At 48.9% G+C, this 117901-nt stretch overlaps 2 protein-coding genes and 2 long non-coding RNA genes across 4 annotated transcripts; 2 read left to right on the top strand and 2 right to left on the bottom strand.

The window, feature by feature from the left end:
- Positions 1-882: 882 nt before the first annotated feature.
- Positions 883-16989, bottom strand: FAM3B (FAM3 metabolism regulating signaling molecule B). Its single transcript, XM_090271833.1, has 8 exons — positions 16810-16989; positions 10188-10331; positions 9029-9152; positions 8681-8739; positions 7789-7839; positions 6600-6687; positions 5292-5424; positions 883-1011 (listed from the first exon to the last, which is right to left on the bottom strand). The coding sequence occupies exons 1-8, from the start codon at positions 16826-16828 to the stop codon at positions 922-924; spliced, it is 708 nt and encodes a 235-aa protein (XP_090127959.1). The 5' UTR covers positions 16829-16989; the 3' UTR covers positions 883-921.
- A 5207-nt stretch (positions 16990-22196) lies between these two features.
- LOC150020570 (uncharacterized) lies at positions 22197-28522 on the top strand. Its single transcript, XR_016507737.1, has 3 exons — positions 22197-22394; positions 23776-23895; positions 28137-28522. It is a non-coding gene; the product is annotated as an uncharacterized LOC150020570 (long non-coding RNA).
- Positions 28523-42399: 13877 nt separating this feature from the next.
- BACE2 (beta-secretase 2) lies at positions 42400-111822 on the bottom strand. Its single transcript, XM_090271826.1, has 9 exons — positions 111142-111822; positions 83454-83542; positions 76669-76885; positions 73281-73409; positions 72111-72245; positions 70628-70729; positions 66602-66751; positions 60823-60991; positions 42400-44585 (listed from the first exon to the last, which is right to left on the bottom strand). Exons 1-9 carry the CDS (start codon positions 111436-111438, stop codon positions 44332-44334), a joined length of 1542 nt encoding a protein of 513 aa, XP_090127952.1. The 5' UTR covers positions 111439-111822; the 3' UTR covers positions 42400-44331.
- On the top strand, positions 103336-105414 carry LOC150020569 (uncharacterized). The gene is made up of 3 exons (XR_016510014.1): positions 103336-103531; positions 104700-104818; positions 105181-105414. It is a non-coding gene; the product is annotated as an uncharacterized LOC150020569 (long non-coding RNA).
- Positions 111823-117901: the final 6079 nt, after the last annotated feature.

Genomic DNA, 117901 nt, shown 5'->3' with positions numbered 1-117901 from the left:
ATTCCTCCGACTTACAGAAGAGAAGCTAGAGACTCAGAGAAGCGCTGTGAACCTGGCATCGAAGTCCCCCCCGCTTTTCTGGTAGCCGGGCTTGGAGAGGAGGTCAGAATGAGCGCTTCGCAAGGACCTGAGCTTCTACTCCCGCATCAGACAGATCATCAGACATGCTTCTCAGAGCGGGCATCCCTTGGATGCGTGTCTCTGATGATGTGTCTCCTGGAAGTCTGACGTATACTGCACAGGTGCCCTCTGAGGCCAGACCCTCCTTGCTGTGTTGGAGCTCTTCCCTCCCCACCCCGTTAGACAGGGGCTGGCCACTGGGGAGAGACCCCTGCAGGGGGGCAGAGACAGAATCCCTTCACTACTGCGCCCCTGGTGGCAGGAGGCAGGAGGAGCCCAGATTTGTGCAACGAGTACGTTCCTGGACACAGCAAAAGTTCAAGGGCTCACATGGAGTTGACCAAGGCAGCTCTGTTAAGCTCTCTCTCTGACTGCTGCTCATTCTCCTGGGAGGAGTTGACTGTCCCAAATTGGGGGGGGGGGGTGCTCAGTGATAATGGAATAAAGGATTTCTCTCTGCAGAGCTGTCTGCACTACACGATCAAACTTAGAATCTGATTGCAAAATAACTCCACACCTGGACAGGTGGTGATAACTTCCCTAACCCTCTCCTTTCTCAGTTAAATCCCTTCATTTAACAATTTCTATCCATTTCAGTCTTCCTGCCCATTAATATATTCACTACATACATATTGGCATAGAAGTGCTGTATGCCAAGAGTTCATACAACTAACATATATTGGTTGGTTGAGCCAAAACCTAAAATATCAAGTATTGACTGTTGGATAAGATTCATGGGCCATTCCATGATTCATTTGTCTATTTAAAAAAAAAAAACACATTTATTAAGTCGGCACAATGTTAGCTTGGTTCTTTCGGTATGCAGCCTTCTATCTGTATTTCTGCGGGCCAGCCCGAGTATCTGTTTTTTGCATTATCAGAGTGGTTGATCTGTGTAAAAGAAAGAAAATAATTTTACTTATTTGCTCATCAACAAAGACTACATGTTTCAGCTCTGAGCAAAGTCCTATTGCGGGCAAATTCCATTCTAGGAAGCAAGCCACTTTATTGTTTCCGAGAACGGAATTTGTTCCAACCCACTCTGGGTACTTAATTTTCACTCAGAGTGCTTCCAGATACTGTTTGAACCAGGCATTAATGCAGCTCCAGAACTTTCTGCAATGATGGAAATAGTCTGTGATCAACACTGTCCAATGGAGTAGCCACTAGCCACATTCGGCTATCAAGCACTTGAAATGTGCCTGGTGTGAGTGAGGAACTGAATTTTAAGCTCTATTTACTCTTAATAAATGTAATACAAATTTAATAACTGGAAATGGAAATTTGTTTCGTAGCTGCTGTACCAAGCAGCATAGCTCTGATATTTCTTTCGGTTTTTTGAGAGGAGGACTGTTTTTTTCAGGGTAACTGCAGAATTCCTGGCTCAGCAAATGCATGTTCATGTTGATGTGGCTTTAGTCCTTTCTATCTTCAGTTGTTTTGCAGATGATGGAAGCCTTAACTTAATGCTTAAAAAGAATAATGTGCATTCTTAACTTTGGAATTCTAGTTAAACATTCTCTTTAATACAATGACTTGGAGATATAAGTTGCATACTATGAAATTCACCCAGAGTGTACACTTCAATGGTTTTCCGTGTATCCACAGAGATACTGCAACCATCACAATCAGTTTTAGAGTGTTTCCCTCACCTGAACAAGAAACCACACACTCACCCATAGGCAGCCATTCCCCATCCCTCTCAGCCCTAGAGGCTCCCTAGTCTACTATGGATTTTCTCTATCCTGGAAATTTCATAAAAGGGAAATGAACAACATGTGGCCTTTTGTGTTTGTTTTTCTTCACCTAGCATGTTTCCACGCCCCATCCATATTGTAGGATCAGCGGTTCATTCCTTTTTATGGCTGAACAATATTCCAGTGTATGGCCGTACCATATTTTATTTATATATCTATATATATGAACAGAACATTTGGGTTGTTTCTACGTTTTGGTGATTAGGAATAAGGTTGCTATGCACAGGTTTTCATCCACTTAGGTATATACTTAGGAGCAGAATTGTTAGACCACATAGTAACCATATATGTAGTTTTCTTTTTGTTTTCTTTTTTAGAAATGGCCAGAATGTTTCCCAAAGCAGCTCTGTTATTACATTTCTTACAGCAGGGCATGAAGGTTTGAAATTCTCCACATCCTTATGAACATGTCCTAGGATGTCATTTTTATTCAGCCACCCTAGTGAGGGGGAGGTCGTAGCGCCTTGTGGCCTTTGCTTGCGTTTCCTAATGGCTGATTACGAGCATCTTCTCATGTGCTTATTTGCCACCTGTGTATCTTCTTTGAAGATATGTGTTTATTCAGATCCTCTGCCCACTTCAAAACTCGGTTATTTGTCTTTTTATTATTGAACTGTAATAAGAGTTCTTTATATGTTCTAGGTACAAGTCCTTTATTTACAACATTTTCCTCCCATTCTGTAGGTTATCTTTACATGTGTCTGGTGGGGTCTTTTGAGGCGCAGAAGTTTTAGATTTTGATAAAATATGAGTTATCTGTCTTTTTCCTTCTGTTGTTTATGCCTTTGGTGTTGTGTCTAAGAAATCATGCCTGATCCAAGGCCACAATGAATTTATGGCTACGATTTCTTCTAAGAGTTTGATGGTTGTAGCTCCTCAATTTAGTCGAATGACCCGTTTTGACTTCATTTCCACATGTGGCGTGATGTAGGGCCCCACATTTGTTCTTTTGCATGTGGGTGCCCCGTTGTCCCAGCAGCGCAGATGAAGAGACAGCTCATTCTCCAGGCGCTGGTCTCGGCACTCTCGTCCAGAACCAGCTGACCCAAAAAAGTGAGGTTTTATTTCTGGACTCTCGTTTCTATGCCGTGGGTTGCTCTGTCTGTCTCATGCCACTATCCCTCCCCCTGCCTTGATTACCATGGCTTTGAAGTGAGTTTTGAGGTTGAGAAGTGTGTGTCCTCCAACTTCATTCTTCTTTTTCGAGGCTGTTCTGGCTATCTGGGTTCCTTTGAATTTCCATATGACTTTTAGGATCTGCTTGTCCATTTCTATAAAAAAGCCAACTGGGATGTTAAGGGGGAGTTTGGATGTGCACATGGAATGGGGCCTCCATTTTTTCAGGAAAAATAAAAAAATCAATGCAAAGGGTCCACTGTCCCTGTAGATCAGAATCCCCCAGGCAGGTCCCATCCTTTGAAATTCTAGTTCGGCTGGCCTGGTGTCCATGTTTTTTGAGGAGGCTCAGGTTGGGAAGGACAGTTCCGGGGGGGATGGGTTGGAAAGAGCAGGGGAAGCTCAGGAAAGGCCCAGGTGCTCTGGGTCACAGGTATCTATGCTCAGTTACTTGTTGAGTCCCACATGTTGCTCTCCCTTAATCCTCATCGGCTCGTGTATGATATGGGTGCTCTCTTTATCCCTTTCTCACCGGGGATGATTCTGAGGCACAGAGAGGTTAAGTAACTTGCCTAAAGCCACACAGCTACGTAGATAAAGTCTGGAGATCTGTAGATGCCAGACACAGATCAGAAAACTCAAGCCCCCAGAGGCGAAGTGGCTGTTCAGGATCACACGTGGCCCCTGCAAACCTGACTCTGGACACAAGCCCCCACCCCCAGCTGTGCCTGGCTGACCTCACCCCCCCCCCCCCCCCCCGCAGGTCCAGGCAGCGGTGGCCCAGGGAGAGCCACTGCACAGAGACAAGTCCATGAGGCCTCAAGTGCCCTGGGGGTCCAAACCCAATCATTAGTAATGAGAGGTCTAGTCAGGGCCCCCAGGTAAATGCTCCTGACATGTTCTATAGGATTGGCTTCCCAGCTGTGGAAGAACATGGGAGCTGCACAGAGAAAAGATGCTTTTGAGATGCATGCTAAAATTGCCATGAATTCTGAGCTTATGGCGGGCTACAACAGGGGGCATCAGAGAAGCTGTAGGGCTTCCCTCAGGTGTCAGTCACGAGTTACCTGGTTGTGTGGCCACACTGAAATCATAACCCATCCAACCCTCTTCTCCACCCCAGGTGGTCCACTGCTTCTGTCTTTCTTCCTTCCCAGACCCATCAGCATGCCAGACAGAGCAAGCAGGGGACCGGGACCAGATGTCCTCGCCTACAGTGAGAAGCCACCTGTGGACACCCCCCCCCCCCCCCACCGCCACTGGCCCCCATCGGAGGAGACATTCAGCTCTCTGCCTCCTCTGAATTTCTAGCTTGTGGAAAGAAGCCCTTATCTCAAGGGAGAGTCAGAGGTCTCACTCCTTGGCAGGCTGCCAGCTGCCTCCCCTTCTGCTCTGGTGGGTGGCACTGTCTGCAAGCGGCTGTGCCATCAGCCCCGGGGGTGGGGGGTGGGGGAGCGAGGGTGGGGGTGTCCGCTTATAAATCCTATGGCATGTCCCCCAGCCTCTTGGCTGGAATTTTCACAGGTGACCAAGTTAACACATTAGAACTTCATTGTCTTGCTGTTCACTTTCAGAAATAAAAGGACTTCAGAGCAGTCACAAACAAGATATCACAGCAATAGTAAGAGCTGTATGTACCCAGCGTCCAGTGCGCGCCCTGTTTGACATGCCTCCAGTGCAGGGGCGCGGGTGGTCTCTGAACCACCTGAATGGCTACGACCCCCACATGGAGGCCAAGGAGAGAGAGGACCCTGTTGTTGCAGCATGATGGACAATCAATTCCAGTAGCCCATCCACAATTTTCTACTTTGAAAGAGATTTGAGAATTGAAATTTCCGTCTAGTGCCTTTCTAGTGCTGATCCAATGGGGAAGGTTTCCAAAGGCCTTAGCATGGACAGTCTTACCTGGAGTGACGTACCAAGCACCTCCTGAGTGGACGGTTTGATATTGCCCAGATTTAGGAAAGGGGAACCCTCCTCAGTGGAGAACTGAGTGGTCAGACCAGGGGACCATCTGTTTCTGTTTGGCCCTTGTGGCATGTGCTCTATGCAGGAATGGATTTAGGGACAGGGAGTTGTAACGAGCTGGCAATCATTCAAATCGCAGCCTGTGCTACATTAACCATCTGTGGGGAGGGACATTTAAGAACCACTCACCTTGTGATGAGTTTGCATGGTGACAGATGGTTACCAGATTTACTGCGGTGATTACATCGTCAGGCGTGTAAGTGCTGAGTATCTGGAACTCATATAATATCGTATACCAACTATACTTAAAAATACAACACAATCACTCACCTTCTCTCTTTGAATTCCTGCAGGAAGTTCAAAGCCTTTCGCTGTGAGAAACACCCAGCTTGACCTGAATTGCATTTTCCTGATTTCTTTGCTTCCAAGTGCTTCTATGGCCTTCTTGGCATCCTCCTTCAGTCTGGGGGACAAAGGGGAGCATGTCTGAATGTCCTGCGTGGGGTCTCCTGTGTGTCACATTGTGTTTGTCCTAGGACAGAGGTTTCTAAAGCAGCTCATCTCCCAGGGTATCATCAGGTTGAGTTTATATGCCGGTTGAGTATGTCAGATTTCTAGTTAAACATGTGACAACATCCAGGATTCTTTAAGATTCAATTTTGGGCACAGACTTTAAGCTCTTAACTCTGAAAAGCCCTTCTGTCTTCAGGTTCAATCACACCCTTACGCTCAGACAACGCAATTTCTGGTCCTTGCTGTCTTCCTGTTCACTGACCACAAACTAAGGTGACAGAGGTCGCAGAAAGATGAAAGCAAAAGTCAGAAATGACCCTTTCCTATTCAGAAAAGCCAGTATCAAAAAAGAAGAAGAAAATAAAAAAATTACTACCCTTGTAAAAGGGAACAACTTAAGAATAAGCCAAGGGAGGAAGGGAGGAAGGAAAGGGAAAATGTAACAAGTCCCGGTTTTCCAAACTGAGTTAGATCTGAGTTTCTCTAAGTATGCATCAGAAAACTTCACTCTGATAAGCAGTTCTGTTAAAAATAAAAGCTGAGGCTAAAGTAATCTGGTATATGCTGTGTTCAGGAGCCCTGTGTCGGGAATTCACAGTAACGCAAATAAGCGCTTTGAGGTTCTTGGAAGCTTGGCAGAGAAAGCCCACGTTTACTTAGGAGAGTGCAGGTAGAGGAACCCTGGGTCAGATCAGCTTCTGCCCAGGGAAGACATGGCATGTGTGTGTCTGTACATGTGCGCATATGCGTGTACGTGTGTGTTTCCTTCTGTGGCTCCTCTTATAGAGAAACGTGCTCTCTTCCCGTTCACACTTCTGTAAGTGCCCGGTGGGTACGGCTTTCCCAGCTCTGCTGTTCTAATGACGGTCAGCGGAGGCTCCGCCTCACCACCTGGGCATAATTCTTGGCTTCTGGTACTTCGGTGCTCCACTGGCTGGTCATGCTTTTAGACACTCAGTCCGCTTTGTCATGGTCTGCATCCCTTCTCCTTAAAGAAGCACCTTGCCTCTTGGTGTTTCGTTATTTCCTAGAGGGCGCAGAGGGACCCTGACAAGGCCTGGTGACTCCATCCCACTGGCTTGTCTTGCCCACTCCTGCTGCTGTGACAAAGCTGCACACACTCACCGGCTGCTGCCATCATCGTGGGTCACCATGAAGAGCAGGGACTTTGCAGGAGCACCCTGAATAAACTTCATCATCGGTCCAGAGTTATCTGTTGGGTCAATGCAAACAGGGTTTAGGAGCGCTATTAATGGAGACTCCTGCCCCGTGTGCGGCGCTACCTCTGCCCTCGGCGTGTGTATCCACTGTGAGTCCTCTGATGCCAACAGCCCCTTCTCCACCACCCAAACGGCAGCCTAGCTCTTGACTAGTCATCGGCTGTGGGGCTTCCAGGGTGGGACCCCCTGAGGTCAGAGCACGGTCAGATCAGAAAGATTCTACTGATCAACCTTGAAACCAGCAGCAACTTTGGCGGCACAGACGGAGCATTCTTTGCAATGACTAAGGAAGCCCCTACCCACATGTGAACATCTTAGATCAGAGCGCTCCGGGTACCCGACGTGCTGAGCAGAGACGGGGAATACCGACCAGACTCTGCATGGAGAAGTCTTTGCTAAGAGGCCTGTCTGTGCCTCACAGGAAAAAAGAAAGATGGGTCTCAAACCCCATTATTTACCCCCAGGGCTTGCTATTTATCTTATGCTTCACCCACTTAGCTGCAGAGCAAAACGCCTAATTCCCAGGAAGTGGCCCCCAGGTATTGTTCATTACTCTTCCGTGTTATCTTTATAGAGGCCTGTTTTTAATCATTCTCAGTGTTAAATAAAAATAAAAGGGGCTGGTATATCCTGACTGGCCACTGTAGCCAAGACCCAGTGCCCAGAATGGAGAGACCACTGAAGGCGGGTGGGCACCGAGGGGCCCAGGCATCTACGCGCTGAGCCCCGTGGGCACCAGACACTGGATGGTGTGATGATGACAGTCAGGGCTGGATGCTGATTGCATTATTTGACATCTGTTTGATTTAAAGATGTCTCTTTCCCATGAGCCAGTGAGGGAACAGAAGGGAAGATCCAGGATAAGAGTGATCAGAGAAAAGGAATTTTTAAGATAATGCTTTCAAACTGCATTACGTCAACTCAGAGACTAAGAGAACTTACAGACGACCATTCCGAGATAATGCAGCATGACCTTCTGACAATTTTCTTAGCAGACAAAGTAAGAATGCTTGGCATTCTATTTGGGTTTTTTAAAAAATCTTAGTTTATGTTTATAATTCATTTAAATTGTAACAGAAAAAGAATTTTCTTACCACCTTCATACATATCAAAATACTGTGTTGCTATCACTTTTGCAGTCATATCTGAAAAGAAAAGGAAGAGTTTTTAAAAGAAAGGTCATCAGGACTCAGTGGATTTGGGGCACCAGGGTCCTCAACATGGCCTGTGTCTTCCCGGTGTCCTTGCAGGGGGCATGGGTGCTGGGAGGCCCTAGCCTGCAGAGGCGGCCGCCTGCCCCGCAGAGCAGCTCCAGATGCGGGGCTCTACCACTTCCTTCCCGGCTGCTCCCGGTGAGATCTGATGCTACGCCCCACCTGCCTCTTCCGACAGAGACCCCAGAATTCCCGCCTTAGCTCTTTCTGCTTCGTCCTTTGGTTCCCCTCCAGATGGTCACACGGGGCACATTCTGTCTTGGGTTCCTCCCGCCCCACTGTCTTGAGACAGTGGCTCACTCTCAGGGACGCAGTAGGAAACCCCTCTTCCAAACCCGCCATCACGGTCCCGAAGGGCGATCGTGGTGGTCCAGACAGAACGTTTTGTTTTTTTTTTCCATCAGGCCTAAGAGGAGGTCAAGTTTTGCCTCCCCTGAGACCCTGGTCACTGGGCCACCAAGAACCTGAGAGCAAACGTAAGCCTGGGATGCAGGAGGCCCAGGTCTGCTTGTATGGTTCTCACCCTGCCTCTGCCAGGGCTTTTTTGTTTGTTTGTTTTTCAAATCTATATTTGGTTTCAGTTTTTGGGGGACCATAAATAATCAGTAAAGTGAGGCATTGTAAAAACAATTAAATACATGCTTTAAAAAATGCATTAAAACAAAAACCTGGACTAGCGTGAGCGCAAAACCCCCCGAAAGCCCAACGTATCTTTGAAAACACGATCACTGAGCTTTTAGAGAAGTTTTAAAGAAAACATGTAATAACTTACAATTGACAATGGCGATATTGATTCCTCTCCCGACATTGCCAGTCTTTTCTCCTATGAGCCTGAAATGTAAATAAACATTAGTGAAAGATCTTCTTTCTTAGCAGGCAGAGGGTAGCCCTCCCTGCCCTGTCAGACCTTCTCTTGGCAGTCCCTGCCCCAGTCATTGTCACTTACCAGTCCCCTGCAGACATGCACTGGCCTGAGCCAGCTCTGGGGACAGTCACCTCCCCACTCACTCCACATGCATCTATCCCCAGCTTCCTATAGACTCAGTCCTCAGGGAGCCTGGAAACTGCATGTAACCTCAGAGTTTAGACAAAAGTTCTCCTTTTCCATGCTGGCACTTACAGCTCATCCTCAAAGCAGATTTTGGCGTACTTGTCCCGGCCGCCGCCGCTGAGCAAGCGGTAGGCATAGGTGTTCTTGGGGCACGGGGTCCAGTGGTCACACTTCTGCCTTTTGGGGACTGGGGCTGTAATGAACAAGAATATAACACGGTCATGCGAGATTTATCGAGAGAGAGCCTGCTGCTTGACCATGAACGCAGCTGTTCTGCCCCAGGACTTCACTTCCTGCACGTCCCATGGTCGTGGGGGAGGTGGGGGGAGGGGGAGGGGGCAGAAATAGGGAAGGAGTCACCAATTTTGTTAAGGAGCTTCAGAAATTCCCTTAAAGATACAAAGTTAATTTAATCTGCTTTTGTCCTAAGATAACAAATATACCAAACGGAGAGGATGTTTTCTAGGCATGGCAAATTAAGAGCTGGGAACCACTGTCCACGGTGTGTCATAGAACAGACGTCCTAGACAAGTGAGCCTTTCTAAAACACCTGGTGTCAGAGGCAGCTCCTAGAGGAAGCTGTGTCCAGGACAGACTTCTAATTTGGGGGAAAACGCGGAAAATGAGAGCATCTCTGGTGCAGGGACCCCCCCTGGGGCTGGGCTCCACTCCAGACTGTCTGCAGCGCATCTATCTGGTTCTGGGCAAATTCACTGTGAAACACCCCAGTCACAGCCAAATCCTAGAAAGTTCTCTTTCTTTTTCTTTTGGTCCTAAAAGGTAATTCAATTTGATAAAGAATGGCTTTTACCAAATTTTTAAATTGTTACTCAATTCTTTATATTAGTGCAAATTAATTTGGAATTATTATTTCTGTATTAAAAACATACCAGCATATTTATTCATGAGATTTCAAAAGGGGGTACAGATATTGCTTTAGCGTCCCACAGAGTATCCAGGGTCATTTTTAGGGGCCATTTTGTAATTTCCCCTCATTTCCAATTTGCGTTGTACTGCAAACATGCATTTTTACTTCCCACCCCCAGCATGTATGATTTCTTTGCTTTCCTGTGTTGCCCTGGCGTCTCCCATGGGATGAGCCGGGGTGGCAATGGTGAGGAAATGAAAGGAGCAGGTGTGCCCTCCTCACTGTCATCATCACTGCGACGTGGCCAGAAGCCCCTGCCCGCCGCTGAGTGAGCCGCAGAGCTGGCCCCGCAGTACCGACCTTTGAGGATGGGCCTCTCACTGATGCTCCGGATATGGGAGGCAACACTGGACAGAGGGACGTCTGGAATGAGCTCGGCCAGCAGGTACCCGGAATACCAGGCGCACACGGAGCCGCAGATGAAGAGCACGACCCTCAGAGTGCCTGGGGACACACAGGACGGGATGTGGATGCCCGGGCCGGGGCCACCAGGCAGGCAGCAACTCCACCCCCCTCCACCTGCATGCACAAGTGTCAGGGGGAGGTGGGGGCCCAGGGCTGCTTTGAAGAACCATGATGACTTAGTTCGCTTTGCTGGGACCAGGCACTTGAGGTAGACAGAAGCCAATGGCACAAACAAGACAACAAATGTCTTCAACGCCACACTTTCATGTTTGCTGCCAGTTTCGGCCTTAGGACCTCCTCAAATGCTAACATCATCGATTCCTCAAGTGGCTGGCCTTGTGAGCCAACGTGCCTGCCTGTGGGCCTACAAGATGAAAGTGGCCCGTCCCCTTTGTGACCGTGGGATCTGACTGTGCTCCTGGAAGTGCCCAAGACCCCCAGAGGGCAGGGGCTGTAGTCACCAGGCACTGAGAACAGCACCTGGTGCCCTGTGAGCCTGCCAGGGTGCCCAAACACTGGCAGATGTCCCCAAACCCATCACTATTGTCAGAGACAAGCCTGCGGGGACACCCCAGGTTTCTGATGGCAGAAAGAGCCTAAAGATCACCTTTTGGGTTGACTGACTCTGGTGTCAGCCCCTTGATTCCTAAGGAAAAGGCCTTGTCCTCTCCTAGGTTACTGAAGCCTAGAGGACAGCTCCCTGCCCCTGTCCAGGCAATCCACTGTCAGGTCTTTCTGATTATACCTCCGAAATATCTCACAGATCAGGGATCCCTCAGCATTACCAACATGGCCGCCACGCAGGTGAGGCAGCGGGCCCTGTGTATAAGGACCGAGGAATGTCTCCACCAGCATTTAAATATGTGCTAACCATCCAGTCCCAGGCAGGGAGGGAGGGAGGGAAGGACCGAAGGAGGGAAGAAGGAGAAAAGGAAGAAAAAAAGGAAGAAAATGAGGAGAGGGTCAGGGAAGGGACTGCCACCTGACCCCACACCCTACTGTGGCTGCCTCAGCTCTGTCACCTCTCAGGCCAAGCACCTGAAAAAGACAGTTCTCTGGAGAAGCTCCCAGAGTCACCTGCCACCCCGTGGCTCAGGGCAGCTATGCTGAGCGGGTCTCTGCAGTCCTCCTTGCTGCCAGCCCAGACCCTGGGCATGTTCTCCCTGGATGACACCACACTCCTGAGGGGACTTCCACTTCTCTGCTGGCTGTCCCTCCAGCATGCAGCCTGGGTCTGTCCTCAGGATCCCTGGATTAGCTCACCAGGATCACCCTCTGAGTTCCCAAGTTCCTGACAAGAGGGGTCACTTGCAAATGTCCTGTGAGCACCTGGGAGGCCTCTCAGGACCTCACATCTAGCACATCCCTTGGGAAACCTGAATCTGCTCCTGCCATCTCAGTGCACGGATGGGGTCAGGTGTCTGTGGGGAACCGCTCCTTGTGGTTTCAGGAATTGTAGCCCCAGCCTGAGCATGACCTCCGCCGGCATTCCGGCTGTGCTTGTCTTTAAGTCTCAACAATGGCTGCATGGGAGATATACCCAAAAACCATTGAGAGGGTTTCCGTGGGGATTGGATTTAAAGACTATTAATATGCTTTAGAGCTTGCTCTCCTTTCCTTTATCTTATAATTAAGTATAAACAATCTCTAGCAGGAAGTATTTGAAACCTTGTACCTAGGGCCAGTGTGGGGTCAAAATGTTCAATAGACCCTGGCACAGACTATTCGTTGTACCTGCTATACTGGAACTTGTATTCAGTTATTGTTGATTGTAACCTAGGTACCTAAGAGCTATTGATGATTTATGAATGCTGATCTTGTATCTCCCATGCTATCCTTCTCAATAAAAGGCATAAGGGACGGAGGTCTAGCTGCTGTTCTCCACTAGAGAGGCAGTCACCTTCCTGCCCCCAGACATAATGAAGTGTCCCGGGTAAAAGTTTGTTCCGCTGTGGTCACAGAGCCTCTGCTGGACAGAGCAACTTCCAACCAAGCCTAGGGTGTGGGAGGCACCTCCTCCATAGGTGTCAATGGTCAGGTGTCAGCTACCTGGGGCTCTTCCTGTCTCAGCCCCGCTGGACTCCATCAGCCAGTTCTGCCGAATTACGGAGGCCGAAGGAGTTATGGAAACTTCCAAGCTCACGGCCAGTTGGGGCAAGGGCGGGTGGCCCTGAGACTCTTGTGGCTGGCAGCCGGGGGCTTCGCTCTTCACCTGCAGGGTCTACACTAACCGCTGGTGGTCGGTGCCAGAACCGAACTGAACTGCGGGACACCTGGTTGCTCTCAGAGGGTTGGTGTCTCCCCACCCAGCACCCTGAGCAGAGATGAGTGGGTGGATCTCCCAGGCCCTCTTTTCCAAGTTCACAGTCACTGAGACAGCGGCAAGACCCCAGCCACCCCCCCCACCCCCCGCACACAACCCAAGGCTTCCTCCTCTCCAGGCGGCAGTGACATGCAAACCTGGGTCCGCCAGGCTGACCTGTGCCCTGAACCTCTGCTCCCAGCACTTCCTGCACCTCAGGTCTCCTTTTCCTGTGGGCACAACGGTCTGTGGCCCCTCCCCGGCTGTGTTTTATCAAGTCTGTGTGCACCTGTGTGGCTCGTTAGCTCGGGGAACTGGGCGCTTCTATGTCCCCTTAATGATTTGGTCTTTTTTCAAGTGCGTATTTCAGCAGCATATTGTTTTCTATTTTTCCAAACCACGCAGTCCCCACAGTGGTTCGCATGTGATGCAGGGATCGCTTCCTGAGGCAAACTACCTGGACCCCATGGCCACTGCTGTTTCTAGGACCCAAGAGACATCACAGAGTTGGAAAAAGCAGCCGCAGACCACAGAGGAGAGCCCTGGGTATGGAGGTCCCTGTCCTGGAATGCCCGGTGGCTCTGTACTGCAGCCACGCTGACCACCACGGGGCCCCTCCTGCTGTCCAGCTTTGGAGGAGTCTGTCCCTCTGCTGCAGGGTGCTCCTCTGCACAGACCCCCACCCATCGCCCCCTCCTGCTCCTCAAGGCTCCCTGGTGTGCCATGTGGCCCCACCTGGGAGCGCCTGTGGCCTGTGCAGGCACCCTCAGGGCAGCCCTTCATACGCCTTGTTGGTGTGGCATGCCAAGGGCCCCTTCCCTCCAGGACTGTGCCCGCACACCTAGGACAGTGCACGCTCCGTGTGATGTCCCAGAAAGGGCCACGGGGTGCACACTGGGGGAACTGTGAGAGGCGGCCACTGGCAGCCCGGAGTCCACATTGGCTGTGTTAGGTGGAGCGGAAACAATAGTCCACTGTGTGCCGTGTGTGTCTGGTCACAGCTGGACTATTTCATCTGAGTGTCATATTTGAAGAAGGAAATTGGCAAACAAGAGATCCTTCTGAGGATCTTCTAGATGCTATGCCACCTCTGAGGACTTGGAGCAAAAAGTTGCTGTTTGGCTCGGGGAAGCTGAAAGGGAGCATGATGCTCCCTTTCAAATAGGACTGGGAAGGACATGAAGAATGAATGAGAAGCCCGCAGGTCCTCATGAGTGGAACTGCAAGCTGGCTGATCCCTGATCCCTGCACCCTTTTCAGGGCTCCAAGGAAGGCAGTAAAGCATCTATAGGCCAGGCAACGGGTGCCACTGATGACCTCTAGGCTGGGAACAGCCTGGTTTCCTATGGTGGCTGGGAGAAGCCAAGGCCTAGAGTCAGAGCCACTCCTGGGTGGGCAGGCAGGTCCAGCAGCAAAGAGAAGGCCCTGGCTGGTGCTGAGCCATATGTAACCCATGCCCAGGTCTCACACAAGTCACCAAGCCTCCAGGATGCTGAAGGGAGGCAGGCTTAGGAGCCAGGAGGTGAGGGACAAAGAGCAGGCAGGCGGCACCTGGAGAGCTGAGGCCCAGCCTGTCCTTGGGCAGAACAGCTGCACCAGGCGCTCAGTCCCTGTGGGTGATCGCCGAGCAATGGGTGGGACACTGGGAGGCAGAGAACTCAGGACCCAGGAGGGCACAGGTAAGGACTCATCTTGGGAAAGGTGGGAGGTCAGGGACTCAGCTAAGACAGCTGCTGGGCCCCAGGTGGGCCCGCCATAGGTGGTAGCGAGTCCAGCAGCCTCAAAGGTGAGCTGGGGGGAGGAAGTACTCAGAAGTCTAGGAGTCCAGGAACCTTCTGCGATTCTGTAACAGAATCTGACCTCTTAAGATAATAAAGTCATCATCGGCCCAAGGCCTCTCACGTGCCTCCTCCTCAGAGCAAAGGCCAGTTCTGGGCACAGGCAGGAAGTCAGTGAACTTCCTCCTTGAGACCCTCAGTACATGTGTGTGTTCATGTGCATGCCTGTGTGTGCACATGTGAGTGTGCAGGTGCCCGTGTGCGTGTGTCCTGTCCTCATCCTGCCTGCAGATCCTTAGGGGTCTCAGGCTGGCCCTGGACACTAACACTGGAGAAAAGAACAGTCCTCACACCAACTGCAGGTGGGGGGGTGGTCTCGGGGCCCCCGCCCCTTCAGTCCAGGGGCCCTGAGGGGAGCCCTTCTGAATGCACTTCCATTGGTGGGATCTCCTTCAACCAGTGGGAACAGGGCAAGGTGGGACAAAGAAGCTTTGGTCACTGGCAGCTTGGCCAACATGAACCAAATGCCCTCACCCTGGAGGTGTCCATACCTGTACCTCTTGTCCCTGAGGGGCCACGAGGGCTGAGGGGAGGGGACTTGGCTGCTTTGTGACTCCAGGCTCCGCTGGCCTTGGTGTCCACTGCTGTCACTGTCCCGTTGGCACAGGCTTTAGGGTAGAAAGGCTAGGAAACGCCACACCTGAACACCACAGCAGGTGTACCAGGTAACCCACCTGCAAAGGTGGGCCCGCTGACACCCTCGTTTTGAGGAACCAGGATGACTGTGCATCACAGATGAAGGGTGTTGGCCACTTAACTTACTTTGCCCACTGAACCTGAACTGCCAGGCGTCTCCGGAGCCAGACCTGGGGTTTGACTGGAGCCACTGAAATGCTGCTTCCCGGAACTTGGCCAGACCTTTAGCTCACAAAATCAAAGGTGCCATGGCTCTGAGTTTCTGCACCTGACCCCTCTCCCAACCACACACCCCCCGACAAATACCTGGTGTCACAGCCCATCAGTGAACCACGAGGCTGGGCGTAAAGAAAGCTGTGGGCGGGAAAGGCAATGTGGTAGCACTCAGCGTTTCCTACTGCGTAACCCGCACCGCGGTAGGTATGTGATGTGGGGGTAACGGAACGTTCTTCCGAGACATCTATAATGAGAGTCAGTGCTCCCGGGAGGTGTTTTCTCCTCCAGAAAGGGAGGTCTCTGCCTCCATCCACCTGTCCTCCGGTCCACAGAAGTTACGGAAAACAGGTCGCAGGTAAATAGCTTTGTAGAAAACATGACTATCTTACACAATACATTTAAAAAGAAACCTTACAATTTGGCTTTCCTACCCTTTGGGAGTGGAGCAGAAAGGTGGTGTTTAGAACTTTCTGGAGCGTGACCACACACTGGATGCTAGGGCTGGAAGTACCAGTCTAACAAACACCTTGTGGCTGATGAGCTGCCACCTGAGACGGGGCAGTGACCTCTACAGAGGCCAAGGGAACTCCCGACTCCTGTACAAACACGCTGCCCGACTCCAGGAGGGACCCAGACTCCTCGGATGGCAGGAGGGGGACGGCCAAACTGACCGGCAAGGGCATGTGTGATGGACAGAGGTGGGCGGTCCGCACCTGAACCCCAGAACGCCTGTAGAGAGAGGCGGGCAAGTCACAGAGGGCAAAGGCCACCGTCAGAAAGAGGCTTTGAACGATGGAGGAAATAACCGCTTTTTATCTTTCCCTTTTTCTGTTCTTTCCTCCAAACAGCCCACAGCTTCAAGTAGTTTGATACTATATGGAAAAAATAAAATCAGCCCTGGGAAAAGATGCTGCTGGGACAGCGAGAATCAGCGACCGCGGGGCACTCTGTGTTAATCAGTCCCCACCGCTCACCGACCTATGCCCTGCAGTGACTCGAAAAGGGCTGTCTCACTTGCCCGTTCATAGGACCTGTGGCTGACGACTCCTGATTCAGCAGAGGAGCCCCAGGTGGAGTCCACAAGCGCCTCCCACTGCAGCTGGCAGCGCCCCGCTGGCCCAGGTGGTCCCGGCCCCCCTGCAGGCACCTGGTCTCCCCGGGAAGGAGCCCCCGCCCCCGCCCCGCCCCTCCTCTCCCGAGTCCCGCTCCGCCTGCACTCACCAAGTACCTACTTTCCAGCCTAAACATTCTACTCACTGATTCCCATGCCACGAATCCCAGCGGGGCCCGCGGGGGCACGCAGGGGGAGCCCGACGACACACGGTAGGGCTCCTGGCTCAGAACGCCCGCCCCTCCGCCCCCAGCCGCCTGTTCGCCCCGGCGGGACTTCGGCATTCCCGTTCCCAAACTGGACAGAAGCCCCGGCCCCAGCGCCAGCCCCGCCCTCCGGCTCAGCGGGGTGGAGCTGCAGGGGGCCACTCTCCCCCGGCCCTTTCGCTCCTTCGGCGGCGGCGGTCACACTCACCGGCAGCCTTTGAGTGCATCTTCCAGGCGCAGCGCCCGGCCTCCTGGCAGTGGGCAGCAGCTCCCCTGGCTACTGGGAACCTCCCCCTGATGACGAGATCGACTGCGCGGAGGGCCAGGCAAACAGGCAGAAAGCTCTGGGGCAGGCGGCTGGGAGGCGGGCAGAAGGCAGACACCGGGCCGGGCAGGTGCGTTCGGGGAAGTGCGCAGGCTGTCCGGCAGGTGCGCTGGGTGGAGCCCAGGAGCTCCCGGTCTGCGGCCCCTGAGCTCTCTGTCCAGCGACTGGGGCCCAGACGGAATGGGCAGGGTTTGTCCTGAAGGGAGGACACTGTGTCCTTTAATGGTTCGTGGACTCGGGCCCCAATTTAACGTCTCACAAAGGGAAATGGCTGCAAAGATAAACGGGACCTCGAGACCGAGTACCAGTGGCCGTGGGCCACCACCTTAGGGCTCTTTGCGGCTCCCAGATCAGCTTCCAGTCCACGGCTTTGTCACAGGCCAGCACGGGTGCACTACCTCCTGCCACTTTCTTTACTGGGGTAAGGGGTTTGGGGAGGGGGGGTAGGGAAAACGGGGCAAGGACAATGCCCCAGGTCTGCAGGTCCTCTTGTTTACTCAGAGGCCCCGGGGCAGCAGGGTGGGGCCCGGGAGGCCTTTGAAGAAAGCATCTCTCTTCTTCAATTTTTCTGGAACAGTTTGAGAAGGATAGGTGTTCATTCCTCTTTGAACGTTTGGTAAAAATCACCCATGAAGCCATCCAGTCGAGGGTTTTTGTTGGTTGGGATTTTTTTGATTATTGCCTCAATTTCATTGCTAGTCATCAGCCTGATCAGATTTTCCGTTTCTTCCTGGTTCGGTCTCAGAAAGCTGTATGTTTGTAGAAATTTATCTGTCTTTTCTAGGGCCAATTTGTCTGCATATAATTGTCCATAGTATTCTTTAATGATCCTTTGTATTTCTGTCGTGTCTATTGGAATCTCTCTTTCATTTCTGACTTTGTTTATCTGGGCTTTTTTTTTTCTTGGTGAGTCTGGCTACAGGTTTGTCCATTTCACTTATCTTTTCAAGGAACCAGCTTAATTTCATTGATCTTTCCTATTGCTTTTTTAGCCTCTATTTTGTTTATTTCCACTCTGAACTTTGTTATTCCCTTCCTTCTGCTTTCTTGGGTTTGATTTGTTCATCCACTTCTAGTTCCTTTAGGTGTAAATTCAGGTTATTTATTTGAGATTTTCTTATTTTTTAAGGTAGGCCTGTAATGCTCCGAACTTCCCTCTTAGACTTGTGTTTGCTGCATCCAATAACTTTTAGAAAGTTGTGTTTTCATTTTCATTTGTCTCAAGGTAGTTTTGATTTATTTTATTTCTAGAGAGAGGGGAAAGGAGAACGAGAGGGAGAGAAACATCACTGTGTGGTTGCCTCTTGCTCGCGCCCCCAACTGGGGACCTGACATGCAACCTAGTCATGTGCCCTGACTGGGAATTGAACCAGCAACACTTGGCTTACAGGCTGACGCTCAATCCACTGAGCCACAGCAGCCAGGGCTAGTTTTGATTTCTTGTTGGATTTCCTCTTTGATCCATTGGTTGTTTAGTAGCATGTTGTTTAGGCTCCGCATATTTGTGTTTTTGTCCCCTAGCAGATGAAGCTCATGAACCGATAAAACTAATTTATGGTGACAGAGGATAGGACAGTGGTTTCCTCTGAGCGTAGGGGAGGAAAGGAACGTGGGGAAACTTACTGGTGGGATGAAAAGTTCTTTATCTTTTCCTGGACAGTGAGGACACCAGAATCCTAAGCGGAATGTTGTAGGGCTGTAACATTTAGGATTTGTGTACCTGACTACATATAAACTATACTTCCGTAAACTACGTTATCAAAAAAAGAAAGCAACAAATGCATAAAAATGATGAGGCCGAACAGGTGTGTGAACCTTCGCAGGTCCCTGGGCCCTGGAAGCACATTCACAGCTCAGTTTAGCCAGTGCAGCACACGAAAGCTGTCCCAGTTGGTGTCATGCCAGGCCTCAGGTGCCCGCCGCCCCCCTTCCCAGCCCCTGGAAGCCTGCTCTTAGCTCTGGCTGGTGGCATATTCTACGAGCTGTCACCATCCTTCAGCAGAACTGGAGGGAACAATTTGTGGTCCCACCTCAACCTGGAGGGGACTTCCTCACTAACTCTCTCCTGCCCTTCCTTCGAGGTTTCCCCCACCAAGCCTCTCCTCCTCTCTGCCATCCTGTCCCCCTAGCCCACAGGCCTCTGGTCACCCCAAAGTCTCCAGCCACCTGTCAACTCATGGGAGGGTGGTGTCCAGAGCCATGGCAGGGGTGTGATTTGGGGTCACAAGGAGCTAGCTGCCTAGGTCAGACAAGTGTAGACAGACAGAAAGACACACACACACACTAAGACCTAGAGTTTTTTCTTTTCCTGTTTTGTAACTTCTGTGCATGCATATCTTCATTTGTCTTTCCTCAGTTTCACATACTGAATTGAATATATTTCTGTTTTCACTTTACATGTTAAGATTATAAGACTTGATGTTTTATTTCTTTCATGACTTCTCACAGAACTTTGCACTCAGTGATCATTCAGGTTATACCACAGACCAGCAGTTCTCCTGGTGTGATCTGGCGGCCCTGGGACCCCAAGAGACAGTTCCAGGAGTTGATGAGGTCAAAACTGAATACCACAAAATTGAAAAAGCACCATGACATTGGTTGCCTTTTCCGTTCTCATCCTCTCTGCAGTGTTCAGTGGAGTGTTCCCCTGTATATCGAGAAGATCTACGTGACTCAGTAAACCAGCACTTTCCAAATGAAGGATTCATAAAGACACAAAATCATGCAAGGGCCAAAGATTCAACCAAAATGCTGAACAGACCAGTACATTTTACCACAGCAGTCAGAAAAATTCATTTTTAAAAATTCTGCAGTGCAACTAATCTTAAAAGAAACTACCCTTGTTGAGTTTTAGTTTAGCATCAAAGAAGAATATCCATAATTATCTGAAAAGGAAATTAGGATTCTCCTTACTATCCCAGCTACGTACCTCTGTAAGGTCAGATTTTTTTTGCCAACAGACTGAATGCAAGAAAAGCTATGAGAATCCAGCTGTCTCCTGTGAAGGGCAGTAGAGAGATTTGCAAAAATGTAAGACAATGCCGTTCTTTTCATTAGATATTTTGTTTTATATGGGCGACTGCTCCTTGTGGTTTAAGGAACTGTAGACCCGGCCTGAGCATGATGAGCCGCAAGCGTCCTGGCTGCGCTTGTCTGTAAGTCTCAACATGAGGCTGCGTGCAGAATGTGACTGACAGCCACTCAGAGGGTTGCCATGGGAATTGGATCAAAGAGCGCTTATTAAGCTCATTGTGCTTTAAAACTTGCTCTGCTCTCCTTATCAGCAATGTGGTGTAAGCTATCTTTAGCAGGGAGTATATGGGACCCTGGCTGGTTTGGCTCAGTGGATTTAGCGTCGGCCTGGGAGCTAAGTGTCGCTGGTTCGATCTTCCAGTCAGGGCACATCAGAGAAGGAAAACTCTGATTCCAAAAAACCTCCACTGCCTTGCGGCATACCTCTTCAGGGGAAAGGCTAAGGGAGTAAACCCCGACAGAAAATCCGGAGCCGGAGTCCCTAAGGCGGTTTGACGTTGTAGTCAATACCGGCAACTCCTGCAGTGCACCTGAAGCCAAGCTGTATTGACTCCGTCTTTCCCTTGGATCCTTCAGCTGAGAAGAGAGGGGGGGTCTGCTGCATGGGCAACAGCAGACCCTCCATATCACCCTGCCCAGGCTCTGTAGCTTCAGCTTTACTGGAGAGGACACTCCAGCGTCATCGCAAGATGTCGATTCAACACGGGAGAAGACAGATACCGTGTCACTCCCGAGTCGGACTGCACAGCCATTCTCGGCGGTGCAGATAGACTCTTAAGAAGCTACACCATCGTCTCTCGAGACGGACGGCTGCCGATATATGGGACCCTGCACCTGGCCTGAATGTTTTATAGACCTTGACTCTAATCAATGTGACTCCCGAATTAGTGTATGTTATCTGTTACTGTCAAACGCCTGAATACAATAGACAATTTATGAATTTTAGCCTTGTATCTCTTGCATGTATCCTCCTCAATAAAAGACATGAGGGATGAAGGTTTGGCTCCTTGTTGGTCTCCACTAGAGAGGCAGTCACCTTCCTTCCCCCAGACATAACAAAGTGTCCTGGGTAAAATTTGTTTCGCCACGGTCACGGAGCCTCTGCTGGACAGAGCAACTTCCAACCGAGCCTAGGGTGTGTGTGGCACCTCCGCCATAGTTTTAGAAAATAAAATTATTTTTCATAAAGATACGTTCACATGCAAAGGGGTACTTTACTGTTATTTCTGAATGAATTAATAAGTACTTAAAAAATCCCTCCCTTCTAATTTTGAATGCATACGCTACACAGACGAAAACTCATCTGGGTCCCCAGTCACTTTCAGTGTGTAACGGGGTCCCAAGATGGCAACATCTCAGGCCCATGGCTCTGCACTGTCTGATATGCTGAGCGGACCCTTTAGCCATAAAAGGGTCACATCACCTGGGTTTCAATCCCTGTTCAATTACACTAAGGGATTCAGAGCAACTGATTTAATACCCTTGATCCTCGTGTTTTCTTTTCTTTTGTCAAATCTGTAAAATTAGAAGAACCACACAATTTCAGAATCGCTGAGGTTAAATGAGCTCGTGAACCTCAGCACACGCTCGCATGGATGGCTGGCAGCCAGGAGGTGCCCAGACATGTCGCCCCTCACGTGAGTGGCATTTTGTCCTATAAGGGCCTGGAGACTAAGTCGGGGTGCAGTTGCTCAGCATCCTGGCCAGCTGACCAGCTACCAGGAGAGCAGAGACCCCCCATGGGCTTGGACACACTTGGGACAGCCATAGTGCAATGGCAGGGCTGGAGGAGGAAGTGTTCATCTTTCCAGGGACCAGCATCTCAGACACAGCAGCTCTGTGGAAGGTATAGGTCTCAGTTCAATTCAATTAGCCAAATGTTTATGAAGCGCCTGTTAGATGCCAGGCCCTGTTTAAGCCCCACAGGTGCATCAGGGAACAAAAGCGACAAAGATGCAGGACTTGGGCAGCTCACCTTCTAGAGCAAAGTTCGGGAAAGTGAAGCAGCAACAAATTCCCAGAGAGGACCGACCTGCAGGCAGGAGCACGACCCAAGGAAAGTGCTTGGCAACAGAGAGGGCCAAGTTCATGCAGTGACCCCACGCACAGGTTCCTGTGCCTGGGATTATGCAAAGAGGCACTGGTGATAGGGGGCGGGGAGGGCCGGAGGCAGGGCGCTAGGGGTGATGACAAGCAGGACACCCGGCTGCCCTGGGACAAGACGAAGGAGGGAATGGGAAAGAGCCTGAAGTGGGGGAAGGCACCTTTTGGGTGAAAACTTTCAACCCTCTTCCTAAATCATGGCTCTGCCTCCAGTGTCCTTGTCTGGAATAGGTCACCCAGGGGTCTGTGAGCTCTCGGCAGGAAGTCTGGAGCAGCGTAGAAATCTGAGTCTGAACAGCACCAGAGGAAGGTGAACTAAGAAGTATGAACTGGTAAGTGTTCGGCCCGTCTTCCAGCTGCCATTCTAGGCTGCTCCCTTTTGTCCTGGGTTGCCACTTGGACGGGCCAGAGGGTAATGCCCACCTATTGGTTCATGAACAGCCATTGTTCTTAGGAAGGACTGGCGGTGTGTGTCTAAGCTTCTGAAAGTGGTCTTGTTTATTCTAGTCATTAGGCTGACTGGCAGGTCGCTTCTCTGACAATCTCCTGAAGGTGCCAGCTGTGTTTGTGCAGATAATCCATGTTGACACGGGGTTTTCTCTGGGAAGGTGTTGTCTGCAGAACCCAAGAGCTCGGTCACACCCTTAGCTGCACAAATCCACCTTGAAACAAACACTCAAGGTTTTTGAGAGAGTCCACAGTTTTGGGCTGTTTCTGACCCCTGTAATTGTGACTGGGGTGGTTTACATGCCACAGTGCAAATGATTTCTTACAGGTGTTCTGCATCATCATAATCGCCGTAGTGCTCATAGCCCGCACGGTGGGATGGGAGAAACAAGAATTCACGCTTCACATGCACGAGGCCCCCTTGTTCAGGGCTTGGCTCATTTGTGGAAAGAAAAGGCACCCAGTTTTCGTGAACCCGAGTGACACAGAGATAAGAGAACAACCCTAAGGGGAGGTTGGAGCAATTGTTGTCATTTGTCAGAGGGAGGGTCCATTTGGAGACTGGACAAGAGTTTCTGGCCACTACAGCTTTTGGTGCTGCAATGTGCAGGCTCTAATTGGCTGGTCCGGAGGTGGGCGGTGCTCAGTTATGGAATCCTATGCTCAATGCCACGTCCCTGGTCACCTGCTCTGGTACAGTGAGGCAGCTGAAGGGTACAAAAGGTTCCTTAGTAGCCCGTGGCCACTCAGTTAGAACCTGGGTCTCCTAAGTCCCAGACCCTGCGACCTCTGTCCTAGATTCCTGGAGTGCCATGTCCCCTTTCATGAAGATGTGTCCAAACTGAGGTGACCCAGGCGCTCAGCGGCAAGAGGAGAGTGCACCCCATACGTTATCTCCTCGCTCTCACCACCCTTGTGTGACCTGATGGTTTGCACCTGGCTTACAGTGAGAACTGTGGGAGAAACCAAACCAAACCAGAAACCCAACGCCCAAGTTCACGTCCTTTGCTGCTGACTTTCACTCTTTAGGGAAGAATTTCTGCTGGCTGCCGTGGCTGAAAGTTTTAGGAGGCAGAGCATGAAAATTGGATCAGGCTGACCGGATCTCCTAGTTCTGTGGTCTGGGATGTGAGCCAGTAAGGGTCACCACACCCATCTCTGAGGTGACAGAAGAGAAGGAAGATACATAAAACAATGCAAGAGAGGCACCCTGTTAATGGTTGCTATTATTACCTTAATGGGGTGTTTTGTCTTTCAATGTCCCAGCAATCAAGAGAAAAACTGGATGAATTTGTTTTGATTCAGAAAAAGTAGGGGACTACGGAAGAAACACTATGCGACACCTGTCTTAGAATATTCCAAAGAGAAAATAAACGTGTCTTCAAGGTAAGTCCTTCGGGAAAAAACAAAACAAAATATCTCAACAGCATATGCACGTATTAGTCCGAAAACGCTCAATGGGAACCAGTGGAAGGCATTTCTGAAAAGCAGTGATTCATACGTTGGACGGAGGTGCAGCCCTGAGCTTGTAGGGCTGCCTTATCCTCTCCTGTCACCCCAACTGTCACTCATCAAGCCACGCGCATCCTGCCTGGGCCCCCACGTGGAAGCCGCACCAAGTGCATTTCCTGGGAAGTACGGGGAAAGATGGCAGCCCTCATGCTCAGCCTCCAGACACCTACCCGCTCGTAGGGGCTCCAGGGCAGCTCCCGGTGCGCAGCGCAAGTCTGGAAGCCACCATGTGAACACCTTGGGGAGTAACCAAGCCCCAGGGAGGTCCCTGGACCCCATGTGCTCAATGCCCTCACCGACACAGAAGTCCGCTGGGGTCCCACACCACCCTCCGCTCCTACCTGTCCCTATGTCATGCGCTTCTAAAGACGTCGCTCCACAGCCCCTACCCTTGACAGCACCTAAATAGGTCCCTCACCTGCTGCCACGCCTCCTTTCCCGATGCGCCCCACCTGCTCTGGGGATGCTTGCTAAAATCTCCAGGGAAAGACATGAAGACCTGATACCTAAGCGCTCAGCCCTCCCTCCCGGCACCTTCTGGAACCCTCTGCCAGGGGCAGTGTCCCTTGCCACGGGGGTGGGATCAAGAGCACAGGTGGAGGCAGATGTCCTGGGTCAGGGCCTGCTTGGTACTGGTTTCCAGGCCCACTGGGGTGCGGACCGGGCTCAGGTCTCCCACCGGCTGAGGAGGGGTCTAAGGGAGTCCGACCCTCGCATGCATCCCTCCGTCTCCCCGACAACCAGCCTCTGCACGAACCCCAGGCCGGTCCTCTCCGACCCCCGGGGTCCCGGCCTAGGAGGCAGCCCTTTGTCCCAGCTGACCCCGGCCGGCCCCAGGTATGACCGTGACCCTGACCCTGACCCTGACCCGACCCCGACCCGGACCTCCACCCATGTCCTGCCGTCCTGCCGGGACCCCTCTCACTCAGTCGCTGCGTTCGGTCTCTGCGCCCCAGGAGCAGCGTCCGCGCCCGCGCCATCCCCGCCGGCGCCCGCGCACGCGCGCACGGGGCTCTACCGCCTCCCTGCGGCTGCGGCGCAGCACGTGGCATCCGCGCGCCCTGGCCCTCGGGTGGGCCCAGGTGAATCCGGCCACTCCAGTGTCGCAGACCCCGAGTGTGGCTGCTGGGTCCATTTCTGCCTTTTCACCCCCCCCCCAACTTGTCCCGTGGGGCCCTTCCCTCCTTTACTGGCCCCTATGTTTCCTTGGGTCCATCACGCCTCTCCTGCCCTCTCCGCCCCCCGCTTGTCCCACAGGGTCCATCCCACGTTTACTGGTTCCCCCACGTGCCTTCAGGTCCATCACGCCTTCCCTGCTGCGCAGACCCCACGGGAGGCACAAGGGGCCCACAGAGGCCTTCCCAAGGCGGCCCTGCCCCAGGCCCCCCACTGCCTCAGGCTTCTCTGGGCTTGTGCTTGCTGAGCTGCTCAGCCACATGGCACTCTGTCAGGGTCCCCCAGGGAAGCTCCGGAGAAGGACATGTGAAAAGGCCGGGCGCCCTAACGCCCACTTTGGGGGGCGGTGGTGAGTGAGTTCTCTCCCCCAGGGAGCCCCTTTAGTGCTCTGGGGATGCACTGGCCCACATCAACCTGTCACAACTCCTAGGCTTTCCGCGAGTCAGGGCGTAGCTTCCTCCCTGCTAGCTAGCCTCGGCCCTTTTATAATCGTGTCTCACTAAACGCACATGTTACAAAGTTCGGGGAGCCTTGGTTGCAGTACGTTAGACTTAATTTCCATCTTAAATTGTTTCTGAGAAAATGCTTCCCCAGTTATTTCTTCTGATGCATGCCCCTCCCCCGTGCCCAGTATTTTCATGTATTTGTTACAAGGTGGGGTTAATAACTTCTTTGCATGGCCAGCGGCACCTGATGGCCTGTGGGTTCCTGGAAGGCAGGGACTGTGTTTATTTCTCTATGTCCCCAGCGTCCTGCAGGGTGGGACGCTCAGGAAGCCCTCAGGAATTGAATGTCGAATGAATAGCCACTAAAAGGCAGAGCTGGTAGGCAGTCCAGGATTCGCTTAGTTCACTTCCCTCAAGCATTTCTTCTTTTTAAATGAAGTTTATTGGGGTGATATTGGTCAACAAGATCAGACAGGCTTCAAGTGCACGTTTCTCTGATACATCACGTGTACACTGCATCGTGTGCCCACCACCCGAAGTCAAAGGACCTCCTCTCATCCCCGTCAACCTGTACAACTGCCCCACTCCCTTCCCTCTGGTAACCACCCTACTGTTGTCTGAGTTTCAGTTTTCTAGCCCACATATGAGTGAAATCATACAGTTCCTAGCTTTTTCTGACTGACCCATTTCATATAGCATAATATTCTCAAGGCCCAACCATGTTCCCGCAGATGGCAGTATTTCATCTTTTCTCATGGCTGAGTGGCATCCCTCCAAGTCTACGTACCACGTCTTCTTTATCCGACCCTCCATCGAAGGGTACTTTGGTTGTCTCCATGTCTTGGCCACTGAGAATCTGCTGCAATGAAGCCTTGTTTCTTTGCTTGCAGTTGTATTAGTCAGTGAGGACTGCTGTAACAAATCCGACAGACCAGTGGCTTAAACAATAGATGTTTATTTTCTCCAGTTCTGCAGGTTAGAAGTCCAAGATCAAGGTGTCTGCAGACCAGGTTCTTTGTGAAGTCTGTCTTCCTTGATTGCAGGCAGCTGTCATCACCCCGTGAACTCTGTGGGACAGAGAGTCCCGCTGGTGTCTCTTCCTCTTTTTATATGGGTGCTAATCTCATCCTGAGAGCTCTGCCCTCATGACCTCTTATAAACCTAGTTATCTTATGTCCCAGTACATTCACATTATGGGGGTGGGGCTTCAACATTTGAATGGGAGGCGGGGCAAGTATTCAGTCTGGAACAGCGGTGCTCATCCAAACCTAGGGTCACATACCCTTCCCGGAATTGGAAGGAGGCTTCTTATGGAGAGGCTGCTCTCCAAACTCTTAACCTTGGGAGGAGGAATCTGAGAACCTCGGGTTAAGTGACCTGGCAATGGCGATGTTTGCACACCCATGTGTTATGTATAAAGCTTATCTCTTTGGAAGCCTTATCTATTCTCACCTTATTTTACCTTATCTCAAGGGCCTCAATCTGGATTCAGCTGGGAGTAATAATAAAGTGTTATTTTTCTAATAACATTTGTTCCATAAAACAATGCTTCTGGCTCCTACCAGTAACTGTAATGGGAGTTCAGGCCACAAGGACCAAGAAAAGGGGGTTGATGCTCTGAAAATTAATAGAGGAAACCTCAATTAAAGTGGGAGTTGGGAGATCCTGTAGGGGAGGTCTCATGTCCTACCATTCATTCTCAGTTACCCCAAATAGGAAAAGGGAGACCGTGTCTCCAACAGGAAGATGCTCTCTATTTTACTACCCCAGTAGGAGGAAGATTTTTTCCTCTCCTGCCAACAGCCCAGCCAATGAGAAACTGTTACAACTCAGCCAATGAAAAGCCACTACACTTGGAACTCCCATTTGCCTCCAAAGGACTCTGTAACAGCCCCTCCTCCCTCTAGAAAAAGAATAGTCTGCTCCTTTGTTCTCCAGACTTGCTTATGGTTTTGCCATTAGACCGAATGCCCAGAATTACAATTCTTTGCTGGTAAAAATAACTGTTTGATTTGTTTATGTCCACAATGCCATACCTCCAATAATCCTAGCTGTCAATGTTGACAGCTAAGGTGTGTTTGATCAGCACAGGCTTTGGCTGGACAAAGCAGTTCTCAGAGAGAAATAGAAACACTAAAGTTGTTCTTGGAGTTTGTTCTTGACCTCACTGTGCAGAACAGAAGTCAGAATACCTGATTGGGAATGCAAAGCAAAAACTCCTTGGTCACGCTGTCTTACAGCAATCACACCACCCAACCTGGCTTCTTTTGTTCTTATAATGGAAACCTCCCTTTTAGGTGGGAGCCTGGAGCTGCTTTTCCTTCATAAACAGTGCTGAGTGGAGGGGAAAATAGTTAAACACACACATATCCTTTTTAGAGATGACAAGGAAACTTAAAAAGCCTGCTTAATAAAAATGTCCGCCTTCTTTCTAAGGAGAGAAACAAGGTTTCGTGTTGTTATTGACCAAGCCTGTCTGTTTATCCAATACAGGGTCCTAATGAAGCGGGCAAATGAATGACCCGACATTTGCTTTGGCCCTGTTACTTCGATGGCTTCATGGTGTAATCACAATCCAGGGAGGATGGAATTTACACCCATTTTACAGATGAGGCAGCGAAAGATTGGAGGAGTGTGGCGAGGCGCACAGCGGGTAGGACTCAGGACGAGGGCAGCTGCTCTGGGCCCTCTTCTTTGTGCTCTTCTAGGGGCGTTTACCGCACGGTATTGTAATGATCTGTGCCGGGGATGTTCCCCACCCGTGAGCCAGTGCATTACTGGGGGGGCGAGAGCTCTCTAAGACTTGCTTATCCAGCAACTAAAATGGTACTTGGCACATAGCAAACTGTCAATGCGTTTTGAATGAATGAACAAGTGAAGACGCAAATAAACTCTATGGAAGGCAACAGAAGAAAGTGAAGGTTTTATTTGATTTTAATTTACAAATTCTAGGTTCTAATCGGAGCTCTGCCATTGTTCTAGCCAGTCCACGAATTCTTCAGGCCCTTCATTTTCTCACCTGCAACCTCACAGGACGGTCATGGTTGCTGTTAACCATCCACCTCTGTAGTTCCCATAAAGATGGAATCACAGCACCCCGGCAGTCCCTGTGGTGTTTGAAGCCAGTGACGATGGATGGCATGTGGAATGGGGCCACTGGAAGGGGAGAACCCCAGCCAATCCCTTGAACCAGGGCAGAGTCAGAACCTTCCCTGCCACACACACAGAGGGGTCCTCAGATCCCCCCAGGTCCTGACCAAGCAGACCACAACAGGTGGTGGGTCTTCAGGCTGTTCCTCACCCCATTGGCCAATGTTAGCAAAACTGCATGCTGTGTAATTACGGGGAAGGTAGAAAGCCCCCAAATACGAGCCCTCTTCCTCGGCCCATGATTTTTGTGTCACGGTCAATGCCGGCAGAGGCCGCTGTTCTCCGCTGGAGTGCACATTGGAGTCCCAGTTTGCACGCGAAAGTACAGAAGCAAGATTCCAATGTCATTGTCTCGCAGAGACCCTTGGAACTGACCCTTTTAGAAGAACTCCAGGTCAGTCTAATGTATAGACAGAATTAGGTGCTACCGAGTTAGCACGCAGGGTTTCAGCCTGAGCACTATTGCTATTTTGGGTCAGAGATTTCTTTGCCGTGGGGCTGGTCCCGCACATGGTAGGATGCTTCGCGGAATTCCTGTTCTCTGTCCACTCCTTGGCCAGAGGGAAATCTCCAGTTGTGATGGCAAAAACGGTCTCTCTGGGAGGCACAGCTGCCCCCGGCTGGGGACCACTGGATGTGATAGTGAAGGATGGGAGGAGAGAGGCCATTGCGGCATTTGCTACTCAATGGGCAGTCCCAGGACCTACACCACTGGGAACCTGTTAGAACTGCAGACCCTCCACCCCAAGTGGAGACCTCGTTTTCACAAGATGCCTGGTGATTCATGTGCATGTGGAAGTGTGAGAGTCCTGACAGGCCACCAGTGTCCCCGTGCCCCGGAAGCGCTTAGTTTAGTAAAATAGCACTTGACCCTCTGCATCTAGATGATATGAGACCACGGCCACAGGGTGTCAAGCTGAGAAGCAGCTGGGAAGTCACCTGAACCTCCTGGACAAGGTCCTGTTGTAGTTTGGTCCCTTGCAGGAGGGCCCATTAGGGCGAGCGACAGGGAGGGCAGGTGAGAGGTACCTAAGGTGGGGCAGCTGAAGAAGGGGGACCTGAATGACTGTAACAACCAGGAAACTGGGTGAGGGAGTCTGATGCTATTACAGAGACAAGCTGTTCCTCCTGTCCCTCCCTTGTAGACACACTGAAAATTACAGTAATGCTGGGCCAGAGCTTTCCTGGCATATGACCCAGGGGCTGCCCCCCTGGGTGGCAAGAATGAGCAGGGAGGTATGGGAGCGACTGTACTGGCCTGGCCGGAGCCACCAGGGCACACCCTCTGCACAGCTGGTAAAGAAGGGGGAGCAGACCTGCCAGCTGGCGCTCCACCTTTTGTCCGGGAACAGCAGGTCCTGGGGTTCCCTCAGACCTCCCCTGACATCTGTGCAGGTGAGAGCTGGCCAGCACAGCAGGTGCATCAAGGTTAACTTGAAGGGGAGGGGAGGCCACCAAAGGGCAGCCTGTGTGGAAATGGGCCATGGTGATTGTCAGGGCAGCCTTGCACTGAGAAGTCACCCAGAGACCACTGTGGGATCAGGCGGTGGGTTTATTGAGGGGAAAGGTGGGGAAGGGGGGAAGGGGAGAGGCAGGTCCCCGACCAACTCAAGGGCCCGTAAGAGCAAGGGGAATGGGGAAGGGGGAGTGGGGACTCCCGGTCCTCCTCATGGGCCCATCGGAGTCCCACCCACACTTCTACAGGCACCTTTTTATACTTGTCAACCGGTGAGTTTGCTTATCACCATATTCAGTAGGTCATTTACATCTGATTGCCTCCCCCTCTCCCCAGGTTAGTTAACATATTGGGCTAGGCTCATTACCATTTCCCCTGGGAACTGGTTCAGTCCATCAGCACATCTTTGGGGAACTGCTAAGTCCATCAGTATATCCTTGGGAACTGCTAAGTCCAGGGCCAGGCTGGTTAGCATATACCAAAGTCCAGGTGTCCATTCTAGTTGCCTCCATGTTCTGACAGTGAGTGATGTTTCAGGAAACTCCCCATCACTCCCTCCTTATCCCCTGCCCTTTGCCCTCCTCCCTTTGCACTGAGCACTGCCTGGCATCATTGTAGGCATTTTATTATTAACTTCTTATCTGGAATGTAAACCCCTCTCCGGTAGACTGCAGGTTCCATGAGGATGGGGGTCTTTGGTTCCCAGCTGAATCCCCAGGGCCTAGTGTAACAGAACCCCTGGGCTGCTTCAATTGAAACAGAACCCATGGGCTCTTTAGTCAGGGGCCCGATTGCCCGCCGCCAAAATTATAACTCTTAATACTAGAGTTTAGTGAAAAGAAAAAGAATTGTTTATTTAAGTTATATAGATTTAGATTATTTGCGGATTTCTGCTGTTAAGTCTTATGTTCTTTAAAACACCCATAAACATATATCCCTGCCTCCCCCTCCCAGACCTGGCCAGTCTTAGGAGAGTCAGAAACACGGTTTCCCTACTTCCCAAACACAGTTCAGCTTTACCAGCAGCTGCCAATCACTCTTCTGATTGGGGAGGTCCTTTCTGTGCTGTGGTGCCCTCCAGCTCTCAATGCAGGACCGCCTGGGTTCTCAGCCTCCTTGTAAACTGCCTTCTTCCTGCAAACCGCGTGGATCTCCTCTCCTTCTCAAAACCCCATGGCGAGGCCCCCTCCTCTAAACCACATGCAGGGAGAGCACTAGAGTGAGAGAGCTAAAAAGTCCGAAGCTGCTTATATATCCCCGACTGCGACTTCTGATGCAGTGGGTGTTGCAAACAGTTCTGGCCATTCACAGAACCCCACATAGGCTCTGTGTGCTTTTTCCGTACCGTCCCCTGGTTCAAGACTCCTCCCATCCACCTGAGGATGCATTAAAACCATTTTGCATAAGAAAGACACTAGCCACCAGCCCCAGGCATGTGGAGGCATTCTAAAAGCTGCTTCCTTCTCCCCATCCCCCAGCCGCAAACTCTGGGGATTTTTGGACTCCCCTGTTTCTGTAACACTAGGGCAGGACCTGGGTCATGGTCAGCACTCTCCAAATATTGTTCAATGACTGGAAAAATTAGTAAGCAAATAGATAGATAAGCACCGGGGTTATTTTAATGACTGCTATGGAACCATGCCTGCCTTTTCCCCCTCCTCTCTGATGACTGATTCACTGTCTATCTGCCTACTTTTTACAGAGCTGTTGGAGTTTCCCCAGCCAAGGACCGAAAATTTCACTCGTGGGGGGGGGGGTAGTTCTGTTGGTTGGATTCATCTTTTGTCTTTCAAAGACGTTAAACAATGCTTATATTAATACCCCCTATTTCTTCTCAGTGTCTGGCTTTGCAAGTTCATTCATTCATTCATTCATTCACATATTGAACAAAAGAGGATCCATTGAATAACTACTATCTGCCAGGCTGCAGGCTAAGTGCTGGGATAGGAAGGTAAGCAAAGGCATAATCTTTGTCATGCAAACCCTAGCTATCAAAATAAGGTGGGTGTTAACGTCCCCATCTGATAGGGAAGGGATGCCAGAGGGTTCCCTCCCTCGTTGGACCATGGAGGCCAGTGTACAGTTGATCTGAGTCTCAGAACTCGAATTAGTTTCAAAGGGCACTAGAAACAAAGGTCTTTTTGAAACGGAAGCCAGGCTGACTGTCAGGAATCATGAAGACACCACCCAGCCAAGGCCCATGTATAACCCAGGCACATGCACGTCTTCCTCCTGGGCATTAGGAAAGTTCACGGTGCTGCTCTCTGCTAGGTACATGGACGGGTGGGTGGGAGGGGGAGCCTGGAAGCGGCTGGAGGGTGTGGGTGGATTCCGGGGAGAATCCCCGGAGCTCTTCAAGAATGAAACCAACGTGCATGGTACAGAAATGGACCTTGACACACACCTAGAGTTCTTCTGCTGTCTGGAGTTTGAAAATGTCTTAATGAGATTGTTAAAAGCTTAGACAAATATGGACAAGGAACCACTAACTTACTGATTCATAAAAGAGTTAGTCAGCTCTCTGTGTCTTAAGATAAAAAATATTCCAGAAAAAATTCCAGGAAGTTGATCTTTAAACAATACAGTGTGTGAACGATTCACGTAGCATTTACATTGCATTAGGTATTGTAGATAACCTAGAGGAGGTTTAAAGGATGACAGGGGAGGGTGCGCTTGCAGGCAAATACTCATCCAACCACCGTGAGGGACTTCCCTGGATTTTGGCATCACCGGCAGGTCCTGGAACTAACCAACCCCCTGCAGACGCAGGGGTATGGCTGTAGTATCATTGTCCCCAAACCAGACATATGCGGGATTCTGGTGGCACAATGGTGACAGCACCCACTCACTGCCTGCGTCCCAGCAGGCACGGGATACAGGCTGAGCTCATTGACTTCATCATGGGGGGGATGCTCAGTTTTTATATCTCAGGAGAACCTGGAGGGCTTCCAGGAAGTGGCAAGGCCAGGCTGGAGTCTGAAGGATGATGAGAGGCAGTAACCATGTAGGGTGTTTACTGAAGGTAGGATGGGGGAGAGGAGGTAACCTAGATCTTGCTACTTAACGGGGCCCATGGATCAGCATCATGCCTGGGGGCTTGTCAGACAGGCCCTGCCCCAGACCTACAGAACTAGAATGCATATTTTCACAAGATCCTGGTGTGATTTACCTGTGTGTTAAACCCAGAGAAGCTCAACCTAGGGAGCTTTGAGAGAGAGAGACAGACAGGCAGAGAGACAGACAGACAGACAGAGCAAACCATTGCCTAGGCCCATCTCCCTTTCTCCTGAGTGGGGCCAGCAAGACTGAGCGGTAGGTTTCCTTACACTTACCCAGGTCGGTGTTTCATTGAAGATCTTTTTTCCTCTCTTGCAGAGGTTTCTGTTTCAAGTGAGTGAAATGCAATCAATCAACAAGATACTGATTCAGAGACTCGGCTCTCCTTTCTGTGTCTGGCATTCTGGGTCATGGGCGTGAAACTTGGTACTTGAATGCTTCTTCCTCACGTGTGCAGAGTTCAGCCCACCAGTGAGAGCATTAATGCTCTTCAGGCAGAGCAAACTTGAACCCCCAAGTGAAAAGGGGGCCAAGGAAATGAAGCATAGTTCACAAAATACAGAACACACAGAAAAAAATGAATCTTAGCAACAAGCAGATGCTTCTACAATGAGCAAGCATGTAACAAATCATGTGCATAAGTCAGGTGACCTACCCCCTCCACCGCGGCATGGAGTGTGAATTTGGATATCATCCCAGGAAATGAATCCAAGGCCACAGACGCTACAGATCCTCTGTTCCCTGTCACCCAGGGGTGCTGTCTGCTCCACCCATCTAATGATACTGTCAGAAAGATCCAACGAAAAACTGAAAGTAGGGAGATAACATGTGAGCATTTCCCGCCCCTCATACTCTTCAGTCGACCGAAGCACGGATTGGCTATTTGGATGCTTTAGTGCAGGGACCTGGGGTGGACAAGGCGTCACTCATTCAGCACGGCTTAGAGCGGTTCAGCCTGGAACCGGGTGCTGGACGAAATCAGCTGCCTCTCCGCTTCATCGCTCAGGCCACATCCGCTAAGCAGGACGGGTTCAGCCAGCCCAAAGCGGCTGGCCCAGCGGCATTAGTTTGGTTGTTTGGAGGCTGTCGTGCGTCAGTTATTACATAATGTGTTGGCCGTTCCTGACTCCAGCCACGGTGCTGGAATGCGGGTTGGGAGTGGTGCGACCCACAGAGAAGACGGGTTCCAGGCGCGAGAGGCCAAGGGCCAGGGGACAAACAAGGAAACCGGCTAGAGAGTCTAGAAGACAGACCTTTAGAACAAGCCCGGCGAGGGAGTGAGATTTGAGCCCTTCGGGAGGAAGAACCTAAAGGATTAGCAAGCAGGTCAGTGTGGGGAGTGAAGGGGGAAGGCCAAGAGGGACCCTGTGAGTAGGGGGGGTGCCACCCGCTGCGACAGAATGAAAACCTAACAGGATGAGGTTTGAGGAACAGAAAGGAAACAGCAAGCAAGATCTGAAAATTTATTTTGAACAGAATGTTCTGATTCTAAAAGTACAATATACAGGGAGGGGCAAAAGTGGGCATACAGTGGTTTGTATGGGAAATAATGCAATAATTAATAAATAATAACATCAGAGTAAACCCTGTGTTCTGCGTACTCACAACTGTACGCCGACTTTTGCTCCGCCCTTATTTAGGAAATACAGAATTTTTAAAAGAATATTTAAAATCACCTGTGATTCTGTTAGAGATAACTGCTTCAACTTCTGGGCGCATTACTTCCGAGGCTTTGGCATGTGCGTGTGTGTGTAGGTGTATGCATGTGGGTGTGGATGTGCATTTAAAATTGTTGATCTCACCGCACAGTTTATGTTATTTTTCCTCTTAATAGAATCATTTCCTGATCTTTAAATTACTAAAATGTATTTGACGTGGGTGCTGCGGATTCTCCTCTCTGGGTGTGTGTGTGATATTTACTCTATTTCTTTACTGCTGAACAGTTCGATCACTTATTTTTTTTCACTTTGAACAGCATAGCAATGAATATGTTCGATAAATTTTGAAGTTCCAATAAAAAAGTTAAAAAATATTTAAATAGCCAAACTAAAACATGTCTGTAGTAAAAAAAAATAACCCCATTGAAACGGTGTCGAAATACATACAGTAAAAACCAAAGGCCAAACTTCCAGTATGAACACGGAAGCCATTAACTTCCTCCTTTTCCTCTTGGAAATTGTAGAAGAGAACTGAGAAAAATGAAACAGGAAATAAATCACAAGCCTCAAACCCTGGATTTTTGGTGAAACTAGGAGGGAGAGATAAGTTGCCGGTGGCAAAAAATATGCAGAAGCTGCCAAAAGAGCGCGGTCACAGAGAGTCCAGCAGCAGCCAGGGTCAGAAGCACCAGAACACACTCAATGTCCCAAACGAGGGGTGCCCCTGCAGTATGAAAGCCTCGGTCCTTCTTTTCAGCAACGGGAAAGGGAAAGAAGAGGGAACAGGGCTGGTGGCACATCTCGGAGACTCAGGAGTGTCAGGGCTGTGAAATGACATGCATACACGTTCCAGTTTTCAGAACGCAGTCCGCTCGTTTGGCAGCCAAGGGAACACTAGTCTTTGAAACCTGGGAGGTGAGGGGAAGCCTATGCCTTTGCCCCATTGGAACCTCCTGCAAATAGCTGGTCTACAATTCCATGTTGAGTGAGTGACAGATTTAAAAAAGGGTCTCAGGCAGAATCGATGAGCAAATATTATAAAAAATTTTTTTGAAAAAGAGTTCCAAAGCTTAGCATCAAATGAACATTCACCAGGTAAAAGGTTTTCAGAGAGCAAATGAAAACATGGATCTCATCATATTTCGTCACAAATTGAACAACAACAGACAACAACTTACTGGATCAATTTTTTCAACAGAGGCCCATCACGAAGAAATGCAAAAATTGGAGGGCGACAGCAAAATCACAGGAGATGAAATTTGAGCTGTCTAAACTCAAGAAAGACATAAAAGGCAAAGAAAGACAAAATCACTAGAAGAAGCCCTAGAAGAAATAGATATCATCAAAACATAGCAAGGAACACAGTGGACAGAAATGAGGCAGGTAAAAGAAAAGTGTAAGAAAATAAATATTTTAAAATACTGTAATATGAGAGAGAAGATAAGCAAAGCAGATCTAACATCTGTAATTGAAGTCCACATAAAAGGAGGATCAGAAGAAATATTCAAATTTCCTGTCCAGGAAATTGATCCCAAATGGTTAGCGTGAGTTCTCTCCTAGATTTATAGGGCTTTAAATAGAAGAACAGTATTTTAGGGGCAGCTAGGAAAAACATGTCAAGCCACTTAAAATAAGGGGGTGGGGGGCGACGTTAGAGCTGATCTCAGCTTCTCCCAACACAATGTTCAAACCAGAAGGCAGTGATGTCATAGCTACAGGAAGCTAAAAAAAAAAAAAAAAAAACTCAGAAGTCTTCTGTATGCAGCCAATGTTTTCTTTATGTATAAAAGCTACAAAGAGTTTTAACAAGCAAGGGCTCCGCAACTTTTATTTCTATAAGTCCTTTTTGAGGAAGCTACTAGAAGAAAATTTTATCCAATCCCAAAGCAATTGAGGAAGCTGACCCAGCTATAATGGTGAACACCCAGGGTTAAAGAAATCTTTTGAGGAGCAATGTGTACCCAATATGGCAGTGCTGAGGATAAAATGTCACACTATATGTAATATGTATGTCTAGAATTTGCTGTTAAATAAATCTTAGCTTCTGTCCTTATTTGTTTGTTACAAATATATTCCCCACTATTTAGCCTTGTAGCATTTTGACTGTAGCATACACCATTCTTAATTTAAAAAAATTTTTCCTTTCAATTTCCAATTTTTAACCTTATAAAGACAGTAGCACACTGGTTAAAATTATGGGTCTGGTCGACTCTGGACTCTGCTACCAACAGGGAGACCATCAGACTTTATGGCACTTCAGTGACTCAGTTTTCTTCCCTGGGGGACAGCCAAGTACAGTCCAGGCTGGAGATGTTTATTGTGAACGACCTCCAAGATTCAGGACACATTTAGCCAGCTTATTTTTTAAATTGTGTCGTAGAGAAGAAGGGAGGACTAGACAGCTTTGACTAGTTGCGGGGATGTAGTTTAATGATATATGCGCACTTGATAAAAGCTGCCTATGAAAGCCACACAGAGTGAAAAAAAAAAACAAACAAAAACAAACAAACAAACAAAAAACCCCACCCAGAAGCGCAAACTGGCGCCACAAAGTTCCACAACAGCACCACCTAGTGACAAAAATGCAAAATCACATTTGCAAGGCCACCCACAGCTTAGCGGATGGCAAAATGTAACAAAGGAGCATAGAACACCAGTGAAAACTCGAATCAAATGATCTCTTGCATTATTAGAAAGCCCATATCCTATTCTGTTTTTCGAGTTACTATTGCTTCACCTCCTAATAGTTTAAAATTTCCTTTTCTATTTTGTCTGGGTCTCGTCAAACAACAACTGTCCATTCACTGAAAGGAATGTATTTTTCAAGGGTATGTGTAGCAACTAGATCATGGCTCATGGGTGATGTCCAGCTCCATTCATTATTTCTGACTCATTTGACTTGCTGCATACCCTCTAGGGAATGGCTGGCTCAGCAGGAACCTTACATTTCTGGAAGGTGTGAGTCAGCACCCCGGTGACAGTGTGAGCAGAGAGACTTGCTTTTGGAGGTGGAAGGAGCTGGGTGCCCTTTCACGCCAAAAAGCTTTCTCCTGGGCTGTTCTCCTGGACATGCGACTGGGAGCTGGTTTCTTGTTTGTAAAGTTTGGAGAACACCATCTCCTCTCAGGGGGGTTGTGTGTGCGTGTGTGTGTGTGGGGTGGGGGGCACAGGTGTTCCATGCCGGCCATATCCAGTCTCCAGCACGAGGCTGAATACCTGTCCCAACCACTTACATGTGCTTCCTGGGTGTCTCTTCCACACCTGGTGTTTCTCTCCACTCCCAGGATGGGTCTCACACTCCAGTATACTTTATATTTCTCCCATTTTCAGTATGCTTTATATATTAGTGATCGAGTTAAGGCCCTCTCTCCATTCAATTTTATATTTGATCCTTTCCAAGAACCTATGTAAAGTCGTGGACCACGGACATCACCCATTGTCACTCCAGAATCGTGACGTGAACTAAGTATTAAAAAAAAATTCCAAACCCAAAAAGTTGTGAATATTATTTATTCAAACAAGCCAAAGTCTCTTTTAAAACTCTTACACGGGTGGAACATACAAGTACAAAAATACGATTTTAGAAAACTCCAGCTCTGAGGCGCACAACAATTTGGATGGTGTCTGCAGTCTCTCTGAGAGTGGCGCAGATACCTCTTTACTCCAACTCTGGGTCCTATCACAACTTTAAACCAACAGGGTGTACTAAAAATAGAGGAAAATTCCAAAAGGGAGACAAAAATAATCTTGAGCATTTCCAAGTTACACTGAAGAATTGTGCATTAAAGGCTGCGAATCTGAGATACACACAATACATTTTGCAAAGCGCGCCCTCTCGCGTCCGTTCTAGAATTCGAGGTTTGCAGCTCTCCGCCCGCACAGAAACACCGCTACCGCAGTAGCGAAGTCCCCCCCTGCTGAAGAAAAACCACAACAAACAAACAAACAAAGAAAACCGAATAGCTGCTTTAAATGGCTGAACACAGGGATTTTAAACTTTAAGTGTATTAACTGTGCAATGGATAGAAATAGTAAGAAATGCATGACGTTAATTACAAAAATTTAGCTTTTATTACATGACAAATCTCATTCATTCCTGTTCCTTTCATAGGTACTAATGACAAAACTAAGAATTCCCACCCTCAGTGATAGGAACATTGCATCTACAGTTAGGGCAGTGAGAAAAAAAAGATCCAAGTTGATACCATCAGCAGCAAAGGACATAGAACTGTGTAAGAAATTGAAGTTAAGGAAGTTTACTCTGGGTGATTTTCACTACAGGATAAAAGATTCTTAATGAACGTGGATCATTTTTTTCTTTATCGCAGAAAAGATGATCCTTTCATGTTATCTTAACTTTCATTCAGAAATGTTAACCTAAAACGTGTGAGGCTCATGGGAAATTTTACTCCAGCGGGTAAAAGAAAGCAAGCTGAAACCTTCGCTATAATCAGCAAACTTTCAGCCACCTGCATAAACAGCTCTTAACAGGGGGGGGAAAAAAAAGCCCTGCTGCCTGATGGGGACACTAGCCTTCTCATGATATTCTGACCTGTGCCTCCATCATGAATGAAAATACAAATATTCCAACCCAAATGAAGGAAATTCTGTGGATAAACACCAACGGGGAGGAGGCCGTAGGCTGCAAAGTTACACAAGATTTCAAGCTTCCTTTTAGTGATACCATTGGGCTCAGGTGACTCAAAAATCCATGGTACATATCTGTGTAATATGCAATTACAGAATCACACCTCTATTTTGGCAAAATATTCTGCTTGGACTGATGTGCATGGGGTACCCCTCAGTAGAACCTACAATTTAGACTTCCCCCAGTTGGTCCGATAAAAATCGCTCTCCACACGCCAAAGGGAGCCGCCCACTTCCCATCACTGCTTCGCAGGCAGGGGTCAACTCCGTCCAGCAGGTATCTAGGGGCCAGCTATTTTATCACCCCCTCTCCTGTATCCTGAGATGCTCACTGCACACCTCCCGAATCCCTGCTTCGGTAATGGTGCCCCCAACAAGCCCCGGGAGGCTTCACATGGGACGTGAGGAGGCCCCCGAACAATCACAGAGCATGGATCTTGGACTCACACTCAGCCTAGGCTGGATCTGAGTTTATCAGGAATCTTCCTGTGCCTCTTGGCCCAGCCTGTAGCCAACTGGCATTCTTTAAGAGCGAGCATGCTGTGAAATCACGCAGTACGATGTAGTTTAGAAACACGAGCCATCTGCATGGAATATCTGATTATAAGAACCCCTTGAGAAGGCTCAGTGGTGGGTGAGAAAACTGTCCAAGTGGGTGTCTTCGCCACACGCATGCAGGGGTGGGCAAAAGTAGGCTTACAGTCGGGAGTATGCAAAACAGTTTATTCTTGGATTATTATTTATTAATTATCATATTATGTGTCATGCGAACGACGGTAAACTGACCTTGGCCTCGCCCTGTATTGAATTCCAGTAACTAAGGGGACCAGAGGTTTGGCAGACACACTGACTCTATCACCTGGCCTGGCTTTGCCGTCACGTGCACAAATACAGGTGGCTGCAGTGTCGGGCTGTATCCACCTGCCCACGACCAACGACAATCATACGGGCCCAGGCGCCTGCTCAAGGCCAAAAGCATGGGTCGTGCTCACGCGTCACCGGGGAGCCCACGAAGGAAGGGCACTGACTCTGAATAGCACCGGGTGGGCTCCGGGACCGCGCGGACCCTGGGCGGATGCTCGCGCCTGGCTTGGGCAATGCCCCCCGCGCCGACATGGGGCTCACGGCCCCAGCTGGAATATTACTGAAGTTTGGGGTGGACGACAGTGTAAAAGAATGCACATCTCCCATGGATTCAGCAACTTTAAAGGTAAAAGAAATCTGTAGAGTTTCCTGGGATGAAAGCTACTTCGTCAAAAGAGCAATTTCTGCTTATTTTGTTACACACTTTTATGTTTTTTTTATTTTCCTTCCCCTCTCTCAAAACATATTTTTCATCTAGTATCTTTCTTGGCAATATCATGTGTTTACATTTTTACGGTGTTGAGTTGTTTTTCCTAAAAAAGGAAAAGAAAACTTGTAGTGGTAAGTTTTCATTCTGAACAGTTCGGTAATCAATTCTAATGAGTCTGTGCAGGCGAAAACCCACTGGGATCCCGTGTGATGATCTGGTTTCCACTAATAAGGATGAAGTCTGTGAAACTAGATTACTGCTGTTGGAGAAGCGGGCCGTGGGGCGGTAATTTATTCCCAGCGAGGTCGAGTGGCCGGAACTTAGAACCAAACCATGACTGGCAGCTCCACCACCTGGGGACCCAGAAGGGGGCAATTAACAAATTCTCATTCTCCCAGGGAACCTATTAAATAATGAAATACTCCTTCCTCGCCTCTTAAGTGAGATAATGCAATTCCCCAATCACAACTGCTTTGCAAAATCCATGACTCAAAGGTCTGCCGGGCAAATGACGCGCGGCTGGGGACTGCTTTCATAGTTCTGGACTGCGATGAACCCCGCATTGCCCTCCAGCCAAACCTCTGCATTTCCAGGTGAATCAGGTCAAATCCTTCCGCATGGCAGGAAGGGGACCGTGGGTCATGCTGCACGCTAGTTTAAGGTTCGGAAGAAATCCAAAATCGTGCACGGGAAACAGCAGAAGACCCCTAGTCCATCATTTGTGGTGCTTTTAAATTCCCAATGGGAAAAAAAAAAAAACCCACAAAACCCATTCAGTCCCCATCCCACTTCTGGTTCTTTTGCATCAACAGTTTCTGTTACTGAAGACAGGATTTCATTTCAGGTTTCCAAATACCTTATCAGGAATAGAAAGCATCACTGGATTTTAAAAACAAACAGTATTGTTTATGTAGAAGCATCCATGACCCATCAGAGAGCTGACAAGGGTTTGACAGTAACCTAATGCTCAGTCGAAGCTTTCAGGAAAGAACCACCTTCCAGCAGGGTACCCTCAAAAGGCTGCTACTTCTTTTCCTGTTGAAAGCAAGCTTCCTTGCAGCCCCCCACCCCCACCCCCACCGCCACAGCGAAGTCTCAATTTACATAACTCCAGGAGGTGGGAGTCACTAACAGAGTTTTGACTCCAAGTCTAATTTTCAGCAGCAAGGCACGCCAGGAAAATGTCCCACACTCAATTGTCTATTTCATTCTTGTAGCTAAATTATACTTCTGTAATTTAAGTGTTCCCATTAAAATGTCACCTTCAATGGCATCAGAGATGAAAAGGTAGAGAAATCTGATCCAAGATACAAAGAATTATAGCAAACTTCATTCAAATAACCTTGCTTGAAATTTAACTCGCTGTTACCATGTGTTCTGGGAACAGGGTCTGCCGACTGGCTGCCGTGAAAATATTCTGGGCTCAGAAACCCAACAAGGGAAATGGAACACAGGACACCTGCATGAAGAAACGGGAAGCAAAACCAACCAGGCCACACCTGCAATTTCCTCTTTATTTCAGGGGTTCAGATTTTTCACAGCAAGGGGAAGCCCCGTCTAGGGGTGCTGCCTTCACTTCTATGCAAAGTGGCTCACAAAACAGCATCCAGGAACAATGCCAAGAAGACAAGAAGAGAATTACAATTCCAGAGATCTCTAACTCTGAAATATATTGAAATTATTACCTCTCAACCAGCCGTGATAGCAAGTATCTGATGAATAAACTTCATCCCACCATCCCGTCCCAAGGGAGGCTCCTTCCTGCCATGCTTGAACTGCATGTTGGATGGAGAATTCATGTTCTTCCCCACAAGGACCTATGGGAGCGGGGGAGTCTGCAAGGACACCATGGCATGTGTAAGTGACCTCACATCTCTTTGGCACTGTCATCTACTTCTCAAGGTGGCGGTGACCCTGGGATCCAGTGAGCAGAGGGCTGATACATCTACATGGAGCCCTTTAGGAACACAAAAACACTCCAGCCATGGGGGGACTCCGCAGTTAGCCCTTCCAGTGGAATTTTAGTCTATAAGCAACTCCTCGCAATGGCAATACAAAGTGAACATTGAACTTGGCACACAGACGAGAGAGGAGGGAGGCTGATTACATCAGATCACATAAGGCTAATTAGATCGAGTTATAGGTTTCTGCTTTTCTTTGGCAAAGGCCTCAAATAATAGCAAGAGAAGATTTCCCCAAGGATAGCATGGCACACCCAACGGGGCCCCAAAGACGAGCCCGCCAAAGGTGGGGTCATGCTGAACCGGTTTGTTCAAGCTGATTCTCATGGATGTGCTTGAGTCTAGGGGGCTCTGCAAATGGAAACCCATGGTTTCAAAGCATGGGGATGACTAGAAGGTCCCTCCGAGTCCTTGGTACGTCTTGTGTCTTCCTTCCCCTGAGAGCTGGTCAGGAGCACGGGCATTCAGCCCTTTCCCTGTTCCTCTAAAGGGTCATAACCAACGTACCTCCAGAGGTTTGGAAAAAAGGATCAACTAAGAGAGTGACACAGAACTTGCCTTTCTCATCGAAATGCTGTTTACTGATCAGGAGTAAGGGAAGCATATGAGCTAAAGACCAGCGTGGTGACGCCGGTCCTCGACGGGTGAGCAGTTCAGCACCACTGCCGCCTAGCCTGTTGGAAGGAGGGTTCTTTCAGAAGAGGGTGATGGCTGGAACCAGCCCCCTGCACCCCCACCTGGGCTAGGACCCTGGGCGGAGTCTTAACAGAGGTAGTTTTTTTAAGACTTTTATACCAACGATACTGTGGAAGCATTGAGCACAAGGAGTGGGCTTCCTTCTCACTCCACCGCGATGGGCCAAGGCGTTCCATCTTCAGAAGAGGCTGGTGGGACCTTTGCTGATGCTCTCCGTTCAGGCCACAGAGAGACCCAGAAAAAGGGCCCGCTGCTGTTTCCGACTCGGAACGGGCCCCAGATTGCTTCTCCTGCTGTCACGGTGCGAGCCTTCTTGGACCGCTCGGACCCTGGTTGACACCTGGTGCAAAATACCCTTAAGTGCCATGAATACACAAAGCTCCTGTTAGCCGAGAAGAGCGATAAACTATGACACATGCCCTCGCTTCTCCGGAGAAGGGAGCGAGGAGCACGAGCCACGGCTTGCTTTTTATCTCGAGGCACGTCAAGATGGTTCGCTATACCAGTCACAGAAAGTCTGAAGCCTGATTCACTCAGTTTTGGTTTTAGAATGAGGTGTTTTTTATTATCATTTTTTTCTTGGAAGAAGGAAGTTAAAAAAATCAAGAATCAAAATACAGTGAATCTGGAAGGCATCTGGGAGCAGGACAGAGATTTAAGACTAATGGACGTAGAAGAAACCTGGCTTTGCAACCCCTGGCCTGCTGCACTTGAACTTTAATCGTCTTTATCGCCGGGTTCAAGGTTGCCCGGGTTCAAGCTCTGTTCTTCATTTCCAGCGATGCCGGACAAGAGAGGACTCGTCATTGACGACCTCGGGGTCCCGGGGGCCCCGCCGGCACTGGATCGGGACGAGCAGCAGGATGATTAAGATCAGGAAGATGACGCCGCATACACTCATGAGCGTGTAGGAGACGATCCACAGAACGGGCCTGTTCAAAGGCAGGGCGGGGACGCAGTTGCTGGCTGTGTCGTCCGTGGAGAAAGGCCCAGAGATTTCCGACACCGGACTCCCTTCGATTTCTGAGGAGACAGAAGGGGGAAATCCACAGCTGTGAAATGAGCAGCCCACCTGGAACACAGGGCAAGAGACAGAGAGCCCAGCCACACCGGCACTGAGTTCCAGCGGCTCAGGCACCAGAGCGCGCGCGGCGGGGAGACGGGGGCCTGTCTCAGTGGCAGTGTGCCTTCCGCGGGCATCACGGCACATTTCACGGCCGCGGCTACGGAACCTGCGTGGTAGGAGGGCACACACAGAAGCACCGGGTGCTTCATGGAGGGCTGGCATGGCCGGGGAGCTCTGCCGCCGAGAACGTGGCTCAGTGCCCGGCAGCACGGCTGTGGGGACGGAGGGGACCGGCAGTGTGCACGGCTGAGAGCTCAGCTGAACCTGCCCGAGTTGCGGGGCCTTCCCTGGCAGAGGCCCCTGGGCCCACGTTCTCTGGTGGCTTCTAACCCTGTGATAGGGCAGCAGTTCTGCTTCTAGTTTTCTGATGCATCTCTGTACTGTTTTTCATAATGGCTGCAGCAGACAGCCCAGCAGTACCGCTTCCGGGTATTTTTCAAAAAAACAAAAACAAACACATTCATTCAAAAAGACCTACGTACCCCTGTGTTCATTGCAGCATTATTTACAACAGCCAAGCTATGGCGGCGGCCTACGTGCCCGTGAGCGGATGAATGAGTAGAGGTGAGGTACGTACGTACAATGGACTATTGCTCAGTCATATAAAGATGAAAGCTTGCCATTCGCAACAACGTGGATGGACCTCAAGGGCACTAGGCTAAGGGAAGTAAGTCAGGCAAGACAAATACTGTGTGGTTTTACTTACATGTGGAATTAAAAACAAACAAACAAACAACAGACTCACAAGTAGAGAACACACTGATGGTGGCCAGAGGGGAGGAGGGAGGAGGGTTGGGTGAACACGTGAAGGGGAGCATAGTTAACGCTGTGATGCTTTCACGGTGACAGGCGAGTGCTAGACTTAGCGTGGTGATCACATTGTAAGGTGTGCAAATGTCAAATCGCTGCACTGGACACCTGACATTGATATAATATTGTATGTCAACTATACTTAACTTTAAAGAAGTATGTAAAAGAGTATAATAAACAACCACAAAACTTCTGCAATAGCTAGTGCCCTGACATCAGCCTGACCCACGCTTTTTTCAAAAAAGATTTTATTTATTTTTTAGAGAGAGGGGAAGGGAGGGAGAAAGAGAGGGAGAGAAACATTGATGTAGGTCCCCAATTGGGGACCTGGTCTGCAACCCAGGCATGTGTCCTGACTGGGAATCGAACTGGCAGCCTTATGGTTCGTAGGCCAATGTTCAACCCACTGAGCCACACCAGCTAGGGTGTGACCCACCCTCTTCATGGAGTTCATGACCACCAGGGTCAGACTGGCCTAGGAGCTCCTTCCACCCCACACTTGTTCTGTGACATGTATGGTGGACAGAGGACCCAGAATCAAGAGTGGTTCATGGGCGCACCATCAAATTCATGGCGTGACTGGTGAACCAAGCTGAGCTAGAATGGACCCCGGGACTTCTGCTTGGATAGTGCTCTGACTGGCGGGGGTGGAGGGGGGGCAGTTGAGATGATTTCTGAGAGCAGTTTTGGGGAGAACATCCATAGTTTATTGATCTAAATGAGACTTATCTGCCCCTTTTGGGAGTACAGAATTTGTTTGGCGTTTGAAGTTTTACTTAGAAAAAGAAAAAGCCCTTGCTAACCATTGTGTGCATATTTAATGCAGAAATAAATATTTAGATCCCAGAAAATCACATGGCTAAGCATTTAATTTTTCTGTAACTAAAGCCTCAGGACCCAATGGGCTGTCAAATAAGACCTTTTTTTGACTGAGGAACAAAAAAGTCAAAATAGCCAAGGAGTAACGGCTTTAAGAAAATCGGTTTAGAGTGAAGGGAAGAAAGAAAATCTTGATCAATACCTTTTCTTGCTAATGTGGATTCCACATGTGGGTTCCTGGTTTTACCTAATTATGCTGGGAGAGAAAAAGCAAAGACTACAAGTCTGCAGCTACCTACGAGCAGAGGGAGGCGGGCTCTCCCCTAACCCAGACACCCAAGCAGTCGTGAGAAAGGACGCTCTGCAGCCAAGCATGGCCCGCCATCTCTTCTTGCGAGTCAAGTTTTGCTGGAACGCAGCCACATTCATTCATTTCCATATTGTCTATGGTGACTTTCCTGCTGTAACAGCAGAGTGGAGCAGCTACAATGGAGACCATCTGGCCCCCGGGCCTAAAGGATTTACCATCTGGCCCCTTGTGGCAGGAAAAGCTGGCCAATCCCTGGTCGATAGCATAAAAATGCAAACAGTTAACAAACATGGGAGCTTACTAAAAATAAGCCTACACTTTTTACAAAGGCAATGTGATACATATTTATGGTAGAAAACTTGAAAATACAAGTAAAAGGAAATAAAAACGCATACATTCATCCCTCGGAAATAATCGATATTCATAATTTAGAATGCAATCTTTTTCTACATGTCAATTAAAAAAAAGCTGGGATCGGGTGGGACATGCTGTTTTGTTACTAGATTTTCACTTCATGTGATAACAATCTTTTCATGTCATTTAATTTTCAACTATACTACTTTTTATGATGATATAAAAAGAACCCAATGGTGGATGTGTCAAATTTGCTCCCCAGTCCCTACATGTCACCCTTGAAGTCATTTTCAATATTCCTTCCTTTAACTATAAACACCGATGTATGAAATAGCTTGTACTTAAATCTCCACTCATAATCTTACGTTTTTGAGAAGGAGTTACTAAAAGTAAAAGGATGGGTCAGGGTACGCTCTCTTTTAAGCATCTGCCTATTTGCTGACCAAGCCCCCACAAGAGAGACCCAGCCAGTATCCGCGCCCACCAACGCCTCTGGGAATGCCCACTGCCCACTCTCGCCAGGAAGAATGGCGGTCCTCAACCCCAAACCATAATGCCTACAATTGTTTGTTTGCTAGTAGGGGGAACCATTTAAAAACTACACTCATTGGCCATTTGTACTTTTTTATGATCATTTCTATCATGTTTTCATTGATTTGTACGAATCCTTTATATTGCAAAACTTTCTTGTGCTGTAATGTCTTTTCACAGTGGGTCATTTGTCTTTTTAAAAATGTATTTACTTTATAAGTAGAGATGCTTTAAAGAACACAATTATGAGAGTGGAATATACTTACGACAAAGACCCTAGCCTCGTAAGGCCTAAAGAAATTAAAAATCACTTGAAACCACGTCTGCCTCTGGATAAGATGGAGTAAGAGGCACCAGATTTACCCTCCTGTCTGAAATAACTAAAAACCTGGACAAAGTATATGGAAAACAAGGATGGAAGATCTTGGAAGTTGGGCGAGGAGAGAAAGTCCCGAGAGACAGGAGAGAAATGAAGTGAGCCCCAGAGGTGCTCAGCTTCCTGACTTGGGAACGTTTCTAGGCTGTGGCCGGGGGAGCAGACACACAGAAAGAGGTCGGCAGAGCACCCCGGGTTGGGGAGACAGAGGGAGAAACACTGTTTTCAGGGAGAGTAACGGACAGAGGGCAGCGGCACACGGGGAAATCACACACTGTCCCGAGGGCCTCCCTTCAGCCTTCAGCCGAGGGCTGAGCAAACAAATGACTGAATTTCACTGAAAGAACCACTGCAGAGGGCCAGAGGAAACTGATTGGAGCTTACATGTAGGGCTGAGAACAGTGCCTATGGCCAACTGTTTCCGGTTCACTCGGTTTCCCAGAGAGAAAGAAAAAAGAACAAACCCAACCCACAGGGTATCACTGACAGTACTATGAGTCTTTCACCCGTAACAGGACAATTTAACCATAGACGGAACACAGCTCTGATCCCATCTCATGATGCTTAAAAGTAAGGTAAGACAGGATCAGTTCTTTCCAAAGTAACTTAACTCTAATCAAAACAAATCTCAGGACTATTTGTCAGGATACAAAAGCATTGCATTCTTTTGGGTTCCTGAGCCCAACTTCCATGTGTGTAGGGGGTGGTTCTAATACCAGCAAACAATTCTGGCATTTCAGCAAGGTGTCTAAGAATTCAACTCAGCACTGACACTAGCTATAAAAAAAATAAAAAGACCTAAATCAAACTTCTAGATATAAAAACTACAATATGCAAGATGAAAGTTACACTGCATGGTATTAACAGCAGAATATACACTGTAGAGAACCAGACTAGTGAACTTGGAAACATAGTAGAAACAATCCAGAATGAAATACAGAGGAGCAAAATACAAAGAGGTAACATCAGTAAACCGTGAGGCTACTTAAAGTGGCTAAATATCCATGCAGTAGGCTACCAAATGAGAGAAAGGGATGAGAGACAGGAAAATATATTTGAAGATCTAACACAAATTTTCTGTTGCTAGAAACTATAAACCACAGATCCGAGAGGCTCGAAGAACCCCAAGCACAAGAAACGTGAAGTAGACTACACCACTGAATCACTGAAAACCAGTGATAAAGAGAACATCTTAAAAGCAGAGAGGGAAAAAAATATGTTGTACAAAGAGACATAAAGGATTAAAGATGATTTCACGTCAGAAATAATGCAAGCCAGAAGACATAGGGTGGGGAGGGAACCCTGTCAACCCAAGTTCTATATCAAGCAAAAATAGCTTTCAAAAATAAAGGTAAAAGAAAAATACTTTCAGACATATACAAGCTGAAAGAATTCATCACAAGCAGATGCACACATGCATATACACTGGAATATTATCCAGCCTTAAATAAGAAAGGAATCCTGCCATATGTGACAACATGGATGGACCTGGAGGACATTACGCTGAGTGAAATAAACCAGACCCAGAAAGGCAAATATTGGATGATCTCCCTTATATGTGGAATCTAAAACAGTCAAACTAAGCAGCCAAGAGGAGGCTGGTGGTCGCCAGGGGCCGAGGGGAGGGGGAAATGGAGAGACATCAGCCGAAGGGTATAAGGTTTCAGATATGCAAGCTGAATAATTGCGGAGATCTGATGCACAGCACGGTGATTATAGTTAACAACATTGTACTGTATTCTTAAAATGTGAAATGTTCCCATCACCACCAAAACAAAAACCAAAGAAAGAAAGTAAATGGTAACTACATGAGGTGATGAGTTTGTTCATTAGTTTGATTGCGGTGATCATTGTACAATGCATGTGTATATCAAAACACCTTAAATATATGTAACTTTTATTTTTCAATTATACCTCAATAAAGCTAAACAAAAGAAAAAAAAAATCATCACAACTGACCTGCACTATAAAATACACTAAAGGGAGCCCTTCAGGCAGAAGATGAATGATATCAGGTGGAAACTTAGGGCTACAGGAAGGAATGATTAACAAACACCAGGAGTGATAGAAACTAGGGAGGCCATTATACCCCCTGCATTAGTAACTGTAAACACCTAAGAAGATAATTGATGTAAAGCAGGACCAATAACAACGTACTACGTGGTTTACGACACATGTGTAAGTGAACTGTGTAACAGCAGCAATAGCCCAGAGAGCAGAGGGGAGGAAGGGGAGCACGTGGTTGCAGGTTCTTTTACCGCATGAAGCAGCAGATGGTGATAAATCGAAGGTATACACTCTAAACCCTAAGGTAACCACTAAAATCACACAGCAAAGAGTAAGAACTAATAAACTAGCCAAGGAGATAAAAAGTACAGAAATACGCAGTTCAAGAGAAGGCGGGAAAAGAGGAAAATGGGGTGAAAAAACAGATCAGACAAAGAGAACACACATAACAACATGGTAGACACACCACGTCAGTCATCACATTAAATATGGTCTAATCTGGGATTGGCCAACCTTTTCTCTAAAGGGCCAGACAGGAAATATGTTAGGTTTTTTGGGCCACATGTGATTTCTATCATATATTCTTTTTGATTATTTTTACATAAACCTTTGAAAATGCAAAAGCCATTCTTAGTTCCAAAACAGACTACTTGCCAGATTTGGCTGGCACGCTGTTATCTGCCAATCTGTGGTCTAAACACCCCAACGAGTAAGCAGAGATTGTCAAAGTAGATAAAAAGCAATGTTTAATTTTATGACTATATGCTGCCTACAAGTAACCTGCTTTAAATGTAAATACCCAAATATATTGAAAGACAAAGAATGGGAAAAGACGTATCATGCCAATGCCAATCAAAAGAAACCCAGAGTGGCTATATTAATACTAGACAGATAGATTCAGATGGTAATTTCATAATGATACAATGTTCAACTCATAAATAGGACATAACAATACTAAATGTTTATAGACCTAATGAGAGTTTCAAAATACATGGAAAAAGAATGATGAAATTGCAAGGAGAAATCAACAAATCTACAAAAGTAGCCAAAGGTTTCAGCCTCTCTATCTCAAGAATAGAGGCAGCAAGCAGACAGAAAAAGGTAAGGATATTGCCTCGCTGAACAGCACTATCAACCAGCTTCACCTAATTTGCAATTTATAAAATAGTCCACCCACACACCTGAATATACAGTACGTTGTTTTTAAGAGCACCTGAAATATTTACCAAGATGGGCTGTAATATAATCCATATGATAGGTTTCAATAAATTTAAAAAGATTTGTTTTATACTATGTTCTCTGACCACAGCAGAAATAGATTAGAAGTCAGTGACAGAAAGATATTGGGAAAAATCCATTATTACTTGGAAACTAAATAACACATTTCTAAAACTATGAAAATTGTATTAGAAAACACAGAAGGAAATGTCCTTGAGTTAGACAAAAAATGTCTTAGTTACACCAACAAAAGGTACCAACCATAAAAGAAACAAATGATGAATTTTATTTTATCAAAATTAAGAACTTTTCTTTGAAAGATAATATTAAGAGACAAGGAAAGACTGGGAGAAAACACTTGCAAGTTATATTTCTCATAAAGGATTTGAATTCTAAACACAAAGAATTCTGAAAACCCAATAATGAGAAAATAAAAAATTGAACATAAAATGGGCAAGAAAATCTGCAAAGACACTTCACCAAAGGAGACGTGTGAATGGCAATACACGCGTGAAAAGATGGACAATATTATCAGGCATTAAGGAGAAGCAAATTAAAACCACAGTGAGATATCACCAAACAGCTGCCAAAATGAAAAAGACTGACCATACTGCATGCCGGTGAGGCTACAGAGGAGCTGAACTCAGACACTGCTGGTGGGACTGTAACTTTGGAAAGCAGTTTGGCAGCTTCTTAGGAAGTGAAACATGTCTCCGTCATATGACCCAGCCATTCCACTCCACGGGTTTACCCAGGAAGAATGGAAATATATGTCCAAGGGCTTCTACACTAATGTTCATAGCTGCTTTCTTTGGAATAGCCAAAAACCTTGGAGACAACCCCAGAGGTCAACTGGTGAATGGGGATGAACCTACTGTGGTATATCCATACAATTCAACACTGCTCAGCAGGAAATAAGGATGAACTATTAATACATGAAACAAAATGAGGACATTTTGATAATTGTGCTGAATGAAAGAAGTCAGCCAAAAAGGAATGCATACTGTGACTCCATTTCTATGAAATTGTAAAAAGTGAAAAGGCATCTATAGTTTCGACAGAAGTCAGGCAGGTGGTTACCTGAGGGAGGTGGGGGGTGAGTGAGGCCTGGGGCAGGCAGAACAAAAACGTACAAGGAAACCTTTGGGCTTGAGGGACATACTTATTGTCTGATGTGTGCTGGTGGGTTCAAGGGTGCATATTTATATATAAAACTTACCAAGTTGCACCCTCTAACACAAACTCGTCATTTTATACCACTTATATGTAAATAAAGCTGTTAAAAAAAATCAAAAGAATAAGATAGTCCCAAAAAGTACGTCAAAGAACACATGTGGTATGATCGCTTTTGGGTTACAAAAGAAAAACAAAACCAGCCTCAGCTATCCTGGGTACCTGGGGATTGACAAAAGACTGCTCTTCAAGTGAACGCCTGAGTTACACCCTTTATCATGTATGTTACAGATATAGACAAAAAAATTGTACAGCCCCAACAAAATCAAAATTTCCTCACTGTGCATGTGTTACTTTTATAGTCAGAAAACTTACATTAAAAAAAAAAGTTTGTAAACCAGCACCAATTTATATGTTGTCAGACGTACTGTGTAATGTGGAAATACCTATGTCCTCACATGGGCTAACCAGCCACTCAACATTAAAGGAAAGCTGATTTAAAAATACTTCAGCAGTGCCCTGACCAGTGGGGCTCAGTGGGTTGAGCATCATCCTGCAAAGTGAAAGGTCATGGGTTTGATACCTGGTCTGGGCATATTCCTGGGTCGCAGGTTCAGTTCCCGGCTGAGGTGTGTATGAGGGGAGGCCAATCAATATTTCTCTCCCTCTCTTTCTCCCTCCCACCCCACCGCCTCTAAAAAAAATTAAATCAATCTTTAAAAAATACGTCAGTAGGATGTTTTCTAGGAATGCCATTCATGGAACATTCATTTCATACAGTACTAATTCTATGGTCATAGAAGAGATTTTTTTTTTCCATATTGCATTTATTTATGAAACTAGAGAAAACAGTGGTTATGAGCGCTGACCCTGGCGCCAGACTTCTGGGGCTCGGATCCGAGCTCCTGCTTACGAACTGTCATGTTGGCCAAGTAATGTAACTTCTTTGCCCCTCAGTGTCCTCACCTGCACGTGGTGATGATAACAGCGTCTACAAGTCACAGTCTTGTACGGTTAACCAAGTGAATACGAAGTTAAGTACTTCACACAGTGCCTGGGGAAGGTCATTGCTTCCTGTTAACATACTGTTATTTTTAATCCTTTCATCAATGTCTTGGATTAAACTTTGAATTACATGTCTTGTGGTCCAGAAGATCAGGACCCAGTGGATAAGTGTCTGAAGAAGACATGTCAATTTCCCATAGCCTACACAATCAAGTGAACTGCTTCCCCAGACCAGCGGTTTGGTCCTGAGATGATTTCTGAGGAGTGTTCTGGAGTTCTGGGACAGGCGTCCAGACCCAGGGCCACTTTGCTGCACAAGCACGTGACAGTCGCTGGCTGTGGAGCCTCAGGGTTCTCTCCTGACAAATGAGGGCTGCCTGATCCCCGCCTCTGGGGCCCCGCGGCTTTGCCATCTTTTGATTTCATTCTAAGTAGAAGGCAGGAGCACATCTTTGCAACGCTGTACAGAACAGCTACCATTCCTATTTTTACACGTGAACATGTACCAGATGATCTACTTTCAACCTGCAGCAAAGAAAATTCACAGCGAAATGACTGCCAAGTCCATGAAGTGTCTCCCGTTGCCTAAGCTGAAACCTACACAGCTCTGGGATGCTGAATGTCTCCATCTATAAAAAGAGATGAGAGGTGTTTCAGAAGCTCTGGGTACATTAAGAGGGCTGTCAGTTTTAACACTCTATTATTTTCCTCGCTACGGGGCACGTGGCCACGGCAACACACACGCAAGTGCACGTGCTCTGGTCTCCAATACCTGTTCCCAGTATGTGGGGCTGCGTGCTGAAGACCCAGGCTGGCCAGCTCCATGACACACAGTGACGGACGGCCTCCTTGTTCCTCCGGCTCTGATATGAGACTAGAACAGTGACTCTCTGTCGGGGTGGGGGTGGGGGCTGGAGATTGAAAGGAGGCAGGGCAGCCCAACAGAAATGCCTGGGGATCTTCTCCCAAAGCGCGCACCACCGTTCTGATACACCCTGGCTGAAAAAGGAGGCGAGGACGGGGACCACGTGTACTTTACAAAGCTCCCCAGGAGACTCTTCAAAGAGCTCTTACTCACTGACCTTCGTCCCACCCTGCCCTAACCCTTGTAGAGAAGCCAAGTCCTATGCGCTAAGGGATGTCTGTCAAACACACATTATTATTCCAACCAAAATAAAAGACATGGGGAGGAACGGCCGTTCTCAGAGATTTTGGCTCCTTCACGTGCCAGTTGGCACGAGGGTGGCAATGCCCCGACTCTAACGCATAGAAATGAGGCTAAAATGTAACTCCCAGTTTTTAACTATGTAGCTGAGCCCAGAACTAGGCCCCAGGCAGGGCTGGGGATTCTGAAGCCCAGATGTGTGTGTAGGGGGAGAGGGTGTTGGTGGGGAGAGGGGCAGAAGACCTGACTGCCACACCAAGGAGACCCTAGAGCCAAGAGACCAGTGAAATGCTGGTCCGTGGGTGGAAGGAGCCAGAAAACTGTACCAACATGGAAGGCTGACTGTCCGAGGTCTGAGGGGTGGGTGGGTGAGGAGGTAGGAAAGACTCTCCCACGAGACATGGAGCCTCCAAAACACTACCTCACGATTCCACAGCTGGAATCTACATTTGCCCAGCGTGGTGTAGAAATCCTGACATTTTCATCATCTGAGAAGGTCAGCAGAACAAATGCAAAATTGCTTATTAGTAACATTTTTACAACGCAAGGTGCATTGAACTCTCCCAGAGGGCAGGGGCACGGGAGAGTGGGGATCTTCCAATAAATAAACTCATCCAAAAATTGCAGACCAAGTGAGAAAAAAATTCACCATGAGAGAATGAGTCAGCAGACATAAAGACGAGATTAATTATCCATCTCTGATAGAAAAATAGAACCATCTGCTTGAAATCATACAATAGTTGTGTTTAAAAGGATTAAAAAGTCACTAAAATACCAATAAGATATTTTAATTCAACAAGCTGATTCAAAAGTTCACAAAGGAAAAAAAAAATTAAGAAAGAATAGCAGAGAAATTTTAGAAAAGATGAATAATAAAAAGAAATGAATATTGTAAGACACCTCAATGGAACAGAATAGAAAATCCAGAAATAAATATATATCTCTGAAATAGTTACTGGAATTTGGTATGAAATCATAGCAGGATTTCAAACTAGTAAAGAGAAGATGGATTATTCAATAAATGTTATAGGAACAATGGGGCAATCATCTTGGGAGAAAATAGTTTAACACAAACATTCTGTGCCAAAGTCAATCCAACATAGAAGTTCTTGAATACACCACAAAAACAGTTGAGTGAGGAAGGCCATTTAACATGTGACACTAAACCTAAGAGCCTTTAAGCAAAAGATCATATGTTTAAATATATTAAAGTGAACATCTTATGTTAAAGTTCATTATGTTCAAAAATAATTTACATTGACACAGGAATTATAGTTTTTTTTTTCCTCCAGACAAGTGGTTAATTTCTTAATCACATAAAGAGCAGGATCCTACAGATAAATACAAAATACTAAAAACCCAACAGAGAAAAAAAATGGGAAAAAGATATGAGTGGTTAGTTCACAGAAAAGGAAAAATAAATGCCCTTAGAAACATGAAAATAAACTCCACCTCACCCATATAAAGTAAAACAAATTAAAATGACTCTGTGGGAACCGCCCTCAACTGCCTGGAGAAACAGACTGTCACAGGCATTGCCAGAGAGCTGGCCGTGTGACAATATTCATCAAGATGACAAATGCTTCTGCCCTTTAACCCAGCAATTCCGCTTCTAATAATCTCACCTAGAGCAGACGTATATAAATGGTGTCCACTTAAGGACTGGAAATGACCTAAATGTCTACCAATAATGACTGGTGAAATAAATGAGGGACCATCCATAGAATAGAAGATCATGAGGCTGATAAAATAATAACGAGGGAGCACTTTGTGCACTCACATGATTGTCTCGGAGTGGGGCACTATGCAATTCATTGTAGCATTTAAATATTATCTAGCCAACTTTTCATGTGACGTTAATAATAATAAACATAAAGAAAATACAAGCCACAACAAATCACAGAACACTACAAAAAAGGGAGCTAGAATGTTTGAAAAAGTTCTAACTAGTATTTCTAGAAATAAAAAAGGTAGTCAATGTAATTAAAAATTCACTAAATAGGTTAAAGAGATTGAACACAGCTGAAGAGAGAATGGCCTATACATGTTAACATTTTTCATAATAAAATATCAAGAAGAATCAGAGGGGAAACTGTATATTCAGTAAATCGTCGGCAGCCGTCCGTCTCGAGAGGCGATGGTGTAGCTTCTTAAGAGTCTATCTGCACCGCCGAGAATGGCTGTGCAGTCCGACTCGGGAGTGACACGGTATCTGTCTCCTCCCGTGTTGAATCGACATCTTGTGATGACGCTGGAGTGTCCTCTCCAGTGGAGCTGAAGCTACAGAGCCTGGGCAGGGTGATATGGAGGGTCTGCTGTTGCCCATGCAGCAGACCACCCCCTCTCTTCGCAGCTGAAGGGTCCAAGGGAAAGACGGAGTCAATACAGCTTGGCTTCAGGTGCGCCGCAGGAGTTGCCGGTGTTGACTACAACGTCAAACCGCCTTAGGAACTCCGGATTTTCTGTCGGGGTTTACTCCCTTAGCCTTTCCCCTGAAGAGGTATGCCGCAAGGCAGCAGAGGTTTTTTGGAGTCAGAGTTTTCCTTCTCTGATGTGCCCTGACTGGAAGATCGAACCAGCGATACTTAGCTCGCAGGCCGACGCTCAATCCACTGAGCCAAACCAGCCAGGGCCAGAGAAAATAGAGTATCCTTATAAGAATTAAGTTCCTACTTCACATTTTAGAAAAAAGAATTAGAAAGTACATAGTACCCTTTTAAAAACTCTATTTTCTTAGATTCAGAATTTCTTAAATAAGAGAAAAGTAAATGCCATAAGGAAGATTAGTAAATTTTATTTCACTAAATTTAAGGAAAAATGTAAATAAAAGGCACCAAAAACAAGTAAAAAAGGCCAGTGAGATGAAAAGAGATTCACCATGCACATAACCCAGCAAAATTAACCTCAAATATTTAAGAACTCATATATATCAATAAAAAGGATAAGTAGAAAAACATGCAAAAGTAGTTAATAGCAAAATTCACTATCAGAGAAGTGCCAACATCCCATACACATGTCAAAAGTTAAGTCTTCTCAGAAGTAATCAATTAAAATAATACTATTTCACACGCATAGATCAGTAAAAAGGCCAGAACAACTATGACAATACTTTGAAGGAATGGAAATTCTGATGTAATTCTGGTGGTCCACCTGCTTTAAAGACAGGTCTGACAGTAAGCGGAAACTCCGAGTGGCGTGCCATCTCATCTAGACATTCCGTTTCCAGAAGAGCTCCGCCCCGTGCACAAGCTGTTCACCACAGTGCTGTTCAGAACTGCGAGCGTCAGAAGCAACCCGAGTGTGCATGAAGTGGGGACTGGGGGCGTCACCTGGGGATACCCACACAGCGGACTACTATACGGCGGTTGGAATGAATGACCTAGCTCCCGCAGCAACACGGGACATCTAGAAAGAGTGATGTTGAACAACAGAAGCAAGCTGACAAAGGGGATGCGCCATGCAACAGCATTCCTATAAATTAAGAAATACCAAGCAACCCAAATGACCAACCCATGTTTTGTCATAAACACCTACACATAGGTATATGACGGCCAGCCTCTAGGGGGACCCTCAATGGCCCACTTCCTGGCGTTTACTCCCCTCCCCCACCTACCAATTGAAGAGGGCAGAAGGGACACTGTGTCACTTCCAAGATTCATTTACAAATGACTTTGGTTTCTGTCTTAGAATCCCTGTTGCACTCCCTCTGGGATCACTTCTTTTGGGGCGACCATGTACCCATCTAGGGGACATTCAGACAGGCCAGTAGCAAGGTCCACGAGGCAAGGAATGGAGGGGTGCTGGTAACAACCATGTGACTGAGCTTGGAAGGGGACCCTCCAGCCTTCAGATGCTGCAGCTTCAGGGGAGACCCTGGACTAGGACTGCCCTGCTAAGCCCCCCTTGATCCGCAGCACAGACTCATAAAGTGCTAAATGGGCGGGGGGGGGGGAGCAAGCTGGCCCACAGCAATAGAAAATAATCCAGGGTACTTGTCACGATGCCGCGAAATTATAAATGTGCGGTGATTATAAGAACATACACCAGCTTCAGGCGAAACGGTAACTGCAGGGAGCGCGGTGAGGCGAGGCTTTAGTTATACTTACGTTTTTTATTTCTGTGACAAGCATTCGAAGAAAATAGGATGGACTGCTAGCATTTGTGAAATCTGGCTGTGCTGTAAGTGTGTACATAGTACACAATTTCCTGTCATTTCGAACATTTTCTTTGTTATTTAAAACGTGGTATGAATTAAAAATAAACACTTTGAAACAAAACAAAAGGGCAGGCTATTGCCTCTATTATGGAGCTGCAGACCACTGTCTGGCTCCTGACTGCAGCCCCGAGGGTTGCAATTACCTGAACAGCTAAACCACTAGCACCGAAGAGGAGACCCATTGGTGTGTATTCCCAAGCTGCTAAAATTGATGGCTAAGCACCCAAACCTTAAATACATTTTCAAAAACTAGCAACAACAAACTTAAGTGAGAGCCCCTAACCGAGGATTCATGGTGAAATTCAGGAAAACCTCTCTGCCTAGAGACGCTGGATATGAAACGGTGCCCGACAGCACTTCCCGTAGGGACAGACGGGGACGGCACCTCCGCAGCATTACCTGAAGCGGACGATGTGACCGCTGTTGCCATAGTAGCCCTTACTTCAATGGTATTTAATGAGAGAACGGGAATTGTGGGGAAAATTGCCTCGGTTCTTAGATTCTCTGGGCTAGAAGAAGTGAAATGTTCATCGTTGGAAGAGACGGCGTTTCTGATGTACCGCCCCAGGTAACCCACGGACAGAGGTCCCCCTCTGTGACATGCAAGCAGGCTGCGAGCGTTAACGGCCATCTGTCAGAAAGGCTCCTGTTTAATCACGGCCAAGACTGAAAAATGACAAGTCCCATGGCCCCCGAGTCTGGTCAATAAGACAAAGAACTCTGCACTGACATTTAAGAAGATACATCACAACATCACAAATATGTACGTGGATTGGGACATTTTATTTACATAGAATAGTAACTGGCCTAAGATTCCAGATGCAACTTTCTCATGTTTCTCTTCTGTTCTCCAAACTGCTCAACTCTGCAGGAATGAGTGTGTCCGAACAAGAAGACGAAGCATCACTTACCTGCTGTATGTCCCAGGACTGCCATTTTAAGCCCATGATGTAGGCAGTGAGAAGTAGGAGCTGAAATGTCCCCCTCCCAAATAAATCGGCCGTGATTGGCATTTTGCGTGCACATCCTCTCCCTTAAACTCTGGTTGATTTTAGACCCGTGTGAAGGTCTGGCCCGTTGGTGAGCGTTCCTGCCTGTCCTACCAACTGTATGTCAGGTTTAAGGCTTTCCTTCATCAAACTCCTATTTCCTTTCCTTCACTACGCGGTGACCTTGTACTTCACTCTAACCCCCAATTCTCTTCTTCTCCACCTCTTTGTCAATAGCTCTTCTTTCTGCCTCCCATTTGCTTGGCTGTTCTAGCCCTTGGCATGTTAGGAGCACACCTTAGGATTTCATTCCGCTCCCAACCTTGACTGGGGCCCCAGACATTTCCAGTCCTCTGACACCCTCTTGGGGACGCGGTGGCCCCCCGACACCTCCTGGTGCACATACTTTCTCCACACATCTCCCGCATTCTGTCTATGCCTTGCCTTTTCCTTGCTAGCTTGAGTGTTAGTCACAAGTACCCGATCCTCCCACCAAACCGTGGGCAGTGGGGACACTCCATTCCAAGCTGACTGTCAAGTCTGAAGACAGTTTCAAGTTTAAGGAGTTTACCTATCATATCCACTTGACTGTGCTCTTCTGGTTTCTCTGAAGACCTGGCCAAGCCTCAAGCCAGGCTTCGCAGAGTAATGTGGCTCTGTCACCCTTGTGCCATGTCATTAAAGGAATTCTATCAAAAGGCCCCTTGGTCTCCTTTTGAGAACTAGCAATGATAGGCGTTTACTTCTTACTTCAGAGGGTGTCTTTGAACGGAAAAACATACACAGCTTACCTATGAATTTTCTTCTTCACTCTTCCACTGCTGCTGTCAAACATGGTCCCTTCCTCCCCCAGGCCCTTGAGAGTATTTTTTATTTCTGGGACGAGGTGCTATTGCGGGAGTAACCTGAGAGGGAACAGTAATGCCAATGCCTACTGAGCATTTCCCACGTGTGAGTCCTGTGCTGCAAGTCATACACGCGGGACCTTGCTTTTTCCTCTTAGCAACGCACAGTGCATTCTATCAACATGACTTCGATCATGGATCACGGGCATGAGTGAATCAATTCAATGCAACCGACTGATCAAGAAGGGCTTGTACGTGAGTGAGCTGACACTAGCACGCTGGCTCGGTCTCCCTGTCTGACGCAAGCATCGCTTACCTGCACAGGGGCTTTCTGCAAAGCCCACCCTCTTCCGAGCTCGGTCGAAGACCACGTAGAAGCCCTCCATCACGGTAGCCCCGATCACCAACGCGTTCGCGGAAGGCGAAATGCCGAATCGGTAGCACTCGTAGTTCAGGCCAGCCCCCATCATGGGCTGGATGTAAAGCTGGTTGTTTAGAAGGAAAGAGGAAACAAGCAAGAAAAAGCACAAGTCAGGCGACATCACACAGCTGTCATGGTCACAGCACGTTCAGGACCCTCCGAGGTGCTATGGAGCGCTATAGAGAAAGAAGAAGACACCAGCCCTGCCATCCAGGAGTTTGGATCATAAGCATGGTGATAAACATTACTGAAAGTGATAGCAACATGTAGGCCACCTGTAATACATATGGGTACAACCATAAGATTTTCATCTGTCTATCCATCTAGCCATCCATCCATCCATCCATCAGCACTTCATGGGGCCAAGATACTGTTCCTTGGTACCAGCAACACAAGGATGAATAACACATGGTTCCTGTCCTGGTAAAGTTTCCTGTCCCAGTAAAGTTTCCCATCTATGGGGGAGGCAGGAAAGTAAATTTCAAAGGGTCCCTTCTACTGATAATGTTGACCTGCTAACTCTCTTCTTGTCAAAACTCTGTTTACATTTGGTCTCTAAGGGAGGGTCCTCTCTTCTTCCTCCTGACTCACTGGCTGCTCCCTCTCAGGCATCTCTACTGGGTGTGCTTAGCCTTCCTCACCCGTCAGCATTCCAGCGCTCCAGAGCTCTGGCTTTCTCTCCATCTTCCCTCCCAGGTGACTCATGCCACCCACGGCCCTCAGGACATCCCCTGCGCTCTGTGCTGAGACTCCCAGACCCTTATGTCCAGCCCAGGTCTCTGCTGCCATTGCCACATTCTTCTGTCCACCTGCCCACTCATCACCCAGTTGGCATCTCAAGTGCAACCTTTCAAAAAGCTGAGCTTTGGATGTTGCCCCCATGTGCTCTTCTCTCAAGGCCCTCTGCCTCAGTACACCCCCCGGTCCAGCGCATCACCGCCCTTCTCTCAGGATCTACTACAAAGGTTCCTAACGGGCCCCAGGATGCCATCTTTCCAAAGCGATGGTGCCATCCTCTATCCAAGAGGCAGCATAACACACGTCAGACGACTTCCTCAGCACCCAGCATGAGAAGGAGAAGCTGACGTGGTCATCGTCAGACAGGAAGTTCTGACAGGTGTGAAAACCACGCCCTGCAAGGCTGTGCAGGGTTAAATAAACCCCAGACGGGACCCTACAGGTCCCCTGGAGGCAGAGTCTCTGGGGACTGGAGTCAAAACTTAAAACAATCAGTGAGCGAATCAACATCCTATCAGTAGCAGCAATCCCTCTGTTATTTATTTAGTAAAGACTTTATTTATTTATTTTTAGAGAGGGGGAAGGAAGGGAGGAGGAGAGGGAGAGAAACATCACTGTGTAGTTGCCTCTCACGCACCCCTAACTGGGGACCTGGCCCAGAACCCAGGCACGTGCCCTGATTGGGAATCGAACCAGCGACCCTTTGGTTTGCAGGCTGACGCTCAGTCCACTGAGCCACACCAGCCAGGGCTATCCTTCTGTTTTTTAATGGCAAAGTATTAACATATAAGCAATTAAGAGAATAGAGTGGCTTAGTATGACACAATGCCAAATATTTGGGAAAAAAAAAGCAATCAAGTACATAATAAGTGAGAAGGACTTTGCCGTAAAGGACGAGAGCACAGAAAAACTTGGAGGCACAAGCTGACGCTCACAGAGAGGCGGCCTCGGGCCCTATGGCTGGTAGGACGGCGAGAGGCAGGGATTTTGGAGACCAGTGGGGTGGGGTAGGTGTGGAGGGGGGCTGCCTTTCGATGACCCAGGACAAGAGGCTAACTGGGTGGTGCGCAGATCGTGAGGGCTGGTGAGCACAAGAATAGAATTTAAAATCTGAACACAAAAGGAAACCAGACGCTGTGCTGGAGAAAACGTCTGTGCTAAAACTGACACCCGAGGAAGGTTCATGCGGCTGCACTCCATGTGCAGGGAAGGTGGGAGGGAGCAGAGTCTCACGGCAGGGAAAGGAGCAAGGGCGCCGTGGTGGCCGTTCCCGGAGTCACCAGCTGCTAGACATCCGGCAGCTGCCGTGTCCAGGGAACGGTTCCAGCAGTCAGAACCCTGCGCTGACGAGCTCATCCATCCTTAAATCCTTCTTCCAGGCAAAGCATCTTTCTTTCTATCCCTCCCTGTATGTTTGGCATCTAGGCACCTAGCAAATGCCAGGCATAGAGGGAGCCTCAATAAGTGCGTGTAAAATGAATGAGTGAGCCAAGCTTTGATCAGTATGAAATGAAATATACAACTTCTCATGGGGATCAACTTAAATTAAAGGTAGGGCGGTACAGTTAGCTGCCACAGACACACACACACACACACACACACAAACACAGCCCCCACAGAAACACACACACACAGAAACAGACACACACACACACCACAGAAACACACACACACACACACACACACACACACACACACCCTACCTTTGCATGAACTAATTCCATAATGAAACCCAAGCAATTATCAAGTATGATGCAACCGATGATATAGATGCCGACAGAATTTGTGCTTTTTACTCTGTCCTTTTTGTGTGTCTCAGTTGACTTCCATAAAAAACTCCAGACTGTAAATTTGTAACATGTTAGGAAAGCTTCAGTATTTCTGAATCTCAGAATAAACCGTCTGCCTTAAATTAAAATCAGCAAAAATAGATGAACCGGTGGTGTTTAGACTGAAACTATTTGCATGCATAGGATTATGTGATAAAAAAAAAAAATCAGAATGTGTCTGTGAGCTGGGGATTGATTTTTTTAACAGGCCAAAGCAGATTCGGCTCATGTATGTTTGGAAAGTGGTGTCGGTGACAGACCAGGTCTAAGGTAACGGGTTGCCTTTGCTACGACTCTTGTCTGCCCTCACAGTCAGTTTGCCCCGCTATTACTGCTGGTCGCTGCAAGGTCCCAGTTAGGGGCCCCAGTCTAACACTTTGCTGACAAGGAGCCCTATGATTGCCCTAAATGTTAGGGGAGGGGTCAGGTCTGCAGAGCCAAGGTTTTAGATGACCCCAGTGCTGTCCTTGAGGGGTGTGTCACCAGCAGAGGGAGCGTGTGAGGTTCTCGTCATGTGATTGCTCATAACTGCCCGTCTGTGTCCTTCCTGACAAGGCGATGGACGGCAAATGTGGTGACGTTGAATAAAAAAGAAAATAAAAAATAAATGACAGCGGGGAAAGTTGATTTTTAAACATCAAAAATGTGAACATATCAAAGTCAACCAAAAAAACACAAAAAACAAAAAAAACCCACAGTCTCGTAAGTCCCAATAAGACTGAATTCTGACGCAGAGCTATGCAAATGGAATGCAATCCTCCTGAGCCCTCCTGCCTATATTCCATCCTCACCCAGTGTCGGGTCCTAAAAGCAGTGACAGTCTCCAGCGAACCTCCTGTTTTGATGGCTATTATCTGTCCTGGATGTAATAGATTTACCCCTGAATGCCTGCTTTTTTCTCCTGCTTCTTAGGAGTCCCTGACTCTGCCAGCCACCCACATGCCGTTTATTCGCCAGGACACGTCCACCTTCGTCCTCAAGCTAGGTTTCAGCTTTAGTTACACACCACATGGGTGAAATAATGTCCACATTTGCAAGTGTTGCTGGTTCGATTCCCAGTCAGGGCACAGGACTAGGTTGCATGTCAGGTCCCCAGTTGGGGGCGCGAGTGAGAGGCAACCACACGGTGATGTTTCTCTCCCTCTCTTTCTCCTTTCCCCTCTCTATAAAAATAAAATAAAATAAATAAAATAAACAAACAAACAAATAAATAAATAATAATAAAAAAAATAATGTCCATATTTGGCTGGCTGGCAGACCAAACGGTAATCATAAAGAGTGCATTATTGTAAAGACGCTGAGAACATGTCACTCGAACGTCACTCTTTGCAGTGCCGCCTTCCGAAAATGTCATTGGCAAGTATTGTATTATCATTTCTCCTGTAGCGTTAAAGAGGCAGACACCGAGAGAGCGCAGTGATTTGCGTAAAGTTACAGAATGCGTCGAGCCTCTCTCTTTCAGTTATGTGTCCTCTGCAGTATTTTAGTCTCTTCCCCAACATGTTCCCATTTCAGGAATGCACCCCCTCTCCCCAATACACAGGGGAAAATGGAGAAAAGGCAGTATCATCAGTTATTTATTTCTTCTGAAATTATTCCTCCTTTCCCCCCACTCCCACTCCTTTATCCCAGATTCTCCGGATGACAGCAAAGACACATAGGCTCATCCATTTAACCAACAGTTATTGGGTCCTGCCCTCTACTGCATGGCGGTGTTAGAGATGGTCTTTAAAACTCATGGTTCTCATCTTTAAGTAAATAATTTAATCGAGAAAAAAATATAAGTGTGTGTGTGTGTGTGTGTTGTCCGAAAACAGAAGTCAAAGGAAAAAGATAAGAGCATAAAATATACCCTGAAGATATGACCCTAGGCCAGAGGAGTCGACTAGAAAATGCGTATTATGAGTTTGAAGGTCAAGTTCACAAATGGGTTATTCTGCTCCGCAGAGGTCCAACAAAGGAAGGGTTGTTTGAGTCGGGTCTGAGAGGACGGGGAGAATTTAGATACACGGCTGGAGTGGGGACCAGAGGGCATTTCAGGCCATGGGTGGCGAGTGTGGGGGGGTGGAGGGGGGTGACGGAAGCAGAAGTTAGGAGACGGAGGTGTGGAGGATCAAGGGTGTGGCAGGCAATAGGCTGGAGGGCAAGGAAGGGTCCGGCGTGGGGGTCATTGAAAGCCACACTAGGGAAGGAGACTGTCAGGGTGGAACGCTGTGGTTTAGGAAGATTAGTTTCAACGCACAAACAGAGTGGTGACATGGGACGCCTGAGGGCACTCTGGAGGATCCTGAAGTGGTGGAGGGGGACGTGAGTGACATGAGTGACATGAGTGACAAGAGCTACAGGAAAGAGAGGATGAGGAAGAGATGGGAACATGACTAAGGAACCCAGAGGCCAGTCTATTTAGTTAGATGCTTGGGATGAAGAAGGAATCAATGATTTAGTGATACTGAAAAAATTGCTTTCATCTCTGAGAATCCACTTTTATTCTTTATTGATAAACAAATAGGAAAAACCTATATATTGGTGTTGTGGCAGTTGTTGCAAAAATGTCCTCAATTCTTCAACTTTCCTTGTAGCCACACCCTTGTGATGTAAGTTGGCAGCTCCTTCCATAGAGGAGCTGGCTTCTACTTCCCCACCCGGGAATCTGGGCTGGCCTTGGCCTTGTGTGGGCAGCACTGTGCAAGAGATGGTGGCTAGTTCTGGGCCTACATTCAGAAGCCCCCGAGCCCCTCCTCTCCCAGAACCCGGTCCCCGCCACGTGAGTCAGCTGCTGGATGGCTAGACAACAGCCCCATCACTCCATTGACTTAGCCACCGGATACGCGAGGGTCAGACCATCCTAGATCAAGGCCGACCTAGACCCAGCCAACCACAGGGGAGCAAGCCCGCGAAGTCAGCCAACCTGCCCAGGGTCATGAGCAGGAATTGACACTCACTGATTGCAGCTGCTGCTTCTCGTGGCTGGTTGTTCTTCAGCGCTATTATATAGCTCATCATCGGTACGAGCGCAGACGTGACAGCTACATATACCCATCATGCACGAAGCGCTCTACTTTTGTGTGTTACCCATTAGAGAGAAAAGCACAAGGCCAAGCTCATACCTGAGGCAGGATAGTGATGCGGAAGGATTGGCTGGAGTTCTCAGCTCTCAGGTAGATGGAGATTTTAGGAAAGTAAGACCAAGGTGTTTCAGAATTCGTCCAGCACGCCAGTTGGGTTCCGGTCCAGAAACCATCAGAGAATTTTGGAATCTAGACAAAACATGATCACGGGAGAAACAACAACTCGTCTAGCACGTCCACAGGAAACAGCTCCCGCCTCTGCTTGTCACCCGGCCAGATGCCCACAGGCACAAACAATGTTTAATTTGGACAGTGGGGCGGAGACATCAGTCCTCTGGGAGAGGAGCGGTGATGACAAAGTAGCGATGATTAGAGTTACTGAGGCACGGGGAGCACTCACTAGCATTAGGCACCATCACGAGCGCTTTGCAGTCATAATGACTTTAATCCTCTAACACCACCATTGGTGTGGTAACATTAGCCGCTACTTTACAGATGAGGGAACCAAAGCACAGGGAGGAGAAGTGACTTGCCTAAGGGAACACAGTAGTTGGCAATGACCCTTTCAAAGAGAGATGAGATCCTAAATGTGGCCCCCAAGGACCTGTCTGGCATCACCTCTCCTTTGAATTTCCTGCACCCAACAAGCTTCCTCCTGGGGCAGAGCCCTCTGTGGGCTCTCCACTCTTCTGGAACATCATTTTCTTCCTCCAGGTCACAGCTCAGATGATGCCTTGTCCAGGAAGCCCTCCCTGACTCCCCCACATAACGCTGGCTTCCCCCCTGGGTGTCCCCTTCCTGTAGCAGTCACAGTTTGACATTTACTGTGATTGGTTAACTTCTGTTTCCTGCACTAGGATCTGAGTCCTCTGAGGACAGAGGCCTGCTGTTGGCACCCCTCTGTGGTCCTAACACACCCAGCCCACCGGAGGGACTCGGGAAAGATTTGTGGGGAATATGAATGGGCGGGAGCACAGACCATCCACCTGTGCCTCTCATCAGGGGACTGGAAGGACGACGGCAGCCACGGACGTCCACTAGTTGCTGAATCTGTAGGCTAATTACACGTTCCAGCCGCGCCATCTCGCTGGGACCAGGGAAGGCGCCGGGGCAGGCCTGCCCTGTGCGTGCCGGCTCCCCGAGGGAGGACTGGGTGGGAGGCCTTCTTCTAACACGTGTGCCTCCTCCAGCACGGAGCCCCACTCGGATGACATGGATGGTGGCCATGGAGGCTGGCGCCGAGGACAGGGAGGGGCGGGAGATAGGCCCGGGGAGAAAACCAGGGCTCCATTGTGCTTTTAGCAGAACTCATTTATCAGAGATCTGAGCTCTGCGGTGCGCTGGCTGTAGTGAAGGCCTCCGAGTGGGGTGTATGTAGGCCACTTGTTCTCTGAGTCCAAGCTCCAGGGGCGGGGCCGGGGCGGGACGGCTGGGTTCTGGAGCCACGGACGGGAGGGTGGAAACGGTGGTGTGGCTGTGGGTGGGGCCGCCTAGGACCCACCCAGGAAGACGGGCCAGCCACGGAGACCCCAGGAAGACGGGCCCAGGGATGGGAACAGGGCCGGGAGGAGGCTGTGAGGGTAGCGGAGGCAGGTAAGCGAGGACCCTGCGATCAAGCAGGGCGAGAACTGAGGACACTGTGGTGTCACTGGGTGAATGCAGGGTGTCGGGTGCTTCAAAATCACACACACAGGCCCGGCCCTGCTTCCCTTCCGGTCGACAAAGGGAGACAATACCCTGTGGTCTCTTCATCCCTTGAAGGCTGTCCCTCTGGACTGTTTGTGAGTGAGCTGCATTTTCTAATGCTGGCATTAATATAGTTTCTCCTTTAATATAAGTTATGTCAGTTTGAAATGTACATCCTAGGGACGAACATCTCGCCAGATGGGTTGGGAAGGGGTAGGGCAGTCATTTTGCTGGGAAGGGTGGCCGGGCCTGCACCCAGAGACCCAATGTCAACACTAGAGAAGGCTCAACCACAGGTGCAGAATGAGGCTCAGAGAGGCCAAGTGACTGGCCTGAGAGGCAGGACCATGGGCCTCCAAAGGAGTCTGGAAAGCCTGCAGGGGCTAAGCCACGTGGGGGACAGTTTGGACCTCAGGTCACAGAGCTTTAATGTCAGAAGTCCTCTAAGAGCAGGGGTGACCCTGCATCTGCGCTTTAGAGCTGGAAGCCCACAGCCTGAGCCTCACGGGCACCGCATCTGGGCAGGAACGGAGCCCAGGTCTCCCGGACCACAAAACCCTCACAGAGTTCATTTCAGAATACAGACCTGCAAACCGTTCATTTCGAAAATCCCTTCTTCACCGTCCAGGCCAGGACCCAGAACCCAACATGTGGACTATCTTTCCTCTCTGAAGCCACCCCTTGCCTTCATCACCAGAAAGAAGATCCAAGCCGAGAGTGGCTTTGATGAACCCAGCAGACAGAAAGAACAAATGCTTCTTTTGTCCAGATGAAAAGAGACCGAGACACCACTCACCCTTGTTAAGCTGTCCTTGCCCAACCCAAATGGCCTTCCCTGACGCAGACACCAAAATCACGGGACCCTTTCCGACAAGGCAGACACTCGTGGTTTCCTTACAAAGCCAGTTGCTGCTGCGCTCACGCTGCTTTGGCCTCGGGAAAGCCAGCGCCTGTCGGCCGCAGCCCCCGCGTCCTCACACCCCCCAAGAAGGGCTCCGCAAGCTTGTCAGAGTCACGCCCCGATGCTTCGCGCCTTCCCTTGGCCCAGTGGGAAAGCGTTTACAGCCATTTCTACCATGGAGGAAAATCAGCAGATCGCTCTGTGTTTCCAGCACGGTCTGATGTGCAGCGAGCCTTCTAAACTGAAGGCTCTAACCACGTCAAAGCCATTTTTTTGGTCCTGATTCAGCAGATAGTAAACGGCTCTGGGCTGCTGCTTTGAAGACCCTTTATTTCCAAAAGGGCCTCGGTGTTCTCCCCTGACTATTTCCCTCTGCCTTCTTGTTTGTCTGTGGCTCCTCCCACGGCAGATTTAGACTCTTGACGTTTTGGTTGAGGACAAACACAAGCCGCTCTGCCATCCCAGGTTCCCACCATCACCTGTAATGAAGTGAGTGCTCTACGTTTTCCTACCAATTCTTCTTTGAATTCGGCCATCCCAATGGAATAGGGAGATAATCAGCCCAAGTCAGTTCAGGAAACACTCCTTTTTGGTGACTTTTCAAGGGTGGCCTCGTGTGGACAGATGCTTATAAAATCACCCAAGAAGCCGTGAGAAATATTTATCTTGCATTCAGAAAGTAGCAGCCCCGGGGTTTGGCTGTCAGATAGAAGCTTCTCTCTCCCGAGCATGTGCTGGGCCAGGCACGTGACCCCAAAACTCAGAACAACCGTGCGGAGAACGTGAAGGCTCTCTGAGGGCACGAGACCCTCCTCCAGGCCCTCTGCTAATACGTGCCAGACACTAGGCTAAATGCAATTCCATCTGACCCCCAAAGCTGGGTTCTTTCCAATCACTGCAGTTTGGTTCCCGCTGATGCCCTGAACTGGAAAGCTGGGGTCACACTGGGAATATCATCAGCCAGTCCCCAGAAGGCATACTGTCCTTGACCATGATTTCATTGGATTACTGAGCATGACCATACAATAATTATTCTGTTGGCCAACTGGTCCTTGTTTTCTGTGAATCACATTCTTTCACAGAATAATTAAAATCCCCACACAACCTGAATAAAGGCCCAAAAGGAGTATGATTTTTGGTTTATTTCTTTAGCTTTAAAGGCTACAAACCTTCCTGGCATACTATTTACTTTAATGTGGTAGGTTACCAAGTGTTTACTTTCTTAAATTAAAAAAAAAAAAAAGTATTGCACCAACTACACTATTATTCGATCCAAGTCCTCCCAGGTTAAAACAAAAGAATTACTTGTTGGTTAACATCAAAGAATAAGACTGTGAACTTAATGAGTAATAGTTAAAAGGCGAACAAGCAACCCTTTAACATCCTCAGATGGAGACAACTAAAGTATATGGGACACTGCCCAGCACATGGTCATGGTCAGGTGCTCCCCAAGATTCCTCAGCATCCCGAGAACTCACCAGGGACGTGCGGGCCACGGCTTCAACCACCGCATCGAACACCTTCTGGGGCAGGCGCAGCAGGGTGGTGCCGCTATCCACAATGGCCTTGTCTGCATTATACTAGACGAGGGGAGGGAGGGGGGAAGGCACGTGAGTGGCATGGTACTCCGCATCCACCCACGGCTCCAGCCCATCACTGTGCACCTGCTGCCCACCAATTCAGGCAGCCATGGGACCTCCTCGGGGGCTTCGATTAATCTTCTCTTCTGAGAACTTGGAAACCAAGGATCTTTTAGCCCAACGTTCTTACTTCACAGATAAAGAAACTGAGGCCAGAAAAGGGGAGTGATGTGACCCAAAGCGACAGCCCTCCTAATGCAGAGCTTGTCCCTTCTGCAGAGGGGCCCAAATGCCCCTGTCAAAGCAAGACTGCCACTGGCAAAGAGGGAAGACCCACTTGTCTTTGGAGGTTACAAGGACACATCGATGCCATTTACACAGATCATACAGAGTCAACTCTATAATGCTGCCAATGGAAAAGGAGAATCAGAACCACATTCAGTAAGAGAATCACTCTCTCTCACACACACACACACACACACACACACACACTGTGTATTTTATTTTAGGCCCTTTGAGTCTACCACTGGATTCCTTAATGGCAATTAAGTGCCTCTTGACAATGAACTCAGATCTGTGGACTTGGCACTATCAGTGGAATGGACCATCATTTAGTGGGTTTTCATGGGTTTCTCAGAGGCACCTGTGTACACAGGCCTTTAGGGTGGACTGAGAGGACACATATGAAAGGCAAGGATGAAAAGGATGGAGGGACAAGGTAGGAATGCAATGAAATGCTGGTGGGTTGCATAAGCCCTTCTGAAGATGCTGCAGCAGATGGAGACTCCCTCAAGACATCATAATCGTAATGGCATAGGTGCCACAAATAAGCCACACTGCAGGGCGAGGATGTGAACAGGTTCAAGAGGTCTGGGCTCACAGGGCGGCACTCCTGCCTCCTTTCCGCACAGCACCGTACATATCCCGGGAGCAGAACTTTTCTTCGAGTGAGAATTATATCCTGTCGTGGGGGGTAGCTCTGAATGAACGCTAAAGCTCATGATTTATTTTTGGTTTCACTTGGCTTATTTTTAGTCCCCCTCGGTCCCCTCACACTGATAAAAACTTGTATAAAACATCCTCTTCAACAGAGTTCAGGGACCATCAGGTCAGGATGAACGGCAAAAAGTATAGCTAATTTTTCCCTATTAGGCCAAGTGGTGGCAAAAAACCTGTTTGTTTTTTGTTTTTTGTTTTTAGAGAGGGGTCGTTGATTTAAACTTGTCATACAAAAAGACCCTATAACTTTTAACGTCATGAATCTTTGATTTATCCTGTAATGTAGTGTACCTTCTGATTTCTATTCAGGTCCCAGCTGTAATATTTAGGCAACTCAGGCACATACAGACAGGCAGTCACAGGGGGCTCTCAGGGTAGATACCTCTCTGCAGTCCAGATTAAGGCTCTGGCCTCCGATTTCCAATTTCAGAATTTCTATTTGATAATACCACTCCTCCTTAACCGGGGTATACCAGATGTCTCCTTTGTACAAACTTGGTTCGATTCCACCCAGGACCTGGGGAGGAAGAGAGTCGCAGGGATAAAAGAAAAAAAAATGCACAGGCAACACCACGTTACACAAAGCAGCGGGCACCTGTAAGGCGAGCCTTCGCTGGAATCAGTACTGATGTTGCAAACCAAATATAGATGCTTGGAAATTAAACAGGGAATGTTTTGGGTCATGTATCCAAAGGTGAGACAGGATTCTGCCCCGGTCTCATCAAGATGCTTTGGTGGTTTGGCTGCTCTAAAGAGAGCTTTACAACATGGAGATTTTGCCCCCACGGAAATGCAGTACAACAGCGAAGCGCCCAGAATGACAGTCATTTAGTTCCTCAGAAGACAGAGGAGGACCTCTGACCCCACACGTCTGCACGGAAAGCAGAGCAAAGCGGAGCTTTTGGAACCCAAACTTCAGTTTGCAAAGCTGTGGAACCTTCCCCCACAAGTCCTCGGCTGCCCTCTCCCGTGAAAAGGGGGGTGAACAGGTGTCGGGAGCAGGGCTACTGTTAGCAATGAAAGAGGCTGAGCCTGCTTCTCATAGTAGGAGAGCAAAGGTCTGGGCTGCACCCACCCTGAGGGAGACCCCCTCTCCTGCATTCTCCTGTCACCTCCTACTTGAGATGTCTGGGTGCAGGTTCCATTAAGGGGGCTCTCTAGGCTGATGGCCTTGACTGATGCTGTTTCATTAACAAACACTTTTGCTGTGTGTGTGTTTATTGAGAGAGACAGAAAGTATAGACAGGTGCCTCTGTCTCCCCAAACTTCTGAAATCACAGGTATTTCCCATTGCTTCCCCTCCCCAGAGGAAGGCCCACCTGCTACACACCCCACTGTTGCTCTCTTACCCCTCCCCCATTCACCCAAAACAGTTACCTTTCAAAGGACATTTTTTAAAAGCTTTAATTGAATTTGGGGGAAGCAATGAGAATCATCTTTTGCATGGCAGGATGGTTAGAAAAGGTGAACTATTTCAGAAGTGTCTTTAAACAGAAAAAAGAGCCCCAACGATGTATGAGTTTTTGGCCCTTTAAGATGAAAAGATACCCACAAGACTACCTCCGTTGGTACCGGTTTCGGCTACCGGCCATCCCGCCCCGCACATCTGCATGGAGAAGATGTTGGGGATTTTTGCTTGTGTGACGAGGGAATCAAAGAATGTCTCCAGGGAACTTGACGGCTGTAGGAGGATGAAAAGGGACAATGTTTCATGACTCACAGTCTACATGGGGGATGACCCAGGGCAGACACCATGTTATATTTATATTTGCTTTTTTCATGGCTCAGCCATGAAGCTCATGATTAAGCACCTTCAACCATCATTCAGAACCTCCAACAGAACTTCCTCCCTCTTGCTTGGTATTTTTCCTTTGGGTATGGCTGTGTCGTAAGAAAAAGAGCTCTTCCAGAAGCTCTCAGGATGCTGTCACATTTATGGCCGTGACGGCCTCGGGAGGCAGGCGTGAGAAGATGTGGAAGTGGGTTCCTGAGGTAGGTAGTGAATTCTAATTATAGATGTTTGGGAGTCAGGAGAGAGCGGGGTCTTCCTGGAGCTGGACTCTGTAATCACCTCTTTCAGACACCACGGAAGTAAGAGGCGCCTGACCCAAGGGACAGACCCCAGACCGTGGCACACAGCACAGCTGGGCCAGCTGTCTGCTGAACTCTGGTGAGCAGGGAGTCGCAGAAAAGGAACAATGCTATATGCTCCTCACGTTGAAATGCTGCATCGTTCCCCATGGCTGTATTTCACTCCGTGCCTTCCTTACATGGAGCTCTACATTCGGAGGATGCCCCCCATTTCTCCAGGACTCAAAAGAAAGAGGAATGGTCTACGGACAGTTCTGAGTTCGGGGTGGACCACGGGTGCTGGTGGCCATAAGGGAAGGCCATTGACTTGCATTTAGCGTTCAGCTTTGGCAACTGGGAGAGGTGAGTTAGTCACCATGAGTGTTGCTATTCTGGGAGAAAACCTAATTGTAGTAGCAGAGATGTTATAGGCTCATTCTAACTACCTGTGGGAACGGAAGGCGTGATCATGCTCTCTGGCATCATAAAATATCTATAACTCTGGAGGGAGGAAGAAGAGAGCCCCCTTAGCACATATAAATGCTCCCATTTGTTGAGTTCATTTGTACAGTTTCCCACTCAGCTCCCGTGGATCTGGAAGAATTTGGTACAATCTCTCTGCGTCATCTTGGTCACAGCCCTTTGAGATTGGGTCAGTGAGTGGGACAAAGGTGTCTCTCGAAATGGGCTGTGCTGGGTGCTGACCCACTCTGGCGTTCTTCGTTTGTCCATCTTCCCTAGAGGCAGCAGGATGAACACCGCCCGGAATTGAATCCCGGCAAGGCCACCTGCTAACCCCGTGACTTGCCCCTTCGTTTTCTTTTCTGTAAAATGGGGATCATTAGAGGCTCCTAGAGCTGTTCTGGGGCTTAAATGGGTCGGCGTCACATAAAGGGCTTGGCAGAGTGCCTGGCACACAGCGAGAGGTCTGTTATTATTCTGTCACGTCATCCTTCACTGGGACTGTGCCCAGGGTCCCTGCCCAGGTTTCAAAGCACGCAGTTGCCACAACCAAGAGAAGCCGATTCCGAGGTGTCCGGCTGGACGCAGGCATCTGCAATGGGAGACACCCCGTGTGCGGCTCTGACACACATCCTTGGTGGGAAGCACTTGGGAACGACCGGGGACCTCCACACACTATGGCCACCACTGCCTGCTCAGTCAGCCTACTTCAGAAACGCTGTCGGGCCACCAACCCAGACTGCCCTGCCTGTCCTGTTGCCAGCCCTGCTTCCTACAACTCTTCCACTGTCTGCCCAGCTCCTAGAATGTGGAGCCGCTTGTTGGTAATCTTGGGATTTCACAGATGAAAGGATAGAAGGTCATATGGGGAGTCTGGACAAACCCCTCAAAGCCCCAAGTGGTTTATTCCCAAGGGTAGTTTTACATATTATTAATTCCAGATGCTTTCCTCTAGCATCTTCCAAATAATCAGCATAAAAACAGTCATGGCACATCTTTCATTTTCAAAGTCACATAAAGATGACAGGTTTTGCCCAGCGTCACATTGTTGGTGAAAATGTACTTAGGAATGTAAGTTACTACCAGTTCACGAATCTCACATTAAGTGGGGCCTATGGTATTGAGGAAAGAGGGGGCCCCAGAACCGGTCTGGGCCCCACCGCCCGAGTGAGACGTGACCCAGGGGCTCTGACGGCCCAGGGCAAAGGGGAGACCGCTGACCCTCAGGGTGTACAGCTTGAAAGTGGGGATAACTTGGCCTTGTAAAGTCCGCCTCGTGCAGACGTTATGATGTTCTCCAACACGTGTCTCATGGGCTCTTCTTTCTCTTGGAGAAGCCACAGAGCTGGGGGCCCCCCTGCTCACTGCCCCTCCCCCCAACATTTCTCCTCCCCTAGCCTGTCCTGCCCCATTTGCTAGTGAACTTGAGCTGGAACAAAAGCTCTCATGAGGGGAGAAAACAAGCTTTCCCTCTGGGATCCTCATGGGCTCTGTCGTCACCAGGCTGCTGCTCCTGTGACCAGGCTTCTTTTGTGTTTCCCGCTTGGCTCTGGCTCAACGCCTGACCCTGAGCAACCAGGTGAGGCTCCCCGATGACAGGCGGTGGGGGTGGTGGCCTCCTTCTGCTTTGCTCAGGTGTCCTGCCCAGAGGCGCGCCCGGTGTCCGGCCTGCCTGCCTCCGGCCACCCTTCCCGGTGGAAATTCCCCAGCTTTGGCGACCCAGCCCCCCTCCTCCTCACACAGCATTGCTTCCCTCGGCTCAGCCCATTCAGTTCTCTCTCTCTTCCCGTTCTGTGAAGATTCCAATGCTAACAAAGGCCAGGTTCCAAACTTTCTCCTGGGTGCATTACTACTTCAAGTGGCTGGTGATGCCCAGGGCAGGCTTTGCAGTTGTCCGTGCCCCGGTGGCAGGTGTCCCCTCAGAGGTGGTCTGGTGCCACAGGAGGCAGCACGAGGCTCTCTCAGCCTGCTGGGGCCACTGCCCTCTGCCGATGTCCCAGTGTCCCCGTGGGCTCCATCTTCACACAAATGCACGAACTGACTGAATGTGTTTTCTTTTCATCCTACGCTAATAAAACCTCCTAGACAAAACCACAGTCAAAGTGACTCAGGTTTTCTTAATACAATATTTTCCAACTATTTAAGTAAAATAGATAAAAAGAAAAGACAGACAAGAAAGTAATAGCACCTTGTATCTTGCAGGAAGGGTCAAAGAATTGTGCCGTGTACCTTTAATTTTTAAAATGCATAGAAATTTCATGAACGGTGTGACCAGTGGTCCATTTCAACCCTGTGATTCTAACTGACCATCTCAGACATTCTGGACCCAGGCGCCAGCCCCTCTACTGACGGGATTTCAGAATTTCCTCCAATCACTCCATTTACTGAGATCCCTGGCTTACTCTTACCTTGGCCAGGGCAGCGTAAGCAAGTCCAAGTATCCCATTCCATTTGATCCCAGGCAGAAAGAAATTCTCTGACTCAGAGATAGTGGCGATGTTGACAAGGAAAGAACTATTGAAGCCTTTTGGGATGGTGACAAGGTCCTCTCCCACCATGCCGGTCCAGCTCCCTTGCGTGTACTTCACGGTGACATCAAAGCCCTTGGGACGGTAGGTGCTGGAGCTGGAGGAAGAGGAGAGAGCATCGTGTTCTGCCCGGGTGTCCGGGTCTGAGGACGTGGCCAGTCGGGGCAGCATGGCAGCTGTCCTAAACCCAGAGTCAGCTGGGAGCGATTCTGTTGACAAAGCTACATTTCCCACCAAACGTAATCACTGCTGTTTGGGTGACAGTGTCTTCTGTGCCCGGTGTAAGGAAATACTAGGTGCCCCCATATATAATGCTCCTTTGAGCCCCAGTGACATCCTATAGGTCAAGTGTTTTACTTAACTGTGTTAGCCTGTGAAGGCACCACAGAATTTGGGCACCTGTCTGTCCGGCTGGCTATGCAGGGACCCTGCATCATTGCTTTGTGACACAAGAGAGTGGCTAGCGGCCTAGAACAAGGTGCCACCAGCTTGTGCCAGATGTGGTCGAGGGTTTAGACTCATACAAACACGAGTGTAAGGAACAAAGGTGAAGCCATGCCTGCCAAAGCTGTGGGCCTTCCTCCTGAGGCCCCACGTGAACACTTGTTCTCACGGGTCCCTTCAAAGCTCTCCTCTGGTGCTCCAAAGCTGGTTAGACTCCCAGCAAAGAGCGGGGGATGAAGCAGGTGACGTACTTTGTCACAAATCCCCGAAACACCATCTACAGCGCCATAGGGACAGAGAACCCTAAGAATAGGACTCACTCAAACACAATAAGGGAACAAGCTAAGACAATGGCCAGAGTAATGGCAACAGAGACAGACAACATGCAAGGGAACACATCAAATTCCGGACTGTGAGAAGAGCTATCCCGGGAATAAAGCAGGGTGAGCGGAGGGCAGGGTGACCACATATTGTAAGGGGCCCAAGGAAGAGCTCTTGGCAAATCTCTGGGCATTGAAAGCATATTCCCACAAGGAAACTGATCAGAGTCCTAAGAGAAATGTCAAATCGCCAAACAGATCATTATAGAGTGTTTCTGTTGGCGTGCACTTTTCATTTCACTCTTTTCACAGTAAGTCTCCCAACAGGGGTGTCACCAGGTCTGTGTCTGAGAATTACAGGCATGAGTGCAGCCTTCCTTGGAGTCAGAAGGAAATTTAGTCAGAGATGGAAGACCTTCTTTTTTTGGTACATCTGAGACGTTTTAAAATAATGGTCTTTAATTCATTAAATTGCGCTTCTGAGACTCTGGTCCTAAGGAAACACCCAGGAAGCAGATAGAGGTTCATGTGTTATTGATAATGGCAAAGTGAAACCACCTCAATGCCCAATAAAAAGGAAATTCTTTAGTAAATGATTGTATATTCACACAATGGAATATTACATAGCACTAAAAAACAGTATCTGCTAAGAAATATTCAATGATGCAAAGGAATGGAGGTAAAAAATTATATATGTGTCAGCATCTTCTTCAAGACCATGAAGGCCACCTCTGCACGGTGGGCTGTTCTGGGGGGAATGCTCCCTCTTGTGGTCAGGCCCGTCCCCATTTTCTGCATACATAACTTTTATAATTAGGGGGAAACTATTTTTAAAACGTCTGGCAGACAAATTTTGGAGAACTTTTATTCGTTCTAACTCCATAATGACATACACAATACGAAGAATGTGTCACTTTAATGTTTACGAGGTTAGTTCACTTGCCTTAGAGCAGGGAGCGGATGTTTTGGGTGCCCATCGCCTGACAGGGGCAGGTATAGACAAAAACATGAGTGTGGGCGGGCCCTGGGGCCCCCCATGAGTGGCATAGGCCATGTGCGGTGTCCGGTCAGGGAACGGTGGGCACCAAGGAGCAGAGGAACGCCCAGCTTTAGTGCCGGCGGAGGTTCCGGCGTGCTTGGCGGACAGCCAGGCCCTGCGCTCATTTACACTGAATAGTAACACAAATAGTACATTTTTCAGTCCCTTTTGACAATTTGGGGTCATTGCTCAAGTTCAAAAATACACTATTGCTGACAGAAGATGCTAATTATTTTGAAATGTTTAGAGAATGTGATCTAGCATAGGGTCGGCAGCTTTTACTGTCAAGAGCCAGAAAATACAGATTTAAGCTTTTGTGGGTCACATGACTTCTGCGACAACTGTAACAACCACTCAGCTCTGCAAGGATAGGGAGCGCGCAGCCACGGATGATACAGAAGCAAACGTACCTGGCTGTGCTCCAATAAAGCTTTATTTTCAAAACAGGCAGCAGGTCTGATGTAGCCTGCGGGCCCTCGTTTGCCAACCCCTGATCCTGAAGACTAGTTAGCTCCCCAAAGCAGTAGAGAGTACTGTGGCTTTCTTTTGAGACGTTGTTTTATTTTTGCTGTATCTGGGCTACTAGAAACATTCGACTTGATGAAAGCCTGAACATGTCTTGAGTATGTGTGCTATAGTTTTCTGACCAGGTTGCTTTTTGTCTTCTGGGGGAATATTCTGGATGTTTGGCTACCATTTGCAGAGAGATGACAGGCAGCTGGAATGATGTTGCTCAGGTCTGAAAACCAGTCCAACCACTTCTTAGCTGTGTGACTGTGGGCTGAGTTATTTAATTTCTCTGTGCCTCAGTTTCCTCAACTAAGAAATGGGGTCAATATAGTACCATACCTCACGGGGTTAGTTTTGAGGATTAAAAGAGTAACTATGGCAAAGCATTTAGAACAAAACCCTGGAACGTAGCTGGTATGCAACAAAAATAGCTGTTGTAATGATCCAATCACACGCTACCTTTATTTGATGTATGAACTATTAAAAAATGTAAGGTTTTTTCCCTAGAAAATGCTTTTCTAGGGCTACTCTTACTGGATAGCCAAACCTGTCTCATTTGGAAGTCTAACCACCCCTGGGGAAAGGGGAAAGTATGCGGGAGAGGACTTGGTTAAGGTGGCCGGGAGGTAGAGCTTTGCAGGCTTCTTTCTTTTTTTTTTTTTTGTTTTAATCCACACCTGAGGACATGCTCATTGATTCCAGAGAGAGGGGGAGGGAGGGAGAGAGAGGGGGAGAAACAGCAATTCGAGAGAGAACCGCCTATCAGTTGCCTCTCACTTGCGCCCCGCCTGGGGACCGAACCCACAACCTAGGCATATGGCCTGACCGGGAATCGAACCTACGATCTTCCAGTTTACAGGACGCCAGTCTAACCAACTGAGCCACACCAGCCAGGGCACCCTGTAGGTTCCTAAACAGTAGAGTTGGGGTGTTCCAGACCGGCACTGCCCAAGAGACACTGCTGTAAGACACAGGCTACACTGATGCTGTCTAATATGACAGTCAAAGGTGGCGACTGAGCACTTAAAATGTGATTATAGTGTGACCAAAAACTGAACATTTATGTAACATTAAATTAAGCAGCCACAGGTGGCTATTTTTTCCTCGAGGAAAGCACAGTCTTAGATAATGGGAGAAAAAGTAACCCTAAATTCATAGTCCCTGGGATCCTCACACAAAACCTCAAAGAGCAAAAGCCTCAGAGACGAACTGTAAGCAGATCCGAGGGTTATTAACACCGTTTCCAGCTAAATTAAAAAAAAGAAGTGTGTTCCTTCCTCTTCACGTTCAAACGCACCACCTCTTGGCATGGAAAGGCCTTGGCGCTTGCTTACTCTGCACATTAATTAACCAAATGGAGAGAGAGCCCAGATTGGCTTCTTCTTTGTCGCATCCGTTCTGTGTGCTTAGAAACAGCAATCAATCAAGGATGTGGGGAGCCCGGAAAAAGTCCACTCACAGCAATAAAATCACTTTGGAGAAAATTCAGGAGACGTTCTCCCTCTCATAAGAGAGTTCAGGGAACGCGGGATTGGAAAGGGAAATCAATAGAACCGAGGAGAGAAGAGCCCAGCACACTTTGTTATTATAAAAGAACATGACTGTTTTCAGAGAACCTGGAGAAGGCGGAAGGGCAGAACTCAAGAGCTGAACTCTGGCGTCAACGCTGCTTCTCGTAAAATCGTCACTCCACACCCACCCCAGGGACGGTCCTAGGGAACTCTGCTGACACTTTCCTGGGGTGCTTCTGCCCATTTCAGGCAGTTACCTTCGGGGCTGTTGGCCTGACCCGGGGGACCAGATGCCCCTCTGACTCTTTCACGGCTCTGGACGGGAGAGGAACAGTGGGTCACAATGGCCGGGGGCTCTCAGGTAGCCTGCCCAGCCTCGTGACTGATCAGCATTTCCCACAGCAACAAATGCTGTGGGCTCCCCTAGGGCGGGTCCCCTCTTAGACTCACAAACAATAGGCAGGCTTGAGAAGTTATCTAAAGAATCAGGCAAAAATGTCTGTTATTGTCACATGGACAGAGGGGGTGCAGTGCAGCCTCTTTAAGGAGGTCACCAGGTACTTCTTTCGTATTCTAATTCCACTTACAAGCATCAGCGGAGAAAAAGAAATTGCTCCCTCACCACAGTGGTGCTGTGGGCTTCACTGTCCCCCCCTCCCAGGTGGATATGGGAGGAGGAGAAACTTTAATAGAAATATACTTAATTTCCTGAATAGGTTAGTAGGTCAGAAGGATGAGTATATGGACTCTCCCGTCAAACTAACTGGCTGGAGGCTTGTTTTATTGGCTAGAAAAGAAGCACATCTTTAAAAGCACACCATCTTTTTTTGCTGCACAGTAATTCACTAAACCCTCGCCACGGTGAAGAGCGGACTTCTGATTCGAAAAGGCACCAGAATCACTAACGGTCACCAGATGTCTCATTGCATAAATCAAAGAGCTCTTGTCAAAGTACCCCAAGCCAGATCTCCAATGACTGCGAAGGTGTTTCAGAAAGCACTGAACCCGAACACTCAGAGTCTGGGGGACTTGAATCAGAGGCTGAAAAACCCAACCAGAACCCTTATTAAAACTGAGGGAGATCAGAGAGGCAAGCAAACACAGGGACATCACAGCCCAGAGCTGCAACTCAGAGCAGAAACCTTTGTGAAAAACCGAGAGAGAATGTTCTCTTGGCTTCCATCAAGTGCCATGGTGGGAAGTGTACTTAGACCCTCCAAAGTCACTAAAGCATCAGACAAATGAATCATGCATAAGTTACACAGAGCATGAATTATGTTCATAGTTCATAGCCTGGCAATAATAAGTCTGTATTATCACAAGTCTATGAAAGCATGGAGAAGCAGAGGACAGGAGCAAAAAGGAGGTAACGTGGGTCTCAGCGTGGTGGCCGGGGAGAAGCCGGAAGCACAGACCCTGCCTGCGGTTCAGAGATGCGCTACCTCCATCTGGTTCAGCTAAGCAGAAATCTGGTAGCCCTGTGGAAGAACATGGTTCTCTTTACAAGCAAGGCAGTATCAGGGACAGAGGCCAAGCGTGAGTCATGTTTCAGAGGGACTAAGAAAATCTCCGCAATCCTTGCAAATGAGGAAGTCCCGCTGCCTTTGTTTGAAGGATGGAAGTGGCAATGGGATGAAACTGACAATGCCGTTGCAGAGATTCTTGGCTGATTTGGAAAATCACCTCATGAACCCAAGCCGCTCAGGGTGCCTGAGTCTGTCTCAGTCCAATTTTTATCAGTCGACCCTGGGTGCTTCGTGCACGGGGTGGGGTTCACAGTGCCCCTACGTCACGTGTCTCCTACTGCAGTGGAACTGGAGTATTTACATATTGAGGTGCTGATCCCCCCTCTATAAATGGCCTCCTTTTATTCTCCCCTGGATTACAACAGGGCAAGGAGAATTACATAGGTAGGTAAGTTACATTACGTTTGCCCTTCATTTGGGGGTATCGTAAAGAAACTCCTTATAAAAACTATGGGCAACACAAAGGTGACTTTCCAATCAACTCAGGCCCCTGGCAGACAGTCTCAGACTCACCTCCAGTGCTCCTCTCTCTCCCTGTCCCAGCCCGCCTCCACTTTAGGACCTGAGGGGCCCCCGTAAGCATCGAAGGATCATGCGCTCCCTGCAGTTCGGGTGTAACTACAGAACTGCTGACTTGCATTTTTCTAAAGCGAATCTCGTGAGAATACACAGACTATGAGAATTCCCTATGGATCCCCCTGGAATGAACACATACACACATATGCATATACATATACCTATACACACTTATCACAAACATGTACACAAACACACAACTATACACACACACATATACTACACACATATCACAAATGTATACACACATGAATATACACATTTACTACACACACATATCACAAATGTATACACACTATATACACATACACTATATGCACACATATCATAAACGTATACACACAACTATATACACACATACACCCATACTACACACACATATCACAAATGTACACACACATGCAATATACATTTACTACACATATTACAAATGTATACAGGTACACACTGTAGACACATACACTATACACACACATATCACAAATGTATACACACAACTCTATACACACATACACACACATATACTGCACACACATCCCAAATGTACACACATACACACAACCATATACTCACACATATGTATATACGCATACACTATATACACAACTATATATGTGTATATATACATGTAAATTCCTTGAAACAGACACACTTTTGACCGTTTTGCTGCAGGGTACTTTGAAGTACTGGTGTGGCGCCCCCAAACCCAGCCAGGCCTGGCCACGAACTCATCACTCACCTTGTCGTGTCAAAGAACGCGTCTATGTAAGGATGCGGGGCACCAGCCACGGCGAAGTTGCTGCTCCCGGTGTCAACAAGAATCTGCAGCTTTTATTTTTAAGGGGAAAAGAGAGAAACCATCAGGTTACTTGGATAAGGCCATATTCTTGAATAATTCTTTTAAAAACTAAGTACTGATAATTTTTTACTTGGAGAAATATCAATTAGAAAAATATTTACAAAGCTGTTATGAAACTGAAATCTGAACACAGCCCACTAGGAAGCTGGCAGCAGGGAGGGGCCCTTGTTTGCCTCTGACACACAGAACGCCAGCTCCTTAACGTCCCTAGGGTGTGGCTGGAAAGGACTTGCTGTGAATAACAAAGGACACCTTAGTCACTGCTTAGGAACTTCCAAGACCGAATGCATATTTCTTCTTACAAATCACAATATCACACACAGTCTGTGCGAGAACAGCTATTGCCCTGAGCTTATCCATCTTCCGAAGAAAGATCCAAATGCAACTTGTCAAACACCAAGGCCAACTGTCCTAAGAGCCGACGCCCGGTCCAAGCCGACATAAGCTAATAGATGCAACTCACAGGGCCCCGAGCTCTCGACTCACAGGGCCCCGAGCCCTCGTCCCTGTCTCCCTGTCCTGGGTTTAAGTGTCTCAGGAGGAAGCGGGGAAGAAAACGACAGAATTCCGCCATGAGCCCTGACAGGCGCAGCTCAGTGGTTTGGGCATCGTCCCACGAAGCAAGAGGTTGCGGCTTGGATTCCAGGTCAAGGCCTGTGTGCCTGGGTTGCGGGTTTATCCGGGTCAGGGGTCGGGGTGTGTACGAAAGGCAACCGATTGATCCATCCATGTTTCTTTCTTGAATCAATATTTCTCTCCCTCTCTTGCCCCCTCCCTTCCCCTCTCAAAAACATGAATTTAACAAAACGAGCTCCTTCATGAGGCAAATTTCAGGGAATGTTAGGCTTTTCAGAGAACAACGTGCTGCTGTTGGTCACCACGCACGGAGCGCCCTGAAAAAGCTGAGTGAGATGTAGCCTTTCTCAGTCACCGAAAGTCATGGATAATAAAGAGTAGCTTCCTGGACCCACGTCTCTCTGAGCTCGTGGTCCATGAGAAAAGCATCCCACTGGTACAAAGGTTCCCTGGTCTCGCTGGCCACCACACAGCCAATAGTCCAGCAGGACGCGTGTGCCAAGACCAGGGTTCCCAGGCTGGCATGCCACATCCCCACCCCAAGCTCCCGCGCCGCTGGGGCCGCTGGGTGTGGTCAAAGTGGACACAAGACTATTGTCCTTGGCATAATGGCCCCAGTGACGGGGCACTTCCCTGAGTGTGGAATTTACCCACAGCCTCTGCATCGTATCGGAACCGAGTCCTTTTCCACACCTCCGTCCTCTCGAGCCTGCCACGCTGCACGCTGGCCCCACTTGACAGGGGCAGCGCACACGACAGCAGAGAAAGCCACCCCAAACACAGACTGCGTTATTTTACACAGACCGCTCCTAATGGCCCAGACATTCTGTACAACCTCCCCAGCTAGTTCAGCAGCAGCCAGCTTTCAAGAAAACTCAATTCCGAGTCACAGCTCGGCAAAGCTGGTCGCCTCCTCACTCGTTCCTACAGCCTATGATTTCGGGGAGACAAATCACCCCGAAAGAGGAGGCAGCCACAAAGCCCGGCAGGGCACGGACATCCAGGAAGCAGTAAACGCTCTGGCTTGGGCTGGGAGTCATGCTTCTGAGCAGCAAACAAGCCAACACCTTTCTCTGCTCAATGACACTGCCAACAAATATTTCTCGGGTTGATTTCTCCCGAGGGCTGTGACTCTCTCGTGACAAGCAGTCTCAACTGAAAGGGAAAAAATAATAATAATGCCACTTGCCCTGGACTTTTACACAACCCACTATAAAATGACTGACATGCAGAGGCTCCGGGTGCAGGGTTCTCTTGGACACCTGAGCCCTGTCCACAGGACAGCACCGTCATCATCTGCTGCTTCTTGTGTCCTGGGAATTTCCAAAATCACTTCCTGCCTCCTGGGTTCGGCAGCACACATGACCATCTCACCCCAGAACGTACCATTCAGCCCTATAAGTAAGAGACACTGCATACACACACAAGAGTCTCAGATTCGTGGAATGTTTGGTGCTCTCCAAGAACAACTAGAAATGACTCAGAAGCACCTAAGAAAGACACCCATGTTCCACAAGGGGTAATGCAGAAAGGCATTGTTATTATTATTTTTTGAAGTGTGTTGAGTGACAGGGGAAAGGACTTCGAAATTAAACTTTTAAAAGGAGAAGCAGCAGAGATGGGGGCGGGGAGGTGTGGTCCTGGCCGTTGGAGAGTTAAGAATCCAGTAGGGAAGAATTGCTTGGGTTTTTCCCTCCAAACCGGCCCGAGATCCAAGTGGCGAGACCCAGGGAGGTTCAGAACTAAGTGCATGAGTTGACAGGGCGAATTTTCGGTCCACTTCTTCACAGACAGCAAACACACTGCCTCCCATTCCCGCCTTTCCTCCCCTCCCCAGCTGGGCACCAGCGGGGTCTCTCCCTTCTCAGTGTTCTCTCCACAACCTACGGAGAAGGAGCTCCTGCCTCACCGTCCAGTGCCAGCCAAGGTCACCAATGACCTCTGCTCACTGACCCCACCATCGCCTCCTTCAGCCTGCAAGCACCACTGGCCACTACTGACCAGCCCAGCCCCTTCTGGAAGCTCCGAAAGTGCCGCCTTCCTGGTGTCCCCTCACGGCTCTCCCTTCTCGTCTCTGTGGTCGAGGCCGCCCTCCTCTAGCTGGGCTCCTGGACCCACCTTACACATGGTTCCTGAGAAGTCCCCGTCCCCAGCCCCTGCAGCCTCATTTCACACTAGAGTCCAGCTGTCTTCTCCAGATTACGTCCCCACAGGGCACCCTCCGTGAGAGTGCAGCCTATGGGTGTCCATCAGGTCCTCTCCAGTACCTTGGACAGAGCCCAAGATTTAGTAGGTGCTCAATAAACAGTCATTGACTAAATGAAGGAGACTCGAGGGGGCTAGAGAGACTACCACTGAGTGGAGACTAAGCAGCAGAAATGCATATTCTGAGAAAAAGGAATGTGCTTGTACATCTATGAAACAAGTCTGTGTCGTGCACCTACCATGTATACACAAAACATAAAGAGGGCAAAAGACCTTAAACAATCTATTCTAGAAGACAAGAAAGGAGATGTACGAAAATTCTATTACCCCCCCAAACAAAACCTTTCTTCTTTGACAGCATTCTCCAGGCCCAGCAGTCCCACCCAAACTTGCCTGATAAGATTTTATGAAATAATCACGAAACAAGAATGACCATTAGACACACACACTACGCGTCGGTGGGAACTGAACACATTTTGAATGAGATCATTTTTTTCTCCCACATCCTGAGTGCTGCCCTCACATCAACAGCGACCGAGCAGTGACAGGCACCCGGGGCTTGGGTCAAGTGCCACTCTGCCACTCCTGTGTCCAGGCAGGCTCCTCCTCCTGCAGGTGTCTCTCTCTGTTCCCTCTTTCAGGAAGAGGGTGACCAGCCTCTCTCCTGGGGCACTTTTGAAGAGTAAACACTGTCTCGTGAGTTAACTGCAGGCTCGCAGCCAGTGAGTGAGAAATGCCAGCGTGGAGCACACGCCCAGGTGTCAGCAGGAAGTGAGAAGACTGAGGTCAGCCGTTGGTGCCCATCGGGACAGACTCCATGACGTCCCAAGGGACCTCTGCCTGAGAGCTGGATCCAGAGTGATTTGAATCCGACAGCTTCTTCAGGAAGAGTCCTTGGGGAATGTTCTTGGGGACAGTTAGGACCTTATCGGCATGCCTTGCTGTCCCCAAAACTCACTCACTTTTAAACGGAAACATTTTGTGGAGCTTTGTTTTTCTCATTTTGTTTTGATGCATTTTGTCACCCTTGGTAACATCTTTTACTGCCTTCAAATTCCTTCCATTTGTCTATCTTTTCTCTCAGTGAGCTCGAACGTTGTTTGAGGACAAAGTCCTCTTTCTTTGTCTCTTTCTGATGGTCCCCTGAGCGAGGACAAGAGGGACCCACTAATCCCTGTTCCTAAGATGGGGAGGAAGAGTATGTGAACTCCCAGTGGGAACAGAGGGAAAGCAGATGAAGAAGCTAAACCTGCATACAAGCTGAAAGAAGCCAGAGAGAATTCACCAGGCCAATTTCATGACACATTTGTGCAAAAAATTTATTTAGGATTTTTAGAACTGGCTAGGATGGACTCCTTTTATTAATGTCCCGGCTACTCTATAAAACACACACCCCCTCTTAAATATCCAAGGATAACAAAGTTAGAAGCAAGAGGACAGTGGGGGCCTGAAGGCACCCACCATGCCCTGGTGACTTCCTTTAGCTGCAGGAGCAACCCCTCCAGCGTCCAGGGCAGGCTTGGAGTGAAGATCGCAGAGAGAATGTTCTCGGGAGCGGCCCTCAACCCTAAATACACTATAGCTGATGGACTGAGACCTCTGTTTCTTTGCTCCTCTGGGGACAGCCTTGAGTGTGCCTCTGTGGCCTCCCAGAAGTGCCCCCCAGCAGGACTGAGCCCAGGCAGCCACTGCTCGTGGGTGCCCGTCCTTTCTGCCTCCCCTCTCTCTCCTCCATGAATGTCTCGGGCAGAGAGAGACAAGGGGAGGCTGAGTCACGCACTTTGCCGTATGCACCCCAGCGACCAAATGTCCTCTAACTCAGACCCTGAATAAAACAAACACAGAGCGGTCAGGAAAGCTAAGATCTTCCCAGGGCTAAGAACCAGCTACCACCCCTCCCGGCTCCCCCTGGCTGAAGCCTACGCAGACCGTGCGTGGCTCCGTCTGCCCCTTCTAACCTTTTGCTGATGCATGGGGCAGTTAACTGCACAGAAGGCCAACTGCTAATTGCTGCAACAGGTAAAATGTTGCATTCAAGGAAGGAACTGCGTTATGCATCTAGTTACCGATTAGCAGCCCAAGACTCAGATATCACTGTCTCTTTTTCAGCAGGTTAATAGGAAAATTAGCAGATAATTTAAATAATGGCTCATTTCACACAACGGTTCCTAATTACATCAGCGGCCCATCTGCCAGAGTCTGCCGGCAAGAGAACCCACAGTGGCGTCCTTCCCGGCCCAGCCACACGGGCTGTTTGCCCACAGTTATCACACGTGATTGTTGGTGCCAATCTTGTTAATCAGGTTCTTTCAGCGCTTCAATTCCAGAAATGAATCTCATTTACTTAAACACATCTTGTTGAAGGAAGCACAAATAATTGCCACGCGCCATTTCTCCACAATTTAAAATTAAGGTTGTTTTTATAAAGAAGGGGGAAAATCGTTTCCAAAGGGCTCCACTTAACACAACCAGATGTTGAAAAACTTTGCTGAGAGGAGCTGGATCATACAGTTGATTCAGGCTCTGCGTGTGTGTGTGTGTGTGTGTGTGCATGCACATACATATTTGTGCTTCCACTACTGCACCACAGGCCCTACTAGGAAACCTAAGAACCATGCAGATTCCTCAGCTCCTTCTGGAAAAACCACCATTTGCCAAGGGCATGGTGGGGAGGGACCCAGGCTTGGCTGCCTGGTACCAGCCATGGTGACGGTTTCCCAGGAACTACTTAGGGCTTGGCCGGTGAATGCAGGCTGAGGAGGGCGAGGCTGGGAAAGCAGGATCTGAAGTGTGGGAGGGTGGGTGTAGGGTCCTGGTTTGAAGAACCTAAAAGTCACCACTAGATCAGAGTCCTTCTGAACATGGGAGCTGTCACCACCTCTGCAGCTGAACCCTGTCCCGGGGGTGGTGGGGCATTTACTGGGGGCGAGGGGTGTGCTCCCAAAGTTTTGAAACCTTTCAAACTACCCATCCCTGTTAGGAAGAGTAGAAAGGGCAGGGGGGGCAGGATTTTATCATCCACCCATGGCCTTAAAGGCGCTGGCAAGGCCTGTTCATTCCTAGGGTGCTGCTTTTGAGTTCATTTTCTACCTATACTCCCAGGATCCACCCTGCCCTTCCTGTCTAAAATGGAAAAGCATGAAAAACACGGGCTTAGGGTCTGTTGCGCCCGGACGCGAGCCCTGACTTAGCTTCTTGTGGGCTGTGGCAACTCAGGGAAGCTGCACCCCCTCTCTGAGCCTCAGAGGCCACATCTGTAAGGTGGGTCAGGAAAGAGCGCTGCTATGAGGAGTACATGGGGTAAGTGGGATGTGGTCAGAATAGTGCCTGGCACCCTCGGGTGTTTCCATTTCTCTGAGTGGAGTGGCATGACTTTGTCTTTCCTCTCGTCCCACGGCTGACTTCCATCACCGTGCAAATGCGACTCGCATTGCGCTCCTGCCAAGCCTCCGTGGTGCCTCTGCGTGGCGGCTAGTCCAGGCGCAGACCAGAGGTGGGGGGCGCAGGCCAGAGGTGGGGGGTGCAGAACAGAGGTGGCGAGAGCAGACCAAGGTAGTGGGCGCAGGCTAGAGGTGGCGCGCGCAGGCTAGAGGTGGCGCGCGCAGGCCAGAGGTGGCGCGCAGACCAGAGGTGGCGGGCGCAGACCAAGCTAGCGGCGGGCGCAGGCCAAGGTGGCGCGCGCTGGCCAGACGTTGAGGGCGCAGACCACGGTAGCGGGTGCAGACCAGAGGTGGCGCGCGCAGGCCAAAGGTTGAGGGCGCAGACCAAGGTAGCGGGCGCAGACCAAGGTAGTGGGTGCAGAACAGAGATGGCGCGCGCAGGCCAGAGGTGGCGCGCGCTGGCCAGAGGTGGCGGGCGCAGACCAAGGTAGCGGGCGCAGACCAAGGTAGTGGGTGCAGAACAGAGATGGCGCGCGCAGGCCAGAGGTGGCGCGCGCTGGCCAGAGGTGGCGGGCGCAGACCAAGGTAGCGGGCGCAGACCAAGGTAGCGGGTGCAGACCAGAGATGGCGCGCGCTGGCCAAGGTGGCGCGCGCAGGCCAGAGGTGGCGGGCGCAGACCAAGGTAGCGGGTGCAGACCACAGGTGGCGTGCGCAGGCCAGAGGTGGCGTGCGCAGACCAAGGTGGCGTGCGCAGACCGGAGATAGCGTGCGCAAACTGCAGACGTGGCAGGCTGCGCTCATCAGTCCTTCCCGGCGCACAGCAGCCGCTCCTGCAGCAGGTGATGCTGAGATGGACCCGACTGTGCGCAGAACCACCGGGAGCATGGGTGGGCAGTGCCAGTGCTCGGCTGGAACAGGGCAGAGCTCCATGCAGAGCTCTGATTCCAGGGTCTCCAACTCTGTTTTTGCTCTGCCTGCTTTTTCCTCCCCACCCTGGTTAGCAAGTCACTCTGTCCCCTGGGCGCCCAAGCGCCTCCATTCCCTTTCCTTTCCCTTTGCTTCCACCCCCAGGAATCTGTGTGGTCCTGTTTCTCCTACTTCTGGAATCTTCCTGAAGCTGCTCATGTTTCTCTCTCTCGTGCTACTCCTTGGATCACCCCAGTGGCTTCGTGTTGTGAGCTCTGAGCATAGTGCTGGGCACACAGTAGGTGCTCAATAAAGGGTGTTGAATGAAGGAATGGTGTCCAAATATCACTGAGGCCATCCTGTCCCAAGAAACTTCCGTCCAGTTAGTTTGAGCTCTCTGGCCTGGGTTTCTCAGGGGGTTCAAAGCCCTCCCTGGGGTTCTGGAGAATCTGGGGTCTTCCAATCCCATAGCCTCCAGGGCTCTAAGGACCTTTTGTAACAGGAGGGGAGCAATAGCATTAGCATTAGAAAGAGCATTACAGCATTCTTGGGGCAGAGAAAAAACTACCCTCTAAACCCGCTGCCCAGTGAAGCTGTATGGATTTGCAGCTCAGTCTCCTGCTGACCTGTGAGAGCTGACTCCCAGCTTGTTCCCCTTAATATTCTGAGGCTCCAGCCATCCTTTTTGGCTGCTGAGACTCAGAGATGACATCCACATGCAGGTCCCGTGGTGTGACCATGCATCCGGGGCTGTCCCTGGGCCAGGGGCTGGCAGATCCAGGGCCAGAACTGGGCGCCAATTCACTGCTGGGCGCAGAGCTCAGGGAGCAGCCAGCGTCACACCTGCAGGAGGCGCCCGATTTGCCATGGTGGCCGCACAGGTGGCATTACCTTCAGAGATCCCAAAACCCAGTGCCTGGTTCTCTGCCTCTTGCATGGAGAATCAAAGCAGGGACTAAGAGGGGAACGGCCTTGAGCAGCCTCACACCCGCCGACCTTCTGGAAGTCAGAGCTAGAAGCCGGAAAGTTGCTTGTTTGTTTGCAAGAGGCTATTCGGGGACAGGGGTCTGGATGCTTCCATGTCCTGGGCCAGGCCCTCTCTCTCTGTAGGCAAAATTGGGAGGGGGCTGGGGGGCAGAGAAGAGCGAGCACAGGGGGCACCCCTTCTATGGAGAATGTCAGGGCGTCTGGATGTCCCTGCCTGGGCTGCGGGCGTTGCCCTCAGTCTCCGAGGTTACGCAATGTACCTGCTGGCAGGATGCCACCCCACTGATGAGGAACGAAGGCGGAGTTTTAAATAGTCATGAGTGAGAGTCACAAGGCTGGACTTCATTCACAGACGCCAGTAAAAATAATGATTCTTTTTCCCATGTTCACACTCAACTGCTTCTCAGAAAGCACTCAGTAAAAAAGGATGAAAGCAGGTTTGTCCCCACGTTTTTGGTGATCATGGGGGAAAGGAGACAGGCAGGGGAACCTGTTAAGAGTGTTGGCTGGTCTTTTCTTCCCCCAAGAGACAACTAAAACTGCTCCCTAAAACCCTTCACGCCTTTTCAGGGATTTTAGAAGATGTCACTTAGCTAAAAACCAGCTCTTTCTTCACATGTTCAAAAGGAGTTTAAACAGACCCTCATCAAAGGTGCAATGTCTTCCCTCTTAAGATACTTCTGGAGTTTCACTAAATGGTCCCTTTTGCTTACAAGTTGGTAATAGCAATGGAAAAGCCATTTCAGCCCTGGCTGGGTGATGAAGTTGGTTGAAGCATTGTCCTGTACACCAGAAAGGTTGCAGGTTCGATCCCCAGTCAGGGTGTGTAGAGGAGGAAACTGATTGATGCTTCTCTCTTGCATCGATGTTTCTCTCTCTCTCTCTCTCTCTCTCTCTCTCAAATCAATAATAATAATAATAATAAATCCTCCAGTGAGGATTAAAAAAAAAAAGAAAAGAAAAGCCATTTCAGATCTGAACTTTCTTTTAAAAACATGGGATTAACCCTGGTTCCTAACATTAAAATATTGTCAATTTTCACTAAATGTTTAAAAATAACAGAGAAAGAGAAGGTGCAGCAAGAGGCATGATTTTCAAGCTTCTATTATTATAAAATGGTTACTCCTCACTATTTTTCTAGGTAATACGATTCATTTTTTAAATCGTGGTCAAACACACATAACATAAAGTCTACCGTCTGCACCATTTTCAAGTGCACAGCTCCACGGTGTTAAGTCCGTCCACACTGGTGTGCTACCATCACCACTGTCCACTCCAGACCTCTTTTCATCCTGACACTGAAACTGTCCCTATGAAAGAAGTCCCCATTCCCTCCCCCACCTCCAGCACCTGGCACCTACCGGTCTACTTTCTGATGCTATGACTTTGACAACTCTGGGCACCTCATGAGTGACTGGCTCCTTCTACTGAGCACAAAGTCCCCAAGGCTCAGCCATGCTCTCCAGCATGTGTCAGAATGTCCCTCCCTTTTAAGGCTGAATGACAACCCATTGTCTGTGTCGGTCACATTTAAAAAGTCCATCAATGGACACTTGGGTTGCCCCCACCTTCTGGCTTTGTGAGAAATGCTGCTTGACCACAGGTGTAGGGAGATCTCTTCAAAAGCCTGCTTCACGTCTTCTGGGAGGATTTTTTTCCCCAATATTTAGTGAGCAGCTAGCACATGCATGGACCAGAGGGACAAAGAAGATACCATGTCCCTTATGGAATCCACCCCCTAACGTTCAGACGAGAGACCACTTTTCTCTTTATAATAATTTTCAGTCTGTTGAATCCACCAAAGGACTGGGAGACAATAAAGCGCAGGTCACTGGAGAGGACTGATTTAAAGTTTATCTACTGATTTAAAAGTTTAATATCTCAGCCCTTTCCCCTGCCACTTAATACACTTAAAAAATAATTTCCTGTGTTTATTACATTTGTCAGTGTCCTGTCACCAGTTTTAAGAGTGTACAACAAGAATTGGGAAAGTAAATTTCCGATAGGGCGGTGGACTGCCAATCACATCCTCTGTTACTCTGGGCGGTACCTACAGATGACACAGAATGATGGCTGTATTTAAAATCCGCCCACCCAGAGGCCTGCTAGGTCAGCCTCTCCAAGCCCATCCCGGGAAAACACACATACAATGCTCTCATTAAGTGCTTTGAAAGCAGAAAATGTAACTTAAGGCCTGGGTGTCACAGGGACCTTAAAGCTAAGGGGTGTCTGCACAGGAATGTGAGAATGGTAATGCCCGGTAATCTGCAGCCCCTCCTACTGGGCTCAGTGGGGATGCTGTGACCTCGTCTTTTCACGGACACCTTCTCGGCATCTAAAACCTCATTCCCGCTTACATTCTCTGTGCATGTGGCTCTGATCTGCCCACACTTCACCTCAGAATCCAAAAAGGCCACAGCTGCCCAGTTTACTGCCCTGCGCTAACTTCCTGCCAGTCACATAAGGAACAGGCTATTTGTATGTGGTTTGCAAAAGGCATTGACACTTTTTCCTTGTTAAACCCAGGAGGGTAAAAAAGAAGTATTTTAATAGCCTATAGTGATCAAAGATAGCATTCTCTGCTAAGGAAGTTTTATAAAGTTCTGCCAAGTACATTCCTTTCAGGAACAGCCTTAAATCTCCATTGATCTCCACGTTTTTATGGTGTCCAGGTATTTTGAAAGAAAGTGGACCCAGAGGAGAAATGATAGGTGCACTCCTCTTTGGCTTCTATGCCAGCTAAATACAGATGTTTTCCTAATTAGGGCCTCGAACAGTTACATGGAAATCAAACAGTCACACGGAAATCTTCCAGAACATTCTAGAGACGAGAGAAACTGGGGAGGCTAGGTAAAAAAAGAGCAACATGTTAACCTTGGCAAAGTCTTCCTGCCCCTTCACCATCATGGTCGCTTCTCAGGGTCTATTTAACGTCACTATCCAGCCTCATACCAGCTTCCAATAATCCACTGATCAAACACCTTATTACCAATTTCCATACATGTCAACTAAATATTATTCAGGTCACACACGACATGCACAGCAAACAAGGGATTACAGTCACACCTGCCCACTTAGCACAAAAACCCGTGAACATAATTCTTAGTAAAAATTGTATTATGTGATTTCACAATTTCCTAAAACATTGCAAACAATATAAAGGCCCTATGGGACAAAGATGGGGTTTGTATTTTATATAGATTTTTAAAAATCATTCCAATATACCTGCCCCATCCAATCAGAGCCTCTAATGGAGTTTTAAAACAATCAAGTTTTAGTCTTAATCACTGAAAATAATCCTAAAAACAAAAACAAAAACAAACAACAAAAAAAAACTGCTGGGCTTGCAAGTTTGGAAAATATTGATTACTCTTTGAAACTTCCCAAATTAACTCAAATGATTTCATCCACGGTCAACATAGATTTCAGCCCATAATCACCTGAACTCGGATTTTTAGGAAGGGTCTGGCAGCCTTCCTACCTTGGCGACACCTTTCAGTTCTGGGACACAATGGAGATGTGAGTGGGCGGCTCAGTCTGAAATGTCCTCTCCCCAGAGGGGCTGCCGGGCTTGGAGATCAATGACATGCCAGGACGGAGATGAGACATTAAGAGTCATAACTGAGAGCCTCATGCTCGTAAGTGCCAGGTTCCATACAAAACATTTCAATCCTTTTTGTTCCAAGAGGTCAGAAAGGCAGGCAGCTAGATGGTCCTGGGCCCTGGAGAACTGGCTATAAAAGAAGCCATAATTTTCTGGGTCACCTGAATGTCACGATTTTGCCCCAAGTGGATTTGTGAAAAACAAACGTAACTCTATTAAGCATGCTTCTCTTCGTTCTGCCTTCAGCGTGATAAGAGCAGGAGCACAGTGGGCGTCAGTAGGTTTCGGCTATATTAACATCCATTTATTGAAGAACGATATAGTTTTATGATCCAGAAAACGGGCCAGGGGGGCTATCATAGCACGGGGATAACTCTATCCCAGAGAGCCCTCCCCCTCATTCCTGCCAACCTGAAATGATCTGGTGAGGGACGACAGAACGGGAGGGGTGGGGGATGGGGCCACCCACACCCCGGGATCGGAGTGAGGGTGGAGGCAGAGCTGGAGGTGTGCATTAGGATCCCATCGGGCGGGAGGCGGGCGTCAGTGGGGGGTATGAGTTTGCTGGGGCTGCCATGACAAACAAGCACAGACGGGAGTGGCTTCAGCAACGGAAGTTCCTCTCCGCCAGTTCTGCCGGCTGAAGTCCGAGATGCCAGCAGGGCTGATTCCTCCTGGGGCCACCCTCCTGGGCTCGAAGACACCTGCCCTCTTGCCGCCTCTCCACGTGGTCGTCGCTCTGTGAACACGCACACCTGGCGTCTCTCTCTCTCTCTCTCTCTGTCAGGGTCATCGCCTCCTCTTGTAAGATCATCAGTCAGGTAGGATTAGGGGCCACCCTGACAGCCTCATTATAACTGAATGACCCTATAAAAGCCTTCCCTTCATATGCAGGCACATTAAGGTTCTGGGGGGTGAGGAACTCAACATATGATTTAAGGGGGACGCAACTCAGCCCATAGCAGGAGGTGGGCCAGCACACGCAGGGATAAGGCCCTGAGACCCTGCACATCACACGGTTTCAGTCCAGCTCCATGGGCCTGCAGATGCTCAGGAGAGGTTAGTGAACACAGATTTGACAATGACCTTGGCTCCTTCTGCAGCTCGGTATATTCACTACAAACCAACTAAGGTATAATGTGGCCTGAGTTAAAAATTTTGGACAGACTCATAAAGTAAACCAAGTTTTGCTCTCACTGTCATTGTCACCAGCTGTGCTGAGAGTGTCCAGTAGGAGAGGGATTCTGCCGCAGGGTTCACGGGAGGAGGTGTCATGGATGGAGGGCGATCCGGGGGTGTGTGGGCAGGGCTAGGATGGGCGCAGCCAAGGCCCTCAGAGCCCCCACAGCAGCCATCAGGGCTCTCCCACCCCGGCTTGCAGGGACAGGTCGGGGGGCATAGCTGGGAAGGGACCTGCCGTCGGAAGCTGCAGCTGTGGAGGGAAACGCAGCCACATTCAAACCAGAAGGGTATGTACATGGGTTTCTCTCTTGTCCTAATGGGCCTGATCCATAGCGAGGAGAAAAGGGAGCTAGCTGAGCAGTTCAGTTCCTGGGAGTTGGCCACCCTGACACGGGACAGAAGGGCCCCTACCCGTCCCCTGGGTGTGCCATTTTCATCCAACACCCAGATCTGCTGTCTCCTGCTAGGCCCAGGGCAGGGTCCTGCCGCCACCCACAGAGGGGTCCCTAGAATCTGCTTCTCACTGATGTCCTTCTCCCTGTTCTGGCTCCCAGTGGAAGAAGGTGGGGACGAGGGCAGACGCGGCAGCAGGAAGGCGGGAGGGGGAGCTGAGCAAGCTCAGGCAGCCAACCCAGCTCCCACGTACACAGGCAGGGGAAAAAATGAGCAGAGGCCAAGCTGCCCCTGGACTTCCGAGTCGGTTTCCATAAAAAAGTGGGCGGGGCTAAAACTCAAGGGGTTGAAACTCACACCTGCTAAGGGGAGAAGGTAAGATCGGCTGCACGCAGGCAGTGCACGGGGTCGCTGGTGGGGTTGACCTCTATGGGTTAGCTCAAGCTTTCCATTATTCTCGTCTATTCTGGACCCGCTCTGGGAGAGGAGCTTATTAAAGAAGGTGGCCAGGGTATTCTCCAGAAGGCCACGTGTCAGGGACAGAATGGCGCACGGACAAATGAATGACTACTTGCTGAGCATCTGTGCTTATCCAAGAGCTGGCTTGAGTACCAACACACGTTGGCTCTGTTCAGCAGTGGACAGCTCCTCTTGAACCAAACCGGGCCCGCCCTTCCTTACAGAAGCTACTGAATCCTCACAGACTCATGACTCTGAGAACTTTTGGACAAACTATGCCACCAAGAAAAATTATTTCTCAGTACTCAGTCCTCTGTGTGTTGACAGCTATACCTGATGGGCTAGCAGGCAGCTGGCAGAGTGGTTCAGAGCACCCAGTCGGGGGACAGCCCGCCGTTTTCAAACCCTGGCTCTGCCCTTGTGAGCTGTGTGGCCTCAGCAATGTAACCGCCTGTGCCTCAGTTTACTCACCTGTAAAATGGGGACAGTGAATGGTAAACCCTTGTCTTCCCAAAAGGCCATCAGTAGCTCTAGCAAATTAACCGGAAGGGACTACTTAGTTCTAGAGTTAAAAAAAAAAATTTCATTTTGAAAGACTGGAAATGTTTGGGAGATTTTTACACCTGTCATAAATTCTGTTTCCAGGTTAAAGGTTCAAAGGGTTTTTGCAGGCAGCAAACTTCTATCATTGTTGGTAATAGAAAATCAAATAATAATGAAAACATTTAAACATATCTCCTGAAGACTCTCTCCATAGGTGGATCTTCTTTTGAAAAGCAGTTTTCAACTCAAGTGTTAAAATATCACCGCAGAGGGACACATTTTTATTTTTATTTTTTCCCCCAATACCTCCTCAGTAGCGTACCTCAGCCAGCCACCAGTGCTCAGCACACAAGTCAGCCTCTCTGGGACTGCGGCATTCTGGGCAATGAAGCCTGCAGCTCATCCTGAGGGGTCTCACTTTCTGAAGAAAACCAGACCAATAAAGTGCTGAAGTCTGCAGACCGACGCAGCAGGCCGCACACAAAGGGACGTGTGAGGGGGCAGAGGTCGTGTTTGCTGAGCTGCACAATCGGCCCGTCTTTGGAGACCTTTGTCCTGGACAGTCTCTCAAGCAAAGCGCCTGCGTGAATGTGTCCACTTTCTTAGACGAACAGGCTCACATTCATCCACTCTCTTCTCCACCTCGCTCCTCTCGCCCGAAGCTCTCTAGGACAGTCCTCATTCATTCCAGTCGCGCCGTGTTCCCTGGCGTATGTCCGTCCCTCCACCAGTCAGCCCCTTTCTGATGAGTGTTCAGGTTGTTACAATCACTGGCTATTATAGTACAAGTGATGGTACAATGAATAGACTTGAGAATTGCCTTTCATATCTTTCCCCCAATGTAACTTTCCTGCAAGCTCCCAGAAGTGCAGTTCTGAGTCAAAGGGGAAATGCATATGGAAATTGGCTAGACATCTCCAGACTTCCCTCTGCCGGGTTTGCATGATGAGATAGCATTTTTAATAGCACTTCCCCCCGTCACACAGCCACCTCCAAACAAGCTCTGTAAATTGTTCCTCTCCGACCTTGAAGGAAATCTTCGGCAATGCTTATATTTTTCTAATAGCTTTGTGGCAATACCTTTATTTTTAGGTATTTTAAGTCCAGTCCTGTCTAACATCAATGCTGCTCTCTGGCATCCAACATCATGGGTTTGTCTTGGATTCAGAGACCCACTGAAGGGAAGGGGAGGCGTGGTGGGACTTATTTCTATGTCCCCACTTTGCTCATGACAATGTCTCTGTTTTCTCCAGGATGAAAGGCGGAGTAAAGGGAGGAACAGTCTTACTGGACTTCATGGTTGGTATATTCTCGGTGTGGCTGATGTCTACATGCTCAGCCTTCCTCTTGTGGGGTCCTCAGTGGGCCCCTTGGAGCCACCATCTCCCCCTCCCCTATACCCATCAGGTAAGTCCCCCCCCGCCCCCGCCAACCTGCAGCTTCCTGATGTGGACAAAACCATTGCTGGCCAGTTGGTCACTTATGCTCCCTCCTTAGTCCTAGCACCTGACAGGTGCCCCCTGAGGACAGCAAATGTCCTCTGTACAGAGGGAGTGAGGAAGGAGGGCTTTGACAATTTGGTATCTGTCTCAACTATTCAATTCTGACCTTTAGTGGGGAAGCAGTCACAGACAACGTGAAGACAAATCAGTATGCCTGTATTTCAACAAAACTCTATTTACAAAATCAGGCAGACTCAGTTTGCCGATGCCCAGTCTAGCCCATACACCACCCCCCAGTGGTCTTCTCATTTGGGGCTCCTTTTGTGGTGACCGAAGTTTAGTGCGACAGGGTCTACATCTTGCCCACTGGAAATAAGTGTCTTGGCAATAACAGCAACAAAGACCATAATAAAAGACTTTTGGGCTTGTCTGCTTCTCCGGATATTTCCAGAAGAATGGCAAATTGCCTTCAACTTTTAAAAAAAATTATTAAGTTATCTTTTTCTTTTCCTCAAAAAGTTATGATGGTGCATTATTTGGAATATTTTTGGCTGGAAGTAAACAGGAAACTACAGATTTAGAGTGGATCAGGCAAGCAGAGACTTGTTTTTCTCTAAATCAATAAGTCTCTAGGGATGGTTGGGATTAGGTCAGCATCTCTGGGAAACTCACTATCAGGTCACTGCTGTCTTCCTTGGCCTTCCAGTCAAGGTCAGAGGGTGGCTGTCCCTGTTGAAGGCCTTGCATTTTTATCAAAGGCAGGAAGGAGGAGAAATGATCATTTCAGCCATACCTGACACCTTTATCCGGAAAACGTAAGCCTTCCCTGAAATCCCCCAGGAGACTCCGATTCAGGTGCATGTCCCCGGCTGTGTCCTGAGTCACAAAGGAGGCTGCCGTGACAGCTTCAGGCCAGAGAGAACTCTTGAGTGTTGGGAAGGTGTGTTGGTTTAATCACCCAACTGAAAATATCTGCCACAGGTCAGGTAACGGAATCGTTATCACAGCCATGTATCAACAACTAGACTCGGATATAAATAATGAAAGTAAACTCTCTACCCTGCCTACAGGGCATAGCCCTGAACTTCCAATTGGCCGTGTCATGCTTCTTTTTTAAATACAGACAGTCAGTCACCACTAGGCATCTGAGGAAAGCCTCCAGCACACGACAGGGACCCTGACAAACACCCCCAGGAAAGGAACTCAGAGACAACAGAGAAAAGGCAGGAAGCAGAACACAAACGTTAAAAAAAAAAAAAACAACAACACAAAAAAAACACCATAATTTCCTCAGAGCGACAGACATGACTTTGAAACAAGAGGCCACAACAATGACCCCTGACACATTCTGGAGAAAACAACTAGCTGTTGAACATTAAAGTTGAGCTCGAAGAAATGAATAGAGGGAGTTCAATGAAAAGGCAAAGGCATGTAAAACAGGAGAAACCAAACTTATGTGGCCCAACACATGGATAAGAGGAGGACAAAAAAGAAAGAATAAACATTTTACCAGAAATTTTCTCAGAACCAAGTCTCATGCTTCTAACCCGAAAAGACTCTGCATGTGCCCGCCATTAAAAAAAAAAAAAAAAAGCCATCCTAAGACAATGTCATGAAATTTCAGAACCCCAGGGCTAATAATAACATATCTACAATATTTCCTATACTTCGATAGCTCATCTACAGTTACCATACAAAGAACCAGACATCGAAGTTTCTTATCAACAGCCTCCGTGCGGGAGACACGGTCAATCAAGTAGAAGAAAATGTAAAAAACAGCTTCAGGTCTCTGGGGTGAGGGTGGGGGGGATGCTGAGATGCCATCTGGCCAGCGGGTCCCTCACAGGGTGTTTTCACATGCATCGTAAGGCCTTTGTTCTAATAAAATCTAACCCCAAGGCACGACTGTAAAGTCAATCGAAGAAGAGCTGCTACCCAAGCTGGGCCAAAGGGGGGTGCTCTCCACGGGACGTGCGAGCTCATGCTGGGGCATCCTCCCAGGGGGAGCCTTTGCCTGTCTGGCTTCAACCTGAACACGGTGCCCCCAACCTCTCAAGGCTGGGCCCTCTCTTCTTCTGCCACGGCCCGCACTGTACCTCCCCAGAAAGGTCTTTTGGGGCAGCTCTTTCTAAAAAAGTCTTTTTTCCTTCCTCTCTTAAATCCATCCCCAGGTTGCCCGGGCTTCATAGCACTTACCGACAATTCTGTTGGCCTTCTTACACTCTGCCTTCCCAACAAGGACACAGGTTCCATAAAAGCAAGGAACATCTTTGTCTACTTGACTGTTGCCTTCCAGGGCTTAGAACAGAGGCGGGTATACAGCTGGTTCTTAATAAACATGCTGAAGTAAGGAAAGCATGCTTCATTCTTTGAGTCTAGTTCAAAATCCTTCCTTTTCTTTAATCCCCAGCCATTCCAATTACAAGTCACTTTAAATTCTCCGATACCTTGCTGTATCTGGCAAGAGGAACTTGACGTTGGGACAAGACGGGACCGGGAAGATGGGGGCGGGGTCAGCAGGTGTCAACAGGCATCCGCATGCTGCCACTCCCCTCTCGTGCCCGAAGCAGCTGCTTCTAATAGACACTTGCCCGTCCAGCTCTGGGCAGCTGCTTCCAGGCCAGCGGAGCTGGTGTGTTGAGTTACACAGATTTCTCACCCTTGGCACTGTTGACATTGGGGGGCGGGTAGATGTGTGTGTGACAGGGGAGGCCGTACTGGGCACTGCTGTGCAGCATCCCTGGCTTTCATCCACTAGATACTAGTGGCAGCACCCGAGTTTTAACCACCAAAGTTGTCTCCAGAGAGCGTCCGGTCACCCGGAGGGCACCATTTCCTGGGTTAAGAACCCATGAGTTAGACCACTTGCTACGCCTCGGGTCAAGCTCTAGTCCCAGCCTCTCTGGAAAGGGCTAGGAACCCCAGAATCCAGCACTACCACATTTCCTGCTTGCTTTAGCAAAAATAACCCCTGTCCCACTGAAGGGAGGAGGCTTCCAAAGAAATGTGTTAATGGACCTGTCTGTAACCACTTTTAATCTGTCCAGCAAGTGCATTTTTTACAGCCTCGGAGGGCTCTGTAAGGCACCAATCCACAAACAGCTACACATTGGCAACAAGGTAACCTGCCTAGCAACCAGGTAACCAGCAACAAGGTGTCCGGCAACAAGGTGGGGGGCGGGGTGAGGCATAGCAGAGGAAGCCCCAGAAACTTCTGAGATCAGTGCAAGAGAGCACACATAAACTAATACGTAAAATCCTGTGGCGTAGCAAAAAATGTATTTTTTTGTTGATCTGACAAAAAAAAAAATGTAGGTATAACTTTGATTCGTTCACACTGGAGCTCTGTTGCCCGTTGTCATTTTTTATTTGACGATCTAAGGGAAAAGAGGTCAGTGCCCCTGACTGAATAATAGTCAGGTACTGTGTGTTTTAGAAGTTCTTGCGGCATGCCAGTTGAAAATCACTGCAGTAGAGATGGGATGTCTGCTGCATCTGATACCTTAAGAAGTGGCGCTTGTATTTGCATGCCTTTTTATTTTTTTCATTTTGTTTTCCTAGGAGTTCATTTTACTGATTGACAAAATATTGCTCTGTGAGGCTACAAACTCATAGAGACTGAGCAGCCAGGCCTCAAAGCCCGCTCCCGGAAGAAAACCGGCCCCAGGCTCCCCCCTGCCAACACAAGGAAGCTTTGGGAACACAATCTATACGAGGTAAGAGATTTTCCAAAGGGGCAGAGGATACATTTAACCGAACAACTACGTTTAGGAGGATGAAAAACATACGCGTTTTGCACAGAAAACCAGAAGCAGAGGGGAACCTGGCTGGCCTCTGCCGTAGCCCCCAAATAGCATCTAAGGGCTGGGGCTGGGCTGGCTGCTTGGAGGAGTGGGGGCGTGGCGGTGCGGCAGGCACAATAAAATGCAGACCCCCAGGCCCCAGGTGCAGCAGGTCTCACCCGGGAAGTCTGGGTGGGGCCCCAGGAATCTGTTTTTCAAACCAACTCCGTAAGGCATTCCTAGCCTTTGCCACAGTGGTCCGCTGGCTGTGCGAAGCAAGAACTCCGGTTGTGGCCTGAGACCCAGCACCCTGCATTGCCCCGCAGCACTGGCCCAGGTTCTGCACTTGAACAGATCCCTGGGGGCTCACCTGCATACCACTGAGGAAAACGAGAGCTGCTGAAACCTCGCGCAAATCAAATGGATTATAATGGCGGAGCACTAGAGCTTGTAGAAAGAAGGAATCTCAGGATCCCTGGTCAACTTGCCTGACTTACAGGTGAGGAAACGGAGGCTCCAAGAGGCTGAACTTCTGCTCCGCACCCAGCGTTTGGCAAGCAGCAGACCTGGGATCAGCACCCAACACGCCTAATCCCCAAATAAGTGCACAAGCCCCACACTTCTGCCTGCTCCCAGCAGCTTGTCCGGTCGGAAAAAGCCAAGGAGTCTCCCCGGGAAGCAGCCGATGGGGTGGAAAGGGCTCTGGGTGCCCCGAGGAGGCTTCCGGGATCCTCGCCCACCTTCACCAAGAAGCAGCTTCTGCGGTGGCCACACGTGCTCACCTTGCCACAGCGTCAGGCCAGAGGAGGCCGCCCTCCCTGCTGCCAGGAAAAGGGCTTGACTCAATACTTTCCATCTCTTCTCCCCGGGCATCGCCTGCTGAGGGCTGCCCTGTGGGCTGCGTTCTTCGGGTTCTGGCGGGGGGGCTGAATGGCTGGTGCACTGAAGGGGTTCTCTGCCTGCTGCCAAGAAGGCCATTTATCCCGCTGCATTTGGGAGGGGCTGGAGACGTGCTGGGGAGCACAAGGCCAGCCTTGGGGGACCAGGTATAAGTCTCCCCTCTGCCATTTCCAGTCCAGTGCGAAAGGGGAGGAGGGGTTTCCTACTGCCCTTTCTGGCTCCCTGGAATGACGGAGCTGGCCCCAGGCACCGCCACCTTCTTCCCTTTTCAGACAGTCCCCTTCCTCTTCCTCAAGTGGCAGGGCTGGGATGGTGTATTTCCAGGTACAGGTATATCATGTGTCGCATAATAAGAATCTGAAAACATCCGCCCCAGGGTCTGTGTTGGATAGTAAGCATGAACTCAAAACCAAACCTACGAGGTCTGTTTTCTGAATGTGGTCATTTCAGCACTGGGAGAGTAGTTTTTCCTCTCTGAGAATTCCAAGAGCTAGAAAGCAACCCTTTTTACTGAGTAGCAATGGCAAAAAAAAAATAAATAAAATAAAATAAAATCATGTGTCCATCCGGGCCAGGAGAGGATGAAGGGGAGCCAAGTGACAAGCAGTCCAACTGTGCGTCACATACAACCCCTCCGCAGCCTGGGAAGCCAGCCCAGACCACAGACACGCACCCTCGCTCACACGCCACCCGTACACACATGTGCACAAAGGCACAGAAGCCGCGGCCGGCCACCGCCTGCCTCACAGGTGCATTCTGTTTTCCAGGTGGTATCTGTTGTCTCCAACATACAATGAGCCCTACTGTCAACATCAAGTCCAGGCTGGACAAGCAGAACAGAGTGAGAGTGAGGAGGAATCTGTGACAGATGGCACTGGAGCCAAGAGTAAGCAGAAGGCCCATTGTCAGCGGTAAACGGAGCTCTTAGGTGGAAGGGACAGGTGCCCCGCTGCCTGTCACACAGGACCCAGCCCCCACCCCTGCTGCACTCTGCGTGGGGCTGGGGCAAAAGTCAGCAGTCACCAACGTCACCCCCAGCGGACGCTGAATCCAGGGACTAACAGCTTGACCTGCTCAGCTCAGTGTCTGAGATGGAAAATAAGCCCCCTGGCATACTGCCAGACACCACAGGGAAGGAAAAACGCCGCGTCTAAGTTCTTCTCCTGGGGTCCGACACAGCTCGTCACTGCCAGGGAGGAGAGTCACTAATGCAATAGCTAACCCTGACCTTTCCTTTTTCGTTTTTAGTTAGAAGAGGTCAGCAATCATCCCAGGAGGAAACAGGAAACCCAGAGAACGTTAAGCCCACTTTCCTATGACAAAGGAAATCAGACAGAAGTCAAGACCGCGCTGCGTAAAGTGAGAAGATGAACTTAGGGAAAAAAGTGTGAATTTCATACCAAATGTATCCGATTTGAACGGGTGACAGATGCCTTACAAAGTCTTTCAAATGTGAAATACAAGCTTTCAAGCCTTCCTTCATCTGTGTTGTTCACAACATGAGAATGTATTCGTCGTAGGCATGTAAATGCCAGGGGTGTGAGCTTGCACAGATAGAATGGGCCTTTCCCACATTATGCAATAATTTCAGCAATTCAAGAATTAGTGCAATATGATAAGAGACTCTTTCAACGTGTAAGCAGCCCTGACCGGTGTAGCTCAGTGGGTTGGGCATCATCCTACCAAGAGAAAGGTCACCGGTTCCATCCCCGGTCAGGGCACATGCCTGGGTTGTGGGTTTGGTCCCTGGTCAGGCAGTGTAGAGAGGCAACCAGTCGATGTTCCTCTCTCACATCGATGTTTCTCAGCCTCTCTTTCTCCTTCCCTTTCCCACTCTTTAAAAAAAAATAAAATCTTTAACAACCATAAATAAATAAATAAATAAATAAATAAATAAATAAATAAATAGTTGTAGTGAGGAAACCAATACTGAAATACAGAAAAAAATCTGAAATCTCCCCTTGTCCTGCAGCTCACTTGTCCCCTAGGGCAAGACCTTGTCACAGGCTCCTTGTGCACACAGTGCCAAAACCACCATTTGCTACTGCTTTCAAAGAAACTGTCATATGAATTCCAAATCAGAGTTATTGCAATTAGAAGATGGAATAGAACGAAAGAAAAAAATCCATAGAACAATAAACTTAGAACACATTTGTGCATTAAATGATGTCTCCCCCACCCCCCAAAAAAATAAAACAATGCCCAAGTCCTAAGTCCTGGTACGTGTCTTTATGGATGTCATCAAGCTAAGATGAGGTCCCACTGGTTTAGAGTGGGCCCCCGTGCAGTGACTGAGACACACAGTGGGGAGGCTGTCATGTGAAGCTGGAGTGAGGCCATGAAGAGCCAAGGAAAGCCAGGCACTGCAGGCAGCGCTGAAACTGGGAGAGGCAGAGCCCCGTCCACACCCTGATTTTGAACTTCCGGTCTCCAGAACTGTGAGACAATACATTTCTGTTGTTTTAAGTCACCCAGTCTGTGGGCAAGTGTTACAGCAGCTGCAGGAAAAGAAAAACCCCAAGATCACTAACTGATGATGCCAGGAGAACACAGGGAGGTTGGTCACCTGCCCACGGTCACGTGTGCAATGCTACCTGTAAGAACGGAGTCGCTCAGAAGGCCACTAAGACTTGACGAGCAGGAAAAAGGAAGTTTATTGGGGGAATCAGCAGGCGGGGAGGGAGCCCTGCCGCGAGTGGCTCCAACTCTGAACTCCTAGGGAAGAGGGGGTTGCTTTATAGGGGGGAAAAAAAAGGAACTATTGGTTATCTCGCAGCTGCAAGTACAACGGGCCGATCAAGGTCAAGTGAGGTTCAGTTTGAGGCACCCTGCTATCGCGGGAAACTCCCGGCCCCAAACATCGTTATCTCCGAGGCACCTGCCGGCAGGCGGGGGAAGGGCACGAGAACCCAGGCTGTCCCTACCAGCATCCAGGCCCCTGCAATCAGCCCAGGCTGCTCCCCACGTCATTGGCAGCCAATGGAGGTGGTTATGTCAAAAAGCCCACATGCGTGGCAAGAGAGGCGGCACGATGCTCGGACTGTGGAACCGGGCAGACCTGATTGCTCTCCCAGCTCCACCACTCACCAGCGTGGCCTTGGACAAGCTACGTGGCCCTCTCTGAGTCATAGTTTCCCTGGCTGAGAATGAAGTCAAACAGTCGTACATGCTGCAAGGACTATTGCCAGGATGAGACAAGGGGATCTGTGAAGAACACGTAGCATGGTGCCCACCATGTACTATGCCCGAAATAAAGGTCGGTTAGCCATGTTACGGCTGTTCGTTGGTTTTCAGACTCTGTCCCTCCGAGTGGGTTTGAGCAGATGTCTTGGGTTGGCTTTGTGCTGTCCTTCTAGTAGTGTCTTTGATGTGGAATTCTTTCACTCCAGCTCAGAAGCTGCCACCTTGCACTCACACAGGCTGGTAAGGATGTAGTGTTGACTTTCTGGTTCTTTTAACCCCAGTAATCTTTTCTTTTTTTCCCTTAATTGTTTACCTTCTTGGTTTGTCCCATCAAATCTCTCTGGCCGGCCCCTGCCTTCCTTTTTGCAGCCTCGCTGGCAGTGAGCTTAATGTAATTTGGGGACACTGGATGGCTTACTCTGAAATAAGACTCCTAAATTGCATCGGCTTGGTTCATATTTTCAGTCCAAATTCTTCCCCAAAATTGTGTACTAAGTAATAATCAAGCCAATGCACCATGATTAAAATGGAAGTCCCAAAATAATTTCATTTTTTTAATATTCAAATATTTAAGCATGAAAACCATTTTGCTGTCTGTTTTATCCACATTAGTGCAGATGACAGAGAATCTTTCAACAGAGACCCCAAAAGCCTTTCTGAAGCCATTACAAGGTTTGCAGCTGGAGACCTTTAGCATCTTCAGTTGGATTTATTGTGTTAGCATGAAAGTCCTTCTTTGTTTTTTTTTTTTTATCATGGAAATTGCTGTAATTATAATCACTTTATAACACCATTATTATTATTAATAAGACCAAATTGCACGGTTCAAGCAGATGCTGGTTCTCTCCTGTTAGAAGTCACATAATGGTATCAAACACCCAGCACTCATTGCCATGCCAACGGGGCCCTGCTCTCTCCCAGGCTTCTGGGCAGATGCCTGTGATGCCTTGAAGAGCATCAGGCAGAACAAGGGCCCCTCAGTTCTTGATTAAAGCCTTCAGGGAACCAGCACATGTCCAACAGTTGGCTTTTCCATGGCAGGGGAGGGTCTGCGGGGCTCTAGTTCCTGTCGCATCTTCTCTCTCTCCCTCTCCCATGCATATCTGCATCCAACTATTCTTTATGTCCAGAAGGAAGGCAGAAGGAACAGCAGGGGTGGGAGAGTCCAGTTTTCATCATATGTTACGTCCCTAATATTTTCGGATATAAGGTTCAGGGTTCTCTGGCTAGAAAGGGTAGTTAGAAGCCAAAATGCAAAGAAAAGCCAGGAGGCAGGAGGGCAAGGGAACAGGTGGTTCAGAATGTGGATTCTGGAATCCAGCTCTGGGGTTCAGTTTCTGGTTCTTCTGCTTTCTTGTCCCTTTGCCCTGGGCAAGTCATCCTGCCTCTCCAAGCTCCCATCTTCCCATCCTCTAAGTGGGCATGAGAAACAGGAGGGGCCTATAAGAATCTCCAGGGACAGCGCACATACACCACACAGCTCAGTGCTTGACTGCTACTTAATTCTCAAAAAACTCTCGTTTCTTCACTGCCTGAGTTTACAATTCCATTTTTCTCTCTACCTAAGCAAGTTTTATTTTAGGCCTCAGGGAATCTGCAGAGAATAAATGCATGGCCCTTGGCCACAGGAGAGCAGGAGTTCAGAAGTCACCGCATGGCTGGCTGCCCGTCTAACCTGCTGGACAGACGTTTTATGGGACACAGGGAACAAATGAACCCTAATGGACTTGTCACCATCACCTGAGAGTTTACGGTAGGCATCTGGGAAGATCATACACACAGATTTTGCTATAAAGCAGCTTATTACTAAATCAGGCCAAGAAGGAAGCATAGAATATTTCATTTCCTGTCAAATGTAAAAATTAAATCTGCATTGTTAAAAACAGCCTTCCCTGGAAACATGCTAATGTTTAACTGAGAAATAACCTTGGATGAACTACTTCCTTGGCCAAGGAGAAGATATAAGCATAAAGTACTCAATCCATTCCTGTAAGGTCAACTTTCTCATTTTAAAGTAAAGGTCATTGGATTAATTAATAAAGGAAGCTATTACTGATGAAATTTTTTGTTTTTGAGAGCCTGAGAGTAATATTTTTTTAGTTCCTCTTGAGGCTTTTTTTTTTTTTTTTCCTTTCCCTTCTCCTCTGTAGGGAGAGAGGCATCAGGACCCATTTATTGCAGCCCCAACTCTGCTTGACTTTACTAGAGAGAATTCCCTCCCCCTCAAAAACCAACAAGAAATTTTCATGAAGTCACACCTTTCCCAAATGGAATGTCATTTAGGGCCTGTTCCAAAAGGTTACCCTTAGGCCACCAGAGAGGTCCACCCTCAATATCTTGTGGAAGGGAAAAATGTACAAGGTTCACCCTCACTGGTGTGGCTCGGTGGGATGGGCTTCTCCCACATACCAAAAGGTCACTGGTTCAGTTCCCAGTCAGGGCCCATGCCTGCGTGGTGAGCCAGGTCCCCAGGCTGGGCCGTGCCAGAGGCAACCCTCGGTGGGATCAATGTCTCTCTCTCTCTTTCTCCCTCCCTTTCCCTCTCTCGAAAAATAAATAAATAAAATCTTAAAAACAAAACACTGCTTTTAAAAAGAAAATGTCCAAGGTTCTCACTACCAGCACATGTTTTCACGTGGTGTCTCTGAGCAGCATCAACATCTTGTGGTCAAGTTAAGCGTCCTCAGCTGACTTGCTCCGGCGCCCTGGGCCACCCTCCCTCCCTCCAGACACTGCCCACCCAGACATTCCAGACACAACACTGATGAAAGGCAACTCGAATCAAAGTTTTGAGCAAATGCATTTTTGAAGGTTTAAAAAAAAAAAAAAAACCCTAATTAAGCAAGTATAGAAGTTATTCAGTGGAGTTTCTTTTTTTAAAGGAATTAGCATGGCATGCCTTCCCTCTTAAGAAAGTCTTGAATAATTTAATTAGAATTACACCAAAGTCATGAGTCTGTTCTATTTATGGGGGAATCATGGCTGCATTAAAACACAAATGACAATGTTAGAAGTAAAAATAAAGTCGCTTCAGACAGCGTCTTCTACTGACAAGAACAACCTGACTTCAAATCACACTTCAATTACGAAGGAGGAGAACGGCCAAATCGATTCTTGGGATTTTGTTTCTCTTGAGATTACCGAGCCCGGGGACATTTATTTCTTGCTACGAAAAGTGCTAATAAATGAAAATCATCCTCAGAGTGAGAAAAAGAAAGCTGTTTGATTTTATTTTGTCCCTGGGCGACCACTTGGTCCCCGCAGCCTGGCTCAGCCGTTCTGTTTCCCCGGCGCTTTGCTGCATTTAACACTTTTCACACACGGGTGCAGACACTTCCTTCCGCGCGGAGGGGCTGAGCGGCCGGACCAGCCAGGAGGCAGCAGACCAGCCGCCTCCGGCAGAGGAATCCGGGGGAGGGCGGCTCGCTCCGCAGGCAGCCCGCCCCTCGGACCCCGCAGCTTTCAGCGGAGCTCACGCAGAAATCCCTTCCCTGGGGTGCTGTGCGCGCTGGAGGACGGGTCACCCACTCCTTAGCAATGATGGAGAGCGGGGGGTGCGGGGCGCGGCGCGGGAGAGGCGGTGTGTAAACAGTAACACAAAGTGACTCCCCCAGAATAACAGCAACGCGCCCAAGGCCCACAGCGCCGTCTCCAAACTGGAAGGAGGTGTTGCCCGCCAGAAGGAAATCCCCTGGGATGGAAGTTACAGGTCTCTCCTAGTTGCCCGGCCACAGGAGTGGGGAGCGAACAAGTTTTGAAACACGTGCACTCACCCCTGGGCTGCACCCCCCCACGGGGCTGCCACCGCTCCCAGTCCCGAGTGCGCCTGCCCCGCTCCAGCCCAGCGGGACCCCCCGCGCGCCCCCGCCCCCGCCATCCCCACTCTGCTCTGGGGCCACCCTAAGCTGCGCGGAGGCTCGGCTGGGCGCTCGCACGAGCCCCACAGAAGCCCGCAGCTGCAGCCGAGGGACAGCAGGAGCTGCAGGGCGCCGGTCCGTACCGGCAAGCGAGCGCCCACCAACCTACCTTCTGCGGGGGGGTCCCGATCAGCACCTCCAGGTAGTAGCCACGGCCGGAGTCCCCCTGCAGGTTGTCAACCATGGCCAAGAAGTTGGCCGCACCCCCGGAGGGCTCCAGGGCGAATGCCAGGCCATCGGAGCGCGGCTGGGCTGGGGGCCCGAGCCCGGGAGTGGGCGCAGCCCCGTAGCTAGAGGCCGTGGCCACCTGGAGGGGCAGCGTGAACGGCGCCTGGGCCAGCGCCGGGGCGGCGAGCAGGAGGCACTGGGCCAACAGCGGCAGCAGCGCCCGGGCCAGCGCGCCCATGCCAGCAGCGGGGCCCGGGGAACGCGCCGGGCCGGCTCCGTGCTGTCCCGTCCGGCGACTCAGCGACTGGGCGTAGCGCGGGGCTGCGGGAAAGGGCTGGGCGCTCACCGGGCCCGCGGGCGGCGGCGGTGACGGGCGGGAGGAGGGCCAAGGGAGGAGGCTCCACGAAGAGGAGGAGGCGCTGGAGCAGCCTCAGCCCGCGCCGCCAAGTTGATCAAGTTGGTCGCCGCTGCCCCCTCTGGCGGGCGGCGGCTGCCCCGCAAGGGCCGGGCCCCTCCCGCGCGGCCAAGGTCAAAGCGCGGCTCGCGGCTTGGGGGTGCGCAGGGCCCGCACTGGCCAGCCCTGCCCACCCTTGCTGGGCTCGGGCCGCGCCTCCTCCCCGGGAAACTCGTGTCTCGAACTTCCTCGGAACGCGCCCCGGCAGCCGCGGCCAACGGATGTGACGAGACTCATCTGATACCAGGGGGGAAAGTTTCGGGAACCCTTAAAGGGGAAGCGAGGGCCTGGACTGAACCCCCGGCCCCGCGCGCCAGGGCCCCCGCCACTGTCGCCTGGCCCCGCGGGGGCGGGGGCTGCTGGGGCTCACTCGGGGGTCAGAGAGGAGAGCAGGGAATCGTAAACGGGCCTCGAGCATCGCAGAGCCGCGCGTCTGCACCTCCCCCCGCCAAGCGCATTCCTGCCGCCCTTAAGCCCACCGGAGCCTGGCCGCTTCCTGGGGGCACTTCCCGCGCGCCGATCCCCACCCCCGGCCCCCATTCCTGCCCCTTCCCCCTTCTTCATCCCACCTCGGCCTCTGAGTGGAGGCTGGGAGGGTCAAGGTCTGGAGAAGGCAGGCGAGGACGCGAGAGCTTTGGAGACTTCTCCGTGGAAATCCCGGGGACGAAGGGAGATGGGGGGGGGGGGGGGGGGGACTCGGTCTCTCTTGCTGCTGCCGAAGCCTGGGTTCTCCCTCGGCGCCTACCGTCTCCCACTGGGGGAGGGGCTGGTGTCCACCGCGGGCTTCCACCCGGGGTGTCTCGGCCCCACGCTCATCAGTAATGCAGATACGATGCTGCTGGGAGCCGCGCGCTCACCGCCCCCAGGACGCCCTCAGTCCAGCCAGAAACTTGCAGTGAACATCGAATTTCTGGGCCCCCCGGCCCCTCCGCCTCTTCCCTCCTCCCCCAGCAGCTCTGGGCGGTGCGCTATCTAATTAATACTTGGCAGGACCGCAGAAATGCGTTCCGTAATTCAAGCAATGAGGGTTATTTTATTTTAGGTATTAAAGGCAGGAGGACAGTTGCACAAGCTAAGTCCGTCGATTGCTCCTGAAACAGGAGTAGAAAAAAGTCTTTCTGACTTCTCCAGCTGAATGATGTTGGGTGTTTTAAAAAGCAAACAAGCCCATCTTCATTCCGCGAGGAAGTTGGAGCAAAGCTTCCCTCCTCGCTGCAGTTTCCAGTGACTTCTACTGAAGATTATTTTTATTCCTATCTTCTTAATTTAAGAATCAGGTCTGGCTCTGCAAGGGACCTTGTGTCAGACAGCTTCTGCTGTATTGATTTTTAGATGACTTTAACTGTAAATCACATTTTCCCCAGACTAGATCCCAAGTTGGACAAATCCCCAGCCACACAAAGAAAGGCCTATTTGGGGCCCCCATTATAACCTAAATTGATATTCCCCATAAATCTGCATCGTTATTCCCAAGCTATTATATTCATATATTCACATTTCAAAATCAAGGTTGTGGAGGAAGTGTACTTAAAAAAAGATTATTTATTCTCCTCAGTGTCCAGTTGGTTCCAAAAGCCATTCAGACAGGTCTCAGGAGAAGGTAACCTTATAAAAAGCACACAGAATGCATTAAGGACATTGATGTAGGGACTACGTGATGGATAAGTTCAACATCAGAGACATTTGCTCTCTCTAATAATTAAGAGCCACAAGGGAAATTTTAAAAAATCAAATCTAATTAAGGTTTGTCCTTCACGAAGCTCCTGGCTCCATCTAGTGTATGCGTGAGCTTTTCATTTGAAGAGGGCAAGTTTAGCTTTGCAGGTAAACCAGTGCATTAAAGATCTAGCCACGCAGGAGCGGATGCAGTTTGAACGGAAGGCAGGACTGTCTCATCAGAAAATAGTGCACGCCAAAGTGGCAGCACCTGAGGTCAGGCCCCTTGGTGCACTCTGTTTTTACGAATGTCTGAGAGTTCTTGATCCCTACTCAGAACGATGGTGCTGGCCGGATTTGGGAAACAAGGATTTTCTTTCTAGGTGTTTTAATGGAAATCATATGTGTCAACCCTCTGGGGGGGTTAGTATCGGTTTTTCTTCCTATCATTCCTGAAGCACTTCTCCAAAAAAGAAACCACTTCCCTAGTAGTGGGCAGCTGTGCAGAAGGAGGGGGCAGAGGGTAAATCTTCACTTCTGACAGCACCCCCCATCCTCTTCAGACTGGCCTATCATCCTTCACGCCACCCCAGGCTTCTCCCACCCTCTCCTGGCTCCAGCTCCTTCTCCTGGCCTTCCTCTGCCCCTTCCCTATGGCCCTCCCCCAAGCCTCTGTGATCACCTAATTTTCAGCCACCCACATTCTTGGTCCACTCAGGGAAACAAAGCGCTGCCATGAGATGGGCCCTCCCTCCTTGCGAAGAGGGAGCCTGGTCACTAAGCACATCCCTGAAAGAGAGGATAGGTCCCACCTCCAGCCCAGGGAACTAACCAGGGATTTCTCCCAGAAATCCGTGGTGCTTGGGCAGAGAGACTGTCATCGCTCTTTGTTGGTGGCCACTGGCTCTGGCCACTGTGACTCCTAGCTTTGACTTCCTGTTACACCAGCCCCTCTCTAACTTTTTGTTCTCAGGGCCCCTTTATTCCCTTAAAAATTGAGGATCCCAATAATTACCAAATTAGGAAATAAAACTGAGCAATTTTAACAACATGTAACAATTCACTTAATAATAACAATAATACCACTACACAGCAACATAAGTAACATTTTAATTAAAACTATACTTCAAAAAACAGAAGAATGACATCAGTTTACATCTTTTGCAAATCTATCTGGCTTTAATAGAAGGCAGCTGGATTCTCCTCTCCTGCATTCCGTCTGTTAGGAAGCATGTGGGAAATTCTACCCAAAATGTATTACCCTAAATATAGTTTTGAGCTAAAAGATCCCCTTGAAAACTTCGTAGTATCCTCCTTTGGTTTCTACGTTTGTGTCTTGTGTGCTAAGCCATTGTCACCATACTGACCACTCCTGTGTCTCAGGCACGGCATTAACAAGGAAGAGAAAAAGGCAAAAACAAGAGCTGAGCCTTAAGTTTGCAGATGAGGGGGATCAAGGTTTTGCTATCACGCCTTCCCCTGAAAAAAACAAAACAAAAAACCGTGCCTTTTGGGATATTGGTTGTTAAGCTGGTTCTTAAGAAAAGACTCAGAAAGAACCTTTGACTGTTCCCCCTTTTGGGCTCAAGAGATTCAGATAAAAAAGCCTGCTTTGTTTGGGAAGGGAGCCTTAGCATCAGACAGGAAGACCCCAAGGACAGCCCGTGACCACCGCACGCCCCACGTCCCATGGTTTCTGGGTTGCCCAGCAAGGATTTGTCTGCACCTGTGCCCTGCTCTGCCTTAACTACCTGTAACACCCCATTCTCCCCGCCTTTTCTCCTTTGTCCCATATGTCATATGTACCCTGCGTCACCTCATTGTCTTTGGAACTTTCTAGCTTATGTGAATTCCCCTTGTGCAGGTATTAAAAGTTGAGTTTTCTCCTGTTAATGTGATTACTAACCAAGCTAGGGGAACTTAGAAGGTGGGAGAAAGAGTGTTTTTTAAAAGTCCCTACACAGACTAGATCAAGGGACGTCTTTCCTCTCTGTCTATCCAGTGCCTCCCAGACTTGGCGGTAAAAGGATACTGGCCACCTGCAGCCCAGTGGAAGCTTATCGGCTCTCTCCTGCAGCTTTGTTTTCCACCTGCCTCCTGGCCCCGTCTCTCTCTCTCTTTTCTGTAAACCTGTCTTGATCCTACCTCTGCCCCATTGCGCCCTCCCCTTATAGCCACACATACTGAAAGCTTTGCCTGTGTTCCTTATCATGGGTCACTCCTTCTTCATTCATTTCTCACCTGACAGACGGGCAGTGCAGGCCTTGCTCCTTATTCTCGCCGATGCCCTGGGTGGGCACTCCAAGCCTGGCTCTTCTTTAGAATCATGGTGTGTGTGTGGGGGGGGGGGGGGGCAGTGGGGGGTGTTTGCCTGTATCTCTTCCCTTGAGATTCCCTGGCAGTTGGTTTGGGATGGCTCCAGAATTGCTAGTTTTAAAAGCTCCCCAGGTGAACCTGGAATTGGAGCCTGGGGGAAATGAGATGCAAGTGCCACACCGAAGGGTGGAGTAGCCTTGTGGGCCTGAATCGATTGGGAAATTTCAGTAGGCATTTCTAAGGCCTTTCATATTTAAAAACCTCTTTTTTGGCTATGCGGACTGAAAAGGCTGAGAATTCAGGAACATCTCTAGTGACCAAATTGGGGTTTCTAAACATCATTTCCCTCTCAGCGGGGCTCCTGGCAAAGGCAAGCTCCAGGACTAGGGCAGAAGCTCAGCAAGGTGACCCTGGGATTCCTCATCATGCCAGAAAGCAAGGAGGAGCTAGGCAGAGCTGGTACCATTTAAACATTAAAAGCAGTCACTGCAGTGGGTCAAAAACTCTTCAAATATATTCAAACCTATTCGCTCACAGTGTTCTTTTAGAAAGTGCGTTGATTATCTCTGAAGAATGTTAAAAAGCCCGACTCCTTGTTAAAAACTGGCAGAGAAAGGAAGAGAATCAAGCATTTATTATTTTGACTTTCCTGAACAAACCATATCTCACTATAACCAAGTAATTGATGAAGGGAACTTTCTCTCTATACAAATATTGCAGCTAATAAATGAAGAAGGGAGGATGGAATTAGACTATGGCCATTTTGCTGTCCCTAATAAGCCAATGGACCCGGGCATTTAACACACAGGGCCGACAATGTCACGACAAAATAAGAGCGACGACCCAACATCTCGTGCCTCCTGATGGAAGGCCATCCTGCGACCTGTGACATGATCTTGCCAACAAACCAAACCTGAATCTGACTAAGCCTCTACACCACAGGTTGGCAACCCCATTCCTGGGCCAGATCTGGCCTGCTGCCTGTTTCTGTAAATAAAGCTTTGTTGTAACACAGCCATGGCCATTTGTGTATGTAGTTGCAACAGGCCGTATGGCCCATGGAACATAAAATATTTACTGTCTTGGGTGATCAGAGGACTTCCGGCCAAGGTGGAGGCATAGACAGACACGCTGCGTCTCCCTCCACAACTAAGAACACAACTACCTCAAAACTAGAAACAACCAGAAGTTCCAGGAAATCAAACTGCATGGAAGTCCAGCAAACAAAGATATAAAGAAGCAATACTCATCCAGACAGGTAGGAGGGGCAAAGCTGGGACAGAGAGGACGCGGTGTGGTGGCAGCAGCTGCAGGCCGGCAAAAAATGCAGTCACACATTTAAAAATGTCAGGAGGGACACCTGGGGAGCGTTCCCATCTCCTCACCAGACCTCGCAGCTCACGGTCCCAGTGCCAGGGAAAATCAAGCCTCATTGCTTCTGACTGTGCAGACCAGTGGGGTTGGGGTGGAGGCAGAAACTGCTGGTCTCAGCAGAGTCTGCTTGTTTACAGGGCCCCCACGGTCCTAGAGCATCCGCAGACTCACCCACTCTGGGAACGACGGCCGGGGCAGCAGCTAGAGGGGTGCCAGTCCCGTACGGAAGTGGGAGAGGTGCCTGAAAAAGGGGTGAGTGCTGGGCAGGCGGCATTGTTCCCTCTCAGACCCCTTCCCCACACACAGTGTCACAACGTGGTGAAACAGGTCGCCCTGTACTGACAAATCCCTAAGGCTCTGCCCATTACAATGTAACAGGAGCGACAGCTCTACCTGGGATGCAGAGGCAAACACACACAGGAGCCTGTCAAGATGAGGAGACAGAGAGGCATGGCCTAAAAGGGTGAACAGATCAAGGTTCCAGTGGGAGAACTAAGGGACAAGGAGATAGGCAACCTAACAGATGCAGAATTCAAAACTCTGGTGATAAAGATGCTCACAGGCTTCAGAGATACGCTTAAGTACAGCAGACACATAAGGGAAGAAGTGAAGGCTTTGCTAAGTGAAACGAAGGAAAATCAACACAAAACCAATGGTGAAGGGAAGGAAACCGGGGTTCAAATCAATGATCTGGAACATAAGGAAGAAAAAACAGTCAACCAGTGCAGAATGAGGAAGCAAGAATTGAAAAAAATGAGGAAAACTTCCTAAATTTTGCAAAGGAGATGGACATACAGGTCCGGGAAGCACGGAGGGTCCCGGGCGAGCTGGACCCAGAGGGGACCACAGTAGGACGCATCATGACTGAGATGCCAAAGGTGAAAGAAAAAGAGAGAGTCCT

This window comes from Furipterus horrens, unplaced genomic scaffold, assembly GCF_987537825.1.
Source record: "Furipterus horrens unplaced genomic scaffold, mFurHor1.1.pri manual_scaffold_1, whole genome shotgun sequence".
Classification (NCBI taxonomy): Eukaryota; Metazoa; Chordata; class Mammalia; order Chiroptera; family Furipteridae; genus Furipterus; species Furipterus horrens.
The sequence above is the reverse complement of the archived record's forward strand: the minus strand, read 5'-3'. Positions and strand labels throughout refer to the sequence as shown.

What these genes read in the sequence shown, in the direction of transcription:
- FAM3B (XM_090271833.1), bottom strand. An exon ending in CAATATCGCCATTGTCAATT is followed by an intron (nt 7,840 to 8,680) that starts GTAAGTTATTAC and finishes TTTTCTTTTCAG; the next exon opens with ATATGACTGCAAAAGTGATA. An exon ending in TTTTGATATGTATGAAGGTG is followed by an intron (nt 6,688 to 7,788) that starts GTAAGAAAATTC and finishes TTGACCCAACAG; the next exon opens with ATAACTCTGGACCGATGATG.
- BACE2 (XM_090271826.1), bottom strand. Translation starts at nt 111,438, where the DNA reads ATGGGCGCGCTGGCCCGGGCGCTGCTGCCGCTGTTGGCCCAGTGCCTC. An exon ending in CTTACGCTGCCCTGGCCAAG is followed by an intron (nt 73,410 to 76,668) that starts GTAAGAGTAAGC and finishes ATCCTCCTACAG; the next exon opens with CCGTCAAGTTCCCTGGAGAC. An exon ending in CCGTGGCCCGCACGTCCCTG is followed by an intron (nt 66,752 to 70,627) that starts GTGAGTTCTCGG and finishes TGTTTTGTCTAG; the next exon opens with ATTCCAAAATTCTCTGATGG.